This window comes from Sus scrofa, chromosome 1, assembly GCF_000003025.6.
Source record: "Sus scrofa isolate TJ Tabasco breed Duroc chromosome 1, Sscrofa11.1, whole genome shotgun sequence".
Taxonomy (NCBI): domain Eukaryota; kingdom Metazoa; phylum Chordata; class Mammalia; order Artiodactyla; family Suidae; genus Sus; species Sus scrofa.
Genome location: NC_010443.5, coordinates 166,863,109 through 167,000,631, shown reverse-complemented (window position 1 = coordinate 167,000,631; position 137,523 = coordinate 166,863,109). Strand labels below are relative to the sequence as shown.

General features: G+C 46.6%; 1 protein-coding gene and 2 long non-coding RNA genes across 7 annotated transcripts; 1 reads left to right on the top strand and 2 right to left on the bottom strand.

Moving 5' to 3' along the window:
- Nucleotides 16,474-61,737, bottom strand: LOC102161781. Of its 3 annotated transcripts, none has more exons than XR_002346378.1 (4): nt 58,208-61,737; nt 57,602-58,103; nt 53,255-53,393; nt 16,474-16,938 (listed from the first exon to the last, which is right to left on the bottom strand). It is a non-coding gene; the product is annotated as an uncharacterized LOC102161781 (long non-coding RNA). The 3 variants fall into 3 exon arrangements; XR_002346379.1 differs by lacking the exon at nt 16,474-16,938 and adding an exon at nt 46,576-46,913; XR_002346374.1 differs by lacking the exon at nt 16,474-16,938 and adding an exon at nt 46,939-47,243.
- On the top strand, nt 85,632-91,043 carry LOC110261967. Its single transcript, XR_002346369.1, has 2 exons — nt 85,632-86,503; nt 90,639-91,043. It is a non-coding gene; the product is annotated as an uncharacterized LOC110261967 (long non-coding RNA).
- Nucleotides 92,638-133,702, bottom strand: NOX5 (NADPH oxidase 5). 3 transcript variants are annotated; one of them, XM_021100544.1, is made up of 18 exons: nt 133,511-133,702; nt 132,459-132,831; nt 129,037-129,160; nt 127,301-127,451; nt 122,396-122,606; nt 121,275-121,509; nt 119,771-119,924; nt 119,462-119,640; nt 117,481-117,663; nt 115,460-115,592; nt 112,289-112,431; nt 109,946-110,131; nt 107,996-108,040; nt 107,441-107,565; nt 107,082-107,166; nt 106,296-106,395; nt 99,906-100,072; nt 92,640-98,727 (listed from the first exon to the last, which is right to left on the bottom strand). In XM_021100544.1, the coding sequence occupies exons 2-18, from the start codon at nt 132,503-132,505 to the stop codon at nt 98,596-98,598; spliced, it is 2,400 nt and encodes a 799-aa protein (XP_020956203.1). In that variant the 5' UTR covers nt 132,506-132,831; nt 133,511-133,702; the 3' UTR covers nt 92,640-98,595. The 3 variants fall into 3 exon arrangements, with proteins under 3 accessions (XP_020956207.1, XP_020956203.1, XP_020956212.1); XM_021100548.1 differs by lacking the exons at nt 132,459-132,831; nt 133,511-133,702 and adding an exon at nt 132,026-132,395 and having other exon boundaries at nt 92,638-98,727; XM_021100553.1 differs by lacking the exons at nt 92,640-98,727; nt 99,906-100,072 and adding an exon at nt 101,792-102,357 and having other exon boundaries at nt 133,511-133,701.

Below are 137,523 nucleotides of genomic sequence, written 5' to 3'. Positions count from 1 at the left end.
TCTCCAGAAGTCCTCAGGGTGTGTAGAGCATGACCTGTGCTCCAGCTGGTCTCCAGGAACTGAAGATCAGACCATGGCTTTGTCTTCCATCCAACTTTTCCCCAGGAAGGCAGGGGACCCTGGGGAAGGGCAGAGAGCCCTGTGAGAAGAGTGGACAGACAACATGGCAAGATGCTGCTCTGCCAGCCCCTGCAAGGCTGCGGCCAGCCCCTGGACTGTAGGAAACCTGCATCTCTGGGGCCTCACTCACAAAAGCTACAGCACTTCTTCTGACATTTTTTTGGTAGAACCTGGAACAAACCGTTCATTAACAACCCCCAGAGGTTCTGTTTAAACAGCCGTATTGAATAATTATTACAGACCCAAGTCACCCAGACCCATGAACTCATGCTGGGGCAGAAAAACCTGAGAAAAACTGCTTTTGAGTAGTTAAGAATGTTTCTCTTTTCCTTTCTGTGCAGTTCAAAAGATACACTGCCCAGTTCCCTTGTGCACATTACAACTAAATATGTATTTTGGCCATTTTCTTACAAGCCTCTCCCATCAGAATAAAAATCCTTCTGAAACAGCTTAGTAAACTCACTGGGTTAATGGTAACTTGACCTTCCACTGATTTTAAATTAACCAACAGGGAAACAGTAAGTTGCCTTAATTAAAGCATTATCTTCATTAAAGATTATTAGATAGATAGGAAAAGGGCTCCCTGAAAATCAGCATGTGCTCTGTGGTTATAATAACCCCAGCATTTTGAAGGTAGCATGATTGAAGGGTCTGGAATTGAGTTTGGTGATTGGATGTCTCTGCAAAATATGAACCGTGTTAACAATGATTTCTTCTCCCCAGTGTGTTCTAAAGATTGTTTCCGTGGCAATCTACATTGTTTTGTCTAAATTATTCTCCATGCCATTTTTTTCCTTCATCTAGATTTCTGTGAAGCACCTATCACCTGAGTATCTCTTCTCTGAACAAGTCCCCAGGAGGGAAAAGGGAATATTTCTTGGAAGAAATGAAAGGCAGATACTTGTCAAGAAGAGCCCAATTCGTGAGATTATGTAGGGCCTGCCTGAGGTTCTCCGCAGAGGGCCTCCCCTCCCCCTCTGGGATCCACCTTCTGCTCCGGTGATGGGAAGGCAAAAGCCCCTGTCCACATCTCTGTCACTTCTGAGATGTCTTCTCAGAAGTCCAGTCCTTTCTAGGCTTTGGACAGAATGATAAACTGGGGCAGGGGAGGTGGGCTGGGCTGAGAGGAGGTCTCAGGTCTCCATGGTGTAGCAGAGACAAAGCTCCGTGCACAGCAAGCAGTTCTACTTTCTCCCAGCACATAGGAAGATTTCATTTTCTGGGTGCAGTCAGGGTCTGCCTGCGATGAAGGCAGAAGCGAGGAACACCACTTCTCAGCCAGGCCTCTGGATCTCTGAGATACCCTATGCTATCTCTCCCCCCTCATCTACTGGCTGGATACAGAGGAACCAGCTAAGGATTCCAAAGTCCTAGAAGATGAAGAAACCACTGGATGGAAGGAGCAGTTCCCAAATCACTACGAGGTAGACTATCAAACACTTAAACCAATATAAGAGAGAAATAGATGTGTTACATGTTAAGCTGCTGACCTTGGGGGTTGGCACAGCAGTTGGCTTAATCCATGGGTTATGGCAGGTTTCTGGGCAGAATCAGCAACAGATAACAGCAGAAAGTCGATGTAGGGAAACAAAGTGCAGTGACCAGAGATGAAATGGCTAGGAAAGGGGTCAGAGTCCAGATCAGGGTCTTCGAGGTGGTATTAGCAGCCATAGCTGAGCATGACAAGAAGGCACCTTGACATCCAAGGACAGGGATTCCCACTGGACTCCAGCCCCTGAGGGCACAGTTTGTACAGTGAGGAAAAGGCAGGGCCTTTAGTGCAGCATTTAGGAAGGAATTGGTCAGGGCAGGGGTTCGATCCAAAGGATTAGATGTAGACCTGGTGATTAGGACTGTGGTGCAATACCAAGGCTTGGACACTGGAGAACAAAGTAAGAGCTTCTTCCCAGGCCCAGGGACAGGTCAGAGGAACAGAAGCAGCAGCCACAGTATGGTTGATTCAGGTATCAGTCCTCTAGGGTAGTAATACTCAGGGAGCGATCTGGTCAAGTTGTACTTACAGGAGGGTACAAAGTGGCCTTGGCCACAATGGAGGACAGCAGAGCATGGATAAAAGCCATCACACAGTGGGACATCAGGAAACCAGAGCTCAAGAAGTGATCTAAGAGTCAGGAGACCACCTCTGGAGTCAGCAGATGAGAGATGGTGGGAATAAGAGATTAAAAGTGTAATCTGAGGAAAAGCAGCAAGGATGGAGCTTAATGATCAGTTCACTCCTACTTCCAGGTCAGGTAGGCTCCAAGGATGGCAGCAGTGGGGGATGAGCAGGGGCACGGATGGGCCAGGAGGTCAGGCAGTACCTGACACCAATCAACAAGGAGAGGAAACCAGTCACCACTAGAACACCTCCTCACTCCTCCCTTGCAGCCCTGTGAATGGACTGTGTCAATGTGCTGGTGAGGTCTGGCTTTCCCCAAACATCGCTATAACCCACATGTTCTCACAGAGAATCAGCACTCCTCTCGTTCAGCTGGGAGGAGGTGGAATTATCACTCTAGCTGCAGGCCCTGGACAATCGCCTGTTACTTAGACACTCATAAAAGAGTTTTTATAGGCAATGAGCTATGAGATTGTTAACATTTACATTCTGCCCCATGCCTAGGAGTCTGGCTTGCTGGATGTGAAGGATACGAGTTCTGCAGGTTGATCATTATAGGTTGGACTGTATTTTATTGAGAGAAGTGGTTAGCAGCTCTTGGGATAATTAAGCTCTCACCCAGAGACCAGAGGAGTTCAAAATGACCAGGGATGGTACAGGCACATTGATTTGGACAAGTGGCTAGTTGAATCCAAGATCTGTCCCTGACGAAGAGTGGTAGATGTTTCCCCAAAAGACACTTACTGTGGGCTCAGAGTTCATTGGCCATGGGAAGGATCTCCACACCATTCTTTCAAACAGGGAACACAGCCTTTTATTTTATAAGCTGAAATCAAATTTAAAATAATAGTAATAATGCTGTACAATGGGGAAAAAAAAGAAGAAAGAAAAAGAAGAAAAAATAGAAGAAAAAAGAAAAAATAATAAATTATAAAAAAATAAATAAATCAAAAATCACTCTAAAAAATAAATAAAATAATAGTAATAAAACAACTTTCCAAGAAAGAACTCATTTCTTACAGGCTGTGGATAATTTCATTTACACTACAGTGTAAATGACTGATATCACTTTCCAGAGTAGATTTTAATTGTGGAGAAGCAAAGAGCATTGTCTCAGAAGTGGGAGCAAAGTGGGACTATGAGGAAGAGGAAGCTCACTGAAAGGGTATAGCTAGGGATGCTACTTGTACTCCTTTAGAATGTGACCTCAACTTACTGCTCCAGCCTCACCCTCTCTTTGTCTGCTTGCCTTTCACACCTATCCTCCAACAATGACTGGATGTCTATCTTGCTCAAGATACATCATATCCTTTTATCTCTGCCTCCCATGTGTATTCCCCATGCTTGGGACTTTTTCAACTCCAAAGTCTCAGCCTGGACAGTTCTTACCTCTTCAAGTCCAGATTAAATGTTATCTCTCCTATGAAGCCTGCCAGTCTTCCAGGCAGTGCCTGTTGCCACATCCTCTGTGTTCCATCAGTGCTTTGGTCAGCTGTCCTTAGCATTGGTTATGTTAGGTATCTTCTCCTATGAGGACCTTGATGGCAGGGGCCATTGTTAACTTGTCTCTGGATTCTGTGTCCAACATAGGCCCAGGCATTGCCACTTCCCAGTCAATGGTTGACTCTCAAAGTCTAACTCTTTCCTCAGCCTCCACCCTGTAGCCTAAGCTCTCCCTTGGTGCCTCAGCTCTCATTTTTCTCATTGGCGGATTGGAAGTAAATACACTCAGGTGTCATGAGAATGGATGAAGAGAGACGTAAATTCCAAGTTGGAACAACCAAAGTGTCAAAGCAAGCTGAAAGAGTTGCTTATGTGGCCTTGATTACGGAAAGGATAAAAAGTAAAATGTTGATTTATTAAAAACAACAACAGGAGTTCCGTTGTGGTACAGCAGAAACGAATCAGACCAGGAACCATGAGGTTGTGGGTTTGATCCCTGGCCCTGCTCAGTGGGTTAAGGATCCAGCGTTGCCATGAGCTGTGGTGTAGGTCGCAGACGCAGCTCAGATCTGGTGTGGCTGTGGCTGTGGCATAGGCTAACAGCTACAGCTCTAATTAGACTCCTAGCCTGGGAACTTCCATAGGCCTTGGGTGCGGCCCTAAAAAGACAAAAGACAAACAACAACAACAACAACAACAACAAAACCACCCTTTTCTAAGTACCAATTATACTCCTGATGCTGGGCTAGAAACTAGCCTTTTACCTCAATTTTAGTGGAACTTATATAAATTTTCCCATTTCCCATTTCTTTTTTTTTTTTTGGTGGTATAATTGACATACAGTGTTGTCTTAGTTTCAGTGTACAACATAATGATTTAATATTTCTGTATATCGCAAAATGATCACCACAATAGCATTTCAATTGTCTGAGAACAGACAAAACCAAAATCTTCCATCCATGAGAAGATATCATTCTCCTTGGCTGGTCATGCACCAGCATGATGAGGTGTGTATCAGTCTATTCACTAAACTAATGACCTGTTAATTCAGAGCCAAAAATAGCACTGAAACTGAGAAGGCACTTAGATCTGAAGGACTGGCTCTAGTCCCAGCTCTGCCCTTAGAAGGGTACCATTCTTTGTCTCTTCATCCTTCAAGTGAAGATGGTGTCACAGATTACATTCCCCAATTACAGTCACGGTATCTCCCATTCCATATGCTCTTCTTATTCTTTCCTTTAATCATGGGTGAAACTTTGGGACTGCTTCCACCAACAGGATATAGTGGAATCAATACTGTGTGACTTGAGTCTAGATTATAAAAGAACCATGCAGTTCTTTCATGGAACATCAGCTCTTTGAACTCAGCTGCCATTGTATGAGGAAGAACATAATAGCCCATGGTAAGACCACCAAGAAAGGCTGTATGTAGGTATCCCAGTCAATAGACAGACATGTGAGTGGAGACACATGGCGGGGGGGGGGGGGGGTGTCTAGCCCTTGGCCATTGTGTCGTCCCTGGCCTTTGAGTCTTTCCAGCTGAGGTCCCAGATGTCATGGAACAGAGAAAGTATTTCCTGCTGTGTCTGTCTGAAATTCTGACCCAAAGAAACCATGAATGTCCTAAGAGGGTTGTCTTATGCCACCAGGTTTGGGGTGGTTTATTATGCAGCAAAAGGAATGTGAAGGGATGGTAATATTGGTCCTGACTTCCTTACAGTGCTGTGAACATCAAGTGAGATTAGTATGTATGCCCACACTCTGCACATTTAAAAATAGCCTACAAACAAAAGTCAATAAGCTTGTGTGAAGCATCTGTACCTGGCCTCACTAACCTCCCCACCTCCCTGTCCTTGTAGGTTCTGAGGCAACACAATGGAACCATAAGACTTTGAGGAACCCAGTTTGAAAATCACCGTTCTCGGAGTTCCTGTTGTGGCTCAGTGGTAACAAACCTGACTAGTATCCATGAAGGTGTGGGTTCGATCCCTGCCCTCACTCACTGGGTTAACTCTCCAGCATTGCCATGAGCTGTGGTGTAGGTCGAAGACAAGGATAGGCTCCTGCTGTTGCTGTGGCTGTGGTGTAGGCCAGCAGCTACCATCGTAATCTGGGAACGTCCATATGCCATGGTTGTGGCTCTAAAAGACAAAAAAAAAAAAAAAAAAACCATTGTTCTCATCCAATCCACTCATTCTATGATGAGAAACATAGGCCTAGGGTGACTCATTCAAAATCACACACTGGCTATGTGCTTGCTCCAATTTGCCACGCTGCCTCCAAAAATGAGAACTATTTCAGGTAGGACTGTCCTTGTCTGAGAGCCAGAAAGTTGCAAGCAGGGACAAGCAAGATCACTGTGCGATATTTCTTTACAAGCCTCCATCAGACACTTTGAGCCATTGCCCAAACATGCCAAAGACAAGCCTACTTCATCCCCCTCCCTGCTCCTCTCCCACTCTGTCCTGGTAGCATAGATCGTTTCATCGGGTAAAACAGAAAGAGTAAGCTGCACGTTCCACGCAGAGATCTGCAGCCTGTCGGCTGGGTGATGAATGGAGATCTGAGCTCATGTAGAGGTCTGCCTGGCTTGGGTGAAGCTCTGTTTGATCAGCCGTCATTGGCATTCATGAAGAGTTCCTAATTGTCACTTGGTGATGGGGTGCTGCACTGTGGTTAAGTGCGTGGGAGCCTCTCTCACTTATTAACCTTTATGTTGCCCCAAAAGCCTTGAGGGCAAAGGCAGGCTGGGATTCTAATCAAGTTATATTTAATGCACTTCCTCTCTTACTCAGCTAAGATCCCAACTATTTCAATGGAAGGAAAAAAATAAATAAACCTCCAAACCAAACCAAGCAGAAAGGATGAAGGTGAAAACTATTGACCCGAGTACAGTAATGTCTTTCCATCTGATGTGATATGTTCCTCTACCTGGGAAGGCCCTGGGGGTATTGATGAAGGACCCCTGACATTCTGAAAGCCACAGATTCATAAATCATTGAGTTTGAAAAAGGCTTTGGTGCCTGTCCCCTGAAATAAGGTTGTCATTCATTTAGGATTTATGGCCCTAGGGAAGGCGATTTATCTAAATGGCTACAGAGAACATTAATGGGAGAATTTAGTGTTTCTGATTCAGTGGGAGCCATGGAGCTAGGAGCTTTATATGGGAATCCAGGAATGTCCAATTTAAATGCACTTTCAAAAAAAATCTATGGACATAGCAATTACTGAACAATCATTTGGTTGGGCGAATGTTGGCATCTGCATACTCCAAGAAGAGATAATGCACTTTAAGGACAAAGCAAGATGCTTATTACAGGGTTTTACGAAGAGTATGGGGATTTTTAATTTTAAAAGATTTAAAACAAGCATTTTTATTACTACAAAAGTGCATGTTTGTGGGATAAAACTTGATATGTATAGGAAATATAAAGAAAAAATTAAATCACCCATATTCTCACTTTGCAATGCTAATCACAGTAAACATGCTAGGTGTCTTTCCTTCTGTTATTTTTTCTGTGTGATTATGTATATACACACACACACGCACAATTTTATGTTATATAGTGTAAAAAGTAAGACCTTTGCATTATAGCTTTTCATTCTGCTTGACATTGTATGAGATCATTTCACATCCTTCCAAAAAAAAAAAAAAAGAGTACATTTTGTAGATGCAATGTAACATTTAGTCATATACGGGTACCATAATGTATTCAATTGTTCCCCTAGTATTAGGCATCTAGTTGTTTCCAGCTTTCACACTGTCTCTGAAATTTACTTTAGGTTAAATCCTAGAAGTAAGGCTGGTGGATGGAAAGGTCTATGCTTTTTTATAAGGTACTTGACAGAAATTGCCTTTACTCATTTCCAGTCACTTGATTTTCTCTTTTCTTATGCAGTGGGCCATGTGTGAGCTATGGGACTTCAGCCTGACTTTGTATCCCTTCTCCAGGAATGATCATTGGGTGTGTCATCCTTCCCCATGACTCCTGAGCCGCATGGTTCCACAGTTTGGTTGTTGGCCCTTGTGTTTACTTTTTCCCACCCCTTTCCTGGGAATTTGTTTACTCACTGTTCACTGTACATATGTTGCCTGGGCATCCACACTCACTTTCTCCCTTTTTTCCTTTTCCACAAATTCCACTCAGCTTCAGGATCCAGTTTAAGTCTCTCCTCCCCTACAGACCCTTCCCAGACCACTCTATCCGCAGGCTACTCTCCTGAACTGCTCCATATTTTATTGTCTTTACACTACTCCTCTGACAATTAATCACCACTTACCAGCCATATGACCTTCAGTAATCCCAGAAGCTTGTTGTGAGAATTTAATGAGATCAAGCCTATAAAAAGGAACACCTATCGCAGAGTGGGGCACACACTGCCATTGAGCAATAAATGAAAGCTCTTATTGTTATTATGGCCAGTTTGCCTTGTGACATTTCTTCTTTTGAATGTTATATACATCCTCTTTCATTGCTATTTCACTGTGTATGACCTGGATTCCAAATTCCCCGAGACCAAGAATCTATATCTCCCAGAGCTGCACGCTCTTGGGAAATCACAGGGAAGGTTGCTTCTGGGGACCAAGTAGGAGGATCATTCAAGTCCCTCTCTCTTTACTTTCCCCAACTTCTTTAGCTTCTTAAATATCCTCAGGACCCAAAGCTCTGAACTCTTCTGCCTCTTAAATGACTGTCTAGGCTGCTGGAACACAGAGCAAGCTTCAGCAGGCTGCAGTGGCTCAGGGCTAGTTCTGTATTTAATTTGATTGAAGAGTAGAAGTGTGAGTGTGTGTGTGCATCAGAGTTTCTGAGTTGGAAGGGAGCTTAGAAGTTTTCTGGTCCCTTGGACCCATTTTCCAAATATGGGAAATGCTGTGCCTGGGTTGACTGCTAGGTGTCTGGGGCTCTGGCTCTCCTTTGTATCCTAGACAAGTCACTCCCCTTTCTGGTTTTCAGCTTCTTCATCTATAAAATGAGATGGCTGGGCTAGATAATATCTTAAGTGCCTTCCAACTAAATTTTACTTTATTTGTTTATTTTTTCGTCTTTTGTCCTTTTAGGGCCACACCAGTGGCATATGGAGGGTCCCAGGCTAGGAGTCTAATCGGAGCTGTAGCTGCCAGCCTACACCATAGCCACAGCCACCCCAGATCTGAGCTGCGTCTGCGACCTACACCACAGCTCATGGCAACGCTGGATCCTTAACCCACTGAGCAAGGCCAGGGATCGAACCCGAAACCTCATGGATCCTAGTAGGATTTGTTTCCACTGTGCCACGACAGGAACTCCAAAATTTTATTATTCTATGAAACTAAAGTCCAGAAAGGTTAAGAAACTTTCCCTGAATTACAGGGAACACAGATTTGAATAAAAATCTGACTTAGATTCCAGTCCTTTGCCAAGCACTCTAGTCTACCTTGCCAACAAGAGGCACTCATCTAGTGCCTTCCATAAGCTAGACCACCAGAAGCATCACAATCAGGAATAAGTCAGGGGTCAAGTTCTCACAGAGCTTACAGTCTAGTTGGAAAGGCAGACACAGACAATTACTAACCTGCTAGGTGGTTCTCCAAACTCTGTTCTCCCCTTTTGCTCCCATAATTAATAGAATCCTCAATTCTAACTTAGCATGTATTCATGCAGAATAAAGTTAAATCCCTCAACTTTGTTGCAGCTGAGTGTGACCATGGGATTGAGTTCTGGACATTGCAATGTGATCAGACTCCTGGGTCATTGCTCTCCCTCATCTCATTTTCCGTTTTCCCATTAACTGAAATGTGGTTGTGATGTGGAGCCGTCTTGGATCATGTGAACAAAGGCACCATCCTAGGGATGAGCAACAAGACAGCAGGAGCCTGGATCCTGGTGCCCTGGAGATGCACTGGACTGATTATTCTTGGACTATTAAAGAAGGCAAATATATTTATAGGTGTTAAATGAGGCAAAACTGCTATTTTGGGTTTCTGTTACAGTTTCTCTCTTTCTTTCTTTCTTTCTTTCTGTCTGTCTGTCTGTCTCTCTTTTTGCTTTTTAGGGCCACACCAGAGTCTTATGGAAGTTCCCAGGCTAGGGGTCAAATTGGAGCTACAGCTGCCAGCCTACACCACAGCCACAGCAATGCGGGATCCGAGCTGTGTCTGTGACCTACACCACAGCTCACAGCAATGCCAGATCTTTAACCCACTGATGGAGGCCAGGGATCGAAACTGCGTCCTCATGGATACTAACCAGGTTTGTTTCCGCTATGCCACAATGGGAACTCCTGTTACAGCTTCTAATATATGTGTCAGTTGAGGGCCACAGGTGTTCACGGAATACAGATGAGGAGGCCATTCTTGGAAGCTGTGGTGGTCAAGATCCTTACAGATGGAGTCGGAGCTGGGTCAAAAGAATGACGGATAGAAATAGAGAACAGCCAGTCTAAGTGAGATCCATGGCATGGAGCCATGTCACAGAAATGGGAGTATAAATGGCAATTTGCAAAAAGACTAAAGAGAAGACTTGTGTAAGATGATAGTTTCCAAACCAACTGATCACCATAATTAATTGGAAGGCTTAAGAACAGATTCCTGGATCCCAGCAACAAGTATCATGATGACAGTAAACCAGAGATGGGACCAAGACTCTATATTTCAAAGCTTTCCAGTGATTCTGATGATGGAAATCACTGTGCTGACAATAAGAAGTAGCTAGAATGGGACCAGGTCGTGAAAGGCTTTAAAACCCATGCTACGAATCTACTGTTCCCCAAGATTGTGCTTGACATAACCTGAAACACTTAGACTGTGCTTGGGAACTAATGGTCAGGAAAAAAAGAAAAGAAAAGAAAATGTGGTATGTCCACACAATTAAATATTATTGAGCCACGAAAAGGAAAGAAAACCCCTTAATTTCCAGGTAAGAGAAATTCTAAGAGGAAGTCCACATGGTATCCTGGATATAAGTCAGAGCTGGGCTCTTATTCTGGCTCTATCCCTCATCCCCTGTGGGACCTGGAGTATGAACCTCAATTTCTTTATTAGGAAAAATAGAGAAAATAATCGTTGCTGTGGAGATGAAATGGGAAAATATATGCATAAACATCTAGCTCAGCGTAAACACCCAATAATGTCACTGAAATGTTAGTTGCCCTCCAGGCACTTAGCTCTTGCTCTGCCTGTTGTGTCAGAGGTGCTGATTCCTGGCTTGGGGGCAGTGGGGAGGAACAGGGGTGGAGGGGGCAAGTGGTGGTGGGGCTGGAGGTGGTGGTCTAGAGACCAGGATTGTAGTACCTATGACCTTGGACCCCTGGCATTCTGCCAGCTGTGGACCACACCATCATGAGTCATTGGTCCCTGGATAAATAATTCAACCTTGTTATAATTTAGCATTCTGTGGTCACCACTGGAGACCCACCAGAGTCAGGCCAGGCCTCTGTGGCACTGAAGGGCTCTCATGGACTCCCCTGCAAGCTCAGCCTTCAGCCTTGATTTCCATTAGCTCAGGATGGAGGAGAAAGGGCACATTCTAGAAGCTCCCAGGGTTCTACACTGTGACTTAGAGACAATAAAAAGGCTTAATTACTTTGGGCTGAAGCACACAGGCATTTGACATTTTGAAAAATGGTTTTATGACATTTCTTTGATAGGTCTGGACCAAAGGCAGCTGCTTGTAATTTAGGGAGGTGACAGAAAAGGAGAAGGAGAGGGAACAAGGAGGAAATTTTTAACAATACCCCCTAACATTTACAGAGTGCATTACACTTTTCAAAGTAGCTTTACATTCATTACTAAATTGTTCGATTTTTACAATTACTGAATGAGAGAGAGCAAGAGACATGGGGGTGAAGAAATTCTTCCACTTACTAACTGGATGTGCTTTATGAGGTTAACTTCTCTAACCTCAGCCTTCTCTTCTTCACAGTGGGGATACCGACTGCCTTGGGGATCGTGGCAACAATTAAATGAAAAGCAAATTGTAAGCAAAGTCCCTGGTGGAGCTGCTAGCACAGAGCAGTTACTCACGAACTGCGAGTTTCCTTTTCCTCCCATTATGTAGTTGTGCCAACTGAGGAGAGAGAAATAATGTGAATCCATAAAATGATAGGAACCAGGGATATTTTTCACATATAGACTCTCAGGAAAGGCTAGTTCCCAAAATAAAACAAAAATTTCTTGTTATAATTCCCCCAAAATTCCATACTGGGAATAGAATCTGAAATGGGTTTGTGGGCCTCCTAATAAGTGAGAAGACAGAGACCCACCGTGGAAAGCAACAGCCAAGCAGATGGGCGAGGGGAGAAGGAAGCTCATGGAGAGTCTGGCTTTTCTGCCAAGTTTCCAATGGAACAGCCTGGCGGGGAGCACAGAACAAAGAGCATCAGAGTGAGGGGACGTTTCCAGCGCGAGGCTGGGAGTACATGCCACAGCAACGCATCACCAAATCAAGGCTGGAAATTATCTTGACAGATTGAATGAAATGAATAGGATGAAATCCAAAGGAACTAAACTCAAGGTCATGCATCAGGTTTGAAAACCCAATAGCACAAAATATTGAGTGAGAAAACCTGACTTAAAAGCAGAGAATGCTTTCCACTTTCTTTCTGAAGTGGCAGGCAATCAGAAGGCAGTAGTAGATGTCGTAGAAAGAGTACTGGATTGGGGGTTACGATTCCCTGCTCTGTTCTCACTCTACTTAAGTTGCGAGTTGACCTGTCTGGGCTTCAGCCTCCCTTCCTATAAAATGAGTGGCTTGGACAACTGGATGATTCTTATGGTTTATGTTAACCTTAATATATAACTCTCTCATTTTATCCAAGTCAAGAAGGCTTGGTAGGTTTACTTGGCTCTAAGTTCCCTAAGAACCAATAGGATGTAAACAGTAGTTAACAGTAGGAATACAGTGGTCACTTAAGACAAGGCAGGAGTTCCCTTGTGCCTCAGCAGTTAAAGAACCTGACTAGCATCTATGAGGACACAGGTTTCACCCCTGGCCTTGCTCAGTGGGTTAAGGATCCAGCATTGCCATGAGCTGTGGTGTAGGTCGCAGATGTGGCTCGGATCCCGAATTGCTATGGCTGGGGCGTAGGCTGGCAGCTACAGCTCTGATTTGACCCCTAGCCTGGAAACTTCCACATGCAATGGGTGTGGCCCTAAAAAAGCAAAGCAAAAAAAAAAAAAAAAAAAAAAAAGACAAGGCAATAGCCCATCTCACCTCCATTGCGGGGCAGACCGCTTTAAGTAGTCATTTTGGGGGGGAAAAGGCACATTTTGAGGGGTCTATAGGAAAGCTCAAGTCTCCCCAGAGAAAGCTCTCCAGGATTGTGAGAGAGCATATTTGAATTTGGAAGAAGTGAGAAACTGGAAATATTTACTCTCAAGGAAAAAAAAAAATGGAAAGAAACCTAATATCTATAATTCCAATATCTGACAGGCTGCAGCTCACAAGATGAATCAGGATTATCCTGATCTCTCACTTCTGCAGTCCAGACAAAGTGGGTCACCTGGAGCTCAGCATAGGAATCTGCCACAGTGGTGACGGGACAGGAGGCCCATCACACAGAAAGGGCAGGCCTGTGCCCTGGGAGCAGCCTCGGGAGGCTCAAGGGGAGACCAGCTATATCCAAGATCTCTTCTCATTTCGAGATCCGAGGATTCAAATCAAGGAAGAAGCAGGAGGTACTGAAGACAAGGCCACTGGAAAAATGAGAGAAGAGAAGTTCCTGTTGTGGCTCAGTGAAAACAAATCTGACTAGCATCCATGAGGATGCAGGTTTGATCCCTGGCCTTGCTCAGTGGATTAAGGATCCGGCGTTGCTGTGAGCTGTAGTATAGGTCACAGACACAGCTCAGATCTGGCATTGCTGTGGCTGTGGCGTAGGCCGGCAGCTATAGCTCTGATTTGACCCATAGCCTGGGAATCTCCATATGTCGTGAGTGTGGCCCTAAAAAGACAAAAAGAAAAATGAGAGGAGGGAAAAGGGAGGTAATGAGCAGAAAGGGCCTGGCTGCCTCTGTAAATGCCACATTCATCACATGACCAGGCAAGGCAGCATGGCCAGTGGACTGTCCCTCACAACCCAAATGGGGGCCAGCTGGTGAGGGTGGGAGTGATGGGACAGCAGAGCTCAGTGGCTTCTGGTTTCTGTCCATTTTGTCTTTTAGACTGTTGAACTCCCGAGAGCAGGGATCTTGTTTAGATCTTTCTGCTCCCCCATCAGAACATCGGTTAGCTCCTGGCTCCACTTCAGACACACCACTAGTGTTCAATAAACATCTTGTCAAGTGCCTGCATGAATGGACGGAGGAACAGCTAGAGCTCAATAAACAGCTATTGATTCAATTAATTAATGGGAAATTGACTCAGCCTTTCATTCTGATCTCAGGAGTGTGAAACTATGAGAAAGGAAACTCACAATGGAAACAAAGATGGACATGATGAACACTAAGGAAGTACGAAACACGGTGGCAGAAGGAAAGGAGAGAGAGGAAGGAAGGAAGAAAATGCATATAAAGATCAGTGATAGGGCCACTGTATATGGAATGACTGGCCAATGGGGACCTGCTGTATATCACGTATATCGCAGGGAACTCTACCCAATATTCGGTGATGATCTACATGGGAAAGAATCTGAATAAGAATGGATAGGTGCATATGGATAACTGAATCACTTTGTTGTACAGCAGAAATTATCACAACATTGTAAATCAACTATACTTCAATAAAACTTAAAAAAAGATCAGTGATCGGGGATCATTAGTACTGGCTCCAGGAATGGCACTCCACCCATCCATCCACCTATCTATATATCTATCAATTCCTTCTGCAATTCCTTTATTCATTCCTTTGAGCAGCTTTTTTCAAGAGCCTCCTGTTAATCCAGCTTGTTCTTGAGATTACTTAAGACACTACAAGGCATAAAATCCAGCTACTGCTTCTAGTGTCTATACCAGAGGCTCCTAAAAAAGAATACTGTTAAAAAAAATAATAATATAAGATGCATGGCGGTTCAAGATCGCCCAGCAACTCAATAGTTTCCTAGACCATCAGGGGCCAGATCAGAGGGGAGCTCTAGGGAAACTGTTTTTAAAATACTTCTCTGGCTGCCTCCATTTCTGAGGCACCTCAAATTTCTTCCCATGTAGTTCTAAGGGTTACCAGTGGGTGATGCACTGTGTTTATGGGGGTCTCAGGGCACCTGACACCAGCTTGAACATCTATTATGCCTTGCTGAGCTGAAATCTTTGCTCACCACCAATGGCAGGTGCAGTAGCCACAGAGGGTGGCTGCCAAGGCCAGTGCACTGGGGGCACCACCAAGGGCCCTGTGGCTGCAGGAAGTGTTCTCTAGTACTTGCGTTGAAGCCACTCATGCCCCACACCTACCCATGCCCCACACCCAGCATAGGTGACCAGGCTGGAGACATTGTTTCTCTTTCTCTTTCCACTGCAGCAGCAGTTGCTGGTTCTCTTAGACCATTGCCATTGATGACTGTCATTACAGAACTGCTCTTTTATAACTTTTTGGTACTCTTTCCTACAGAAAAGGGCTCAGACAGCAGACCAGTGAGGCTGGGAAGAGGTCATTCTAAGGGCAGAATCCTCATCCCCACTCCCCACACTCTGGGCCATTCTTCTTCTTTTTTTTTTTTTTGCCATTTCTTCAGTTGCTCCTGCGGCATATGGAGGTTCCCAGTCTAGGGGTCTAATCGGAGCTGTAGCTGCCAGCCTACACCAGAGCCACAGCAACGCGGGATCCAAGTCGCGTCTGCAACCTACACCACAGCTCACAGCAACTCCGGGATCATTAACCCACTTAGCAAGGGCAGGGATCGAACCCGCAACCTCATGGTTCCTAGTCGGATTCGTTAACCACCGCGCCAAGACGGGAACTCCTGGGCCATTATTCTTAAATCTAAGTTCTGGGTCTCCCTTCTCTCTTCTCTTAGGATGAACTCTTTTCCAGGAGACGCCTTGGGTCCTCATATAAATAGATCCCTAGTGGGCTTCCCAACAGTCCACCAAACTGGGAGTGTCCCACTATCAAGGGATGAACCACATGAGTTGTCCAGGAAGTCGACTAGGTGGGTCCAAACCAGTTATGCAGTCTGGAACGGTCAGCTGAAGATTCAAGGCCTCATTTAAGCTTAGCGGCACAGAGCCCAGTGCAGTGATTGATTATTGATGCCTGCCACATGCATCATAAGGGCAAGGGCGTCACATGTGCCACATCTAGGCCCTCCCAGATCTAGGCTACTGTTTGCCTTAGGAGTGTAATGAGTAGATAGGCAGGGAAGGGACTTGAGACTTGAGTATTTAAAGTGTTTAGATGTGAATACTTCATTATATCTCACAACAACCCTGAGAAAGAGATACAATAATCCCCTTTTACAGATAAGACTCTAAAACTCAGAAAAGGTAAGTAATTTGCTCAAAACTAGATAGCTACCAAGAGCAGAGGCTGGGTTCACACGCAGGCTTCTTAGACTCCAGAAGCCATGCTGTGTCTACCATGTCTCCTAGTGCTTAGGCTGAAAATGGGATGGACCACAGGACCATTGAGCACGGTGATGAGGATTTGGGTCTTATCCTAGACAGAACTTTATCCAAGCGCCACACATCAGCAGACATTTCAGTAACTCACCTGGCAATGATGATGGCTGGTAATGATGAAGACTATGGGGATATGGCCCAGGTCCCCCTCCTCATAAAGGGTTGGCCTTCACCAACCTGAGAAAGGGTTAATGGCCCCCAAAGGCATCTTTAGATGAGATAGATAATCAGACTGACTCCTGATCATCTCAAAACGCACATATTCATCAGAGTTACCCAAGCCCCATAGGAGCACTCAGCCAGGAGATTCAGCCAAATGCTTTTCTTAAATGCAGTCTCTGTCCTTGCTGACACCAATCACGGTGGCAGGTCACCTTTGACTCCCGGCTGTCCTTGACCATAAATGTGTCTGTGTGCAGTAGCTGGTTTTTACACCTGTAGCTTTCCTGTGTCACTTCGCAGTTTAATAAAGCATGTTGCACAAAGGCTTTAATTCCACATTTATTTATCTCCAAGTCTAGCCACTTCAAGTAAGAGTGTTAAGGTGCCACAAAAGGCATTAGAGACTGCTCTCATGTCTACCCTACTCCAGAACACACACCAGCTAATTCCCTTATTCCACGCCCCTCTGGGGCAGGAAGTGGGATTATAGCCCAGGTCAGCTACTTTCTTCAATCACAATGGGTTCTCACAGATGCATGAGCCCTCAGGGCAGTGCCAGTCACTGTGGAGAAGAGAAAACAAGACAGAATTCTCAGACCCTGCCCTCTCAGAGATGCGAGACCATCCAGGCACACCCACACCCCGCAGCTCAGAATAAAGAGCTGGATTTTGAGGCAAAAGAAAAAGATTTATCAAGTCTTTTTTACAGAAGTAAATGTAGACCTGCATTCTCAGGGAAGCCTTCAAGAAAAGTAGCAGGGGACAGGGGGTAAAATCGGGGTCTTAAAATAGACTTGGATGAAAATGCAGAGAAAAGCTGGTCTGGGGTCTGGCCTCTGTCCCTTACTGGCTGGGTAACCTTGACCACATGTCTTTTCTGTGTCTCAGTTTCGTAATCTACCAAATAGGATGATCATATGCCCTCCTAGGACTGTGGTCCTGGCAACTCCCTGCCTCCACGAGTGCCCAATAAAGTGCCAGAATGACAACAGGACACCTTAGCAGCAATTCTGATATCCCTGAGGCTCTGAGAACCCAAAGTGATTTTTGTAACTCATTTTGCAGCCCTACCTGACCTGACCAGACAAATTTGTGGTACAACCCGGCCTGAATTAACGGGAACCTGTGGGTGAACTTATTTATCCCACAAAGTAGGAATAGTCATATATTTCACTGTATGAAAAAATAGTGGGCTTGATCATGGCATGCTGCCTCAGACCCCACCATATAACGTGTTCACATACCAAACTCCGAATAGTTCTGAGCTCTGAAACACCTCTGGCCACAAGAGAACTGTATGATTATATGGCCTTGGCTAAACGGAGAACAGCAGGCATTTCCGACAACGAACCCCTGTGAATGTAACAACTGTTACAGAGAAGAAGGCTCAGCAGACTTTTTTCTGTCAAGGGCCAGATAGTAAATATTTTAGGCCTGGTAGGCTGCATATGGTCTCTGTTATAACTGTTCAACTCTGTAGCAGGAAAGCAGCTACCACAAATGGGCATGGCTGTGTTCCCATAAAACTTTATTTACAAAAACAGACAGCTGGCCGGGTTTGGCCCGTGGGCTGTGATGTGCCAACTCTGATGTAGAGGAAGAGGTTTGGGACCCGGAAAGAGCCTCTGAGGTCACCTGCTCCACCCCACCCCCATGCCACGCTCTGATCTCTGAGAGGGGCAGGAGAAGGCAGAGCCAGGTCCAGAGTCCAGGCCTGCAGCTCTCTCGATACCAGAGTACTATGGCAAGACTCCCCTCCTCCCTGACAGGGACTCTGCCCTGCTGCACAAGCCTTCCGACACCTGGGAGCAGGGCAGAGAGCCAGCGAGCCTCTTTGGATCCTGATTCAGTGCCAGGGAGTGTCGGAAGCAAAAGAGAATCTGAATTTCCTCATTCAACCAAATGGAAATGCCAACTCAAAATCAAAAGCGATGAGGAGTGTAAAACCACGTCTCAGTGCTCTTTGTCCATAAAGGCCATTTGGCCAACCGGCCAGGCTGCAAGAGTGGGTGTACCAGCCCAGATCACAGCCGGAGTGAGGGTGGCAGATGACAGCCACCCAAGGGCCTGGGGACAGGCAGCTCTGCTTGCCATCTGCCAGGTCCCATCCCTCTCCCCAGCCAGCCCCGGAAGAGCTCTGCCTTTCGGGAAGGCACCGCAGGGTGCCAATGCCTCTTCAGTGTCACACCAAGAAGCGAAAAGCAATGACAGATGCTCACTGAAGGCTCTGGGGTTGGGTGAGAGGGCACATCTCAGGTAGAAGCCACAAGCTGTGCCTGCTGGGTGAGGAGCAGCTGTGGGGAGAAGTGTTGCAGCCAGCCTGGGCCCAGGAAGCCAATGGAAAAACAAGGTCCAGCGGGTACCTGAATCAAAGAGGTTTAGCAGAAAGGAACTTTAGCAATGCTGGAGCTTTAGCAATGCTGTGCTTCAGCCCCTGCTCCGATTTTACAGGGGAAAAGACTGAGACTTGGCATCACAGGCTCGTCAGCAGAAAGGGCTGGTGTAAAACCCTGGTGTTCTGCGCCTTGGCCAAGGCCTCTCTTACCTAAAAAGCCTTTGTGCTTAGAAAATGTGTCAGCCTATTAAAGTGGATATAACAGTAGTATCTACGTCACAGGGTTGGTTTGAAGGTTAAATGAATAACTACACAGCAGAGGCTTTCCCAGAAGTGAGTTTCATCACTTGGGCTGTCCTGTTGCTCCTCTTTGTTGGTTCAGACTGACTAATTGATTTTTTTGTGTGGATGAAAAGAATGGCCTGACTGGTCATTGATCGAATCAGCATAAAGACTTCTGCCTTTGTATTTAGCCGAGAGAGAAGGGAAGATATACCGCTGACTGTATGTATATATTGCCACCCTCCCTCCATATCTATCTTCTATCTCTAGCCCCTATCTTGTTTTATATATATATAAAACCTTGTCCTGGAGACCTGATTAGAAGCAAACCAAGAGTCACTCCTGCCTCCCCCAGAATAAGGAGAGGGTGGGCAGACAGCCCAGAAACCCTCCTCAGTACCCCTGTTCCCCACAATAGCCGTAGCTCTCTGAAACCCCAGGAAGCATCACCAGTTGCCAGGTGGATCCTTCTGCCTCAAGCCCACAGGTCCCAACCTGGAAGCATCGTCTTCCTCATACCCCGGCTCCCTGTCTTACTCATTCTGATGGAGCCAGGATCACAGAGTGGCTAAGAACTCTGGGTCTGGGACCAAGGATGCTGGATTCAGATGGCAGCTCTACCATTCATTTGCTGGGTGACCTTGGGCTAGTTAATCTCTCTGTACCTTGGTTTCCTTATCTGTAAAAAGGGAAGAAGAACGGTACCTCCCTATTCAGCACTGTACCCATGTGAGTTAATAGTAGTCCATGCCCACAGCCACCATCCTTTTCCCAGGCCCCAAAATATGGGGCAGCCTTGGCTCCAGAGTGGGCCATGATCCTGTGCCCCAAACATGCTTTATTGTCCAGCTCTGCCCTTGCATGCCCTGCTCTGAGTGGCCCTTAAGCATACCAAGTCTGCCTTCCTCAGAGGCCACTTTTGGGAATGCCCTTGCCCTGCTGGTTTCCTTATGCTATTCATGAAGAAGACTTTGCTTTACAATTTTTTTTTTTTTGTCTTTTTAGGGCTGCACCCACCACACATGGAGATTCCCAGGCTGGGGGTCAACTCGTAACTGTAGCTGCTGGCCTACACCACAAACACAGCAATGCAGGATCTGAGCCACATCTGTGACCTACACCACAGCTCATGGCAACACCAGATCCTTAACCCACTGAGTGAGGCCAGGGATTGAACCTGCATCCCCATGGATACTAGTCAGATTCCTTTCCACTGAGCCGTGACGGGAACTCCTGCTTTCCAAATTTTTAATTTCAGGACCCTTGAATTTTGCTTCCTGCCATTGAGTTAGCTCTGCTAATGATATCTGTCAAGAAAAACAGTCATAGGAGTTCCCGTCGTGGTGCAGTGGTTAACGAATCCGACTAGGAACCATGAGGTTGCGGGTTCGGTCCCTGCCCTTGCTCAGTGGGTTAACGATCCGGCGTTGCCGTGAGCTGTAGTGTAGGTTGCAGACGCGGCTCGGATCCTGCGTTGCTGTGGCTCTGGCGTAGGCCAGGGGCTACAGCTCCAATTCGACCCCTAGCCTGGGAACCTCCATATGCCGCGGGAGCAGCCCAAAGAAATAGCAAAAAGACAAAAAAAAAAAAAAAAAAAAAAAAAAAAAAAAGAAAAACAGTCATACCCTGTTCCTCCTTTCTTCCTTTAATATTTGAAGTCACTGGTCTGCTCTCAAGAGTGGCTTACTTTTTAGAATATGTCACAACATTTTCTCTCTAACAAAGTCCTCAAGGCGGTGGTCAAGCACCTCAGCTGGGTTGTGTTCCCAGGGCACGCAGAGGAATACTCAGTGAAGACAGACCTGTTGGTCAGGTGACTGGCCGGCTGACTGACAGCCCTTTCCGTGAGCCGGGCACAAGGCCCCCGGGCCAGCTCATAAGGGAAGGGGGCCTAGTCCTGGGCCAGAGCATCCAAGGAAATGAAGGTCAACTCCACCCTTGTTCCTTTGATCTTACTTTGGTCTCCCTCTCCTCAGGCACACTTAGGCCCAGACTGGCTTCTGCCAAGATCCTGCTGGGTTCCTGCTCTAGCAGGGCCTGAAAAACCAGTTCCTGTGAGTACTGGTGCTGCCTTATGGATTTGCCTGGCAGGGGGGCCAGGGCCGAGTTCCCCAATCGATACTGCTCAGCAGAGGCCTTTTTAGAACAGAGCCAGTGAAAAAGGGAAAGGGTTGTTTGCTTAGTAAATGGATCTTTGCTGGAGAGGGATGGTATTTTCTTTCTTTTTCCCCTCTTAGCTCCCTGTCAGTCACTCTAGCTTCTATTTCCTCCTCTTTTTATCCCCCTCTTCCCTCCCTGCTCTCTCAGCATAATAAAATGTCTTGTGGTAACGAAGTAATAGCTTTCAGTTTTGATATAAATTTTTGGAAGAAGATGAGCCATACAATAAGTGGGTGGATGGATGGATGGATGGACTAATAGGCCATAACTATCTATGACCTATCATGGGTCAACCATATGACCCTTGAGCTTGTTGGCCAGGTCTTGTCTTTTTTTTTTTTTTTTCTTTTTTAACCTGATTTCCTAAAATCATTAGGGCAGGGCTAAATTAAATGCTGACCAAACTCTCCCGATAATTCTGTTTTCTTTAAATTGGTGGCTCCTCACTCATATTTGTGGGTTGGGTCCATTAGGCTATGGCATCCTTCCTGGGTAACTAATCAGCACTCTAGATGTGCTGTCACCAGTGTCACCCCTTTGAGGCCTTCTATCCATATATCTGGTGTGTCCATCATCAGTGCTACAAAACACAAAATAAGCTTCTTCATTTAATGATTGGGGAAGCTAAGGACTAATGGGGTTAGGTGACCAGTCATGGCAGGAGTGTCCTGGAGCCCAGAGTAGGGTTATTAGGATTAGAGTCAGCCAAGGACTTTCTGCAGTTGGATGGGTCAGGTAGATCCCAACCCAATGACTGGAAGCCCCGAGGAGCCCCAGACTTAAGTCACCTTCTCCTTCTAATTTGCTAATATTTGTTGAAAAGGACAGAATAGAGGTTTCTCTCCAAGTATAAAGATACATTTTTTTAAAAGGCAGTGGGGAAAAGAAACAGAAGACAAGAAGGAACTGCAAAAACCTGGAGAGGAGTTCCCGTCATGGCGCAGTGGTTAACGAATCCGACTAGGAACCATGAGGTTGCGGGTTCGATCCCTGACCTTGCTAAGTGGTTTAATGATCCAGTGTTGCTGTGAGCTGTGGTGCAGGTTGCAGACGTGGCTTGGATCCTGTGTTGCTGTGGCTCTGGCATAGGCTGGCGGCTACAGCTCCGATTGGACCCCTAGCCTGGGAACCTCTATATGCCGCAGGAGCGGCCCAAAAAATGGCAAAAAGACAGAAAGACAAAAAAAAAAAAAAAAAAAAAAATCTGGAGAGAAAGGAGTTGGCTTGTAAAAACTGGGAGAAAAAGAAACTGACATCTTTGGATACTCCGGAAAGCACAGGAGTCATAGGGTATGGATCTGGGTTGCCGAGGAGATGGAACTAGATGCTGGCTTGTTCCTGACCAGAATGCTCCTTGCCTGAACCACCTCCAGAGCTCTGGGCCTGAACCATAGGCCTCCCTGGTCCTTAGAAACCACTCCACCCATTAGAAGACACCTTCTTGAAGTCTTGGTTTTGTTTCTCTTAATGGCCCTTCATTCGCCAGGCCCCTAAATGATGCCTCAGATTAGGACAAGCTATTTAAGGAGTCTCTAAGAAAAAAATCTCCAAAACTGCCTGTGTTCTGAAAATTGCTCAATTAGAGATTCATTTCTTTATCACAAGCAAATTTCATGCATCAGAATCATTCAGAAGACTGTTAAAACAAATTTATCTGCCTTACCCAGGTCTGGGATGGGACATGATAATTTCCTGATAATCTGCATTTCTAGCAAGTCTCTGAATAGTGCTGATGCTGAAGTCCTACCACTGAGGATCCTTGGCTTAAAGTATCACAGTTGTTACTGGTTCCACCTTTTAGGGCAAGTGGCATGGTGAGATGGGAAGAAGGATTCTGTTTGGAATTAGGCACACTAGGTTTGTCTCTTATTAAGTATCCTTGGACAAGTCCCTTTCTAGGTCTCAGTTTTCTCATCTGTAACCTGAGAGTTCTACTGAACAGAACAATCTTTCTCTGAATTTTGCTTTAAACAATTTGTGAAATTGATGGGGTTTTTTTGGGGGGTGTGTGTTGGGGGGCGGTGGCTCCTGTCTCCCCTGCATTGGAATCATCCAGGGGCTTATTAGAAGAAATGTAAAATCTTTAGTCGGCCATCATTTTGAGTAGAGACTCAAAACCATTCTCTTCTTTTCCCACTAGTACTAGATTTGCAAGATGCAGTTGATTGCATAACCCTCACAATAAAGACTACATTTACCAGCCTCCTTTGCAGTCAGATATGACCATGTGACTAAGTCTGGTTCCTGGGATGGGTGTGGATACATGTTTGCAGCTTCCAATATCCCCTTACAGGGAAAAAATGTGTTCTACACTAAGCCTTTCTCCCTTCTTGCCAGTAAAAATTGTTGAACCAACTTAAGTCAGTCAGAAAATATTCACTAAGCAACTACCATGTCCCTGACATTCTTCTGGGCATTTGGAACACCTCAGTGAATAAGCAAGACAAATATTCTTGCCCCAGTGCAGTTTATAGTCTAACAGGTGGAGACATACAATCAACATCTTTAGGGGGCCACCATTCAACCAGCTACAAGCACCAAAAAGCATGCAATGTAGTACTGCAAGGGGTGTGCTTGGCCGCAAAGCTCAGCGAGTCAGATGGATGAGCTCAATCCTCAGGATAGGTTTCTGTGAAGTGAGCCAACAACTTTGGCTGTTGAACATACACTGTGGGGTGGGTTCCAGCCCTGGACATATTCCAGTGGAGACCAAAGGCTAAGGACCGCCCCTCCTGTACCATTTCACTCTTTACAAAATGGCTTCACCTCCTTTCACCTTATCTGATCAGAAACCAGCCCACAAAGGAAATAGTCATAAAACCACATGGAGACCTAAGACTATTTAAAAAGCAACACACAAACAAGGCACCCACTTCTAAGCCTCAGTTCTTCATAGAGGAAACAAGGTTGGGGGGTTTGAAAGCATGAAAGAGGATACATTTTGACTTGGCTTTGACTGAGGAAAACAAACTTAGGAGGCCCAGTGCTGTGAAGTATGAGGATTATAAAAACAACTATTTTTCTGGTGCCCAGGAACTCAAGAGCTGGGTGCTGTACATGCATTATCTTGCATCACCACAGCCAGGAGTGTAACCAAAATATGTAACAACCCAGGAAGGGGAGGACACCAACCTCTTAGCACTGATCCTGCCCACATTTTTGGAACTGGGTCTGCAGCTCTTGCTGGGTCAGACACAACCTTCAGGTTGCTGATGCTATGGACATTCTGAGGGTCCCAGAAAGGGGTGGCCAGGGTGTTTGGGAGAGAGGGAAATGCAGGGGTTTAGGGCAGTGGTTTTACACCAGTTGCTTCAGATGGATCTGAACGTGCATCTGTTATTTGTGTGTACCAGATAAACAACAGCTTTACAAGGTAGATGTTGTTATCTCAGTTTCATAGATGAGGGCGCCAAGGCTCAAGGAGTGGGGGTTCCCCTGAGGGTCTATGGCTAGTAAGTGAAATGCTGGGCTGGGAAGGAAAGGATGGCAGAGTCACTGGGAGAGTGTGGGAGTGTCTGGGCCCCAGCTTCAGAGAGAGTAGATTTCAGCTAGGAAATCTCCTCTGACAGCTCTCATCCGAGGAGCTTAGAGAAAAGCAGCTACTCATCGGATAGCTTACGAGGGGGATCTCAAGGCAGCTTTTTCCTCCCCAGGGAGTCCCAAGTCTCAAGGTAAATATGGTGAAAACTCATCAGCCGTGCCCTGACGTGGAGGCCTCCCTCCCCACGAGGGACAGGGCAGCATTCCAGGGTCCAGCTGGGCAGCTCTGTGTGCAAGGAATGGAATAGAATGGAATGTCCAGATATTGCTGGGCAGAGGGCCAAGGAACAGAATATTTCAACGTGGCGGCAGGAAAGGCCCGGCTGAAATTAAACCAATTGGCTGATCGTGAGTATTTGTGAAACAACACTCGGCATGTAGAGCTTTAGCAGGTGCAAGAGGTCAGCTGGGGGGCCTTTCACGGGTGTTAAGTCACATGGCCAGTGTGGTGAAGGGGGGGCTGAGTATCCCACCCCTGCTTCAGCCACAGCACCCCTCTTTCATTGGGTTTATACATTAGGGTGCAGACTCCAATTGCACGGAAGGGTTCTAGTGCTATATAATTTTTTTAAGTTGATAAACCACGGACCTCATTCACTCACCCCATTTTACTGACGAGGAAACTGAGGCGGGGGCCGGTGATTGGCTGTCACATCATGGGAGTGGCCTCCTGAAGACCAGTCCAGTTCCCTGTCCCCATGGCCTTCCCCTTCCTTACCGTGCGCCCAGCACTCTGGAGGGCAAAGGGACCATGGAGGAAAAGAAAAACAATGCTCGTCCTCACTGGGCAGAGAGTAGGCCGACTTGATTGCAGAGAAAGGATCAAAAGACCCAAAGCTGGCGTCCGGGATGAATTATGTCTGGCAGACAGTCCAGGCTGCAGAGGCTCAGGCAGGGAGAGGTCAGTTGTTCTAGAATGTTAGTAGAATGTTAGTGATGAGAGGGTGACTTAAGCTGGACCCTGAAGGTTGAGCAGGACTTGGAGGAGCAAAGAGGAGAGACAGGGGAGACTCATTTGGGAGGAAGGGCGTGAGAAAAGGGCTTGGTACTGGGTAGAGGAAAGACCTCGCTTTGAGGAGGCCTGGGTAGGTAGCCCTGCTTCTCAGCCAATCACCTACTGTCTCAGATTGTTCTTCAATCATATGACAGGGACTTAGATCAGAGTTCTGGGTTCCAAACTCTCCTGCCATCGGTATCACCCAGGTCGGGGGCTTTCTAATAACTCAGGGTCCTGGGTTCTGCTAGTTCTGAGGAAGATGGTTTAAGAACTACCCTTTGAGACTCTCAAGACCCCTGAGTTGCCTTCCAGCTCTGAAATTCTAGGATTTTTTTTTTCCTGCTTTTTAGGGTTGCACCTGCAGCCTATGCAAGTTCCCAGGCTAGGGGTTGATAAGGAGCTGCAGCTTCTGGCCTACGCCACAGCCACAGCAATGCCAAATCTGAGCCACGTCTGTGACCTACACCACAGCTCATGGCAACACCAGATCCTTAACCCACTGAGTGAGACCAGGGATCAAATCTGCGTCCTCATGGATACTAGTCAGGTTTGTTACTGTGGAGCCATCACAGGAACTCCCTGAGATTCTATGACTTTATGATGCTTCCACGGGCATTTGGCTCTCTCCCCATGGAACTCCAAAAGCGTACTATTCTCCAACAAGCGTGTGCCCGTCCAGAGACTCCAGGAATAGGAGTTGTATCTTTCAAGGAGGAAATTAGTCCCCACCCCCCCATCTCCACAAGCTCCCCAAGTCCCCAGGCACCTAAGGCTTTGCTGGCTGGCGACGCATTTGCTCCTGGTGTTTATCCAAAGCATGATGATTATTGTTTGAAGCTGTCTGTGCCTGGGGCATTACCTTGATTCCAACTATCCCATCTCTCCCAAAACAGGCCCACGGCCTCTCCCTTTCATCCCATCTATCACCTCTAGGGAATATACACACCCAGGAACAGCTGGCTGAGGCTTTAGGCTCAGCACCAGGATATATACCTTTTTCAGAGTGAAAAATTACTTTTGTTGGATATTTAATCTAGACTCATTGGAAGAAAATTAGGAATTGTACATTAGAAATAAAGAAAAAAGAAAAATCACCCCAAATCTCTCTCTCTCTCTTTTTTTTAAGGGCTGCACCTGTAGCCTATGCCATAGCCACAGCAATGCTGGATCCTTAACCCACTGAGTGGAGCCAGGGATTGAACCCATGTCCTGCCGGATATTAGTTGGGTTCATTACCACTGAGCCACAATGGGAACTCCCCAAATCTCATTTTAATGAGCGAGTCTTCCAAACTTTTTTTCTATCCAAATGAAATCCTACATTATTTCTTTAGTTAAGTCACTTTCCCATACTTCTCACCTTGTTTGAGAGATTAGAAACTCTTCCTCAGACATTACCTCTCTTATCCTCTCTCCACCAGATCTAAGAACTTCCATCTGTATACACACTCTCATCGTCCCTCCTACTGCAATGCAAGTGGACTTGCTCTTGTCAAAAACCAACCCTCCAGCCAACAGGGCACTGGAGCCATCCTTTCTCTCCTCTTGGTGACTCCACTCTGGTGACTACCCAGCTCTCCAGTATCCTCAGGGCTCATTCTCTCCATCATTCCCAGTAGCACACAAACTCTCCTCTCTTTACAATCCCCTCCTGGAATGTAAATTGGTGCAGCCACTATGGAGATTCCTCAAAAAACTAGAAATGCGTTGCCATATGATCCAGCCATCCCACTCCTGGGGATATATCTGGAGAAAAATGCTAATTTGAAAAGGCAATGCACTCCAATGTTCGTAGCAGCACCATTTACAATAGTTGAGACATAGATGCAACCTAAATATCCATTGACAGAGCAATGGGTAAAGAAGATGTGGCATATATATACAATGGAATACTACTTAGTCATAAAAAGAATGAAATAATGCCATTTGCAGCAACATGGATGGACCTAGAGATTCTCATACTAAGTGAAGTAAGTCAGAGAAAGACAAATACCACATGATATCACTTATATGTGGAGTCTAAAAAGTGATACAAATGAACTTATTTACAAAACAGAAACAGACTCACAGACAGAAAACAAATGTATGGTTACCAAGTGAGAAATAGGGGAGGAATAAATTAGGAGTTTGAGATTTTGCAGGCACAAACTACTATGTATAAAATAGATAATCCACAAGGTGCTACTATATAGCACAGGGAACTATATTCAATATCTTATAATAAACTAAATGGCAAACAATCTGAAAAAGAATATATATATTTTCTATATCACTTTGCTATACACCAGAAACTAACATAACATAGTACTTCGATTAATCAGTCAGTGAGATCATCAAAACACAACCCCCAGCACTGGGGTAAGTCATATTGATTCTGTGGTGATTCCCTGGGAAAAAGGAATGGGTTGTATCACACTCCAGAACAGCAGACCCTGATCAAACATCCCCATTTTCCTATTCCCTAACTTGCCCAAAGCCTACTCTTGAAAAATCGACTTCTAGATGCTTCAGCTCTTCATCTCAGCTTAGGTACCCCACAGAGCAGGACGACTCCCTGGTCTGCAGGTTGGCCAAGCCTCTCAGATCTGGAGGCCCCCCCACCTCCCTCTCCATCCCCTGCTGCTCCCTGGGTTATTCTGGAAGCCAGCCTGGCACTCTGGCCAGTGTCATGCGGGTCCCTGAAGGTTTCTGTTTCCCTGGAGTCCCTGCAATCACTGAAAGGCCCAGCTTACTCATATAGCCTTTCCCTAATTTATTTGTCAGAAACAGGACAGATGCTGACTGCCTTGGGGATATGAGGGGTTCCTGGAAACACTCACCTGTCCTCAGGAGCTGCCTGTTCATGGAGCACTTGGGTGCCCACTTTCCTTCTAGGTAAGGAGATTCTGACCTTTCCACACCCAGTGCATGTTTACATGTTCGCACAGGTCACAGGCATCTCCTTAGAACTGGGACCAAGAGGAAGGGGAGAAGAGAGGCCCTCAGTCCTCTCCTGCACTTATAGTCACTGGATCACAAGAAAACTGCATCCCAAGGTGAATGACTTGCTCAAGGTCATGGGGTCAGCAGGGTTTGAGGTGGGATGGCAGCTTTGTCTCCAGACCCCATTCAAATCTCTTCCACACCCCCGGATGCAGGGCCCTAGGCACTTACACCTCCTTCTACCATACAAGATATTAAACATCCTATCTTATGATTGCATCAGTATAAAGACAAATGTAATCTTGGCTGGATTCATTATTCTATATCCTTTATTATATTATATATTCATTTTTTCTTGCGATTTTATTTTATTATTTTATTTTATTTTTTGTCTTTTTGCCATTTCTTGGGCCGCTCCCCTGGCATATGGAGGTTCCCAGGCTAGGAGTCTAATTGAAGCTGTAGCCCCGACCTATGCCACAGCCACAGCAATGCGGATCCGAGCCGCATCTGCAACCTACACCACAGCTCACGGCAACGCTGGATCCCCAACCCACTGAGCAAGGCCAGAGATCAAACCTGCAACCTCATGGTTCCTAGTCAGATTCGTTAACCACTGAGCCACGACGGAACTCCTTTTCTTGCAATTTTAAAAGAAACTAAAATCAAAACCTTTTCATGGCCCCTCAAAGTTCCGAGGGGCTCCACGCCCAGTGCCAGCTGTCCCCAGGGACTGTGGGCCTGCCCTGCTGACTCGCATGTTCCATGCTGCATGGATACACTGCAGCCCTTGTCAAAGAGCTGCCATAGCTGTGTAGGGAGATGAGATTATTAGGAAGGAAAAAAGATCTAGCTGATTAATAATGTAAAATACCTGTGCGCCTTACCCACCTCCAGCTGGGAAACACACAAAAGCCACAGGTGATCTCCCAAAGAGCCAAAAGGCTGGAGTTTGGGTTCTCCAGGGATGCTCACCCCACCCCCAGTCCTCACCTCCACACCCCGCCCTGACAAAGCCAGCATCACCAGACATCTGTCTACTGCCACTACAGAAAGAGCCCTCCTCTCCTGCAGGTCGACAGCAAGGACTTTTATCATGAAGATCAAGGGTAGGTGCGTGGTGACTGGGGACGGCTCTACCCTTCCAAAATGATACTGGGAGAGGCGTTCAATTAAGAGGCTGAGTGACTCTGTGCAGGCCTTTGAAGATCCCAGGTAGAAGCTTCAGTAATTCTACTGCAGGTAATTGCCTGAGTCCATGGCCTGTCTTTTTGCCTTCTGGGAGGAGGCATCTAGAGCAGAGATGGCAAATGTGGGTGGCATGTGCTGCCAGGCCCCCTGCCCAGATTAGAGCAGACGTTTCCATTCAGTCACACACTCTGTCTGCAGAGACTGGTGTCGGCCTTGGAATCCTTCACAAGCCAGACAGTGCGGGGTTCAGACCGTGCCTGCAAGTCCACCCATGCGAGACCTGCTGGCCGTTCTTGGTCTCAGCCATCTTTTCAGTGCTTACTCCCTCCTCTCTTTTTGTAACTTTAAAGAAATAAGTTCATTAGAAACCCAAATAGTGCTGCATATTTTTAACCCTTGATTATAATTTTAATAAGTGTACACACACACACACAAATCACTATTTCTATTCACAAAAAAAGCCAGGTTTGAAGAGGTTAAATATTTAATCCAGAACCTAATAACTGACAAGTGGTAGAGCTAGGGTCTGAATGCAGACTGACTGGGAGTTCCCTTTGTGGCTCAGCGGTTAATGAACCTGACTAGGATCCATGAGGATGTGGGTCCGATCCCTGGCCTTGCTCAGTGGGTTGGGGATCTGGCATTGCCATGACCTGTGGTATAGGTCACAAACTTGGCTCAGATTCTGTGTTGCTGTGGCTGTGGCGTAGGCTGGCAGCTGTAGCTCTAGTTCGACTGCTAGCCTGGGAACTTCCATATGCTCTGAGTGTGGCCCTAAAAAAGCAAAAGCAAACAAAGAGACAAACAAACAAACAAAGCCCTCAAAATAAAAAAAACAGACTGACTACCCAGGCCCAGGACATAGCTTAATGGAGATGTGAGTTCTAATAGCGATGCCTTAAGTTAATGCTAAAACACTGAACCTGGAAATCCTGGCAATGGAGAGCTAGGGACATTGGGGTATCGTTATCCCAGAACCACGCCATGGGGTCCTTCCTAGTGAGACTGAGAGCTTAATTTGTTGTCCATCAAAGGCTCAAGATGTGGTAGGAAAACTTTAAGAAAAGGGAAGCGGGCTGCTCTGGGGGACATGCATCTGCTTTTCCAGGGGGCACATCGGTCTTTCTTAGGATGCTCTCAGCTGCCTGCCTTTTGACTCCTTGGGAGACCCCAGCCATGTCTGGGCGAGAGTCGGGTCTCCAGAGTGGCCTCTGCATCAACTATAGGAAAGCTCCCTACTTCTATATTCCCAATAGTCATCTCCCTAAAGGAAAACTTTAGCTTTGTTAAGTCACGTACTTGAAAGAGGTTATAATGAAGTAGGGGAAAGGTAAGCCAAGAATCGGCCCCGCCCAGCATCTGGGAAGCATGGCAGTGAGACTGGGCCACTGGAGGTAGACCCTGCCCTGCAGGGCCACCCCCTGCAAAACAGAAGGCACAGGAGGGGTGAAGCCTGAGGGGAGTGCCTTATTCTCCTCTCTGCTCCTCCTTCTCTGTCTCAGCAGCCCATCTACTTCTGTGGTCTTTCACTCCTGGTCCACACCACTGTGATTCACAAATCCCCATCTATGTGACCCTCTCCTCTGCCAAGACACTTGGCCCAGACTCTTCCATGAGCAAAGGTGAGGGTAGGGTGAGGGCAGGATATTAGTGCCCATTAAGCACTTACTATGTGCAAATACTCTGCATATCTTATTTCATCTTCAGCCCCTGAGAATGGCTGTACCATCTGAATTTTACAATGGTGCCAAGGAAAGCGGAAGGGACTAAGCAATTTGCCCACGCAGCTAGAAGGCAGAGCTAAGTGACTGTCCCACGTCTGTCTGACTGTACCAGCCAGACTCCCCCTGTTCGCTCTCACATTGCTGAGTTTTAGCCCTCCTAGGTGACAGCCTCCCTTCGGTGGGGTTACTGATGTGTCAGACTCACCGGCAGGGTGCATTAAACCCAGATATACCCTCCATCAGATCCTGATTCAGGAGTCTGGAATGGGACCTGAAAATCTGCATTTCTGACGAGCTCTCAGATGCTGCTGCTGCTGCTGGGGTTGAGGGGAGACCCACACTTTGAGAATCGCTGCTTTAAATCATCAGATTGGGTATCTCACAGCATTTTCAGCCTTCTAGCAGGAAACTATATGGTGCTCTGGGGATTTTTCCAGCGACCCTGGAATCATATCAAGAAGACAGCTGCCTCCGCATCCCCAGGCAGCCTGCTTTGCTGGAGTCTTTGATGTGCTTCAAGGTGGAGCCAGAGAATGTGCTCAGTAACTTGATCTTTGGAGGAGGGCACCTCGGTCTGGGCTGCCTGCCCTGATCCCGCTGAGGGCTAGAGCAGGGGGGACGAGAGGGAAGACCAGAAGGCCAGGACAGCAGCTGTGTGGCTGCCTCTGGAGGCTGCAACTAAGCTTTTCATCAGCTGGAGCCCTATTTGCCCTCAGGGTGAGTCGACTGGGGCTGACAGGCTATGGCAGATGCGACTCAGTCACAGCAGCTGCCTTCACCTGCCCCCTAACCAACACAAAGTGGCAAAGGGGGTGAAAAGGCAGAGCAAGTGCTCCCCTGAGGTGCCCCATCCAGGGTTGAGGGGGAGGTTGCCTCACTGTCTGGCGCTCAGAGGGCAGAGGAAGGAGCTCTCTGCTTACCAGGCTGTCCCCGGAACCTTCTCCTTAAGGGGCCAGGAAACCCAGGATCCAGAGGAGTTAGGGAATGAGGGGAGCGTGGGAAAGCCCACAAAGGTGCAAATACCAGTTCCCATGTCCATTCTAATAAGAGCTAATTGCTACTGAGCTTTGACTATGCTCCAGGCAAAGCACCTGGGCTGGATTATATAACTTACCCATGCAACAGCACTATCAGGGATTTACTATCCTCATTTTCCTGATCAGGAAAGTGGGGCTCAGAGAGATTGAGTAAGTTACATAAAGCAGCACAGCTACTAAGGAGCAGAGCTGGGATCTGTGTGGAAACCTATCTTCTCCTGATGCTGTGCTCCCTGTTACACTGCCTCCCTTCTGAGGTTGGAGTCCTACTGTTCATTTGTTCCCTCCTTCCCTCCCTCCCTCCTCCACCTCCTTTTCTTTTCTTTTTTATTTTATTTTATTTTATTTTTTTTGTCTTTTTGCCATTTCTTAGGCCGCTCCCACGGCATATGGAGGTTCCCAGGCTAGGGGTCTAATCAGAGCTGTAGACGCCGGCCTACACCACAGCCACAGCAACGCGGGATCTGAGCCGCATCTTCGACCTACACCACAGCTCATGGCAACGCCAGATCCTTAACCCACTGAGCAAGGGCAGAGATGGAACCCGCAACCTCATGGTTCCTAGTTGGATTTGTTAACCACTGAGCCACGACGGGAACTCCTCCACCTCCTTTTCTAGTACCTCCATTCCCTCACTTAAACACTTTAGGCACTGGGAATAAGAAAGGAAGCCTGAGTCTTTACCCTCATGAAATTCACAGAGAAAAGCAAGTGATCACAGAAGGTTAAATGCCTCAAAGGGCAAGTGCTTAGAGGTGATAATGTTTGAATAAATGAATGAAGGAGCCAGTCTCCTGACATTCCCCCCCACCCCATGAAGGGCTGGCTTTGGCTTAGTCTGAATGCAGCACAGGTGAGGGCAGATCACCCCCTTTAGGAGGCTTGTGAGCTCCCTTGTCCAGTGCGTCTCAACCCTGGTGTACAGTGGAATCATCTGGAGAGGTTCTACAGTCCCTACGCCCTGGCCCATATCAGTTAATCAGAACTCTGGGGTAGACGCTCCCCAGGTGATTGCAGGGGGTATTGGGAGTTTGAGAAGCCCTGTTCTCCACGGTCCATGGCTGCTCCAACAGGGGTTCATAGACTCTCACCCATTGCTTGCTCCTGTTTCCCACTGAATGAGCCAGGGTTCAAAGAGAACTAGAGGGGCCCCTGGTGAGTCTGGAGTTTTAAGCTTAAGTGTTTTAAAAGCCTGGGAACACCAGTTATTCTTTTGTGACTTCTTTCAGCTGAGGGGTGAAATCTTAGAAAAGTGGATGTGAGAAGGGAAAAATGGAACAGTTGGATAAATACGTAGAGCGAGAGTGTAACTCCAGATCTAGATTTGTCTTTAGTTCTCTCTCCCGGCGCACACAAGTACACACTCACATCTCGGGATCTGATACTCTGGACCACGGCTGATGCCAAAGCAATGGTTTCCTCCTAGCAAGGGACTCAGTGCATCTCAGGAAGGGGTAAAACAATGATAGCAACAGCAACGATCATTTTCGAGCTCTTAGTAAGCACTCCTCCAGGCCAAACGCTATTCCTTTAATCCTTACACCAAATTTGAGAGGTGAGTCATGTTATTATTCCCATTTTACAATGAGGAAATTGTGGCCCAGAGAGACTGCCCAGCCAATAAGTGGCAGAAGCAAGATTTGAACCCAAATTCCAAAGCCCTTCCCACGGGACCATACCACCTCTATTGAGTATAAATGAGTCACTGACATGAAAAAGGGAAGTTGAAAAGGGAACCTCAAATTTAAGGGGGATGAAGGAAGCCAGATAATAGTGCAAAATCAGACCCAGAGGAAGATTTCTCTCTTCCATCAACTGTTTTTTGTTTTGTTTTGTTCGTTTATTTGCTCTTTAGTGCCACACCCACAGCGTATGGAGGTTCCCAGGCTAGGGGTCTAATCGGAGCTGTAGCCACTGGTCTATGCCAGAGCCACAGCAACTTGGGATCCAAGCTGCGTCTGCAACCTACACCACAGCTCACGGCAATGCCGGATCCTTAACCCACTGTGCAAGGTCAGGGATCGAACCTGCAACCTCGTGGTTCCTAGTCAGATTCATTTCTGCTCTGCCACGATGGGAACACCCATCAACTTTTCTTTTTGATATTTTCCTTCAGTAAATGTGTAAAATCATACCTCCCATTTTTACAAAGCCTTTTACAAAGATCTCCCTTGACCCCACTCCCCTCCGATTACTGCTCTATTTCTCTGCAAAGCACAAAGTTGTCTGTATCAACATGAGAAGAACCCACAACAACCATACATGTCAGGAGGAGCACCAGTGTGAGATGAGCAGGGGAGGCAGGTATGAAGGCATCCCCTGAGCTAGGGGGGCTCTGCATCCTTCAAGGTGCTGGTGGGGAGGCCATTCCTGCCTTCCTTTTTCCCATTTCTCTCTGCCTCTGCAGAAAGAATGGTGTTGAGGCTGGGGTACAGAAGGGACTGCAGATGAACAAACCAGCTGGGAGTCATAGGGAGTAGAGGCTAAGAGCTGAGGCTGGGACCCAGGTCCTGCTCACTAGAGATCAGACCAGAGCTGCCTGAGATGTGTTCATTATTGGGACCCTGTTCTCCTAACCACGGTTATACCCCGTTATTTATTCGGGATCTGAAAGAAACCAACATTTGTGGAAAACCCATAAGTCACTGGACCATGTGCTAAGTTCAACGCACTTTATTTCACTGACACCTCAAGTAATACAGTAGGGAGGGTGTCACTTCACTGAGGCACAGAGAGATTTAAAGTTCTTGGCAGAGGCACCCAGCACATGTTCAGCCCAAAGTTCAAACCAAGAAAGGGCCCAGGCGGGACCTCCCTTGCTGGCTTTATCTCAAAGAGTATCCCAAAGAGTTTGTGGGCTGTGGGTAGCTCAGTGGCCAAAGTGACCTGAAACCCATTTAGACGGTCGTTTTCTGCCTCATCCTCTGGACAGCCTGACTCCAGCTCAAACGCTGAGCCAGCTCGTGGGGAACGTGGCACCGTGATCACCAAATCCACACACTTCATAACCACACATGTCAGGAGGGGTACCAGCTGCCATCATTTCAAACAGAACATAAAGAAACAAGTGAAGGATAATTGGAGCAATCTCGTGATTTAGGTGGCTTTGTTGGGGCTGGGGTGGAGAAGCTTCCCAGGGGAAAGTGGGTTTCAGAACTGCTGGTTTGGGAATCATGCCAGGGTGGTAGTTAGAAGGGGGATTTCAACTCAGCTTGGTTTCTTTTTTTCTTCTTCTTTTTAGGGTTGCACCTGTGGCACATGGAAGTTTCCAGGGTAGGGGTCACGCCACAGCCACAGCAACGCCAGCCTCAGACTTCCCATTTCTAAAATGGTGAGACAGGCTGGGACCTGGGGCCTGGGACTCTGCTGCAGTGGCTGCAGTGACTGCACCTGGACAAACATCTCTGCAAGCCACAAATACAAAGAAACTATAAGGACTAAAAATAACTTCATGCAAACGGGCATTTGGGGCAAATTATGGACCACAGGACACCCATATCTAAAAGACCAACTGTCACTTCTGAAGAGCTAAGAGCAAAAGGAGGGTGTTGGGAGCCAAAGCAGGATACTCACTCTCTGCATGCCTCCTGTGCCACCTAAGCCACCCCTCCAGCCTGACCTTCATCCCGTGTAAGGAACCAGCTGGTTCCCCCCACCCCCTTCACCAGTGAGGGAGCAAGGGAAACTGTTTCTTATTTTTGTTATTCTTCGCTCCAGCAGGGATCCTGAACAAAGCCTTGTCTGAATTTCTTGCCTGACCTCTCATCAAATTCTATTGATTAGGAGGCCAAGCATCCTGGCTGGGAACAACCGGAACAACTTTTCTTCAGAGGTTTTTGTGGAAGTTAGATGGAGTTAACTGTGGAGTGCTGTACCCGTAAATGTTAGCTGAGTGAGTGGTAATACAGAGAGAAGTGGTTTGGCTTTTGGAATCGAGGGGAGGGAAGCTATAGCTCACAGATGAGTGAGGTTTTCTTTCTACCCTCAGACCCGAGAAAGGACAAGTGCTTCATCTGGGCCACCCCCTTCAGGACTCTGGAAAAGAATCCTAAGAATTCATGGAGGTTCTCCACAGATTCCTAAAGAATTCTGCTCCCAGCCGGTAAAGGATAGAGGTTTCCTAATCTCAAAATGTCACATTTCCCCACAGCTCCTGGTGAAGGGAGGCCAGAAGGCTGCATCCATCTGCAGCCCCTCAGAACCACTGCCCCCTCACCACCTCCCCCAGCAATGCGGCAGCTCCGGAGAGATAATGGGGTGATCTGGATCAGCTAGAGATATGGTTCAGAACCAAGAATATCTCAGGCATAGCTGACAAGAGACAGCTTCCCAGAGCGAGCCCCCTGTGCACAGGCTGTGGTTGCCATCGGAGGTCTGTCTCCCCGAAGTCCTGTCAGCCTGCGCCCACCACACGTACCCCTCCAGGAAACAGCTTCCTGCTCTTGGCACATCTGAGCTGTCCAACTCAAGGCAGCTCTGGACAAAGGAGACAAAAGAAACTTTTTCAGAGAAGCCTTTTCCAGAGAAGGCTTAGAAATGGCTTCACCCGTTAAGCGAGAAGCAGGGACCACAAGGCATGTCCTTGCTTTTAAAGAATATACTGTACAAGGATTCCGCATTGCCGTGGCTGTGGTGTAGGCCGGTGGCTGCAGCTCTGATTCAACCCCTAGCCTGGGAACCTCCTTAGAAAAAAAAAAAAAAAAAGAATATATTGTACATACAGCTAGTCATGGAGGGAAATCCCAAAGCAAGTTATTAAGGATCCAAAGGAGTGCCCCAGACAATAAGCCCTTAGCTGTTGGAAGGAGACTGATCTCTGGAGACTGCAGTGCAGTTGGGAAGGCTTAAGAGCAAATGTGCGGTTTGCGGCTGGGTCTTGGGAATTTACTGAGAGAAATGGAAAAGTTTTTTTTTTTGCATGAGCAAAGGTGTAAGGGCAGGAAAGTGCAAAGCATGTTTGGAGACAAGGAGGTTGCAGTTTGAAGGGCAATCTGGGTACATGGTGAGCAGAGGTGGGGAGGCCACGCCCGTGAGGCCATGGGGGGGGGGGGAGGGATGATGGATGCTAGGCTCCGGCTTGATGGCGTGGGCAGTGGGGGCAGGATCTATAAGCGTGCGGGGGGGGTGGGGGGGGAGCTGTGGGGTGGAGACCAGCAGGGAGCAATGCAGAGGTGAGAAGTGAGCGGAGATGGGGCCCCAGACTGCTGTGGCAGCCCCAGGCACAGACAGCTTGAGGAAGAGGCAGGTTCCATGGGAAGAAGGCTTGGTGGGGTAACGGGATGACGTGAATCACTGCCTCGAGGGAGCAAAGGAGTTGGGGGGGGCGGGATGGGGAGTCTGAGATGACTCTCTCTCTCCAGCTGGAGTGACTGGATAAAAGGAGTCATAGAATCGTGAAAGGAAATAGGGTGGTGGGGGAGGGGCTGGCTTTTCGGGGGCTCAGCAGGAAATGCAGAATGCAAACCACTGTGTGTGGAATAGGGAATGAGGATTCTGGAATGTGAGGTGGGTCTTGAGAAGGTTCCTCTGAAAACCCAGAGACAATGCAGAAATACCAGCTGCTGGCTGGGGAAGTCTCAGTGCAAGTGAACCCATTTCCACCTCCTGGACCCTTCTTGTTACCCCAGCCCCAAGTCAGGAGTAGAAGCAACCCCAGGACTGCCCTGATACCCTCATCCCATGTTCTCATTTAATTATTTCACTCCCAAACCATCAGTGCCATGTGATAACACTGTTGCGGCCCACAGCAACTGAGCAGTAAAAAGGTTAATTATTTTTTTTTTAAACTCTGTGCAAGAGGAAGGTGTTCAGTTGCGCAGACTAGTTGAAACCAAATGTCACTAAATTGAATTTCAAATGAATTTTACATCCATAGTTCATTTTGTTAATTTCATTTTCTACATCCTGTAATTTGTTGACAGTGATTGATTATTTAAGTGAATAATATCTGGGTACTAAGATCATTTAGTAATAGGAAATGCCACACATGATCATAATGTTAATGAGTATTGTTCACTTAAATTTTCATCACTTGCTGAGTCTGTAGAGGTACTGAGTCATCAAGAGCCAGTTCCAAAATTCAGGGGACCAAGATGACTGTGGGGATGCAAAGGCATTGGGATGTGGGTCAGGGGCCAGGTGGATTCCTATGCCTTTAAGATATAGACCAAAGGTTCACATAATTCATCAGCTGTCTATCACTATTTTGTGTTTTTTTAGCAAAAAAAAAAAAAAAAAAAAAAATCAGAAGCATACACAGATTTCTGGGTTTGGAATCTAAGGAATGACTTTTGGATGGGTTATTGGCTATGCTGTGATGAGAAAAACATGACATGTGGGGGGAGTGCAGAGAAAAGGTGAAGAGAGGTTTAGGATAGGGCCACAGTAGTCCTATCTAGATAGAGCTACACACACACACACACACACACACACACACACACACACACACACACACTCCCTAGGAGAGGAAATTCTCACATCTCGATGTGCATCAGAATCCCCTAGATGCTGGCTTAAAATGTAGATTCCCAGGCTCCAGTCCTGAAGAAATCTAGGAAAGAGCCCTAAAATCTGCCTGTGAAGTAAGCACCCGAAGTGATGCCAATGTGTGCGGCCCTTGATGACACGTTGAGAAACACTGTATCCCAAATGTTCGCTGGACCTGCCTCAAATTCTTTTCTCATCTGTTTTTGACCCATTCTATTCCTGGCCGACTCCTTTCCAAAACTCAAAACAATGTTATGAAATAATCCCTATCATTATCCCTGTGTTAAGATGGAGGCAGTTGAAGCACAGAGAGGTTCAGTATGCAGTGATTACAAGACCAGATCCTGGTAATAGACCTGGAAAAGAAGCTTGCTTTTGATTCTAAAGAATCTTGCTTTTTGTCACCTTGGGCAAGTAAACTACTTAACCGCTCTGAACCTCAGTTTCTTCAACTGTAAATAGGGCTACTAATTCCTCCCCAGCAGAAGATCAAGTGGATTTAAGTGAAGTCCTGCATATAATGCCTCGTGCCCAGAAAGCATCCAATGAACTGCAGCTGTTACTCTGAGCTGACTCTGAACACAAGTCCTGCCCAGGATGAGTCCAAGAGACGTGAGGAGTGTGGACAACAAACGGCCACATTGGCTAGAGGCATGGGGAGGACTCTACCCTAACAAACATGGAATCAGGCCCTAAGTTGACTGGAAATTTTATTTGAAATGTCTGGAGGTAGGTAGATATATAGAGGTACACAGACAGACAGACAGATAATCAAGTCTAGCAGGACAGGAAAGAGACTGCCACCAGTTGCCCTTAGGGAAAGGAACTGAAGTAGGACTGGATGGATAGGGTTTGGAGGAAGAATTTTTGCCGTAAATCTTCCTGTACATTTTGAACTATTTTAAAAAGCATACTGTACTACAGTGACACATTCACAAGTATGAAAATAACCTATGTACAATGTACCAGAATTGTTGGGAATATCAAGGGAATGAGGGCAACCTAAATGTCCATTTATTGAAGGCCAGTTAGATCATTTCAAGATTTATACACACCATGGAATGTGGTGCCACTGGAAAATGCAGTGAGGAAGTTCTTAGGTGCCGATATGGTATACTAGCACGAATAACAAATTTTAGCATTAGGTAAAAATCAGAGATGGACTGATGGGTAGGTAGGTAGGTAGGTAGATATATAGAGGTACACAGACAGACAGACAGATAATCAAGTCTAGCAGGACAGGAAAGAGACTGCCACCAGTTGCCCTTAGGGAAAGGAACTGAAGTAGGACTGGATGGATAGGGTTTGGAGGAAGAATTTTTGCCGTAAATCTTCCTGTACCTTTTGAATTTTGAATTATATGAATGTATGACATAGGGAGGAAATGAATAATAAGTGTACTAGCAGCTATGTATTTACTCATTCACAAAACAAATGTTTGTTGAATCCCAACTACATGTCAGGTCCTCTTCCAAATGCTAAGGACTCAACTACGAAGCAGGAATGCAGGGGGCTCTGTTTTAAAAAAGGTGGTTCCCATTAGACCTCTCTGATATGATGAGGTTGGAACGAACTTCTGGGAGGCACAAGAGTGAGCAGCAGACACCTGGGGAAGGGCCTCTCAGGCAGAGGGAATGGCCAGGGCCAGACACAAAGGGCAAGGGTCCTTGTACATTCAAGGAACAGAGAAGAGGCCTTTGTAGCTGGACTGGGGTAGGCAAGATGGAGAGAAGGAGGAAGAGGGGTCAGTGAAAAAAGTGTGGGCAGGCAAGTGGAAGGGTCAGATAGGGCCTTTCAAGCTGTGGTAAAAAAAAAAAAAAATTAGCTTTTGGGTTAAATCTGGAGCCACTGGAAGTTTTGAGTAGAGTATGGTGATCTGACTTATGTCTTAAAGGATTGCTTTAGTTTGTGTATTGAGAAAGGACCATAGGGAGGTAAGGATGGAAATGGGAAGATCCACTAGGAGGCCATGATAATGATCCAGGTGAGAGACTATAGCAACTGTGTTAGCTTCCCAGGGCTGCCTAACAAATTACCATAAGCTAGGTGGCTGGAAACAATAAACATTCTCTCCCAGTTCTGGAGGCCAGAAGGCCCACCTCAAGGGGTCGACAGGACTGTGCTCCCTCCAAAGGGTCCAGAAGAGAATCCTTCCTTGCCTCTTCCAGCATCTGGTGGCCCCAGGCATCCCTTGATTTGGGCCTACAACACCCTGGTCTCTGCCTCCATCTTCTTATGGTTTTCTCCGTGGGTCCATATAATTCTGGTCCCCCCACTGCCCTTCTCTTCTAAGAACACCTGACTTTGGATTCAGGGCCCACCCTGAATCCAGGATGATCTCATCTTAAGTTTCCCAATTACATCTCCAAAGTCCCTCTTTCCAAATAAGTACACATTCACAGGTTCCAAAGGTGAGGATTTGAACACATCATTTTGGGAGGCCATAATTCAGCCCACTCTAGTGGCTTAGAACCAAGATGATAGCAGTGAAGTTACTGAAAAAAATTATTGATATATTTTGAACGTGGAGCCAACAGGATTAGAGGAGTAAGAGAATGAGGAGCCCAGAAGGACTCCATGGTTTTTGCTGAGCAACTGGAATGACGGAGTTGCCACCAAATGAGACTGGAAAGGTGACAGGTGGATCAGATTCAGGGGAGAGTGTAGATCAGAAGCTCTGTTTTGAACATCTTAAGTTTGAGATGAGTGTTCGACATCTAAAAGGAGACACCAGGTAGCAAATGGATAGAAATACTAGAGTTAAGGGGACAGTTCCAGGCTGGAGACATAAATTTGGGAGTAATCAGCATAGAGATGGAATTTAAAGTCAAAGTTGGATGGGACTGTCTCAGTGCTGAGTGTGTCAGGAGGAAAGGATCTGTGTCCAGGGCCTGTGCTAGACTGTGGGCAGAGGTGCGTTTGATGGTTCCTACTCCCAAGTAACCTATGGTCCAATGTCAGAGACAGGTGCCAAAATCAATGCTCAGAAATATCCCAACTGCCAACCATTCTTCTTCTCAAACCAACACCCAGGTCACCATGGGGAACAACCAGTTTTCTTCCACACATCCTCCAAGTGGCTGAGTCATGGCTTCTCTTTTTACAGATTTCTTATGCTGTTCAGTTTTTTGCACATCCATATGTATGGAAGTGTAAGAGCAAAAAGAGGGAAGGTAAACCTCCTTGCAATTTGGGGAAATTCCGACATACTCTGTAGAGAGGCCCTGCCTGGGCCACAGCACCTCCAAAGTCAACTCTGCTACAGAAGACAGCTCCCATTTCTGATTTTTTTCCCAAACAAAAGGCTAGTCAGACACATCAACTCATATCAAGATAACTCTGCCTATTGGAATGGCATTGCCAACCTGTGTACATTTCTGCAGCCTTCAACCTCCATTCCTAGTTGTTGAAAGATGAGAAATATATTGGCAGCTTGTCATGAAATATTTTCTCCCTAAATCCAACATGCTGTGTGTGATTCAAATCTATTTATACCCTTAAAAAATTAAAACCAAGGCTTCTTGTTGCAGTATGGCTGTTTGTTCTTAGTGAGTTTGCCTTCACAATGAAGAGACTATAATGTCTGGTGAGAACTTTGTCCATTCAAGAAAACTGTGTTTCTGCAGGTGGTGGATGGGGCAAAGTTTCCAGTATAGGCAGGGGTGGTCAATACAAGCAAAGCCAAGGTCAAGGGTGTCATATCTTGTTAACTGTGAGTTTATGTTTTATGGCCAAAGACTGTAAGTCCTTAAAATTATGCTTTGGGGGTAAAGGGAGCCAGGAATTGCCTACAGTGTTGGAGTTGCTATTGGTACAATAGTTCATATACTGTGTAAGATGTGCATATTCTGCAACCTGGTCATTCCTCCTATGGGAAAAGAGCCTGCAGATATCCTCACATAAGCGTACAAAGCATATTGCAAGGGTATTACCTGCAGCTCTCTAGAACTGTAAACTATCTAGAAGTCCATCAACAAACACATTTTTGGTACCATCTATAAAAAGGATGTATAAGTGTGCTAAGGCTGCCATAACAAATATCACAGACTGCTGGCTTAAATCACTGAAATTTATTTTCTCAAAGTTCTAGAGCCTAGACATCTGAGATTAAGGTGTCGATAGGCTGGTTTCTTCTGAAGCTTCTCTCCTTGGCTTGCAGATGGCTGCCATCTCTGCATGTGTCTGATGCCTCTGTGTCCTAACCTCCTCTTCTGAAAAGGACACTGGTCTTATTGGATTAGGACCCATGCTAATGACCCATTTTAACTTAAACACATCTTTAAAGTCCTTATCTCCAAATGCAGTTACAGTTTGAGGTACTGGGGGGTTAAGACTTCAATATACAAATTTTGGGAGACACAGTTCAGTCTGTAACACTGTATTAGTTCCGTATACTTTTAACTTGGAAAAATGGCCATGAAATTCCGCTTAGAGAAAGAAGTTGCAGAAGACTTTGTATGGTATGATCCTAATGTTACTTTACAAATAATTGTGTGTGTATGTGTGTGTGTAGAAAAATGTCAGCAAGGGCACACTCACCCTAAATAGGGGTCGGCGGTTCTCTCTGGAGAGGAGAATGGGAGGGCAGAGGACCCCAACTTTAGTTTATAAATGCCTGTATTGTTACTTTGAATTTTTTTATAATGACCAAGCAATAAGTTTGTAACAGTTTTTGCACACCTGGCAGGAAGAAATGCAGGCTGCTCCTGCTCACTGGGAAGGTCCAAAGACAGCACATACCTCAGTATTTTCATCATCATCACCATATCAAGTACCTAATATGTGCCAAGTGCTTTACTACAAATCTCATTTAACCCCCTCAACCCTAATGCTGTCAGCTACATCTTAATGCCCCTTTTTATTGATAGAGAACTTGCACTCAAAAAGCGTAAACAACAGTTCCCAGGGTTACACAACAAGGAATTGGCAGGTGCAGGATTAGGGCCATGTGGATGGCTTGAACTGATTCTTTCTCTTTGTCAGAAAACCAGCTCGGGGTGCCTGCTGCTGAGTTTGGTGGTGATGGTGGGGAGGATGAGTGACCTTTTCTTAGGCAAAGGGTGCCCCTCTTTGGCTCCTGGGGGCTAAAGCAGGAAGGGACCAGGATGAGGTCTCCACCTGCTGCTCCTTCAAGCTAATATTCACAAGTGCCCACCTCATGCCTGGCTCTGTTATAAATGCTTAACATCTATTAACAGGTTCCTCAAAACCACCCTGCCTTATAGATGCAGACAGTGAGCAGTTTCACAAAACGCTCACAAAAAAAAAAAAAAAAAAAAAAAACCAGAAGAATCTGAGTGAGCACATGTGGCTGTCTTGGTACAGCTACTGAACAGCTCAGTTTCCTGCTCTCCATTAATCACAACAATAAGGAGGCAGGAGAAGCATGAATAATACAAATTCCCTGATAATTCAGAAGAGTCAACTGAAAAATGAGGGCTAGATGGCCATGGGAGCAAGCGGATTCACCATTAGGTGAGGTCATGGATACTGCCATGCAAGGACAGTGCCTGGCAAAGTGTGTGTCCACCTGGACAAGCAGGAGTTCAGTGTTGAGCACAGGCAAAGGGCAGAGTACCTAGGGTGCGTGCTGGGTGGGGAAGGCACACTGACCCTTGGGCTGCCAAGTTGGGGGTCTATCTAGAGCCAAATACACAGCTCAACCAGGAACCAGTCTGGGAATTCCTGACCAGAGTGGAACTGGGATTTAACCCTGTGGGGTGAAGCATTGAGGTTCTTTTTTGGTCACAGCGGCAGAGCTGCAGAAGGCAACTCTGCAGTGGGCAGGGAGTGCGGGTGAGGGAGCTAGCAGGCTTGGCCTCAGAGTAGGTGCTGGACACGGGCTAGTTTCTTTCCTTTCTATGTCTAGGGAGCGCTATTAGTGCATTGGTGACATTTGGGGTGCCTTGGAGTGCCATATTTCTAGCCTACATCCTTATTAATGCCCTTGGGATGGGTCAGAATTCATCCGGGTATTGGGTCCAGCTGGTGATTTCATGGAAAGAGCATTGGTCAGACCTGTGCACACAAGAAATAGACAAAGCTCTCCAAGGCAGAGTAGGGACTGACAGAGAGGAAAGCAAAGCCAGGCAGTGAGGATCAAAATATGATTGCACAGGATGGCTGGAGACACAGGCTGGACATGACTGAAAATGAAGACAAAGTTACTCACTTGGCCACAAGTTCCATGCGGACATAGAGTAGAACAGGACACAGCTGCTAGGAAAGCTATTGCAAATTTAGTCTGCTTTCCTAGAAGAAGCATGGTGTTTAGGTCAAGCGAGGTGAGGGTCCCACTGGCCTCAGGACTGGCCAGACTCTGTAGGGCTCTGGGGTCTATAGCTCATGAACAACAAGAGCAGTCGTAAACCAGCAGCGCAGGGGCTGGATCCAGCCTGCAGCCACACTTTGTTTGGCTTATAGAATGCTTTCTTTCTTTCTTTCTTTTTTTTTTTTTAAAGCCAAACTTAAAAAACTGATCTGATAAAAAAAAAAAATCAAAAGTTTTCAAATAGAACCTCAGATTTCCAGCAGCTTTTGAAAACTTCAGAAGACCTGGAACCATCCTTTATGACAATATGTGGCTGGATCTGAACATGGTCTGCTTGCTTTAGATCAAGCGTTTGCTTGGCAGTTTGCCATGGTGCTTGCCATGCCCTGTTGTCCCCAAATAGCAAGACTGAGGGTTAGTGGCCTTTCATCAGTGAATTGCAGGGAAAAACTTTTCATTATCCTTGTCTCTATAAAAAGTGGGATAATAAAAGAGAAGACCATGTGATTTTTACTGTACCTGGTCTGCTCTATTTATCTTCATTACTAGTCTGCTGTCTGTAGAAGCTTGAATTTGCAGCCTGAGTTCAATATACATAAAGGGAGTATATAGCACAGCATATAGGGAGGTCTTATAGGGAAGGGTTACAGTGGCTGTAGATGTTTAGCTTGGAGAAGAAAAGGCTCAGAGGATGCATGATTGTGAAGTGCAGATGTTGGAAGGATGGTCAGAGGGCAGAGGGAACGGCTTATGTGTTACTTTGGTGGGCAGACAGATGACACAAATTCTAGAAAAGCAGATGTCAGTTAATAGGTGGATGAGTGTTTCAGAAACCAAGCTTTACAAATAGAAATGAGTTGTCTGATCACTTATATCTGGAATCTAATATACGACACAAATGAACCTATCTACAGAACAGAAACAAACTCATGGACATGGAGAACAGACTTGGGGTTGCCAGCGGGGAGGGGGAAGGGAGTGGGATGGACTGGGAGTTTGGGGTTAGTAGGTACAAACTATTGCATTTGGAGTGGATAAGCAATGAGGTCCTGCTGTACAGCACAGGGAACTATATCCAATCGCTTGTAATAGAACATGATGGAGGATAATGTGAGAAAAAGAATGTATACATATGTATAACTGGGTCACTTTACAATAGAAATTGACAGAACACTGTAATAATAGAAAAGATTTTAAAAAAAGAAGTGAGTGGTTTGGAGAAGAGGTGAGGCTGAAGTTGACAGGGGATGGGATAGGAAGAATTAAGGAGGAGGCAGTTTCGTAGCCAGGAATTCTGGTCCCTTCATTCATTCACTGTGGCCTTGAATAAGTTGCTTAAATTGATGCTTGTAAAACAGACATTAAACTCATGCTACCTTTTAGAGATGTAGCAAGGGTAAAGTTAAATAATAAACAAAAATCAAGTAAATTATTTTGTACAACATTTGGCATATAGTAAACACCCAATAAATGTTAATTATTATTATTTGCAATTGGGTGAAAGGTTAGATAATTTATTTCTAAGATCACTGCCAAGTCTAAGTTCTGTGATTTTATGTCTCATTCAGCTCCATTTCTCCCTCCAAGAAGTTACTGAAAAAGAAAGAAAAGGAGTGAATTTCAATCTCATTTTCTTTTATTGTCTCTCTCCCACTCCCACCAAGGCGCTTCTAACTCAGGAAGTGGCCACAGGCTATCTCTGTAAACCACAAACTTTATTTTCAGCTTCCTCCATGGCCTCTTCTTTTGTGCCAAACATCCTGGATTCACCTAAGGTTTGCAGAATGTATTCTCATTTGAAAATGTCTGCTCATGACCATTGCTTCAAATTTAAAGTCGATTGCCCTGAGATCTTTTATCAGTAGGGATGTCATCCATGGGCTGAATCAAGTTCAAGATCAATCAACTTCTTATGAAATGAACCTGGAACCAGACAGTTGTGTATTGGTTTGATATAATTTCCCATCCACTTGTTTATGACATAACGTGAAACTGTTTTAATCCACTTGTTTATGACAGAGACAAAAAAAAATTTGATTTGAAAAATAAAGTTTTTTCGATACAAGAATGAAGCTGTATTGAGATGTCACCACCTCATCTGTTGCCAGCTGATAAGCACTTCCTAACTCAGCTGCTAAGGGCTTATCCACAAGAACAAGTGGAGAAGGGGCAAGGGGACATTTAGAATATGAACAGGAGAGTTTAAGTCTGGACAAAGCCACTATTTGCTGATTTAGCTCTCCAAAGATCTTGAGACACTTGCTCCTACATAGCATAGATAGCCAGACCACCCTTGGTTGGCGGTGGTGTTAAACCCTGCATCAGTCTCAGGAAGGAAAAGAAGGACATCCACTTAAGGGAGGTGGTCTTAGGCAGTATCATAAACCTTGCCACAGTGCCTGGAGCCATAACCCTGGAGCAGCCTAGCTTGCCCGTCAACACTGGTGCCTTTGTTCCCTAGCAACATGCTCTAGCAACAGGCGACTTTTATTTTTGCGCTGGTAGCTAGATATCAGCTCTCAGTTGACAAAGCCGGGCTCTCCTTAGAAACAACTCATAGAAAAGATATACCTCGAATGAATTTGGGTATAGTCATCCTGTCATCTCCTCTCGCTTAGAACAATAGCATAATTAATCTATCATATGTTCGGAGTGTGTTATTTCTTTGTTGGCTTATTGAAAGACATTATCCTGCATGCTACTGGCTTGTGAAATAATTATAATTCCTACAGTAAACCTGTGTTAAATAAATTGTTGGCAAAGACAAACCAGTCTCTGAGCTTAATTGCTACTCCCCAAACAAAGATGAAATGCTGAGTCATCAAACGAAGACAGAGGCCTCCTCCTTGGAGCATGGGATAAATGTGTGCTGGGTGCTGGGCTTGAGGTTTAATGGCTACATTTGGTAGAGAAGGGGAAAATTGTACAATATATTTGAAATGCATTCGTTTCTCTTCCTATCAGAAGCGGGCTGTGGCAGAAACTGCAAAATGTGTGCCCACTCATCCTTCCTCTTTTCTAGTCAACGCCCCCATTTTGTTGGGGGTGTGAATGCACCTAGTTAATTGCACTTCCTTAATCCCTCTTGGTGCAGCTGATTCTGACCAATGATTAAAAGATTACTTCTCCCACACACTTGGTGGTTGCCAAGGGGGAGAGGGGAGGGAGTGGGATGGATGGGGAGTTTGGGGTTAGTAGATGCAAACTATTACATTTAGAATGGATAAGCAATGAGGTCCTGCTGTATCGCATATGAAACTGTATCCAATCTCCTGGGATAAACCATGATGGACAATAATATTAAAAATACATATATATATGTATGACCGAGTCACTTTATTATACAGCAGAAATCGGCACAACATTATAAATCAACTATACTTTAATATAAATAAATAAATAAAGTTTACTTCTCCTGACATGAGCATGATATATCTCTTACTTGTTTAAGACACCATTTATCAGATGTTCTGTTACTTCCAGCCAAACAGAATCTCTACAATTCTCAAATCCTCAGCTGCATGCAAATTCAAGCCTGATACTACCCACCTGGAGTTGGCATCACACCCCACAAGTTAAGGGCTCAGCCCCACATGACTGCACCCACTTCAGACACCAATCATGGGTCCTGGGCCACATGAACTTCTGAACAACCAGCTATGGATCGACCACTCCTTGTGTTTGATAGTTTTCTAGAATAGCTCACAGAATGCAGGAAAACACTTTACTTAACATTTACAAGTTTATGATAAAAGATATAACTCAGGAGCAGCCAAATGGAAGCGATGCGCAGGGTTAGGTATGAGTGTATTTGTAGACGTGACTGACTGAGTCGTTAGCCATTGGTGATTAAACTCAATCCCCAACCTTCCTTCCTTCTTCAGAGGTTGGATGGATTAGAGTTCTAAATTCCAACATTCTAATCCTGCCTTGGTCTCTCTGGTGACCAGCCCCCATTCTGACATTCTGAAACTATGCTGGGGTCCTCTGCCAACAGTCATCTCATTAGCATACAAAAGATACTATTATTCAAGAGATGCCAAGGGTTTTAAGAGTTCTAGGCTAGGAAAGAGGAACAAAGACCAAATATTTATTTTTCTTTCTACCACAGAATCACATCAGATTCATAGGCCAACTACTCAGAAAGTGCCTCCATTCATTTTCACCGTATAACAAAGTACAGTTTGTCCCTGACTTATGATGGCTCGACCTAATGACTTTATGATAGTGCAAAAGTGATATGTGTCAGTAGAAATCTAATTAGAATTTTGAATTCTGACCTTTTGAGGGGCTAGTGGTATGTGGTAGGATAACCTCTGGTGAAGCTGGGCAGTTCCACGAGATCCCAAGGGCAAAACCAATACACTTAGAATCATCTTGTTACCATCCAGCATCCTGTTTTTCACTTTCAGTACAATATTCCATAAATTACATGAGATGTCAGCAGTTTGTTAAAAAAAATAGGCTTTGTGTTAGATGATTTTGTCCAACTGCTGGCTAATGTAAGTATTCGAGCAATTCTAAAGTGGGCTAGGCTAAGCTCTGATTTGCGGTAGGTTAGGTATATTTAAAACATATTTTCATCTTAAGATATTCTCATTTTATGTTGGATTTGTCAGGATGCTTAATCATCAGGTCAAGGAAGATCTGTACTCCAGAATTTAGTGGCTTAGAACCAACACCACTTTATTATTTCTCAAGACGATGGGTTGACTGAGGCTCAGCTGGGTGAGTCATCGGTTGGGGTCTTCTGGGGTATCATGATTGCAGGCAGACAGCCCAAGATGGCTTCACTTGCATGCCTGGCACCTTGGCTGAAGGTTGGGGACTTGTCTCTTTATATAGTCTTTCCACTTGGCTAGCCTTTACATGGCAGCTTCATTCCAAGAACAAGCATTCTTAAGAGGCACATTCCACTTGCAAGGACTTATCAAACCTTAGTCTGCATTATGCTTGCTAATGACCCGTTGGCCAAGCCCAGGGTCACTGTGGGAAGGAAATCCACAAGGGCCACCAAATTAACAGTCTATCACACCAGGGATGTTGTAGAAGTGACATATTCTTTATGTAGAGGATAGGACTATATAAACCCCCAGGTCCTTTCTAATAGTAGATATCTTTGTTTGTTTGTTTGTTTTACAATGTTTTCCCTGATTTTTATCTTTCTTCCCTTTCTGACTCTTTTACTTTTTCACTTCTTATATCTATCTCTCAACCTAAAAAAGCAAAAAAGAAAAAAGAAAAAAGAAAAAAAAAGTGCCAAATTTCTACAGAAGCATTACAATGAATTAGGATCTAGGAAGTAGAATCTGAACTTTTTAAACTAGTATAATCAATTGATAGCCTATAGACATGTTTTGACAAAGGCTCAGTTTTTTTTCCTAGTAGTTTTTTTTTGTTTGTTTGTTTGTTTTTGTCTTTTTGTCTTTTCTAGGGCCGCTACTGTGGCATATGGAGATTCCCAGGCTAGGGGTCGAATCGGAGCTGTAGCCACCGGCCTACGCCAGAGCCACAGCAAAGTGGGATCTGAGCCGCGTCTGTAACCTACACCACAGCTCACGGCAACGCCGGATCCTTAACCCACTGAGCAAGGGCAGGGACGGAACCCGCAACCTTATGGTTCCTAGTCGGATTCGTTAACCACTGCACCACGACGGGAACTCCAAAAGGCTCAGTTTTTTAAAGACGGGATATTTCATATTAGAATTCAGGTTCCACCTATGGAATGGGAGAAAATTGTCGCAAATGATGCAACCAACAAGGGCTTAATTTCTAAAATATGCAAAAGCTTATACAACTCAATATCAAAAAAACAATCCAATCAAAATTGGGCAGAAGACCTAAATATACATTTCTCTAAAGAAGACATACAGATGGCCAGTAGGCACATGAAAACATGCTAAGCATCACTAATTATTAGAGAAATGCAACTCAAAACTACAAGGAGGTACCACCTCACACCAGTCAGAATGGCCATCATTAGTAAGTCTACAAATAACAAATGCTTAAGGGTTGTGGAGAAAAGGCAATCCTCCTTCACTGTTGGTGGGAATGTAAACTGTACAACTACTATGGAAAACAGCATGGAGGTTCCTCAGAAAACTAAATATAGGACTACCATATCACCCAGCAATCCCACTCCTGGGCATATATCTGGATAAAACTATAATTCATGCACCCCTATGTTTATATCAGCACTATTCCCAATATCCAAAACATGGAAACAACCTAAATGGCCGTCAACAGATGAATGGATTAAGAAGATGTGGTACATATACACAGTGGAATACTACTCAGCCATAAAAAAGAATGAAATAAGGCCATTTGCATCAACATGGATGCACCTAGAGAGTCTCATATGAAGTGAAGGCAGAAGGAGAAAGACAAATACTATATGATATCACTTATATCTGGAATCTAAAATACGGCACAGATGAACCTATCTACAGAACAGAAACAGACTCATAAATGTGCAGAACAGACTTGTGGTTGCCAGGGGTGGGGGCGAAGAGTGGGATGAATTGGGAGTTTGGGGTTAGTAGATACAGACTATTACATTTAGAATGGATAAGCAGTGAGGTCCTACTGTATAGCACAGGGAACTGTGTCCAAATCTCTTGGGATAAAATATGACTGGGGGGTAATATGAGAAAAAGAATGTACATATATATATATTAATGACTGGGTCACTTTGTTGTATAGCAAAAATTAGTACGACACTGTAAAAAAAAAAAAGAATTCAGATTCCCAGCTTCCCTAGAAATTCAAAAGAACAAACAATTCCTGCGCCTACACTCTACCCTGGCAACCAGAGGCAAGAGCAAAGTTGAGACTCCCCTCTTTCAGAAGGGCCCATTCACCACCTCTCCTCCTCTCCATGTTGTTATTCAAATCAGAGCAGGTTCCAATGTGCCTTGTCTGCTCACGCATTTCTGTTATCTGTCTGGCCTCCAGAGGTTTTTGAGTTGCAACCCCTGTTCTAAACCTACTCTGAATTTTCTTTTTTAACATTACTCCCCACCCCCATTTCTCCCCCTCTATAAAATGCACACATTGTTATTTTCCACTCATTCACCATAATGCTGTTATTACAACTTATCTAAAGCCTTTCCCAGCTTGAGGTCTGCTCATCAAATAACTCCTGGCCTTTCTTGCGAGCAGTGCCAAAACCCCCACCTCCTTTTAAAAGCCTTGCTTGACTTAATAATGGTGAAACTGTGGATTCATCTGGATTCAACATGTTGAAATCCAGGATCCAGGAGTCAATCCTTCCTTCATAACTTCTCAGGGCAAAGCTTGATTACAAATACCACTGTTTCTGGGTTATAAATAGGTGTCCAAGACACAAGCACAGAGTCCTCATGTAAAACAACAGGCTGTAATGTTGTTTCCAAAGGAACACTACTGAATCCTTTTCAAAGAGACACATTTGGAGACAGACTGGGAGAATCCCTGAGGGCGGTGGTTCTCAAGGTGTGGTCCTGAGAGCATCACCACCAGCATCACCTATAAGCTTGTTAAAAATGCAAAGTCCCCGGTCCGACCCCCAGACCAAATGGATCTGACTCTTGAGGATGCAGGGCCCAGCAATCTGTTATAACAAGCCTTCTAGGTAGTTGTGAGGCAGGCACACTGTAGGCTGAGCAGCATTGCCTTGGAACCATCCCACACCATTAGGCTTTGTGGTTCCAATTTGAGCTTAGCAAAGTAAGGGACCCCACCTCAGGTTGCACCTGGTTTTGCTGCCTTTTTTACATTTTCCAAAATCCCTTGTGGCTGCAGGTGATTCCCAAAGAGGCTCAGCATGGGCACTGCCTGAGGAGTGATTGCCAGCCCGCCTCCCATTCTGAATCAGTAAGTTTGGGCAGGAGCCTGGATGTGTGCAGCTCTGACAAGCTCCTGCCGATGCTTGGGAACGACTTTGTTGGAAATACCTGCTGATGGGGTCATCTCTTTCCACCTCTCACTACACACAGGTTGGGGCAGCATGGCACTTGAATTCCTGGGAAACTGCTTTCAAAGTCTCTTGATTCTGCCGCTGCTTTTGGAAGGTTCTGAGTGGCCACGTGGCATCTGTGGAGGGACACACCTGTCTGCACAAGGCACCATTTCTGCATGCAAACTGCAGCTTTCCAACCCAAATGCCCACATGGCCAAACTATTCAGACGGTCTGCCCTTTGGGGCTTTTCTGTAATGGCATTTGACCCACAATATGCTTTTTGCCTGGCCACCGGGGATTGTTTGCAGACCTTCTGGAGGGTTAATAAATAAATGATGGGCTCCTTTCTGGCCAGGGGAAACCATCTCAAGGTCAATGATATTGCAGAGCAGGGCTTTACAGAGCTTGCTGAGATTAAAAAATCATCAGCTCCCACTAACCACATCCTCTCTTTTCTGAAACTTTGAAGCTTCCCTGCTGCACAAAAGGAGCACAATTAAGCCTCGATAAAATTTTAATAGCAGGAATTATGCACTCTGCAACCAGCCTACAATTAGCCGTTGCTATGTTACGGGCAGAACCTAATCACAATAATGAGGCAAACAAAGGGAGGGAATTAATCAGGGCTATAAGGTTAGTGCACAGCCGGTTCCATCTCAGAGCTCTGATTTCCGAAACACAGCAGTTGGGCCCCTGGGAAATCTCAGTCCCACGCAGCATTAGATTGGCTGGTGTGGGGTGGGTGTGTGGTGTGATCTTGTGAGTGCAAGGCTGTGTACAGCATCACTCCTACCACCACCACGGGGATGCACTCGTTTTATAAAATGAGGGTGCTCTTCCTCTGTGCAGGAAAGCATGCCAGATTCTGCGAGAACTGTTGCTCTCCGAGACACGAGCCCTGCCTTCTCGGACTTTGCTATTCCAAGTGTGGGCCTGGGACCAGCAGCATCAGCATCACCTGGGAGCTTGTTAGAAATGTGGGCTCTCCCACCCCAGACCTCCTGAATCACACAATATGCCCAGGTGATCTGTGTACACAATGAAATTGAGACATCTGCTCTGGAAGATTTCAACCTTGTAATAACAGCAGCTGTTATTACAATGATAATAACTATTGTTTCCGCCAGGTTTTTCTTTTTTTTTTCTTTTTTCTTTTGGCTGTGCCTGTGGCATGCAGAAGTTCCCTGGCCAGGAATTGAATCCACACCACAGCAGCAACAATGCCGAACCCTTAACCGCTGGGCCACAGGGGATCTCCTCTGCCGGGTTCTACTTGAGGGATTCTGCATGTGATTATCGCATGTCACCCTCATCATCCCTCTATGAGATTATCCCCATTGTGCATGTGAAGAAAGTGAGGCTAAGAAGTCAAAACACTTGCCCCAATTCATTGGACTAGTAGGAAAGGAAATTGAAGTGTAAGGTCAGTGTTTCTTGACAGCAAAGCCTGGCTTCTTTTGTCTTTTTTTTTCCTTTCAGGGCCTCACTGGTGACATACGCAAGTTCCCAGGCTAGGGATCGAATCAGAGCTGTAGCTGCCAGTCTACACCACAGCCACAGCAACATGGGATCTGAGCTGCATCTGTGACCTACAGCACTGCTCATGAAAACGCTGGATCCTTAACCCACTGATCAAGGCCAGGGATCGAACCTGCATCCTCACAAATACTAGTTGGGTTCATTACCACTGAGCCTCAAGGGGAACTCCCAAGCCTGGCTTCTCAGCCCTGGGTCGCGAATGCCTCCTATCCCATACAGAGGGAGGGTGAATAAAGTTCAGATCAATGTATGATAAAAGGTCACAAGTGAATTTAAAGAGGAGGATAGTTTTAAGAGATGATAAAGGGCAGTGACCCCATCTGGTTGAGGTGATAGGGATGGAAGAAGTGGCATTTAAGCTAGAATTTGATAAGTAGGATTTATATAGGGAAAAAGAGGTGGGAAGGGCAGTCCAGGCAGCTGGATCAGAATAAGCAAAGTACAATGATGTGAAGACATGAAGGATATCTAATGCTTAGAACACATCATTTCAGTATGATATGTATGTGAGGGGGCGCTGGATTAGAGAAGGCCTTGAATGTCAAGATAAGGGTATGACCTTCATCAGGAGGTGATGAGGATCCACAGAGGGTGTCTGAGCTGGGGTGTGTCATGGTCAGGCCAAGCTCTAGAAAGAATGATCTTGGAGATTATGAGCTGAATAAAGGCAGAGGGGTCTAAGAGACAGAAAGGAGGCAGGTGGCGCTTGAGATCCTGCGGGGAGATGGGCCAGGGCACTGGGATGAGTCAGAGCCTCTGGTCCCGGCTCCGGCTCCGGCTCCGGCCTTGATGAGAACCCTGAGAGACGGTTTGGGGAGAAAAATGGTGGCATGCTCAAGATGTATTACATTTGACGTGATTCGCAGCCTCCCATCAGCAACATCAACGTCCCTTCGACAGCTGTTTATTGAGAAGGACAGCAAAATGAATAAGGCACAGAAGCCAACACATGACAGCTCACAGTAACTGAGCACCAGTGCAGGGCCCAAGCCCAGTGCTTTACAGGCATCACTTTTTCTGATCTCACTGCAGCCCCCTGAATTGACTTGTCACCCAATCGCTTAAAATCCAGGCTGCACATTATAATCATCTGGGGAGCTTTAAAAAAACATTCCAAGACCTGGGCCCACCCCCTGAAATATGTGTGCGCTGTTAATACATTGAGTGAGGGTCCTGGCCTCAGCTGAATCTTGGTGGAACCTCTAACTCTGTCCATGCCCTTCAGCCAAGAACGGGAAGATATCCATCATTAAACCAGATGAGTCTGTCACTCACTATGTCCCTGTGGGGAATGATAGGCACTTTCTCCCCACAAGAGGGTCTTAGAAAGAAGCCATCATAGCACTTGAGCTTTGATGGGGTGACTTGGAGTAGGGTCTCAGGAAGTGGGGGTGCTCTAGATCAGATGGCTTCAGAAACGGGGGCACTTCTATGATTATTTGACTCTATGACTATTCAGGAAGTCCCACCCATGGGGAGGGGAGACTAGAATGAGGACAAAGTTGAAATTGGTCAAGTAGCATTGACTCATCTTGGCCAAGAGAAGGGGTCTTTGGTGGATGGCAGAGTGACCTTAATTTTTGTCTTAGACACAATTATGAAGTGGCTTGCTTCATCTCATTTAGTCTTGGTCTCAGAGTAAACTTGGCTGAGGTTGGTGCTCTATGAGACCGTTTATACCCAACAGGAGCACAGCTTGGCTTAGCTGTGAGCCTCCGGCTGTTTTCTGAGTATCAGGACTGCGGGGTTTTTCTTTGTCACTCCCCAGGCCTTCAGACCATTTCCCATTCCCCAACTTCCCCCACCACCAGCAAAAGAAAGAGAAGACAGAGTACAGGGGAGAGGGAAGCATGACTAAGGCTCCAATTTAAGAAAGAGGAAAGAGAAGGAAACAGTGAGGGTGGGTGTGGGGGAGACTAAACCTTGTGTGGATTCTGCTTCCCGGCTCCAAGCTGAAGCGCATCTCAGCTGAACACAGGTGGTCGGCAAAAGGGCCCAGCAGAGCCACCAGGATGGGGGGGGAGACCATTTGTTATTCCCCAGCCCTGCAGCTGGGCCCTCACTGTCAGCAGTGACCTTGCGGCCCATCCCCCCTCCGAGCAAACGCTCTTTCCCGCCATCTGTCTGGCATCGGGTGCTTGGTGATGCTCAGCTTGGTGTGAAGGGGAAGCTGCTGCTCGTGGAAGGGGAGGAGGGTGAGCACTAAGAGGATGAGGATCAGGGGAGCCAGGCCTGCAGCTCTGTGTGTGTGTGTGTTCGAACACTCTTGTGTGCTCGCTCTGGCTTAGAGAAATCTTAGCTAGGCTATTCCTACTGGAGGTGTGGGGACTGAGGGCTCCCCCTGAATGTGGAGTCTGGCCCTGGAGCAGGTGTCTGCGGCCTCCTCACCTCCACTCCAACTTCTGGAGAAGAGGAGGAAGCAGGTGCCCTTCAGAGCTCCCCCTGACCTGGCCATGGGGTTGCCCTCTAAGAGATCTGTGCCATTCCTCCACTTTGGGGCTGACGCTATGAAACCCTGAAGACTGAGGGGCCTTGGAGGCAGCAGGGTCCAGATGGCACCAACATGCCACATCTTTTGTGCCATTCTTGCCTTGGCTCAGGCTTTCCCTCTTCTTGGAAAGCCTGTGCTACTCCAGCCCAGTCAGACAGAGTGCATTCGCCAGCCCACCCCAACGGAATCAATTATCCCTTCCTCCGCGTCCCACAGGGAACCTTGACCACCCCCCCCACCTCCACCTACCTCCACCCCCACCCAGCTTCTACTGAAAAGCTCTTAGATGCTACTTATTATGTGCTCCTTACCTGAGCGTCTCTCCAACTGAACAAGTAACTGGCTTATTTATCCCTTGGTCCTCAGCCCCTGAAACTCAGCCAGACTCATGGTGGACACGTGGTAAATGTTTGAGAAGGTTAAGGGAGCATTGGAGAGAAGGCTGTGTTGCCAGGCTAAGCGCGCAGCAATGTCCTGGGGTGGCGGGGGCTGCAGGAGGCCGCCCTCTGGCAGCTCAGCGCATGCCTGGTTGCTGCTGAAGCCCGCAGCGGACTGCTCACCTGGGCCAAGCTGCAGCTGGTCGCCCTGCTCCTTTCTGAAGAGCACCTTATCAGCGCTTCTCTGGATCAGAAATGAATGAGGCAGACCTGGGAGAGTCCTAAACTCAAGAAGACTCGAGGCTACAGAAAGCAGCAGGTGTCTTGTGTTCATTCAGGAAGGTCTCAGAGGAAGGGTGATTGGCAAGTGGCTTCTCTGTTGACACAACCTAGTGACGATTTCAACCTCGTGACTTTGGTCGCTCTCTAGAACCAGCTCCTCGCCAAAGACACAAAGAAAACCCAGACCAAATCAAAAACTAAAGCAAAGCTCCCGGGGAAATAAGAGGGGAGTCAGGGATGAGGGAACATATGACTCACCATCTGAGCTCCCCTGAGCAGAAGCAGAGCTAAGGCAGCACTCGCCTGGGATGGCTGGGTCCCTGGGCAGACATGGACTGGATTTGGTCCCCTGCAGGGGGTACCTGCACCTCAGGACAGTCAAATGGAGCAGAGCTGCCCCTGTGCAAACTCAAATGTGGAGCTTTTCAATTACGACCTCCCGCCCAGAGCTTCGGTAGAGATGCTAAATGAAAATGGCCATCAGCAAATGGATAATGAATGACTCGTTGCAGGTGTAATTGGTGAGACACACAGAGAAGGAGAGGCGGTTCAGGTAGGGGAGTTTCTTTTTCCATTTTCTTTTCTTTTTTTTTCCTGCTTGAGATGAGCGTGGTGCTCAGCACCTCAGGACTCACCACCTGTCAAGTCCTTCCTCAGGCCGCATCAGGAACCACAGAGGCTCAGAGATTCACTGAGGGGAGGAGGGAGGAGGGGAGTAGGGAATAACATCTGGAATGTCCTCCTGAGTCCACCCCATGGGGCATCAGGGACACAGGGACAAGATCTTGGCAACCACGATTTCAAAGGGGCCTCGCAGAGCAGAGGGAACAGAGACTTGGAAGTCAGGCCAGGGTTCAAATCCCAGTTCCACCATCTATGTGTCCAGTCCTATGATCTTGGACAAAGCACTTGAACTCCCCAAGCTTCTGTTCCATCCTCTGTAGCAAAGAAAACATGGTCTTTCTCCGAGGAAAGGAGGGAGGATTTGGATAAAATGAAAGGAGATGGCCTACAGGGCAGGAAGGGAGCACAAGGTCTGGCATATGGGAGATGCCCGGGAAAGGAAGTTCCCTCTCTCCACCCCATCCCTTCGCAGGATAGCAGAATGCCCCGCGCCAATCCACCAGACAGCCTCCTTTCTCACAAAATTAATTATCCAGGAATTCGCCTGATCCGAGACACTGTGCAGGTGTGTCTTTAGCAAAAAGGAAGCAGCCTGCTACAGGTGGTGGTGGTTGGTGGGTTCTAAATATTGATTCTCCTATAGGTGAAGCTGAACTTCTAATTTGTCTTAAAGTCTATCTATCCAACTGCAGGGAGGGCCCGAACCTGGAGCAGACTGGGAGTGGGCAAGAACCTCTCCTTTCCCATCATGATTTTATCAACTTTAATCACCTCTCTGTCCAGACTTCCAGCCTCCAAGTTTTCAGCTTCAAGTGATTCATCTCAGAGGCCACCCGCATGGGCCCCTCATCTGTCGTTTAATTGGAGGGGGGGTGCTGGAGGCCTCAGAGCCTTAATTGCATGTGTTAATGGGTAGGTGCGATTATACCCACCACACTCTGCACACCGCCAGGCAGGCAGATGATTAAGGGGATCTTGAAAACTCCAGCTCCCTACAGCCCTCTTCACTAATTGAGCAGTGGAGGAAGTGCTTTTGAGCTCCCCCACTCCTTTCCTTAAATTAACTCCTGGCTCCAAAGTCCTCCTCAGAGATGCATGCTGGCCACATGGCTCAGAACGCTCAGTTCCAACCCCATCCGTCACCTGTCACTTAGGCACGGGGTGCAGCCGGATTGTCCGTGGAACCATCTATCACCTACAGACTAGGGGTGACCTGGGGTGGGGGTACCTTCATGGGCTCCAGAAGGTGACATCGATCCTGACTATAGTACCTGATTTTTAACCAAGTGGTGGCCTGAAGGTGTCCCCCTCATCCTCTGGCTTTGGCCACCTGTGTTCAGCCCCAGTCTGGACCACTGCATCGCCTCCTGGAGCATCCCCTGCTTCCCGATTTAGTGTGTTCTTCACCTGCAGCCAGAGTAATCAGCTCGAATCATAGATGGGGCCAAGCACTGATTACCCAGAATGCAATCTAAACTCCATGTCCTGTCTTCTGTGTGCCTGGCACATACCCCATCATCAAACTGGACCCCCCGAGCCCTTGCTTACTAAGGTCCAGTCATGCTGCTCTTCTCATGCCAGTTCCCCAAACGTACCAAACTCTTGCCTACTCAGGACCTTTGCACACACTCTTTCTTCTGCTTGGAAGAATCTGCCTTCATGCTTTTCACGGTCAGCCCCCTTTCACCTTCAGGCCTTTGTTTAAACCGTGCTTGAGAGGGGCTTTCTGTCCTTCTGTGACTGCCATATCTTCAGTAATTTCCAACCTTCTTTTTTTAAGCACTTGTTTCTGTCAAAGCATAGAGCAGGATTTTTCATTTTTTTAGTTTTGTCCTTTGGTTATATATTTGTGTGGCTATTACTGTCTTACTAGATGAAAGCTCTGTGGGGTCAGAAATCCTGCTGTCAGTTCACCACTGCACCCCAAGAGCAATTAGAGTGCTTGGTACTTCTGCACTCATTCGGCATTTTTGAGCACCTACCATGTGCCAGGCACTCAGGATGCTGCAGTGAACAAACAGGAGCAATTTGCTGCCCTCCTGGGTCTTACATTCTAGAGGGAACAGGAGAGGCAGGTGGTAAACAACAAACATAAAAACATCATAAGGAAATCATGTAGAATATTAGAAGGTTATTAGGGCTCTTTCTACCAACCAGGACTAAAGTGTGTGTGTGTGTGTGTGTGTGTGTGTGTGTGTGTGTAAATTCAGTTAACAGGGTGGATAACACCTTGTGCCCCATCATGACAGTCAGGTGAATTTGGGTTTTGACCTCCCTGGCTTTTATTCCCCCTTCTTCTGGAAACAGCATCCCAAGTTTTTTGGGGGGACTCTCCCTACCCACTCCCCCTGCACTCACCACAGGCATATAAGCCTCATAGGCCTGTCAATCACAGCCTCTGCCCCTCCCAGCCAACAGGTGGCGCTAGACCCAGGCCCTTTAGAACCTAAGTCTTAAATGGAGAGACAAAAAAAGATTTAAAAACAGAAGTCTTTTCATTCTTTTTTTTCTACACCTGCAGCATGTGGAAATTCTCAGGCTAGGGATCAAACCCGCATCACAGCAGTGACATCGCTGGATCCCTATGCCACTGAGCCACCAAGAAACTCCCAAAGTTTATTTATTCTGATGAAATGATTGCTTGTTCATTCCGGTCCCTTGAAGTTGCCCTGCTTATTGCTCTTTCCTATGGCGTGTCTCACTTTTCTTTTCTTTCTGGTGCCGCACCACAGTCCCTTAGTACATTTTTTCCTGTTTACAAGTTTCTGCAGCTGCAATCTTGACTGGTGCTGACCCATGCTGAATGATATATGATACATTCTGCAGACCAGTTCTCTTGTTTTGGTTGGTGGGGTGAACTTGGACCTCAACTTCCTTGTCACTAAAATGAGGACAATAATAGCATGTTCCTCTTGGGGTTATTGAGAGGCTTAAAAGACTCAAAGTGTCTGCATGTGGAAATGCTATCACTTTCCTGGCCCCTCCTCTTCCTAACCTCTCACACAAGTCCAGGAGGAGCTGTGGTGAAGTAGGGAGAGCAGGTCCCCACAGAGGTTGCTATGGGAACCCAGCCACATGTGCAGCATCCTGGGGGAGGGGTGCCTGCAGCTGCCGTGGGGCTGGCTGCAATGACTCTGCCTTTTGGAGCAGAAAGGCCCAGCTGTTCCTGTCCCCCGTGTCCCGACTCAGCTCAATTCACAGAACTGCCAACAGAACAGCTGTGCAGCTTGGGGAGATGGAAGGAGGAACATACTTCTGTATAGCTCTCGGCTTCCGGGCTCAGGGGAAGCCAGCAGGGAGGAAGAGCATCCCTCAGCTCAGAATCCTCAGACTGGAAATAAGCCTTCAGAAGCCACATAGTTGATCAATCCAAGAGCAAATTTGCAGTGTCTCTTCTGGGAGCCCAGCACTGACCTGGGTAGGCAGTGAGGGGGACAGAATCAAAAAACACATGTGGGTGTGTCTCTAGTGCGGGTGTGTATCTACACATAAGTCATATGCGTGCCTGTGCATACATGTGCTTGAGGCTGCTGTCTGGATGCAAAGTGGGGGCCTTGTATCCCCCCGTGCGTGTGAACAGCTGTGTGCACTTGTGTCTGTGTCTGTGGCCTGTGTGTCCGCCTGCTGCTCCCCTTCTTGCTGTGAGGCCCCCGCCCCTTGTTGAGCTCGGGGGCTCAGTGTAGGATTCTGTGTGCCAGGCACCCCTAGGGACTTAAGCTGCTTTAGAGACTCCCACTGCTAACACGAGCTGCATCTTCCATCCCTGTTTGATGCTGCAACATGAACCCTGAGGCAGTTCTTCAAAGGGAGCAACTGGGGACGGATGGAAAGAGAGGAAACATCAGGATTAAAACTGTGAACTCACCCCCACGTCGCTCTGGCTCTAGCCCTGGCCCGGCGACCTCCACCACAGACAGGCTTTGACTTGACAACTGCATTTTCCCCAGGCCAGGATCCCAGGGCTGAGGGGTTTCTGGGAAGGGCTTGGAGAAGGGGTGGGGACTCCACAGCGTGGGGAGTCCCTTTGTGGGTGTGAAGCCAGCAGCCAAGGGGGCTGTCCCCAGGGGCAAGGACGGAGGGCCCCCTCCCTCCCTTCCTGTCTCTCCTCTTCTTTCCTCCTCTCTTCCCTTCCCTTCTTCTTCCCCAACCACCATTTCCAGAGGCCTCCAAGGCTTCCCACTGACTCCTGTCTGTGTGCTAACTCTGATATTTAGTCATATGTGACTGTGGGCACGGTTGCCTCTGTTTTATAAGGCAGCTACTCTTACTCCCAAGGGTAGTTTTGATGAAGTAAATGCTGACATGCGAGTGCGTGGCAAGTGCCAAGCCCATCAGAGGAACTGGCAATGCAGCCATCAAAACTATTGTCATTGCTGAACAGCCAGCCATGGGTAAGTCACCTCTGTAGCTCACAGGGCTTCCACCACCTCCAAAGTTGATGACAGGCAGGGTGCAAGGTGTTTGGAGGGGGCTCAGAAGGGCAAGGGCCGACTCTTCCTAGGAAAAGGGTGGGATCCCAGAGAGCTTCTTGGAAGAGGTGACTCCTGAGTCTTAAAGGGCAAGCAGATTTCTCCAAGTCCAGCTTGAGGGCATCCAGGCCAAGGAGAGGATGGTTCTGAGGTGCGAGGGGGGAACCACAGAGCCTCTGTGGTGCGTCCAGGCCTCCTGTTGTGTGGGAAGCCTACCCCGGCACAGTGCCAGGCGGGTCCTGTAAGTGAGCAACACCCCCAGGATTCAACCAGACTAGGCTTGCTGGAACTGAAGAGCCTCGGGAAATTTTCTAGGCCCAAAGATCTTTCTTTTATACCTAGGTGGCGGGCTGCCTGTGGAGGCTGCTCAGATGCCCCTTCCATGAGGACCAGGCTTGTGGCAGGAACAGCGATCAGCCCCAGGACAGCCTCAACTGCAGAGGGAAGTCGTGCCCAAGATCCCTCCCTGCCCCTGAGGCCCACATCTGGCACCTGACTGAGGCCGGAGTATAAGGGTCTGGCCTCCACAGCCCAGGTCAGCACGATACTGAGGGGCTGATCTAGCTCTAGCTGAGGGGTTGGCCAAAGCCTTCTGGGCTCAACCTCGCCCGACCTCTCCCTCTGCCCCACCCCTCTCCTCCCCCTCCTTCCCACTGCTGTGGATCCCAGGGGCCTCCCCAGGGGACGCTCTGCTCACCATCCCCACTCGACTCCATCTCAGAGCCCACTGCTCACTCCTTTGGGTAGAACATTGTCTTTCCATACTTCCCCTCCCCCCACCTCTTTTTCAAATACCACCCCCCCTTTTTTGTAGAAAGGTGCAAACCTTGATGAATCATGTCCAACTCAAATCTTTGCAAAGTGAACATAGCTTAAAATGTCACCCCAGATCAGGAAACAAATTTGACCAGCACCCCAGACTCCCTTTGCATCCTGCTCCTTCTCCAACGGTGCTACTGTCCTGACTTCTAACACCACAGGCTTAAGGCCTGCTTGTTGTGAACATTAAGAGAATCACACAGTGTGTACTCTAATGTGTCTGGCTTCTTTCACTCAGTTTGTTGCTGTGAGAGTCATGTTTGTTGTTATGCAGGTAAGAGGCGTTCATGCATTCTCACTGCTGCACACATGTCCGTTGTCTCAATCATTATATTTCATTTAGCCATTCACTACTGAGGATAGTTTGGGTAGTTTCAAGTTTGTGATTACTACAAACAGCTCTACAGTAAACATTGTTGCATATCCTTTTTTGCTTTCCAAAAAAATTTGTGTTAGATACATAGCTGGACTCAGGATTTCTGAGGTAGCTATGATGATGTCCATCTTTAGTGACACTCCTGAACTGTTTTCCAAAGAGGCTGTACCAATTTACCCTTTCACCAGCAGCATATGAGAGTTCTAGTTGCTCCACAGCCTTGCCAACACTTAACATTGTCAGTCTTTGTAATTTTAGCCATTCGGGTGTAGTTCTAATGGGAATCCCCCGATGGCTAATTAGGTTCAGTGTCTTTTCAATCTTATTAACCATTTGGACATCCTCCTTTGTGAAGTAGCTACTTTAAGCTTTTTGTCTATATATTTACCAGGGTTTTTGCCTTATTAAATTGTAGGTGCTCTTTATATATTCTTTGGGTTTTTTTTTTTTTTTTGTCTTTTTTTTGGGATGCACTCGTGGCATGTGGAGGTTCCCAGGCTAGGAATCTAATTGGTGCTGTAGCCGCCAACCTACACCACAGCCACAGCAATGCCAGATCTTTAACCCACTGAGTAAAGCCAGGGATCGAACCTACATCCTCATGGATGCTAGTCAGGTTCATTAACCACTGAGCCACAATGGGAACTCCTATATATTCTTTATACAAGTCTCTTGTCAGATCTCTATGCTCCTTTTTTGAGCTTTAAATATCCCAAAGGAGGGGTGGAGAGGTGGGGCGGGGTAAGGTGGGGAGAGGGAGGGGGGAGGCCCAGCACTAATACCTGTGTGGTACCAAATGGCTTTCTCCTCTCTGGGCCTGGGAAGCCCTTCAAGAAAGAGGCCTCCTCAGTGAGGCTGCACTTCCCTTCATCTTCTCTCAGCTGGGAGAAACTGAAATACAAAAGAGGGACACAGAGAGAAGCCGGAAGTGAAGATCTGGAGTTTTCACAGCAGGGGAGAGGATTCCTGGCGAAGAGTTTGACCCCTGCCCCATAGATGTTCCCTAGTAAGTGGTGAGCATCTATGGTATGCCTCTTAGTGAGGAGGCAGAAGGCAGCAGGTGCTCCCAGGCTCAGGATGCCTGGCAGTGGACTGGACTCTCTCCCCTTCTAGACAATGCACTGAGCCCAGGAGACACTGGAGTAATAATAGAGGAGAAGGAAAAACCAGGGGCCAGAATGTCTTGAGGGGAGATGTGATCCCTTCAGGGGATGGGCCTCCGTCTTTTTTCATCCCCAGATCCCTGACCCTTAGCATGGTAAGTGTCCCATAATTGCCCAGTGGAAAGTAAGAGACAGGTAAAACTTTCTGAAAGTAAGCTCTGTGAGGGGAGGGGCTGTAGGCGCTCATTAGAATGAGTTGAAGGAGTGAAGTTCAAAATGCCTTGTAAGTAACAAGAACTCCATTTCTTGGCCATCTAGCCAGAGTCGGGCACATTCACATACCAGTGGCTCATTTAATACAGTATCTCCCTGTTTTGCAGATGAGGAAACGTAACCTGCCCGAGGTCACTAAGCTGGAATTCACACCGGCTCTGCTCGGCTCCCCTGTGTGCTTTCTCCTTCAGCCACACAGCTTCTCATTAAAGAAGCCGCAGAAGGCAGCCGACCAAGGTCTTCCACAGGCAAGAAACCCAAGCTCTCCCTTCCAGGTGAGGGAGCTCAGAGGCCTAATTTGGGGTGGAGGTGGGGCTCTGAGTAAAGGAAGGGGATAAGGGGAAATCCCAAGCACTATGCCTCTTATCCTGCCCATAACCTCAGGCTCTACATCATCGCCTGTCTCCCTCCCTCCCTTCCACACTTACTGAGCACCTACTGTGTGCTACATCCTGTGCTAGGACCAAAGTAAACACAATACATGCAAAAACCCTTGCTGTACAACACTGCAAACCAACTATACTTCCATAAATTAAAATCTTAAAAATATTCTGCCTTCACACAGTTTAGGCTCAAATGGTGAACATAGGAGATGGTCATTAATCAAGTGAATACGTGAGTGCAGAGAGCAGAGGGGATGGTGGAGGATGCGCTGTGTTTGCTCTTCCTGCTGCAGACATTGCCCCCAGCTCGGAGGAAGCCGGGCATTGGTGAGCTCTGTTCCCAGAGGCCTCTGTGTTGCTGGGTGAGCCTGAGCTGCAGGCTGCTGTTGCCAAGCACCCAGAAGACACCCTCCTTTTCCTGGCTTTTGTTTTGTGAAAACACATCTTCAGAGGAATTATACTGCATTGTCTGAGAGAGGCAGGGCTTGGAGGGGACGAGATAGAAGCAGCTGGAGGAGAAAATGGGGGAGCTTCTCCAACAAGAAAAGTGGCATTTTTGGGAGGTGGGGACCTGCTCTGGGGGAGAGCTTGGAGGGGAGTGGCCACTGAAGTCCCTACTTGTCCCACAGGCTCCCAACCTTCACAAAGATGTGAATAGTTCCCTACACACACACACACACACACACACACACACACACACACACACTTGGCGGGGACATCCTAGAGCTTTCAGTCTTGAGGGTCTAGGAAATCTAGACACAGCCATCACCTGTGGCTTCCAGGGTAGAACATAAGGCCAGGGGACCGAGCCTGACCAATGTGAATTCTCTAGGTTCCCTGGGACCCTTGCTTGAGGGCAGAGGATCCCCAGTGTCCTCAGAGATGGAGATTCCCACACTCACATCCACCCCCAGTTCCTCACCTGCTTCTCCCCACTTCATGTTCAAACCCTTTCCAGGCCTCTGAACCATCCTATGTTGTCTAACCTTTGTAGATCCTCCGCCCATACCCTAACTCCCAGGATTGACCCCAATTCAGAAACTGTGTCTGCCTTTCCAGCATCTTCCCCGCTGTCTGAGTTGTGGAGCCTGGGGTGACATGGTGGGAGCAGTGGGATATGACAAGGATACTACTCATTGGGAAGCTGTGAGCATTAAATGAGACAGCCCATGTGCAGCATGTCATGCACTGCCTGGCCCATGGAAGGTGCCCAACAAACACAAGCTGTTGTTATTAACGATCTCTCCAGGCAGAGAGAGGACACAGGTGCAGAAGCGTGGAAGAGCACGGTGTGTCCAATTTGGTGACAATCAGTGGGTGCAGTGCCGGGCTTCTGTGAAGGTAGCTGAAGCAGGAAAGGCACCCACAGTCTAGAACATGTACTGAATCACATGTGCCAGGCTAAGGGGTCTGCAATTTCTTTCAGCAGGCGGTGGGTGCTACTGGTGTTTTTTAGGCCAGGACGTGCATTTTTGAGAGCCTGCTCAGCCCTACTGTGGAGGGTGGATCTGAGTGGGGAAAGACTCAAGGATGGGTCAGTTGACGAGGATGACACTTCAGGATCTGGGCAGGCAACGTAAGCAAAGGGGGAGTCCAACCTATTTTCCAACAACACCTCTTTTTTTGGTGAGTAAGCAACTTTAGAATCCTGTTAATTGTACTGTTAGAGAAGTGATAGGGCAGGAGAGAAGGGGAAACCTGCAAAGAGATTGCAAATAGAAAATCCACTCTGTGGCTCTGTAGGTGATAGTGATTCAGGGACACAAATGCGTCAAAGTTTCTGAAATCCTGACACCTCCCCTCCCATCCCATGTTCCACTCACTGACCCGAAGAGTTCTATTCCTCAGCTTGTGCATTAATTAGGACTCTGTTGCAAGCAGCAAAACCAGCAAATAAAAACTCTGCTCTGAATGACTTCAAGAATAAAGGGAAGTCATTGATTTGTATAACTAAAAAGCCTAGAAGTAGATCTTGCTTCAGGTGACGCTTGATCTAGTGACCCAAACAATGTCATCTAGGACCTGGTCTCTCTCTGCCCTGCCATTTACAACTTAAGTCTCCAAACTCAGGCCTCTCTTAGAGGACTTCTAGCAGCTCCAGGCTTTCCCCTCACAATTCTAAATGGCTGTGTTGAGGCCTAACTTCATATCCTTACCCTACTCTTTCCAAGCCAAGAGGGAGTCTCTCTTCTCATAGAATAATTTCTCTTTTCCCCAAAGCCTCTCTTTCCTCTATGCCTTCCTGCTTCTTGTTGGTGCTGAAGGCCAATACAGCTGTCCTTACACCAATCAAGGAGGAGATGGGGGCTGGATACAGAGCTGTCTGAGGACCAACACTCCCCCCACCCCCACTGCCTTGTTCAAAGCACATGAAAGACAAAGGAGCAAGGATGGCTTTTCAAAGGAAACCACCTTCAAGTAGTGAAGTGTGGACACGGGACCCCATGACATCATCTCCATGAGTCCTCCTGATTTTCCATGCCCTTCCTCTCAGATTTGGAGGCTTCCATCCTTTAAGTGTTACCTTAGGTCTGCTTTCTCTCAAACTGTCTCTTCCACCTCCCTTGGCCACTTTTTAGGGCCACACTTGTGGCCTATGGAGGTTCCCAGGCTAGGGGTCAAATCGGAGCTGTAGCTGCCAGCCTATGCCACAGCCACAGCAACGCCAGATCCGAGCTGCATCTCTGACCTACACTACAGCTCATGGCACTACTGGGTCCTTAACCTACAGAGCAAGGCCAGGGATTGAACCCATGTCCTCATGGATACTAGCCATGTTCGTTACCGTTGAGCTGTGATGGGAACTCCCTGTTGATGACTTTTGAATCCCAACAGCCAGTCCAGATGTCATTCCTGTGCCATGAAATCATAGATTCAGCTGCCCCTGGGCCTGTCTGGAACCCCACGTGTCTAAAACCCAAATCATTCTCACTCCCTCCTACCCCACAGCCCCCAATCTACTTCCCTGTTAGTGTTTTCACCATCACCACTGGCTGGACCCCTGGTCATCTCTGACTGCTTCCCTCCCTCATACCCCCAAATCTAATCAAGTCCCAGGCCATAAATCTCTCTGGACTCCATCTCCTTCTTTCTAGCCCCACTGCCCTGCTCATGTGGGGTGCTCAGGAAGCAATAGCGACCACTGGTCTCTGTGCTGGCTGAGGCCCATCTCTCATGCTGCAGGACCTCCTCACAGCCCCCTCCACCCACTAGGGGCTTTGTCCCCATGGCAGGGTCTATGCCATGGTCACTGCTGCACTGACCAGAGCCCAGGACAGTGCCTGGTACTTAAAGACTTCCACCAAAATATGTGGCTAGAACAAAGAAACAGATGAATGAGAGAAAAAGAGTATGGAAATTCTTCTTGGGAAAAAGACTCCACTTCCTTGAAGGCCTGGGAAATAGGAGGTGCTTTGACCAACCACCTGTGTGGTCTGTGGCATCTGACCCTCCCCACCCCATGCTCATCACAAGGAGGGCTGCCCCCTATGGCCAGGGGGCTGCAGAGAGGCTTCTAGTGGGAAGTGGCCACCAGAGCAGAGGATTCCTAAAGGCCCTTCAAATCTCCGGGTTCTGAGATTCTCAGCGTTTCCCCTCAGCTCAGTACTGCTGGCCCCAGTTATCACCTGGAGCACCTAAAAGCTGAATTGCTCCATTTCTTGTTCAAATTCACCAGAAAGCTAGCACATCACAGCAGGGACTCTGGGAACAATGTGTGCTTGTCGTTTCTGCCCCATCCTGGTTACGGGTGGTGCGCAGGCGGGCTAATGATCCCTCGAATTTCAGCACTGCAGTGACACTAAAGCGGGCGTCAGGGAGAAGGCAAAGTGTGCCTGTTTGGCTGGAAAGAACTCACAGGCTTTATTAACCTTCTGTGACTTGGCAGAGACAGCAAGCTGGTGGCAAACACACAAATGCGGAAATAGGTATGTGGCTTCGCGACTTGGTTTTCTCTATGAGGTTGCTGCACTTTTAGAGACAATGACTGGCTCGAACGTCTCTCTTGTTAATCAAGGTCCCTTTCAGCCCTCAGCAGACTGGGAAATAAAGGTGAGGAAGGAAAAGAAAATTCGGATTTGTTGGGTTCCTGCGTGGGCCTGTCACTGCACTGGGCACTCCCATGCCTTATCTTATTTAAGCCTCATGGGAACCCTGAAAACAAACATCCTCACCCTCCTGTTTGTACAGATGAAGAGACAGAGGCCCAGAGAAGTCCCCTGACTTGCCCAGAGGCCGAATGACTCAGGGGTGGCAACAGTGGGACCCGAATGCCCATCTGTTCCCCCCATAGCCTCAGAGGCACCGGGTTGACACAATCATGTTTGGATATGAGAGCCTTGGAAACCTGTGTCCTGGGGATTTATCACATCTCTTTTAGCTCTGTCCCCCAAGGAGAAGCCTGAGTAGCAAACCTTCCAGAACAGCTTAATATTGCCTGTTTGCACGAATATAATATATCCATATAATGACAGTCTCTGCCAGATTTCTTCCTATGTGAGGCATCTTTTACCGTGCTGGTTTAACTTTTTTTTTTTTTTTTTTAATGCAAAGAGGTACCAAGCAGCAAACCAAAAATGAGATATAATTTCCTTGGTCAAATCAGCCTTTGTTGACATTAAAAAATTATGAATTATACTGATTTAATTATTTTATAATATATACATATACCAAATCATGTTACACACCTAAACGAATTCAATGTTGGGTTTTTAAAAAATTTTTAAACAAATACAATGTTGTATGTTCATTACATCTCAAGAAAACTGGAAAATAATTTAAATTTAGAAAGTTCAAACAGCAGGAAATTTTAAAAGTTAAATGCCATTCCCTTCTCTTCCTCTCCCCAAAACAATCTTTCTAACATTTTCTCATGATTGCTTACAGTTTAGAAAAAAAAAAAAAAGTGTAATCCTATATGTTTGACTTAATTTTGTTTTTTACACAAATAGGGTCATATGATATCCCTGCAGCTTATTCTTTTTTTTTTTTTTTTTTTTTTTTTTTTTTTTTTTTTGTCTTGTGGCACATGGAGGTTCTCAGGCTAGAGGTCTGATCGGAGCTACAGCTGCCAGCCTATGCTGCAGCCACAGCAACACAGGATCCAAGCCACGTCTGCAGCCTACACCATAGCTCACAGCAACACTAGATCCTTAACCCACTGAGCCAGGCCAGGGATCGAACCTACAATCTCATGGTTCCTAGTCAGATTCGTTTCCACTGTGCCACGAGGGGAACTCCCCCTGCAGCTTATTCTTTTTCACCCAATAACACATCTGAGAGAATCTTTGCATTTCAGCCCAAAGCCATGCACCTTTCTTTTCTTAAAACATTTAATGTTCATACATTCTTTGCTCATTTAGAAATCTGGTTTAGGGTCTTTTTCTTGTCAAATTCTTTGTAAATTAAATAAATCAGCTCTTGGTCAACTTGATGTGTTACAAATATGTTTCCCTTGTTTTTCCACTGTTTAATTTCAGATAAATGTTGGCATTTCTTGTTTCTAGAGCTCGTTCCAATGACTGCCTCACAGGGATGGCAGGGAGCGGGAGGGCTATGTTGGCTTTTTATTGCTGCTGTAACAAATTTCTACAAATTTAGTGGCTTAAAACAAGTCAAACGTATTGTCTTACTGGATGTCTAAAGCGGGTCTGTGGGGCCAAAATCTCCCGCCCCAGGCTCTGGGGGAGAATCCACTCCCTGTCTTTGTCGGCTTCCAGAGATCACCTTGGCTCATTCCCCTTCCTCCACCTTCAAGCCCAGCAGCCAAGCATCTTCTCTCCTCCCTGGCCTCCACTTCCATCCTTATATTTCTCTCTGTCTGTGGCTCCTGATCCCCTCGTACAAGGATCCTTGTCATTACATTGGGCCCATCTAGATAATCCAGGATAATCTCCCCATCGCTAAAGCTGTAATCACATCACAAAGCCCCTTTTGCCATGCAAGGTGACATAGCCACAAATTCCAGGGATTAGGACAGGGACACTTCGGGGAGGGGCATCATTCAGGGAAGAAAGGGAGAAGCGCGTGGGAGGAACAGGTGGTTGTATTTCTCCAAAGCATAGCCATCCCTCCATCCCTGGAACTCTCCATACATAGTGATACCTAAGCCTCATCACAGAGCTCTTCTTGCAAGCCCACCTACAAGGCGACATCTGTGCTCCTCCCGGCCTGTCACATCACCATGTGTGTTCTTATTTGCCTCCCCACCCTAGGGCTCAGGGACAGCTTTTGGAAATCAAGCTCCCACTGGGTCTTCCCTCCTCCCCAGGTAGTAGGCTCCCAGAAGCAGGGAAGTGGGGTGGGGGAATGGGAGAGGGGGCGGGGAAGGGAGGCAAATCTTAGGTTTTCGTTGCTGTTGCAGCCTGGCACAGCACCTCATGTGATTGGTGAGAAAAAGAAGGGAGGGATAAAGGAAGCATCGAGGGAGGCAGCTGCCTCTCCCAGGCCCAGCAGCTCTCCTTGCTGAGTCCTGGTGATGCTGCTCTCTCTCTCCCCAACCTGGGCACCCCCACCCCTGGGCCCAGCTTGACTTCACTTGCCCATTGGGTGCCTGGGTCATCTAAGAGGGCACTGCCCACAGGCAGGTCCTAGAGCCACCAGGGAGCAAAGACTTTGCAGGAAGATCAGGCCCTATTTTCTGTTTAGCAGCCCTTCTGAAAGCACAGGAGCGATCTGGACATTTACCATGAAGTAGAACCTCTTTAGGGGGTTCTGCTGGGAGCGGAAGGATGAGGAGGGCAGGGGGCAGTTTCTGAAGTGGGGAAGAAGTTCCAGTGTTGTGTCTTGTCCAGGTACTTGACCTGAGAGGCAGGGGAGTGGACTGGATGACCTCTCAAGTTTCCTTCCAGCCAACCATCATATCCCCACCCCTGCAAAGCTGCCTCAGGCCTCTTACTCTGAAACCTCCAGCCCTGAAACTTCCCTGGGCAGATGGCCATGGAATTTTTTCCCTTCTGACTGTAAAAATAGTACATATCTCTTATTTCCAAAAAGATGACAAACTCAGAAAAGCAATAAAAAGCAGGAAAATATGATACCCATAATCCAGACATTCAGAGGGAACCATGGTTAACATTTCAGCCTATTTCTTTTGTTTTTAAACAGTATCATTTAATACTTTCACCTACGGCGAGGTAATTGATGCTGAACTATAGCTAGATTACAGCAGATTAGATAAACATACACAATTCTACCTTCTAGAAAACAACTGTGGCACTGGCAAATCCAACAGAAAAGTGAGTAAGCAAATCTGAGATCACCTGAAAATTGTTAGTTCCTTGCATAGATTCAGGACAACCTATATTTCTAAAATAATTGCTAGTAGAACAAATATCTGCACTAAAATGCAACTAGGAAACAATATATTAGCTTGAAAAGTTTATCTAATGGTCACAACTGATCAATAACTCAGAAATATCAAAAGTACAGAAAGGCTTGATCGTAAACCATGCCTTATCAATACATTAAACAGAAATTGAGGATAACATCTATTTCCTAAAATGATTCCTTTATTAATTGGTATTAAGTAATTTGGCTCTAAAAGAGCCAAAGAAACAAAGTTTCATTGTGGAAAGGATTTTGAACTTCTCTTTTAAGAAAGCAAGAAAAAGCATACATGACCAAGGCCGCTTAATAGCTCCTCCACAATTACCACATGACACATTTTGCACAGTGAGAGAAAAAAAAATGGTCAAATGAGCTCAGCCTTCTGGAAGTCAACCCCAAAGCTGAATGAAACCAGCATTTTTGCACTTTACGGTAGGGCATGGAATTCCCTTTATAATGAAAACAAAATCATGTAATTTTCCCCAAAGGTTTACAGCCTATTTCATTTTTGTCTTCTTTCCCCACACGTATGTTTGTGAAAAGCTTCTTTCTGGCATCTTCCAGAGAGAGTGTCAGGCGATCAACTTACTCCCTGCGTGGCCCCCGTCAGGGGGAATGTGCATGGCCCACTCTGCTTCATGCTCCCCTTCCCCCTGGGCAGAGGAGCTTCTCCCAACCTTTTTCCACGGTGCCCCTGCACCTTAAGGAAGCTTTCTGTCCAACAGCGAATGAGAACAGAACTGGAGAAACATTTGGCAGGGATGGGAAGGAAGGTGGAGGAGGTTATTCCACGAACCTCCATCAGGACTCCTTGGATTTTTTGCCCCCTCGTTTCTTGACTCTTCACCTCCTTCTGTTCAGAAACTCAGCTGAGGAGTTCCCGTTGTGGCGCAGTGGTTAACGAATCCGACTAGGAACCATGAGGTCTCTGGTTTGGTCCCTGCCCTTGCTAAGTGGGTTAACGATCCGGCGTTGCCGTGAGCTGTGGTGTAGGTTGCAGACGCGGCTCGGATCCCCCTTTGCTGTGGCTCTGGCGTAGGCCGGTGGCTACAGCTCTGATTCGACCCCTAGCCTGGGAACCTCCATATGCCGAGGGAGCAGCCCAAAGAAATAGCAAAAAGACAAAAAAAAAAAAAAAAAAAAAAAAAAAAAAGAAAAAGAAACCCAGCTGACCTCTCTTCCTAAAACAAACGAGGAATTCTTGAACCTACACCTGTAAGTTCCCACAGTCCCGGCCTCTGGCTTTTATTGACCATGTATTTTCCCCACTGCGGCCAGCTGCTCCCGCTCCAGAAGAGAGGCACACTTTCCTGGGAGGTAGGGTTCAGGGGAGTGGGGTGGGCACTGGGCTCTGGGGTGCCAGTGTGGGAGGCGGGGAATGAGGGCTCTGCCACTTAAACGGTAGCTGCTTCCCCAATGGTGCATCTGAAATAAAACCTACTTTGCTGCCCCGAGACTAATTTCTTCCAGGAGAAAATCCACAACCACACAAATAATATTTGACCCACATAGGAAATTAATATTCTTCCTGTTACTATACTCATAACTCTATTTCCTGTGAGCACACGCCCTGACCTTATTAGCCCAAGAGAACATTTACCTCTTCTCTGTCAAGGTTAGATGACAAGATATCCTTCATTAACTTGACAAAAAAGCATATGGCTTTAATTGCTTGGAAGGGAAATAGAGGTGGGTGTCAGGTGGCGGGGAGGGCAGGCTGAGAAGTCTCTTTTCACTCTATCACACGTATTTTTAACATACTTGAAATTATACCATGTCGTAGCCTACTTTTTTTCACAACTCGGTAAGCATTCTCCCAAGTTTAACCCCCACCTCTCCCAACACCACCAAACAGCTCATCTTATGTAAGATCCCTTGTATAACCTTCCATTGTAGAGCAGGGTGCAGCCTGGGATTTTTACAGGCAGAAAGTCAACATTCCAGGATTATTCTTGCTAAAGTAAATCCTTATGAACCCTAATAACTGGCTTAGGAACAGCTGGAAACTTTCCAATGAAATTGCTAATAGGAAACAGCTTTTTTAGGTTGGGAACGAGGCTCTAAGTTATCAAAGCTGTATGCAGAAGGCATCAGCACCAGCCAGCCTGCTTGTAACCATGTGAGCTGGGTTAAGCCCCCGTTGTAGGAGCCAAGGTACAAGTGTAAAAAAAACCCAAACCGCATTCAAAGGGCGCATTACCTGGGTGATGGTGTCTGCAGCCATCAATCTACCCCCAGGGAGTAGAAGTGAAGACATTTCATCTTGGACAAAGGCAGGCAGCTGTATAATTGGACAGGAGTGGCCAGGCCTGGGGCCAACAAATTCCTAACTCTGAACTCTGACCATCTCTGAGATTATGCAGCTCTCAGTTCTCAACCCTGACTATACATTAAAGCGAAAAAAAGAAACAAAGGAAATCCCCAGGACTTAGCACATTCTGATTAAAGGAAAAAATCCAATGTTTTATTCTCTAGAGAATCCTAGATAAAGACAATGCTCTCTGTTTTTTTCTAGTTTCAATACCCTAGAAAGTACTTCTGGGGGCAGGAGGCAAGGGTGGGCTATAGGATCTCTAATAGGCCCCCACCTCACCACACCCCCACCCCAAGCCCATAAGCTAGGAATCTATGCTCCTTAGTCAGGCTTTGACAGCAAACACTGGGGTAGCAATAATTTTACAGAGCATTTTATGCCCAGTTGTTGCTGTTACTCTTGCAAACTCTATTTTTAAGTCTCATCATCAGGGAGACTTGGTTAATAGGACAAAAATTGGGGGATGGCAAGGAACCCTGTTTCTGATTGCCTCTGGTCTTCTTGGAGTTTCTGGCAGAGAAGTCTCTGCAGGGGACCTTCTGGGGAAGAGGGGGAAAGCTCACTGTCCCATTAGGACTCTCCCGTGCCCTTCCCATGGGGCCCAGCCCAAACAGAAGTGACTTGGAACTTGACAGGAAGCAGGAGAAGCAGCCTGGCTCCACGTCACATCATGAGCAGCTTCCAGTACCCCACCCTGAAATAGTCCACCTCCTCCTGATCCGTACCCCCAACCCCACTCAAACACCTATCAGCCAGTAAACGCTACCAACATTACCTCCTAAGTCTGCCTTGGATCCACTTCTCTTCCTCCTTGATACCAACTTTCCAGTGCAGGAGCAATCACCTTGCTGGTCTACCATCCTCCAATCTTTCTGCCTCAGTCTGTTCTCCATGCCACAGCCAATGTGATCTTTCTAAGCTGAGAACTTCTGACTTGAAGACGGTGTAAACTCAGCCATCATCCCCTTTTTATTTAACTGGAAATAATCCAAAACCAAAAAGGAATTAAAAAAAAAAAAACCTCCAATTTTAGTGAAAGTAGGAGACACTTAAAACTGGTGGAAGAGCTGCCCCCAAACAGTGGAGCTTCAGCAAAGGCACTTTTAAGAGGAAGAGGAGTGAGGACAATTTGCTTCAGAGTCTCAGGAACAGGTGCATAACACTCATCAGAAGGTGGAAGACACACCTGGAGGTGCAAGACAGAAAGCTCTCATTTGCAGCAGCAGGAAGCAGGGGCACATGCTGGTGGGATGAGTTCTGCTGGACCAGGACTAAATGAGGCATCACCCAGACAAGCCATATTTGTAGGAAGTGGTCTGTCTCTGAGGCAACAGGGGAGGAGAGACTTTGCACTGGGAAAAGCTTTTCCACTGGCTGGAGACATTTCAAGACAAAGTGCATTTCTATTAACCCTAGAAACTTTTAGACCACCTGAGAGGCAAGCTTGTCATTCTTATACAGGACGTCCAAGGGAAGGAAAAAAGAAAATCACCTGCTTCAATGATGAATAATCTATACCAAGATTTGACAAGAAAAAAACGAGGAAAGAAAAGATAAACAGCAGATAAAGACACATAAAAGAAAATGTTGCTTCAGGGAGTCCCATGGTGGCTCAGCAGGTTATGAAACCAACTAGTATCCATGAGGATGTGGGTTCAAGCTCTGGCCTCACTCAGTGGGTTAAGGATCTGGTATTGCTGTGGCTGTGGTGTAGGCTGGCAGCTGCAGCTCCGATTTGACCCCTAGCCTGGGAACTTCACGTGCCGTGGGTGTGGCCCTAAAAAGCAAAAAAATAAAAGAAAAAAAAGTTGCCACAGAACAGATGGAAATTCTAACCAGAAAATTAAGAAAACATAGTGATAAGACCTCAAGCAAGAGGTCATGAAACAATAGGAGGAAATGAATCCTGAGCTGGCAGAGCTCAGTGAAGAAGGAGAAGAAAAAAAAAAAAGAGAGCCATTTAACCTTCGCTCTTTTTTTGGGTGTGTGCCTTTTTCTTTTTTTTTTTTTTTAAATAGGGCCGAACCTGCAGCATATGGAAGTTCCAGGGCTAGGGGTTGAATCAGAGCTGCAGCCACTGGCCCACACCACAGCAACTCATGGCAACACCAGATCCTTAACCTGCTGAGCAAGGCTAGGGATCAAATCCAAATCCTCATGGATACTAGTCAGGTTCTTAATCTGATGAGCCACAACGGGAATGCTCATTTAACCTCCATTCTTAAAATGAAGTCTAAAATCCCAGAGTCAAAGGGAGCATAAATACTTGAAAAACTCAGTAAAAGAAAGGAAGAGAGATAAAGGAAGTCAGAAAATTAAATGGAAATAAGGAAAGAATTAGAGAGAGAATGATAGATACAAAAGGCAAAGATCTGTTTGTATGTGCATTAAATATCTCTGAAAGGACACACAAGAAATTGATAATATAGTTTGCTTCTAGGGAGGGAAATTAGGTCTTTGGGGCTAGTGGGTGGGAGGATGAGAGGGGACAGGGGTAGAAGGGAGAATTCTCAGTCTCCTAACATTTCGACTTGTGTGAACATACTAGCTCTTCCAAAAAAAAAATTCTAATTAAGCAATCCCCACAACCCCAGCACGCACACCATTCACAAATCTGATTGTGTTACTCTCCTCACTTAAAACCCTGCAATCATTCTCATGGCTGTTAGGGTAAAGGGTGAACATCTCAAAACGGCTTATTAGGCAACCATAGAGTCTGCTGCCCAACAGGGCATTTTTGAGGTTGAAGGAGGTGGGACAGATGTAACTAGAGACTAAAGTCACCAAACGGGTCGTGATGTGGTGCTTGCTGCCCTCTCCAGCCACCTCCCACCTTCCAGCCCCTGGGCTCTCAACCGAGCCTTACTCCAGACCTCCCAGCACCGCCTCTGCCTCTGCCTCTGCAGTATCCTCCCTCTTCCAACGGCCACACTATCTCAGGGATGGTTGGAGCAATTAGGAAATTGCTGCCCCCAGGCTCTCAGCCCTTGCCCAGGAATCAGGAATTAGGTTCTAGCACACAGTTGCCTGTGTGTGTCCAAGGTAAAATGTCTTCAGGTCTCTACCCAGGGACAGATTGATGGCAACTCAGGGACTGTGTCTTTTGCATCTGGTTTTATTCTTTGCCTTGGCTCTTCCTTGGCCTCGCTTCCTACACAGAGCCAAGTCTGCGAGGGGTCCCCCCCTGTACCCTTTCAGCCGTGCCTGGCCTCAATATCTTCTCCGCACAGCTGTGACAGCCCAGAGCAACGCTTCCAATCTCCTAGCACAAGCCATGCTCTATTAGCAAGTTCTCGGGAAATTGCGTAATTCCTGATGCATAATTTCCTCAAGTAACTTCATTTTGAAATTCCATTAAGCCTACCAGGTGCTTTCCCAGGGACCCAATATGCAAACACCTTAACAGCTCCCCCATAAAAAAGGAAAGAAAGAAAATGTTTTCCTCCTTCAGCTCAAAATTTCCAAAATCATGCCATCCATACACGTGGCCTGAGAGAAGAAATGAAGAGGAAGAAGAGAAGACTGCAGTCCCAGCATCCTTGGGCATGAAGAGCATGGCTCTCCTCTTTCCCTGTGACTGACCTCTGAAGCCCCTCCCGCTCCAAGAAGTTGAAGGGAAGACCCCCAACTGGGCGGCAGGGGGTGGGGGGAATCGTGTAACTCCCTTGAGTTTCCCTGTCTCTCCACCAGTCAGCGTTGTCCTGAGGATCGGAGGCGCCATAACTGAAGCCACAAGTCCCACACTTTGCACGTAGTAGGCAGCTGTGAAGGTCATTACCTCCCCTCTGCCTTCTGGTGTTTCTTGTCTGTAGAACTTGATTGTGTCGGGCTTTTTTATGGCATTGCTCAATGAGCCAGAAACGGCAGCCTTGCTGGTTAGGATGCTGGTTTGCAGCGAGTGGCATGCTAGTGTTGACATTTGCAGAAAGCTTTCTTGTTCAACTTTAAACACTTTGCAGATCTAATCCTGCCGGCACTGCCTGCTAGTGATATTTCTATGGCTGTGACGGACATGCTGAGTTCAATCAGATACCCAGGGAGAGAGCAGGATAATTGGTTTCCTTTAGGGTTCTGGCAAAGTTAGGTGGACACCAAGTCCATTTTAGCATGGAGGAAACGGACATGTATTGAGCATTATCTTCTGGCACCTGGGAGGAGTTCAATAAACATTGACAAACTAAATAATGTGAAGGAATAAATGAACGAATGGTACAGACCGGAAAGAACTATGCATTTTCACTTTGTACTATTGCTTTGCAATGTATAAATGGTTAATTTCCAATCTTGACATATTCATTTGGGCACAATGGTGTGTTGGGTCCTGTGCTAGGTTCTGGGGACATAACTATAAGCCAAACCCTATTGGATCAGGACCTCACCCTATGACCTCACTTAACCTTTTTGTTTTTTGTATTTAGTCTTTTTAGGACCGCACCCATGGCATATGGAGGTTCCTAGGCTAGGGGTCTAATCGGAGCTACAGCTGCTGGCCTACGCCACAGCAACGTCAGATCCTTAACCCACTGAGCGAGGCCAGGGACTGAACTCTTAACCTTATGGTTCCTAGTTGGATTCATTTCTGCTATGCCATAATGGGAACTCCCTGACTTCCAGATGCCTTAATTATTTCCTGATGCCAAATATGGCCACACTGGGGTTTCAACATGTGAATTTGTGGGGACAGCTGAGGGTGGACATAAACTTTCCATCCACAGCGTTGCTGTGCCATGTGACAGTCCTGTGATGGAGAAAGCCCTGGAAGCACACAACTCAGTCTAGATGGGAAGCTGAAAGGGGTCATAGAGAGAGGGTTCCATGACATTGTTTCCAAATAAAGTGCCTGTATGTAGTCCTGACCCAGTGGATTGTAAAATACCTCTTTCATCCCCCTTTCCTTCCATCTCCTCTCTCTGCCTGTCTCTTTCCCTTTCTCTTTTGATGACTTTCCTTGTTTTATCACACAGGGAATACACAAATGCATTTTCGTTCTAAGAGCTTGAAACAATACACGCATGAGATTATAAAGCAAGATGTCAAGATCCTATTGCATCCCTCACCCCCAAGTCCACATTCATCATCACAGATAGAATCACTGCCAGCCGTCTGAAAAGCACCATTTCACTCGTGCTCCTTGGGGAAGTTCCCTGCATTTACACATATGAGAATTTCCACTTTGGAGTACACACAAATATGGCTTTGTTACATTACACATATATGTACATGTATATAACTTCTTTGTATTTCTGTATAATTGGGGCCATACCAGTTGCATTTGCTCTGAAAATTGCAATTTTCACATAACATTTTTGGGGAAGCTGGCAATGAGAACCTACAGATCTTTGACACATAGCCCTATCTCATTCCAACAGCTGCCAGTTCCAAAGTGAGGTTTTCCATGGTTTATTTAACCTCTTATTATTGACATTTCTGGTAGTTGTAACATTTTTTGCTATTATAAGCAAGGAAGCAAAGACTATTGTATTAGGTATTTATTGCTGCCTAACATATTGCCCCAAAACTTTGTGGCTTAAAAACAGAATAAATATTTAATATGGCTCACGGTTTTTGCCAGACAGGAATTTGGGAGCTGCTTGGATGGCTTCTGGTTCGTTATTTTTCATTAGGTCTCAGTCAGAATGCTGGCTGGGGCTACAGTCGCTGAGGTTGGACGAGGCTGGAGGGTGCACTTCCTCCAGGGCTGGCAAGTGGGTGATGGCTGATGGTGGGGAGCCTTAGTCCCCCCCGCCATGTGGCCCTCTCCACAAGGCTGATTAAGCGTCCTTATGACACGGTGGCAGGTTCGCCCCAGAGTGAGTTATTCAAGAGACAAGAAAGCAGGAGTTCCCACTGTAGCGACATAGTCTCTGGGAGGATGCAGGGTTGAGGGATGCGACATAGTCTCTGGGTTGAGGATACAGTGTTGCCATAAGCTGCAGTGTGGGTCACAGATGCAGCTCAGATCCTGCCTTGTTGTGGCTGTGGTGTAGGCCGGCAGCTGCAGTATGGCCTTAAAAAAAAAAAAAAAAAAAAAAAAAAAAAAAAGCAAAACAGCAAAGCAGAAACAGTGATGTCTTTTAAGACTTGGGCATTGTTGGGAGTTCCCATCATGGCTCAGTGGTTAATGAATCCGACTGGGAACCATGGGGTTGCCGGTTCGATCTGTGGCCTTGCTCAGTGGGTTAAGGATCCGGTGTGGCCGGCAGCTATATCTCCAATTGGACCCCTAGCCTGGGAACCTCCATGTGCCCCAGGAGCGGCCCTAGAGGGGGCAAAAAGGCAAAGAAAACAAAATAAAACAAAAAAAACCCCAAAAAAACCATGGACTTAGGCATTGTTACTTCTGCCACATTCTGTTCATTAGAAGTGAGTCACCAAGTCCAGCCCTTTTGAAGGGAGGAGCGTCAACGAGTTTGCATACATATTTGAAAACCATGGGTACTCCCCTTATATATAATCTTTATGTACTTGTATGACTATTTCCTGACAATAGATTTCTAGAACTAGAATTGCTTGGTCAAGTGATATGTGCCCTTTTAATTTAGATAATTCCTGCACGTGTCAAAAACTGCTAATTCTTCCCCGATAAATATTTTCTCTCTTCTTCCTTTTAGCAGTGAATCCCAAGTTTTAGCTGGGCACAGCTTGAGAATATATTTCCCAGGCTCTCTTGCTACTGGGACATGTAATTAAGTTCTAGCCAAAGAAGAAGTATTGTGTGAAACTTTTGGGTCATGCCCTTAAAAAAAGCTGTTGCCTATTTCCTTTCTCCCCCTGGAGAAGCTGTTTGGAGAGCAGATGCGGTAGCAGTGGGAGCCAGCTTCCACCAGATGATGAAGACAGTACCTTTGGGGTTGGTGGAGTGATGTACAGAAGAGTGATAACCTCATGGAGCCAAGCTACGCTTCTTCTCAGGACTTCCTACCAGCCTAGATTTTGGCATGAGAGAAAATTAAAACTTCTGCCTTATTTAAACCATTGTTGTTTACCAATGATACACCTTTTAAAAAGGCCTCACCCATCCTTGGCCACACACGATATTGTCCATCTTTAAGAATTTACCAATCTGATGGACTCCTCCTTCTCTTGTGACTTTATCATCTCCATCCTGTGCTGCTGGACCAAATGTTACAAACAAGATGAGTGATCCTAATAAGAAAACCCACCACAGCCTGGGAGAACAGAAAACACAATGCTCGGCTTAAAAAAGATCCTCTTACAACCCTAAAAGCACACACCCATCACCAGAAAAGGCTCTACAGAGACGCTATGCCTGCCCTCAAAGGCATTACAGCCAAAATGGGGAAGAGCAGCATCTGGAAAGAGAAACTAGCAGTGCAAAGTAGAAGAGTCTGGCTGCCTAGTTATGGTGGCAGACCCAGGGACCTTGGGAGGGGGCTATGATGGAGGACATTAGCCTCCCAAAGCAGTGGTCTCAAGTTTCTTATGCTACTCTGGCCACAAGTGGAGAAGGGGGAATGGATTACCTGGGAAGAAGGTATAGCAAGTGGCATGGTGCCAGCTCTGGAGCTGGAGTGCCCGCATCATGTCCCATCTCTGCCACTTCACTCTGTTGACACGTGCACACTGAGCGCTTCCCGAGAGTCAGGCACTATTGGCCATGCTGGAATCCCACGAGAAGCTCAGATGTATCTGGGGCTTACCTTGAGAGCGCTGAGAAGGACAAGCCAGGCTGGACTGCAGTTCCCTCACCTGCAGAGGGGTGTGAAGACCAAATGAAATAACACATGTATTCGATTGTGCCCGTGGTACCTGGGTGTAGTGAAGGCTCAGTATAGGCAGCTCCTTTAATTAAGAAAGGCCATGAAGGCGCATGGAACTGTCATGGCGCAGTGGAAGTGAATCAGACTAGGAACCATGAGGTTGTGGGTTCAATCCCTGGCCTTGCTCAGTGGGTTAAGGATCTGGCATTGCCGTGAGCTGTGGTGTAGGTCGAAGACTCGGCTTAGATCCTGCGTTGCTCTGGCTGCGGCCTAAGCCAGCAGCTGTAGTTCCGATTAGACCCCTAGCCTGGGAACCTCCACATGCCATGGGTGCAGCCCTAAAAACAAAATGAATAAATAAATAAAAATATAAAATTAAAAAAGGGAAAAAAAGGCCATGATATTTCATGTGCTATCACTTATTGTGGAATCTAAAAAAAAAAAAATGTTAAAGTGAACTTATTTACAAAACAGAAATAGAGTCACAGCCATAGAAAACAAATTTATGGTTGAAAGGAAAAAGGGGAGGGAGGAATTAATTTGGATTTGGGATTAACAGGTACAAGCTACTATATACAAAATAGATCAATGACAAGGACCTACCGTATAGCACAGGGAACTATAGTCAACGTCTTGTGATAGCCTATAATGGAAAATAATCTGAAAAAAATGTATGTAACTGAATCACTTTGCTGTATACCTGAAATTAACACAACATTGTAAATCAACTGCACTTCAATTTTTAATTTTTTTTAAATTTAATTTTGTTTTTATTTATTTATTTTTGCTTTTTAGGGCTGCACTGGCGGCATATGAAGTTCCCAGGCTAGGGGTCAAATCGGAGCTACAGCTGCTGGCCTACGCCACAGCCACAGCAACACTGGATCTGAGCCACGTCTGTGACCTACACCACAGCTCACAGGAATGCCGGATCTCTGACCCATTGAAAGAGGCCAGGGACCGAACCTGCATCCTCATGGATACTAGTTGGATTCGTTTCTGCTGTGCAAAACGGGAACTCCCTGCACTTCAACTTTTTTAAAAGCCATGAAGGAGAGAAGTTTCCAGACCCTCCAGATTTCCTTTCTGTGCCCTTTCGTTCCCCAGATGACTGCCATAAACTTTGCATTAATGCCCAGCCCCCCACCCAGAAAAGCAACAAACCTGCTTTCATGAAAGATCTTTCTCACTGGGAAATGGTTGGTATAGTATTATGCACTGATCCAGTTACATGTACACTTTAGTAGGGGATGTATTGTATTTGATTAAACCAGAGGAATGAAAGTCTAATTATAAAATTTCAGGTATCAGCCAAGCTAAATGGGGGCACCTGGCCCAGCTGGAGATACCTCACTGAAACTGTTGAAATCACAACTTTTAGGAGCTGGCACCATCTCCTCTCCTCTCTCTTCTGCTTCCCTCTCTCCTTCTCTCCTATCTCCTGTCTCCTCCTTGCCTAAACGGCCATCTGAGTCTCTGATGATTCAGTGTGATTACGTTTCCATAGGCAGGTGTGTGTCTTGTTTAGGCACATTAAAAATAAATCACTTGGCCACACGCAGTCAATGCATCAATCTGTTACTTTCCTCTGCTTTCCAGGAAGAGACTGCTCAAAAACACATGAATGTTGGGTGAAATGTGAGCGGGGAAGAGAGTGAGGTGGAGTGGGCAGAGCCTGTCCCAGCTGGCCATACAACTCCGCATCCAACCAGAGAGGGAATCAGTCACGCCCGTGATTACGCCAACAACTCAGCATCACAGCTGCTCAGGACCATTACAGAGAGCTGAAGAAGAGATAGGTTTGGGGAGGAGAGTGTTTACTGAACACCTACTATGTGCAGCTTCTGTGCTTGCTTTTGCATCTGTTCTCTTCCAAGGGGGATCAGGATCCTGGCTGAGGGACTCCTGGCCAATTTCGCCTTTCAGGGTCTTGTTTCTTCAGACTAGAAACATTACATCAGGAGTTCCCTTGTGGCACAGTAGGTTAAGGATCCAGTGTCATCGCTGCAGCAGTTCAGGTTGCTGTTGTGGCTCGGGTTCAGTCCCTGGCCTGGGAACTTTCACGTGCTGCAGCTGAAGCTGGAAAAAAAAAAAAAATTACATCATTCTCTAATAATCTGTTTGGTATGATGGAAGAGTCTTGGGATTAAACAGATTTAGCTCCACCACTGTGGGCAGATGACCTAACACACCTGAGCCTCAGTTTATCTCTAAAGTGAGGGTGGAGCTCAGGATTGAATAAATATTTAAGACACCTCATAAATAGGCTTCTAAACAAATGATGGTGTTTAATCTCTCCTTCATCAATACAACTTCACCTCTTAGAGGTTTTTATAGTTTTTCCAGGTTAGGGTGGCAGTGTTCCAGGAGCTGTGTGTGCTGCGAGGATGGAGGCACGTGTTTATTCTTGACAAAAACAGCCCTAGGGAGAGAACTGAGTCTTCTGCAGAAATCTTGGTCCTTTAGAAAACCAGACCCTGGCTTCCATAAAATGCTACTGGGCAGTCAGCAGACAGTGAGTGTGGAAGACGCCCCCCAGCAAGCCAGGCCTCCCCATAGTCACACCCCATTGGATTTGGGCTGGTCTGTGACTTGCTTTAAACAATAAAATCTGGGAGGAGTAACACACTGAGTCTAAGACTTAAGAAGCTCTGGAAGTGTACACCTTTGTCTCTTGGGGAGGCCTTGAGCCAACATGGAAGGAATGTGGTCTCTCTGTGTTATAGAGACTGTATAGAGAGAGCTTGTAGAAAAGGAGAGACCCTGAGAATCTATGAGAGGAGACAGAGAGAGGCCCAGCTGTCCCACCTGAGGACAGCCTTCCTGCCACCCCTCCAAGGCCCCAGCCACGCGAGTGCCTCATCTTGGATGCCCCAGCCCAGTCCAGCCCACGGATGGCAGAGGCCCCAGCCAATACCAGACACAACAGAAGAACTGCCCCACTGGTCTCCGTCATCCTACGAGAACAGTAAAATTGTTGTCTTATGCCATTCACTTTGGAGCAGTGAATTACACAGCAATAGGTCACAGAGGCAATCGGCAATATTTTTTGAGCTTTCACTCTTTGCCCAACTATGCTTCCTCGCTGGGAGAGATACAGAGAAACTAACCTCAGGAACTTTTCTGGGCAAGAAGCCTGCACATAGGTGAGTATAAAGATTTGAAGCATTTACCAATTGACACTGAAGTGTGCACTTAGCCGCTCGATGCAAACAGTCTATTTAGCGATGGGGTTGGGAGGGTGAGGCAGGGAGCACTTCCAAGAGAAAGAGGATTTTGAGCTGGATTTGGAAGGAAAGGGCCGAGGACATTAGATGACAGTGCAGAGAATGAGGGGAGAGCAGGGACACTGAAAGCAGCGTGGCAAGAAAATTAGGAGCACTGGGAGGAGGAGCTGAGAAATAAAGTTTGATATTAGCTGGACCTAAAAATCATGGGATTAAAAGGAGATCTACACAGTCAGGCCTGCAGTGGGAACCTTGGAAAAACTGGTTATTTCGTGACCTTTACTTTCTCCACCCCATGTGGTAAAAATATAACTGGCAGTATTCCTTCACTGCCGACTTACAAATGGTTGTGATTGCAGTCTCTTGGGGGAAAGTTCTCTTCAACGCCCATTGGTGGGGGCGCGGGAGGACGGGTGGAACCTATCTGCAGAAGGCCCTTTGATGTCTCCCACAAGGACAGTTGGTGCGGGGCGGGACAGAGGTGGTCAGGGTCCTCTGGGTACGAAGGAGGAGCTCAGTTTTCAAGGCTGTGGAAGCAGCAGCCTCGCCCGAGCTAATTGGTTGGTAATTAGCAGCTTAATGGCTCACATCAGAGATGATGCAAGGCTGGAGCCAAGGGGCAGGAAATGACTTTAAAGTCTCCCCCTCTTTGCTTCCCTTCCCTCCAGTGTTTGGCGGGGCTTTGACAGCGCCTACCTAGGAAGGTCTGGGTCCTGGTAGGCTCCTCAGCTCTGGGAGCCGGGGCCAGGCCAGGAGGTGATGACTGGCACCAAGAAACATCGATTCACAAGAAAATGGGGCGACTCTGCCTTTCCCTTGAGGAACAAGGAAGGGGTGCAAGTGCAGGTTGGAGCGGGGAGAGAGGCAAGTGGTCCCCGCTCCAGGCAGGGAGTGGCTGAGGTCCAGGGTGCCAGGTGGCTCATCAGTGCATCTCTTTCCAAATTTTGGGTGCCACCTGAATTTTGGGATCCATCCAGTTTACTCCATTTATAATCTTAGCATACACAGATTTTTTTTAAAATTAATTTTTTGGTCTTTTTTATCTTTTGAGGGCTGCACCCATGGCGTATGGAGGTTCCCAGGCTAGGGGTCTAATCAGAACTGTTTCCACCGGCCTATGCCACAGCCACAGCAACGCCGATCCGAGCCGTGTCTGCGACCTACACCACAGCTCATTGCAAAGCTGGATCCTTAATCCACTGAGCAAGGCCACAGATTGAACCCACATCCTCATGGGTGCTAGTGGGGTTTGATAACTGCTGAGCCATGACAGGAACTCCCACAGATTTTTACAGATAGGGAGTGAACTGATTAGGAACATGGTTAGTTGTAAGTAACACAACCCCTAACAGTGGCTGAAAGAATAAAGACATTCCCTCAATCCACAGAGAACTACAGAAAGGACCACATGCCCCACACTCTTTCAGGAGCTGGGGACACAGCAGAGGAAAGCAAATTTCCCATCCTAGAGCATGACGGCAGCCGGGTGAGGGCAGGGACTCCCGGCCTCTGCCCTCCATTCACCCTCTGTACTGGCTTCTAGCTCCTGGTCATAGGATCACTCCAGATGTCCAGGAATCTCAGCCAAGACAGGAAGCAGAAGATAGAGGCACCAGCCTCTCCTGCTCCTTTTATCAGGAAAATGAAAACTTTTCCAGAACCCTGGGAGGGTCTCCAGAATCCCTGAGGACACTAGCCTACAACAGAACTTTCAGGACTAATTAATCTGGTCATTATTTATCACCTGGATTTACCCAGAACAAAGAGGCCAGTTTGCAAAAGAGAAGGAGAAAGGATGTTGGGGTCAGGTTGTCTTGTTGCTCACTGTTCATGGGGTGAAGTCCTGACAAAGGAGCACATACTCCATTGCAAATCTTAAGTAAACAGTAAAACAATTAAAAATGGCATTGGATACAACCCAAGGTGAGACCAAAGTCTATTTACTGCTGTCTACTAAGCTCTTTTCTGAATGCCCTGTAGGAAATGTGGAGGGGCAGGAAAGGATCCAGCTTCAGGGAGCTGTCAGACTAGCTGGAGGTGACACACACACAGATGAAGTAATCTGTGACCACGAGAGATTAAGAAGGCTTTGGTGGGATCTGAAAGCACAGAATCAAATAGATGCACGTGCAAAGGCAGTCACGATATGAGGTACCCTCACGCCTGCCCTGCCCACACCCCTTCTGGGAACATGTCAATATCCTCTCTGACCCGTCCTACCACACCCAGGTCCCTCCCACCCCAACTAAGGCTGATGGGACCAGACGTGGACCTCCAGTCAAAGGCAGCCAGTCCCCTCCCTGGCAGCAAGGATGTGAGCGGAGCCACCCAGATGTTCCCTCTTGGGAATCTGAAGTAAGAGATGCAGAGACCCCTGCCCAGGTCCTGATACCAGGCAGGGCATGTCAGGAGACCACACAGTCCTCAGCAAGGAAAGGGCAGCCTCACTCCTGACTTGGGTCCATCCTGAACTGGGGCTGGGGTTGCCCATTCCATCCTGACCATCGGCTTCCCTTTAGCTAGGTCTGGCTGCTTTGAACAGGCCTTGGTCTCAGCTTGAATAGTACTGGTTTCGTCCTCCTGCCTCACCCCTGCATCCTTCTCTTAGCAGTTCCCCTGTCCATCCCCTGCCTCTACCCTAGTCCAGGCCTTCTTCCACCAACTGCTTCCTGGCATTTACTCTCCCCTTCATTTCATTGTCCACACTGTGGCTGGTGGTCTTTCCAACAAGCCCCTGTCATGCCCTTGCTTTACCTCTTTAATTGGCTCCTCATAACTCAGCCTCCAGGCCTGTCTCCACTGCTGGACTCCCTCCCTGGCTAATCTCCTGACCTGCTTCCCCAGCCATGCCAAGATTAAATAGTCACACCTCTGTGCCTTTGCACATGCCTGGACTTGTGTGTACAAATACAGCCCCCATCCCTGCTTCCCATGCCTCCTCCAAGATCAAGGTCAGGGGACATTTCACCCCCACCTTGACCTTGATTCCCCCTTCTTTGGCTACTGCAGCATGAGGCCTTGTGCTGGCATCTACCTCATTGCATTGGCACCACATGTGCTGTCCTTGCCACCACATGTGCTGTCCTTGCCACCTGGCACTGTGTATATGGGGTGAGTGAAGGAGTGAGTGAGTGATTCTCAGCTGGCTTGATACGGTTTTGTTGGGAGAATGGGGCATGAGGAGGGGGGTTTTCTTCCTGGGAAATGAGCCTCAGTCCAGTCTGGGTGGGGAGACAGGTGGTTTTTGAGGCCCTCCTGCCCCTACTTCCCCCACCCCCATTTGCCTGCTCCCCTGGTGACGCAGAGACACCCTCTTTGAAACCGGCCTCCTTGTCCTCACCACTGAAAAGAAATCCCCCATGAGCATCTCTCTGTTTTGCTCTTCTGGAGAAGAGGAGCACAGGCAGAGCCAAAGAGCAGAGGGCGGCGAAGCACTCAGATTTGATAAACAGGCAGCAGATTTCAGAAGCAATCAGGGGAGAAAAGAACATACATTATCCCCGGAATTCACAATGCAGCACTAATGAGCTGGAGGAGCTGTGGCTTGATCTCCCAGTGCCTCCTGCAGCCCAGGATTAGCCACTTGGGGGAGGGATGCAGGGAGTAGTGGGGTCTGCTGCAGGGATGTCCACACAGCCGGCCAGGGCTTTCCCAGGGGGACATGTGAGGGGGTGGTCCTGAGGACCCTGGGAGCCTGGTGGTTTACTGAGCCCGCAAATGCAGCTGGTCATAAAGGACCTGGAGACAAGAGGTTGCAGACACCTCAGTGGCAAATGGGCAACTCAGAAGAGGGTCCTCCGCAGAATCCGACCACACTGGCACCCTGATTCCAGCCTCTCGAACTGTGAGAAAGAAATTCTATTGTTTAGAAGCATCCCCGCCCCAGACTATAGTATTGTGCTATAGCAGTGGGACTAAGAAATAAGCAGCCTTTATTAAAACTTACTATCCACCAAGCACTCTTTTAAGTATCCCATGCACATTAATTTATTTAATCATGTTATCATTGCTCTGTCTAATAGGTACCATTATTATTGCTGTCCTCATTTTACAGATGACAAAGCTGAGAGCAGGGACTTTGACTCTTTGGTCCACTGTTCAACTCCAGCACCCAGAACGGCAGGAATTCAAACAAATTCAACTAAACAGCACCAAAATGTGCTCTGATGGAGAGCATGGGGGCCAACAATCTTCCAGATGATGGCACAGTGGGACCTTGGAGATGCGTGGAGGCTTTGAGGCCATTCAGGAGAATCTGCCCCTCCCACCTGCACTCTCTCCTTTCATACTTATTTTTCAAGGGCTCCCTATGGGTAGGACTTGTGTACCAAGAGGAATCAGATTTCCCCCATCTGCCCCCAAGTAGGTTATAATTACAATGTAATAGGTTTTCTGCAAGGAAAAACTTATGCAGAAAAAATATGGTAAAGTTATAAAAGCACAAAGAGAAGCAAACTAAGTGCTGCAATAATTTTGTCATCCATCCTTCCATGCACTCACTCATCCAGGGGGCCTGAAGCCATGAGATGCAGGGATGCGTGTGACACAGGCCCCTCTTCTGGTGGGGTGAGGCTGTGGCCTCCTCTGTCGGGGTAGCAAAGGCTTGGGGACAGCAGGTCCCAGCCTGAGGCCTCCCCCACCCCCCTGCTCTGCTCTGAGGAGCACTTTCCCCAGAGCTGGTCCAGCCCAGCCTGCAGCCTAGAGGGCTCTGGCTTGTCAAGAAAAGCAGGTCAATAAGCCTTGTCCCAGGCCTTTGGGCTGACTGCCCCCTTTCAGCCTCCCTCTAGCCTGCCTCTAGCCTCTCTCCCTCCCTCCATGGTGCCTGGCAGAGGGCCCCAGGCTCCCAGCCTGGCCTCTCGCTCACGCTCACGCACAGAGCCATCCACAGACAGCGTGGCCGCCTCCCCCACTGGCCCCCAGAGCTCTGCGGGGTGATTGATGGGGCTGCTCTGCTCCCGGTCCCAGAGAGCTCCTTTGAATAATAACTTGGCAAAATTACTCTCTTTTTTTTTTCCGCTTTCCCTATTTTTGATTCATTGGCTCTTTCTAAGTCATTCATCTCTTTTGAGTTAGAGGAAGAAAGAAGAAGAAGGAAGAAGAGGAGGAGGACGTGTCCAGGAGGTACAAGGGACCCAGCCCCAACTCCTCATGCCACAGCCTCTGCCATTAGGATTTCTGTATTAACCCTGACCTCCGCTGGGAGAAGAAAAGCACATATGGGAGGAATGGGGGGCAGGGGCGGGGAGGGCAGGGATATTTCCCTGAAGTCGCCCCTTAAAGCCAGCCACCTACTCTGTTCACATGTAAAGCTGGTCCCATCTGCCTGCAAGGATGTTAAGAGTTTGTTTCATCCTTGAAGGGGCACAGCAGAGCAAGAGAGATGGGGTTCAAGTGAGTTATGTTAGTTCATCAACACCAACACTTGATCACCTACCACGTGCAAGGGACAGGGGAGACAAAGCCTCAAAGACACTCTTCCTGCCCTCGAGGAGTTCACAGACAAGCATAGGGAAATCCAATACCTGTGACAGAGGCTGTCGTGGAAGTAGGTCCCATGCAGTCACACGGAGGAGCCTGGCCCAGAGATGGACCAGCAAGGAAGTCGTCACAGATGAGCTGATGAAGTGTTCTGAGATCTCAATCAGAAGGCAGGGAAGCCTGCTCCAAATGTCAGCCACTACAGAAGCAATGGCTTGAAAGTGTGAAATTGTACTGTGTTCAGGAGAACTCTGAGTTGCATGGCATTTTTAGAGCATGAAGGTGAGATGGATGTTGCCAAGACACAAGAGGAAGGGCTGGTAATGATACTGGCTGTGGATTTTTGTTTGTTTTTGTTTTGTCTTTTGTCTTTTTAGGGCCACACCTGTGCCATATGGAGGTTCCCAGGCTAGGGGTGTTATTGGAGCTACAGCTGCTAGCCTACACCACAGTCACAGCAATGCCAGATCTGAGCCTCGTCTGCAACCTACACCACAGCTCACAGCAACGCTGGATCCTTAACCCATTGAGCAAGGCCAGGGATCAAATCCACAACCTGATGGTTCCTAGTCGGATTCATTTCCACTGCACCACGATGGGAACTCCCTGGCTGTGGATTTAATTGAGTGCTCCTGCAGAGAGGCCTGTGTGCCAGTCTCAGGAGTTTGATGACTGTGATAGGACAGTTATCCAACAGGAAGGGGTGTCATCAGATCTGCAACAGTGCAGAGGACGGATGGGAGCCGGAGAGGCTGGAGAAAGGGAGACCAGTCAGGAGGTGGATAAAATAGTCCAGGGAAGGGGCCCTTTAAGGACTGGACCAAGGCAGGGCTGATGGGAGAGGGAATGGCTTTAAAAGCATGTTAACAGGATGGGGAGATAGAGGAGTCAAGGGTACCTCCTGGTGCCACCAGCTGAAACAGAGATCATGGCGTAGAAACATTCACGAACCAACATCAAGCACCTACTAGATGAGTGGTGCTATTCCAGGCACAGAGACACAGAGATAAATAATTCACTTCACTTGAAGGTACTTCAGTGCTTTTAAAAGACAAATTTAATTTGTATATACATACATCCAACAAAGTTTGGGGCAATCTCAGAACTTTTTTTTTTTTTTACAAAAAAAAAAAATGCACTTAGACCCTGCAATACTGAAACTCACTCTCTATTTTGTTTTCTCCAGGAGGCAACACTCACACAATTGAGATGATTCAAGGTGGCCCATCTGCCTGGGGTAGGATCAGGGCAGCTCATCTGGGGCCTCTGCCATGCGACTGAGGTTGGGGGGGGCGGGAAGCTTCTTTGAGAGTCCATATCTCTGTCCAACATCTCTGCCTTTCAGCTGGAGTCTTCTTTCCCCCTGGGATGGGTTTGCTCATAAAAATAAATGTCTTGTCCGAATTAATCTTAGTTTTAAAAGGAGAGAGTCATCATATTGTAAAGACAGATCATAAAAAGATGCATCAATCTGTCAGGAAGGATGGTTAATAGGAGTATTTGTTTAGCAGAGACAGTGCACCCGAGGCAGCCTTTCTGGACCAGCCCTAGGCCTGGAAGGGCCTTTTATATGAGTACTTGGAGCATCTAGGGCCAGCAGCTTTGCATACTGAATAAGGGCACTCTAGCAGCCAGACTCTGCAAAAAGGCCAGGAGCGTGCCCCTACCCCACCCTGGGAGGAGGGCCCATCCCTCAGTCCCAGCTGTGTCCCAATCACTTCATTTTGAGAATTAATCAATATAAGAGATCTTAGATGACACCTCAGACAATCTATTTTGTTTTATTCTTTTAAAAAGTGACACAGGCAGTTCCCATTGTGGCTCAGTGGGTTAAGGACCTGCTATTGTCTTTGCAAGGATGCAGGTTCAATCCCTGGCCTTGCTCAGTGAAGGATCCAGTATTGCCACAAGCTACAGCACAGGTCACAGATGCAGCTCAGATCTGATGTTGCTGTGGCTGTGGTGTAAGCTTCAGCTGTAGCTCCAATTCAACTGCTAGCCCGGGAACTTCTATATGCCTCATGTGTAGCATGAAAAGAAAAAAAAAAGTGATACAGACCATCACATAAGTAGATAAAAAATAAGTAATATATGAAGTATATGGTATAAAAATTCTATACTGTGAAACATTACATGGGTAACACACAAATACATGAAATACAAAAGAGAAAACCAGAAAAGTGCTCTTTTATCCCCTCCAAACTGTGGGCTGTTTGGTGTGTATCCTCACCTTCTTCCAACACATTTCTGTTTACCCCCCAGCATGATATACATACATTATTTGTTTTTGTTAGATGGAATAGAAACCTATAAAAACTGGGTACTTGCACTTTTCAAAAATTAACATTCTACTTTGAGTTTCTTTTAAAAATAAAACTATAAAACGAATACATGTTTATCATAAAAACTTTAAACTTTATAGAAGGGCGGAAAATAAAAAGTACAAAACCAAGCAAAACCCCGAAACCCAAAAAACAAAACTTTTTCCTTCCTGAACCGTCATTCCCACTCCCCAGAGCAAACTGATAAAATATGTGTCTGCATATCTTTTGGGAAATGACTATTGCACATACGAGGGTTTAAACACATACATTCTTTATCTGTTCACTGAGGAAGTGAGAGTTCAGAGAAGTCATAGGACAGTCCCAAGGTCACAGAGCGAAGGCAGAGCTGGGTGCCCCGCAAGTGGGCAGAGGCCTTTCCACTGCACATTGCTAAGGAGTGTGCCCAGAGCCAGTCTCCACTACCGTGACTAATCCCTCTCCAGCCTTCACCTTGTCTGTAAGGCCGTGACACTTCGCAATATTGCCCACGCTGCCTCCCCCAGCTCGCTGAGCACAGGCTCTCTGTGTATTAAAAGGCTGCACTTGTGCGGCTTGGGCCAGGGGTGGGGGCCTGTCTAGCGTTGGTTTCACCAAGGCTGCTTTTCTCCATCAGAGCTGTTGTCACAGCAGAGCAGCGCCATGGAGCCAGGCAAAGCCATTTGTTCAGTGGGCTTGTGTTTGTGCTTCTCTTCCCCAGGTTACATATGACAGTTATAGGCGGAGGGCCCTTCCTGAGGATGATTCCATTTGAGTAACCCCTTCCTCGGCCCAGGTGGGAGGGGCATCCAGGTTAGGCCTCCTGCCCCTCCCTCTATGGAAGGTTATGGGGCCACAGGCCTGACCTCCAGGAGCTCACAGCTCAATGGAGGAGGGCAGCACACACCCTGGTAAACCACCCCTGGTCTGCAGCTGGCCTGTGTTTCCTCTCTGTTCCCTGTGCGTGCCAGCCTTGGCCATCTTGGCCCAGATGTGCCTATGGCACTACCAACATCTGGGTAAAGCAGAAAAGTCAGTCAGCCATGGGGGTACATTTGTATCTGGTTGACAGCAGGAAGGCCCCCATATGGGCATCTAGGAAACATCCAGACAGACAGTCTGCGTAATCTGTAAACCCACATTTTTGATGCTGCTTCCTCTAACGATACCCACAAACGGACTCTCCTGAGCCAGGCCTGTTCTGACCTTGCAGACAGAAAAGACAGAAGCCCAGAACCTGGACAATGGGCACAGGGATGAGAGGAGTGTGTGTGTGTGTGTGTGTGTGTGTGTGTGTGTGTGTGTGTAGGGGGCAGGGGGTGGGGAGGTGGGAGTTGTGCAGGCATTTTGTGTGGTGGGGTGAGGGGCTTGCACCTAGAGAATCTCTGACCTTGAAAATGAAGTCTTTGGACTTGGCAGTTCTACTGAGTCTGGGCCTGGAGGTGTTACCCTGAGCCTGGAGCCTTGGGGTGGGTTGCGGACCTCCCCCTCCTTTTCTTGATTCACTACCTTTCAGGAACCAGTCTCCTTTGCAAATAAACCTCTCAAGATTGATGGTTCCATAGCGCCCTCTAGTGGGTAACTGGAATATGTCTGGACAGAAAGCCTTTGACACATGTGGATCCTTCACGGGATTTTAGAATCTAGGTTCGAGATGCTCCACACGCTCCCATGCCCTTCAGAAGATAATGCTCTAAATGAACTGTTGGTATAGAGGAGGGGGGACTGGTGGAAATCTCTCATGAGAGAGCAAAGGACTGAGGACGGGGTGCCTATGTTTCAGGGTAGTGTGAACAGAGACTGGACCAAATGTTGTGTGCATGTGCGTGTGTGTGTCTGTGTGTGTGTGAAGGCATGTGCTAAACAGACTCTGCTCTGCAAAATCCCCACATAACTCTGATATGTCCTGTTATTACCCTCCATAAGGACACCCTGTTTTTTTCTTTTGGCCATGCCCATGGCACAGGGAGGTCCCGAGCCAGGGATTGAACTTGGGCCAAAGCAGTGACCCGAGCCACTGCAGTGACAATGCCTGATCCTTAACCTGTTGTGCCACAAGGGAACTCCTATTAGGACACCCTCTTAGCTTACTTCTGTGCTCTAAAGAGTTGGTGTTTTTTTCCAAGGCTTCCTAAGTCTGATGACAAAGGGAGGACAGACTCAACAGGAAGAAAGGGGCTCCAAGACTGAGACCGTGGGCTGGTAACTGAACTTCTCTTAGTCTGAGTTTTTCCATGTGAGCTGTGCTCCTACCCAAGCCTTGTGGAAAACAAACAGAATCACACACAGAGGCCCCAACACAGGGCCTCCTAGATATGCTTGCTCCCAGACCCAGGAGAGGCTCTGGGACCCTGGGTCCCCTCCTCTCTGCCTCCTTCACCACAGGGATGACAGCTCAGTCCCCTATTACTCTTGAATTCTTCCTCCTGCTCCTCCCAAATCTCAAATACTACACCCTGTGTCTTTTGTCTGTCCCAGGTGGTACTCCAACCCTTGGCTGAAGGTGAGCTTTAACTTCCTCATCTGCTATCCTCTCCTCTTGCTGCTTCTTTTTGAAAAGAATTCCCACAAACTTTGTTTCATTGTCATCCCCAAGATCCCTCCATTGGTCCTCTCCATGCACCCTCTGCATGCCACCCCCTGACCTGCTGTGTCCCAGCCCCTGCTCTGATGCCCAGCCCTTTATAAGGGGTGTCACCATCATGGTTGTCACCAGCTTCTTTACCTGTTATGCTCCAAGGACTTTCCACCCACAGAAAAGAAAATACAATCTACAATCCCATTGGAAAGGGCCTAAATCCAATCCCAGGAAGGCAGCTTTAGGGAGAATTTAGACTGTCAAAGAAGAGATGGAACCCAGCAAGACCCGCTCAAGGCGGAGGATGTCCTGGAACAGTGGGGTCCCCATAAGCTTGCAGTGTGGGGCAGAGAGAAAATGCCAGCACGGATCTGAGGAGCGAGGCCAGCTCTCCTGCCCTTGCCCACAACCCAGGACCTCTCCTCCCCAGAGATCTCCTCAGGGAGCTTTTGTATTTACTGTCCCTGCCATCCACCCCTGCCTGGACAGTGACAGATGCAAACAGAATCTGGAACACAGACATAGAGAAAGCTACAGCACAGAGAGGAGCTGCAGAAACCCAGGTGTCTGGAGCAATAAAGAATGGCCAGGGAGAAGGACGAATATTCTGAACACCGCCGGGGACGCCACAGCAACTGTGACTGGGGTGGGGGGTGTCAATAAGCCCATTTACCAGATGAAGCAAAGGACCTACAGAGGTTGCCAGCGCCACCCCACTGGGGCATGGATGAACTGAGCTTCAAGTCACAACCTGCTTGATTCCTGGGCACAAGGCTGTGACCACACAGAGAAACACACACAGATGTTGTCTCCATCCTACTTCTCCAATGACTCAGTGAGTGGAGAGAAGGGAAAACTCTCATGCAGAGCAAGGGGGGAACAGGGAGGGACAGGCACAGGGAAGAGAAATGGGGGCAGAAAGAAAGGAAAGGGATGGAGAGAAACAGAAAGACAGGAGGACAATGGCATAGAAAGAAGTGGGAAAATATGCTTCTTCCCGCTTCCTATGGGAGTGGCTTTTGGATAAAATATACATTCCAGGTCTCATGCCCCATTCCTCAGAACCAGAACTTCTTGGAGTAGGACCCAGGAATCTGCATTTAAAGAAAGCTCCTCTGAAATGCATCAGAAAAATTGGGTAAATTGATGGATAGATAGAGGGAGGGATAGATGGATAATATGCAATAAAGTAAATACAGCAAAATGTTAACTGAGGAATCTGGAAAGTGGGTAACACTGTTCACGCACAATTCTTTTAACTTTCTGTATGTTTAAAAATTGTCATAGTAAAATGCTGTGTGTGTGTGTGTGTAAGTTCCTAGATGCTTGTGATGATGAGGCAGGTCTGGACTGCTGTAGTTGGAGGGGAGGCACCCTCAGAAGATGCTGGAGGAGCAGTTGTCCTGGGAAGCCCCCCCGCCCCCAGCACCTCCCCTGCCCCCCAGGGCTGATCAGGCCCATAGCAACCCCAGAACTCACAGCAGTGCCACACGAAGCCCTGCCCTTCTCCCTGGGCTCTGAAGGAAGTTCATCTGTCCCCTAGGGCATCCTGTCATGTGCGTGGAAGAGGATTTGGGGGTCTTCTGAGGCCAGTCCTTGCAGGACAGTGGTAGCGCTCAGGTTGGCAGGTGTGGGCAGAGCTTGGAGAGGTGGGACTAGAAGTTCTCTTGGAAAAATTTGAAGCTGAACTGCTCACAGTGGCCCTTGAGCACCTTGGCCAGAGCTGGAGAGCCACAGAAGAAGACCTGCACCTTGCCCTTCTTCTCCGCGGCCACCTTCTGGAACACCTAGAGTCCACGGGGGTAAGGAAGAGCAAAGGGGGAAGAGAGGGCCTGAGGACCCTCCCAGTGACACACCCAGTGGGGCTCAGGACTTAACGGGCCAGGGTGGCTGTCCTGCCCAGGAGGAGCTCCAGCCAAGGCACAACTGCTTAGCTTCAGCCATCAGTTTAGAGGCCATTTGCTCAACATATAACCTGACCTAGACCTTGGGGAGGGGCTTGGACAGAAAGAAATAAGGCTAAGGCCCTCCCTCCAAGGAGCTGCATCTGTAGGGCAGATGAGCACTAAATCAGCTGCAGTGTTGGAGGGTGATGGCAGAGTCCACCAGGCATGTGGAGCTCCAATGTCCCAACCTCATGCTAGCCCTGGTGCCTCCATCAAAACGCCTCTTTCCTGAAGTCAGGCTTTCTCCCCCCCGGGAGACCCCTTTTCTACCCCAAGTTCTCCTTAAGAATTGCCTTTGCTTTGTAATAAGCTGTAATGGAACAGAATATGAAAAAGAATATATATATACCTGAATCATTTTGCTGTACCCTAGAAACTAACATTGTAAATTAGCTATACTTCAGTTAAAAAAAGGAGTTGCCTTTGCCTAAACCCTCTTGGTGCCCAAGTACTGCCGGCATCCTGTTCCAACCCAGCTCTCTCCAGCTCCCCTTATCTAAACATGGATCATCTATAGCAGTTTGAAGAACAATACCTTCTGGTCACTTCAGGCCAACTCTACACCCCAATTGGTAAGTGCTGAGGGAGGAAAAATAATAATAAAACCAATCTGGGGAATAAAATAGACTGAAAACTATTTAGTGGCTCTGGGCCTCAGTTTCCCCATTTGTACCAGGAAGGCCTAAGACTTGATGCTTCCCCAGGACTCTGTCCTTGATGCTTCTGTGGATGCTGGTTTACAGGGAGTTGGGGCCGGGAGAGGCCTTGGAGGTCATATGGGCTAATTTCCTCTGTGATCAGAGGGGGAAACAGAGGCTAATGGCGGAACAAAATGAGCTAGTGATGGAGCCAGAACGTAGGTACTCTGCCTCCCATTCTACCTGTGAGATCCTGCCTGGACCCTGTATGCTGGCCTCATGCTTAGCCTCTGGTTGCTTAGCCCTAATCTCTCCAGTCACTGCCTCAGGCTCTCAGCCTCACTAGTCCCTGCAGGTTTCGGGACTCCAGGGGGGCTTTACCTTGTTCCAATCAGGCCGCCCAGGCTGGGTGCGTGTCTGGAGGCCCGTGATGGAATCTTTCTTCTCCTTCTTGGCCAGGAGGTCAAGGGCCATCTGCAGGCCAATGGCCTTCATGTCATTCTTGCCCAGCGCAGAGGTCATGTACATGTGCAGCTCCAGGAAGCGGCCTATGTGGTGGGAGGAGAAGGCTGAGGGGCCAGCAAAGGGGACAGTGATGCCAGCCACCTTGTCCTGGGGCTTGGAGGGCTCACACCTTCAGCCAAGTGTGTTCACCCAGGACCCATATCTGACCAGTGCTGCAGTAAGGAAAGATGGCGCACTGCTTTAGCTGGGCCTATCCCGTGTACAGCATACACTTACTTTATAGCCATTGTCCAATGTGAGCCTCACAACCACCCCAGGAGCTGGACCTTATATTTGCAGAAGGCAAATAAATCCTAGGGCAGCTTGGCTACCCTTGGCATGCTTTCAAGCCATGCACACACAAAAAGGCAACTGAGACCAGAGGGTCAAGGGTTGAGTGAGTAGATCAGATGGCAAACGATACTGATGTGCAGGGAAGGGCTGGAGCAGACAGAACTGCTTCCTGGGAGGGTGGGGACTGGGCAAGGTCTTCAAAGGGGAGGTGAAAGGAAGGCACTCTAAGAAGGGTCAGTGTGAGCCAAGGGCGAGAGGCTGGTGTCTGTGAGCCTTGATGTGACTGTTTGGCTGGAACAAAGAATCCTTGAATGGGGATGAGAGTAGATGGGACTGGACACATATTGAGGCCAGAATGAAAAGGTCTGGAGTCCCCAGCTAGGAGATGGGGGCAGGGAGAGGGTGCTGGAGCAAGGCATGATGGGAAGAAAAGAACATTTCAGGGAGCAGAGTCAGAGGACTGAAGGGACAGTGAAGAGACTGGCATCAAGGAGACCTAGGAGGCTTGAGTGTCCATAGCTCTGAGCCTACAGTGGGACAGGTTTTTGAGATGTTGATCCCACCAGCTCTCAGAGCAATAGGCACTCCCAGGTGGGTACCTCTGTGCTCAAGCAGCTTCGTTTGTTCTCCCAGAGGTGGCAAACAAACATTGTCATTTTTCCTGTGTGCCACAATGGGGAGAAGACTGGCAAGCACTATTCTAGACCTGTGCCATGGTGCAGGCTGGAAGTGGCAGGGCCTGAGATCTGATGCTGGATTTATGAGCTGATGATCCTTCATCCTTCTCCCCTCTTCTTAAAGGATTCAGGCCACCCAACTCACTCTCTATTGTTTCATAAGCCACTGCAAGGTCTCAGCCACCGTCAAAATGCAAATGGCCCCAGGAGGGATACCACATTGAATTTCACACATCACTGAACTTGAGCAGGGCTGGTGGTGAGGGAGGGAAGGGGAGATACCATAAGGGATGCCCACCTAAGAGAGCCCTGGCCCTTCCTCCCACCCCAGAGCCACCCCACCCCACAGGCAACAAGAGAGGAGGGGAGCAGGCACCAGGGATCCTGCATTGCTGTGGCTGTGGCTGTGGCGTAGGCCTGCGGCTATAGCTCTGATTCAACCCCTAGCCTGGGAACATCCATAAGCCATGGGTACGGTCCTAAAAAGCAAAAAATAAATAAAATAAATAATTAAAGTTGAAATCAGAGACTCTGCAATTAATGAGAAACCTGGGAAGAAATCTGAAGTAACAAAGTTGTTGACTCAAGTGGCTTTGAGAATGCAAAGCTCTGGGTTAGCTGTTACCCTTTGCTTACATGACTTAGGAAGAAGCAAACAGCAAATATTTATACACCAGTAACTAGACAATTTAAATTAAATCTAAACTGTTCCCCTAGGTTGTCATCATAAAAGCAAGTTTATGAATTAATATACTTAAAAGCATTTAGAACAAATTCGATGCTATACAAATATTTGCTTTAATTTTTTATTTACAAGAAGGGCAAGAAGCTTTACTGCAACATTTTAAGGTTTTATTGCTCTCTTCCAAAGATTGTTGACTTGTGCTTTAAGGCTCTGGATATTTGTTACAGTAAACTACATGTGTTTGAATATCTTTTGGTAGAAAACTGTGTTTGATTACTCAAACTTATAAACTATGTTTATCAAAGGAATTTGAATTTACTCACAACAACCTTGTGATAATTAAGACGCCAGATAAGATCTAGTACCAGTGAACTCAACCAATATAAACAACCACACCAATTCTCGTGAAGTTAGAAACATATCTAAAGATATTCCTCCTTATGTAAGATCTTTCATAAGTAAAACATAACAAAAGGCCAACAGGTTAACTTTCAACAGTATTAAACTTTAGCATTCCACAAAGATATCCCATGAGGACTATGATGCAACCCAGAGAAACATGTCATTGTACAATGCTTAGTAAAAAAAAATACAGGATTCAACACTTGGTGGGTGGGGAGGGGAGACTGCAGGGGCTGGGGGGAAGATGTTTAAACATTCCATTTTGATGCACCTATAAAAGAAGGGAGCAAGCAGCAAAAGAATTCATACATGCTAAGGTGTTTAATCTTTATCTTACACCACTCTCCCGACTTTTTGATTGCTACTTCCCCAGGAAAAATGTCGAGCATTCACTCCCAATAAATATATATGCTTGGTCACATGTTTCTCTCTACTTACAGATTACACACATTAAAAATTTACACTGGAGTAAAAGCAACCATATTCCTCTTTCACTTTGAACAACTATAAAAATGAACAGAATATGTAAAACAATGGTTTCTAGACATTGGTCAACAGGTAGTGCAGGACTGCTGTTGCTGATGGAGGCAACAATGAAGTGAGCCTTATAATTGCCTAGTGTCGGCCTCACTGAGCCAAAGAGACAGAAATTGGAGTCTTCTTGACTGCTCAAATGCACCAGGTACAAAGCTAGAAAAAAGGGAGCCGAAGAGAGAGAGAAAGAAGGAAGAAGAGAAAGAGGGAGGATGCAGGTTCACCAGCTCTGGAAATCTGCTAAAGTTCCCCCTCAGTCCTTGGCTGAGTGTTAATCTGTACACGTGTGACAGAAAATGACCAGAAAACTTGACGCCGAACAGAACTTGGAGTTCAGACAGCTGGGAATAGTTTGTGTTTTCATCATCGAGAGCACTGAGACCTTGGAATACATAAGGCAGTGGGATGAGTCCTCAGAAGTGCCGTACCCTATCCCTGGGGCTGATTTAGCTCCACAATAAAGACTGTTCTGGATTCACTTCAACAAAAGTTAAAAGTCTTGAAAATATCCATATCATCCTAAATAACCTAACTGTGCACCAGAACAAAGTACAGTACTATTTAAAGAAATACCACAAAATCCAGAACTCAGCAACGTGCAATTCATAATGCCCAGCATCCAGTAAAAATTTATGAGGCATGCAAAGAGGGAGGAAAATATAATGCATATCTAAGAGAAAACTAGTCATCAGAAACAGATCCAGAAATGACAGAGATGATGGACTTAGGCAAAGATGTTACAGCAAATATCATAAAGGTGCTTGAGAATGTAAAAACAAAACAAAGCAGTCATGATGAGGAGAAAAATGGAAGACATAAAAGATCCTCAAATGGAACCTCTAGAGAAGAAAAATACAACAATAGAAATGAAAAATACAAGGGTTAGGATTAACAGCAATTCTATATCCTTTGGTTTTTCGTACGAATTTTAGACTTGGCTTCTTGATATCTTATTTCTAAAAACCTGCTGGAATTTTTTGTTATGATGGGAAGAAAAGATGAATGAACTTGAAAACATAGCAAGAAAAACTATCTAAAATGAAGCATGGAATGATAGGGAAAAAACCAAACTACAGACTCTCAATGACCAGTGATATGTCAAACAGTCTAATGTCTGTGTAACTGAAGTGCCAGGAAGGGGAAGGGGAGACAGACAGAAAAAAATATGTAAAGAAAGAAAGGCTCACATTTATCCAACTTTGATGAAAACTATAAGCCCATATGTCCGAGAAGTTCAATGAATTCCAAGTATAATAAAGATAAAGAAAACCATTTCTCAGAAATGTTATGTTTTCAGTATACAAGTTATGTCCATATTTTGCTAAATTTATCCTTAAGTATTGCATGGTTTTCAAAATTTTATTTAAATATTTTTAATTACTAATTATTTTTTGCTTGTAAATAGAAATAGAATTGATTTTTGTATATAGGCCTTATATCCTGGACCTTGTTGAACTCACTATGAGACTGATCTAAATAAAGAGCTAAAACTATAAAACTTCTGGGAGAAAACATGAGAATAAATACTTGTGACCGTGTGTAAGGCAAAGATTTTAGATAGGACACAAAAAAGCATAAAGAATAAAATTAAAATCTGATAAACTGGATATCAATAAAATTTTTAAATTCTGTCCTTCAAAAGACAGTTTAGGAAAACGAAAAGACAAACCACAGACTAGGAGAATATATTTATAAAATGTTCACCTAGTAATGGGCCCATTTCCAGAATACATGAAGAACTCTTACAATCTAATAAAAAGAAGACAAACATCTGGATTTAAAGGGTAGACAAAATAGGAGTTCCCTGGTGGCTTAGTGGGTTAAGGATCAAGTACTGTCACTGTTGTGGCGTGGGTTCTAGCTCTGACCTAGGAACTTCCTCACACTGCAGTCATGGCCAAAAAAAAAAAAAAAAAAAAAAAAAAAAAGAGTGGACAAAATATTTGAACAGACGTTTTACAAAGAAGCATACAAACAGCAAATAAGACCATGAAGGTAGTATCTTCAACATCATTTGTCATTAGGGAAATACAAATTAAGGGCATTTTGAGATTCTCTTATATGCCCAATTAGAATGGCTAAAATTAAAGACTGTGAACATCAAACATTGACAAGGTTTTGGAACAACTGGAACTCTCACCCACTGCTGACAGAAATACAAAATGGTCCAGTCACTTTGGAAAAACCACTTGACAATTTCCTATGAAATGAAATTTAGCACATACTGTGCTCCCCAGCAGTCCCACTTTTAAGTACCTACCTATGAGAAATAGAAACATATGTCCACACAAAGACCTTTATAGCCAAAAATTTCTAACATGGTGGAAAGAACCCTAATATCTATCAGCAACTGAGTAGAAAAACAGATTGTGGTGTATCCATAAAATAGAACACTAATCAGCAATAAAAAGGAATTAACTACTTATTGAAACAGGCATGGATAAATTGCAAGGTTATTAAGAAAGAAATTAGAAAAGACTATGTACATATTATATGATTCCATAAATATGAAATTCTACAAAAGGCAAAGCTGCAATGATAGAAAGTGGACCAGTAGTTTTGAGAGGCTGCAAGCAGGAGAGGGTATTGATGCAAAGTGGGGTGAGGGGACTTTTGGGGGTAGTAGAAACATTCCATGCTCCGATTGTGGTGATGGTTACACAACTGTACACATTTGTCAAGATGTCACTGGATTTACTGGACACAAAGTGGTGAATTTTAGTACATGCAAAATATCCCTCCACAAAAGATACTAAAAAAAAAAAGTGTGATTTCAAATCTTCCGAGAAGCATGTTAAAGCGTACTTTCCCAGCCTATTCCCAGGGAATGTGACCTGGAGGAGGTCAGGGAATCTAACTTTTTTAACAAATGCTTTTTTTTTTTTTTTTTTTTTCTTTTTAGAGCAACACCTGCAGCATTTGGAAGTTCCCAGGCTAGGGGTCCAATCAGAGCTGCAGCTGCTGACCTATACCACAGCCACAGCAACACCAGATCCTTAGCCCACTGAGCAAGGCCAGGGATCGAATCCACATCCTTATGGTTATTGGTGGAGTCCGTTACTGCTGAGCCACACAGGGAACTCCACAAGAATTCATTTTGAAAATGAAAAGAAATGACATAAAAAAGAGGAATTAAGGGGGAAAAGGCTATACATTTTTATAAAAATGTGAATAAGAAAAAAATGTCAAGGAAATCCTTCAAAATGCCTGGATAACTAGATGGAATTATAAATTTTTTTTTTCCTCTTTAAGTTTCACAAAATATTACATTTTACTTGGAGGGGGAAAGCAGCCCCCTCTCCCTCACATTTTTTTTTTTGTCTTTTTTGCCTTTTCTAGGGCTGCTCCCATGGCATATTGAGGTTCCCAGGCTAGGGGTCCAATCGGAGCTATAGCCTCTGGCCTACACCAGAGCCACAGCAACGCAGGATCTGAGCCACATCTGCAACCTACACCACACTTCGCTGCAACACCAGATCCTTAACCCACTGAGCAAGGCCAGGGATCGAACCAGAGACCTCATGGTTCCTAGCTGGATTTGTTAACACCTGCACCACGACGGGAACTCCTCCCTCACATTTTTGATAGAAATAGAATAATTTAAACACTTTCTTAAAGGGACCCTGAACTCTGCTGCTCCACATCCATCATCCCCAAGCCCCATCCCTCTATTACCCTCTTGAGGCTCCTTGGCCTGGTCCATCTCCAGTTTGGTCAGCAGGCTCACAAACCACTCGAAAGACCGCTGGTCTCTGTTGATCCAGATGAAGTCCACCTAGGGAGAAGGGCCCAGTTCAGAGGGAGGGCTACCTCACTCACTCGTATCTGTGATTCCCCCACTCTACCCCATGCCACGTGACCACCCTGCTGTGAGCAGGGCACAGGCCATCACCCCTACTTAATGGAGGGAAAACAAGGCTTGCAGAGCTGAGGAATCTTGCCCAGGCCACAGACCGCCATGGGACCAGAACTGGGGTTCCTGACTGCAAGGTCAGGATTTTCTCTAATAATCTACTGTTTCTAGCAAGTAGTGTTCTGAAGTCTTAAACTTAGGACAGCCAGAAAAACATTGCTTATTATTATTATTATTTGAGAAACTCTTTTAAGTGTCCTACAAAGATTAATGAATTTTCCAAAGGTAAACATTCTCCTTTTTAAGACCACCACCAGGTCATGGCCAGCAGGCATCATGGTTGTAACTGAATCCTAGCTGTCTGACTTTCAGGTTCCATGTTATTTAATGAGATGCCCACCTGCAGGGCCCAGAATGTCTCTCCAAGGTGACCGGGGAGCCCTGGACACTTGGGAGGCATAAGGAGAACTCAAAGCACCGGGGGAAGCATAGAGACCAGTGGATCCAAGAAGGCCATCCATCCCTCCCCTGTCTCTGCACAGTGGAGCCAGCTCCAGTGTCTGGGGAGAGGCTCTGGAGGCCTGCCTGCAGGAGGTGGGGCTCTTCACCTTATGGAGTTTCATGTCATCAACCTGGATGCTCTCTAACCAGGAGTGCTGACAGCTGGGGCAGACGTGCTTTCTCTTCTGGTGCCTGAGGAGAGGTGAGAGAAGGAGGTTTTGAGTTTGGAGTGAGTAAGAGATTTCCCAGGACCCCAGAGGACAGTGCAGGGGACAGGAAGGGAGGGTGTGGTGGCAGGACCAACCCCATGAGGAAGCGAAGGGATGAAACCCAAGAAAGAGCAGGAGGAGGGGCAGGAGAAGAAAGAAAGGGGAGAGGGAGACAGGGAAATGGAGGGAGAAAGGGGGGAGGGTATCTCTCAGGACTCTGCCCCGGATGCAGGCAGGGCCACAGCCTGTCTACCCACCTGTACAAGATGCTCTGCAGGATGGAGGCAAAGGGGGTGATGCCAATGCCTGCCCCGATGAGCACGGCATGCTCAGAGGCAAAGATCCTGCGGGTGGGAGTCCCGTAAGGGCCATCAATGTAGCACTGCACATGGGAGTGGGGGGTTAGAGGAGACAGAGGGTTGAGTGGGTGGGGGAGAGCTAGACCCAAGGCTTTAAGACCCCCTTTACATGCAGGCAGTCATCTCCTGGGCTGAAACCTAGGTCTAAGAGGCTCCCACTCAGAGGGTTTTCCACATGCTGTGCTCTGAGCACGAAAGTCTAGGAGAGCCCTAGAATGTTTGCATGCAGAGCGGGTGGGGACAGGGGCCCAACTAGCATATGCCCCAGGTGCCCTGCAAGGGCAGGGATTTGCTTCCATCATCTACAGACCTAGGAGTCAGGCTGTGGGGACTTAGGAACCTGTGTACCAAGAGCATAGCAACCCCAACCTCAACTCCCCTCAAGGGCAGAGGCTTAGATTGCTCGGCTGGGGGCAGGGGCTCTTGGTTATGGCAACCCCTAGAGCATCTTACCTTGATGTTACAGAATTGGTGGTTCTCAGAGGACACCTCGGAGACCTTTGGGGAATAGAGCAGAGACAGTGGGTCTCAGGGAATGGGTGGGTCAGGCATTTCTCAAGGCCTCCTAGCCCTTGCCAGTCTGAGCAGCGTGACAAGAAGGGAATTGGCTTTTCTGCTCAAAGCATTCCAGTGAGCATGGGGTGCATGTGGTAAACTTGCTCTTCAGAGTGAGAGAGCAGCAGCACCACTGACAAATTTGGAATTGTTAGCGTCTGTGCATTTCTGGGTGTAAATACTGCCATCTTGGGTCCCTCAATGACTGTGTTTAATAACAGGCTCTCAGAACTCCGCCAAATTTAACAACTGCTCTTGCGGTCCACTACAAATAATTTCAGGGTGTGACAGGAGAACACTCACCCCAGTGGCCCCCTGGGCTTGGTCTCCAGTCATTCCATTAGCGTAATTTTTCCAGACACACCCCTGGCCTTGAACATTCTTGCCCTGTGCCAGAGCATGCTGTCCTCTTCCCCAGATAGCAAACTCCTGTGCATCCTTCACTGTCCAGCTCATCTGGAGGGTCTGCTCCCCCTGAAAGCTTTGCCCAGCTGCTCCAGGCAGAAAAGCCAGGTGCTGGCCAGGCTCACAGCTTGCCCCAACCCTTGGACCCTGCTCTGGACTTGCTCATGGGGAGCTGACCTCCGCTGGCTCTGCCCGACTCCTCCTAATCACACACAGCAGTCAGACCATATTCCTCCAGGTCAATGGGCTTCCTTCCTCCAGATGAAGGGAGCAGACCCTGAAAGGGCTGCAGGGGCTTTTGGTAGTTCCTCTTTGGAGCTGGAAGGCAGGTTTAGGACTGACCTTCACAATCATCCAGGATGACCCCTTGTTTCACAGAAGAGAAGCAGAAGCTGAGACCCTAGAAATGACTCGCCCAAGTTCCTGCAGAGCGCTGGTGGTGTCTCTGGCAGCCCACCCTGTGCTTACCACGTCATACCGTGTTGCTTCTTTGTCTGAGGGCCACTGAATTCTGTGTCCTCCACAGAGCTGGACTTGAACTACTTGTGATGATTATTTTAGGAGGTGCACTGTGAGAGACTACTCCTCTCCAAAAATCCTTCTGATTGCAAGGAGAAAGCTTTACATTATGGTCACTCTATCTTTAACATCTCTCTAACATTTGCTAAGCCATCCTCTTTTTTTTTTTTTTTTTTTTTTTAACAAGGTGAGCGAGAAAGAGATCAAGGACACAACAAAGAGAGAGAGGGAACCAGCAGCAGAGTGCAGCTTTAGGCTCAGAACCTCACTTAGACGGCAGAAACATCTGGCAAGGATTTAATAACACTGGTTTTGCTTCTAGAGTTATTTATTTATTTATTTATTTGTCTTTTTAGGGCCACACCTGTGGCACATGGAGGTTCCCAGGCCAGGGATCTAATTGAAGCTGTAGCTGCCGGCCTACACCACAGCCACAGCAATGTCAGATCCGAGCCGCATTTGCCACCTACACCACAGCTCACAGCAACACCAGATCCTTAACCCACTGAGTGAGGCCAAGGATCGAACCCACAACCTCATGGTTCCTAGTCTGATTCGTTTCCACTGCACCACGACGGGAACTCCTAGAGTTATCTTCTGTTTATGGCGCATGATATTTATTTTCCATTAAACACAGAAATCGAAAGAGTCCTTTTAAAACACAATTATGTTTAAAGTAATGTTGGGATATAAGAAAGAATATTCAGTAGGAAATGCTACCTGTGGGAAGTAAATGTGGCCAAAGTTATGAAGGTGGTTTGCCGGTGACTGGCTGCAGAAACCCCACACACTGCGGGGTGCTTCCTGAACGTGGCCTGACCTTGAGGCCCTCGCTTCCACGTTCCAAGGACCCATCTATCTATCCTTCCTGGGGAGAAAAACCACTGGCTCTCCAGCCTCCAGCCCCAGTTTCCCCAGCCTTACCAGGCCCCCATCTCCAGTTGCAGCTTCCCACTGTGCCTGAGTCTCATCCTTTGTCCCAGTAGACACCGGGCCTTCATCTCCCTGCCACGGAGCTTCCTCAGGCCTGTACGATGTCAGCTCCACGGCGATGTCCTTGTTGGAGGCCACTGCTCCCTGTGCTGAGACTCCAAAGCAGATGGGCTGGGGCTGCAAACCATTTGGTTTCAAAGAGATACTGCGTCAGTATTTAAATCAAAAAATCAATACAGGAAATTATTTTATTATTTAAATCACAAAATCAATACATTAGTTGTTTTTTTTTTTTTTTTTAAGTCTTTTGTCTTTTTAGGGCCACACCAGCGGCATACGGAGGTTCCCAGGCGAGGGGTCTAATTGAGCTGTACCTGCCGGCTTATGCCAGAGCCACAGCAACGCCAGATCTAAGGCACGTCTGCGACCTACACCACAGCTCACGGCAATGCTGGATCCTTAACCCACTGAGCAAGGCCAGGGATCAAACCCGCATCCTCATGGATGCTATTCGAGTTAGTTAACCACTGAGCCGTGATGGGAGCTCCAGTTTTTTTTAAAGATTCAAGTATTACAGAACTTCAAAGAATAAGATAAAAAAAGACCCCAAGTGAGAAGATACAACTTCCCCAAACACTTTCTCTGTCCTTCCAAACTTTTTCACACTCACACCCACACCCACAGAGACACATAAACACACACACACATTTGTATAAGTGGAACATATTGCTTCGTAACCTGGCTCTTCTACTTACTACATCTTGACTAGCTTTACATGCTAATTCATATACATTTACATAATTTTTAGGTGACTTGCTATTCCATTATAAGGGTTATCACTAATTTATTTAGCTGCTTCCCTATTATTGGGCATTTTGATTATGCTTATTTTCTCATTATTGTTAACAACCACAGTATAAAAATAGCTCTTTCACATCTCTATCCCTTTACCCGGATTTATTTTCTTCACAGCAGTTATTATCACATTATATATTTGTTTACTGTCTATTCCTCCTTCAGGAGGGCAACAGTGACCATGGTTCTTTTGCTTATTGACATATCTCCAGCATCTAGAATAGTACTTGGAAACAGCAGATCCTGTGCTTAATAAATATTTGCTAAGTGAATCAATGAACAAGGTGGTTAATGTACTTCTTGTGTATATATGTCCAATTTGCTTTTTAGGATAAATCCCTAAAAATGGCATTGCTAGGCCATTCAGTATACATATTTAAGATGCTGACACATACAGCCAGACTGCCCACCAAAAAGACTGCGCCAATTTATTCTTTGGCAGCAGTGCCTAAGGCTCCAAGGAAGCACAGATTTTAATGTATCCGCCCACCAAGTCCCAGTGTGCCATGACTTGCCCAGTTTGGAACTCAGCTTCCTCTTTCATGAAGTTTCCCCTAATTAATAGGAGAGAACATTCTGCTTGTTCCCACATTTCCCAAAGCTTTGCTCTTTGCACTGTTCTAGAAGGGACCTCTAGTCTGGCCAGGCAGGATTCCACCTGGTTTGCTCCCCTGGACTTTAAATTCCACAAGGGCAAGGCAGGGTTGGGCCATGCTTGGGGATTTTCTTCCTTTGATCTTCAAGAGGGTTTGCACATATTAACCTGTCTCCCAGCCTGGTGGTACAGCCTACGAAAATGTTCAGGCACCCTTAGCCTCCTTCATCTATTCCTGCTTCCTCAGGTGTAACTCTGATCTCTCTATATTCCTCCCAAACCTTCCAGAGCCTGTATTTACTCCAGGCACTGGCAGCTTGTTAACTTTGTGGGTTTCATCAGGGCTCAAAAGATAATAATGCTGATGATGGTGCTGATGATGCTGGTAATGATGAAGATGATGGTGATGGTGGTGGTGATGAATGGTCCACCTGGAACATGCTGCCCAGTTCACTCAATACTTTACATCGTTCATTCCATTGGTCCTTAAAAGAATAATGTGAGAAAGGAAAGCCAACAATGGTAACCACCTCCGTTCACAGATGAACAACCTGAGGCTCTGCAATGCTAAAAGATGTGCCCAAGGTCATACACCAAGGAGTTACTGAAGCAAAGATGTGGAGGTGAGTTTTTCTGATCTCCATTTCCCTATCTTTGCATTTTCTCCTGTCTTCAAATGGAGCACATTGGACTGGGGAGGACCTGGGGTGGTCAGGCTTTGGGGAGGCTCTTGAACCACACAGTCTGTAGTTGTATCACCCACTGTGCTGCCATCCAGCAAGTGTACATAGTAGCTGCTCAGTGACTGCCAACAGAGAAGAAAACAACTTGGGCCCCATAATTTTGTCACCACAGTGATTCCTTTCTCACCTGCAGCCACTTACCTGAGCCTTCCTCTGACTCCTTCTCATTTTCAAACTCCTCGAGAGACTCTTGCAACCATCGCCCATGGGGTCTGATTTCTTGAAGGACTCATACAGCCTGTTTGTCCACTGGCCCTGGGACCGGATGTGCAGCCAGATGGTGTCTAAGCAAGAGTCAAGGTGGAAGGAAAGGGGTTAGTGCTGGTCTCCAGCTGGAAGTAGGCCTGTCTCACTGCAGGGATTGAGACTGAGTGTCAGCCCCTGAGTCCTCATTAGAACAGGTCTAAACTAGCAGCCACAGCCAGGGGACTTGGAGCTCTGATCCCTCCCTCTAGTGCAGACCTTGCAAGCTTTCTCAGTGAAGTCAACCTAAGGGCTGAGTCTCCTCTGCCAAGGTAGGAGTCAGAGTGGCCCTGAGCACAACTGGGAGCTCCCCAGGGTGGGGGCCCTGACTCTTCCATCAAGCCAGGGTCTCTCCTAGGGGGGACTATCTCCTTCCCACATTCAATCAGGTGCTTGTCAATGGCTCTGCACACAGTAGGTGCTCAACTGATGGTGGGACCAACAGCTTCATTGCACCCAGTGCCTAGGATGCAGTGGGTGTTTACTAAGTCCCTATTGAGTGGATGACTGGTGGAAAGGTGGCATGGGGGGCTACCCCTCTGGTGAGGGGCACCAGAAAGGACCCACGTTAGAGGATGGAGGCCCCTAAGAAATCTCCTGGTCGGGGGTTCTCATCCTTTTTCTTTTATTTTAAACCATGGTCTCTTTTGGCAGTCCTGTGAAGGCCATGGATAGACTCCTCAGAATAAGGTTTTTAAATGCATTGAATAACATGTGTAGAAATCATAAATGAAGCCAATTAAAATGACAGATAGTTACTGAAATATTTTTTTCAACTTTAAGACTACATGTGCCTCTTTGTTAATACATGAAATACCGAGATGTAGGAGTCACATGGCCATTGGAAATGTGAAGTAGTGATGAGCATGAATGACATTCCGAGGTATGGACAGCTATTAAAATGTGCTATGAAGAATTCACGGTTTTTATTTCAAAAAAAAATCACAGGTATTGTAAATGCTACTGTGGTTTGGTGCTTGAATTCATAATGGAAGAAAATGCAAAATTTCAGTTAGAGGTTAATGAAAACAAAGTTGTCACTTTTTTTGCCCATCCAAGTTTTTGAATGAACCGATTCAACCCTGTGTTGACAGAGGCCCAGAGAGCTGAGGTGTGCTCTCACAGCTTTGTAAGAAAGGGACTGAAAGTCAGGTCCTTGGATCCCTGCTCCCATGGCCTCCCTGATGTTTCCTCCCCTTTCAGTGTACAAGGGGCAGGAAGGCTGGGCTATGCCTTGTCTGCACAAATGCACCCTGAACTACCACACAGTGACTCATCTGGAGGAGGCCTCCTTAAGTTATGGTTGAATTCAGTCAACCAGCCTGAGTTCCCACTGTGGTGCAGTGGGTTAAGAATCAGACTGCAGCAGCTCAGGCTGCTGTGGAGGCACAGGTTTGATTCCAAGCCTGTACAGTGGGTTAAGGATCCCGAGTTGCTGCAGCCATGGCATAAGTCACATCTGTGGCTCAGATTCAATCCCTTGCCCAGGAACTTCTGTATGCCGAGGATATGGCCAAACACACACAAAAGAATTGGTCAAATAAATGATGCATCCATAAAAATAATTATTAGTCATTATTATAATCACTAGTATTGATATACTAGAATAGTATGCAGCCAAGAAAAAGGAAAGTTTTTTTTTTTTAAAGAACTGACATGTAAAGATCTTGATGATATACTATTCACAGAGAAAACGTAAGCAGCAAAACAGTATAAACAGTGATCCTGTGTATGCAGAATTATCTGATTATTCATGAAGATATATCAAGATCTGGAAGTCTGTTCGCGAAAAGATTGACAATGGTTTTCTTTGGTTGGAATTATTTGAGAGATTTTAATTTCCTTTAGTACATATTTCTAACTGTCTGAATTTTCAGGGAGCTATCTGTTCTTTACAAAACAGCAAATGAAAGAAAAATAGGAAGAAAATAATCCACTCTCTCCAAATCCTACCCCCAACCTCCCTGGACATCCAGGCCACCACTCAGGAGATTTCAGGGCAAGTGGTAGGCAACCTCATGTGGGGACCTGGCCTTGGTCCTACACGCTGAGCTGTAGCAGCGGGGCCAGGGCATGGGAAATATCCTGCGGTGGAGCTACAGCTTTTAATGGGGATGGGTCAGAGAACCTGGCAACCAGAAGCCTCTATCCCTCATGAAGCTGAGCAAGGATCCCGCTGTAACAGGCCACGCAAGCAAGGCCTTCCCCATCAGAAGCATCACTTGAGGTGGGAAGACCAATCCCTGACCTGGCTAGCAAGTCAGAGGTCCAGGCCATGGCCCCACCAACAGCTCAGGACCAGAAGGCAGGCACATACATGGTTGGGGGTCAGAGGACAGCAGAGTGAAGGGAGAGTCAGCTGAGTGGTTTTGTGGGTGCTGGGGACCCAGAGAGAATGGGGTATGTCCAGGGATGCAGGAGGAAGAGAGGAATTTGGATGTCTTGGGGCTCCACAAGGAGTAGAGAAGCCTGGCTTCCTGTAACAGCCCCCTGGGAAATATCCTGACCCTGCCTCCTCTGAGCTCCTACCCTCTGCTTAGGACCTCTATGGGCTCCCAACTGCCTGCCCCATCCCTCTTTCCATTCTGCATTCAAAGTCCTTCCCAGTCCCACCCTGGCACTCATCCACTTTGCTAGCCACTGTCATCTGCCTTTTGTCCCTTCCCTGACCCTCTCTCCCACCGCCCCCAACTCCCACTTCCTTCCTCCACCCTGACTCTAAGGTCTAACGACATCAGACCAGGTTTTCATGCTTCTCCCTCCGCCTCCTCCCCCATGTCCTTTCCTACCTGGTAAACTCTTATGAACCCTTCAAAGTTCAGCTGAAATGCCACCTGCCCACTTCCCCCAGACCCTGCCCTGCGACCTCCATGGCAGCTGATACAGCCCTGACCACCCCATTCAGTGTCTGCACGTCTGCCTCCTTGTTCCAGAGGGAGCTTCTGGAGGTCAGTTTTATAAGTCTGCTCTTATTCATCTCTATGTTCCTAATTCCCAAGTCTTGCTGGGGCACATGGCAGGGACTTAGTAATACCTGCTGAGTGACAGGCAGGGCTGGCGCAGGCCTACCTTTCTGCTCAGGAGCACTGCTGATGGTGAAGGGGTGCCACTCGTAGTGCGCAATGGAGGGGATGTTCAGATACAAGTAGTCGCCAGGCCTGTAGTGGAAAAGCGGGGGCCTCTTGATGAGGAGATGAGTAACCTGGAGAGAGAAGAAAGAGACCAGGGTCCTTTGGAAGTTCCTGTCATGTCTCAGCAGTTAACGAATCTGACTAGGAAGCATGAGGTTGCGGGTTTGATCCCTGCCCTTGCTCAGTGGGTTAAGGATCTGGCGTGGCTGTGAGCTGTGGTGTAAGTTGCAGACGCGGCTTGGATCCTGCATTGCTGTGGCTGTGGGGTAGGCCACCAGCTACAGCTCTGATTAGACCCCTAGCCTTGGACCTTCCATAGGCTGCAGGTGGGGTCCTAAAAAGACAAAAGAAAAAGAAAAAAAAAGAGAGACCAGGGTCCTTTGTGCAGGCCCAGAGCTGCCAGGGGCCCCAAGGCCAGAGGCCAGAAGCTGGGCCATCTTTCTCCATCATAAACCAGGCCAGCCCCAGATGTAAGACCCTCCTGTGCCGGTGATTGGAGACTCATGCCTGCGGCACATCTGCCAACCAGGAGGCGGGTGATGACTGGCAAAGGGAGAGTCAGGCTGTGTCTGAAGTGGGGCTCCTGGTATAATACCACTTCTTGTGGTGTAAATGCTGCTTTTTAGTGGCCTTCCTCTTCTGTAAAGTCCTCTGACTGCTCCAGCCCCTTTCTTGGAACTCCTGTGGCACTTCACTGGTATTCCAACCATGAATAGGCATCTCCCCCAGGAGACAACATCCTCCCAGACAGTGGTTTCAGTTTACTTAGCACTTGCTGTGCACCAGAGCTATGTGGATCCCCTTAGCATTATCTCTAACCCTCGCAGTAACTCTCTGAGATAAATGTCATTCTTTCTCCACTTCACAGTGGAGAGGCTGAGGCTCAAAAAAGTTAAATGACTTACTCAAGGTCAGCAGCTAAGAAACCATGGGATTTGAATCCAACTACTCTGTCTGATGCCAGAGCCTAGACAAAACCTCAGCCTCTTATTTGGCTTCTGTGTCCTCCCTCTCAAGTTGTCCAGAACCAAGCCCACTTAGAACTGCCTTTCTTTTCTCTAAAAATGGTCCCAATTACTCAGACACCTGCAAGATAGCCTAGACCTCTTCTCTCTCTCAACTCTGAATGCAGCCAGCTACCACTTGAGTCTTACTGTGATAGGCCCCTTCCCCACCCTATAGTTACCACCCTAGTTCAGGGTCAAGGCCTCCATGAGCTCCCATCTACATATGTGTAACACCCTCCCCAATGGTCCACTCCCATCCATCTTCCACAGAGCAACTAAAGAAATCCAGCTGCAGTATAAACCAGTTCCATACCACTACCCCTCCCCTAGCCACTCAGGGGTCCCTGTGGCCTGCAGAGTGAGGCCACTCACCATTAGGCCATATCCACTCTTCCAGCTTCTCTCTGTCACCTGGGCTCCAGCTGTGCCATATTACCCATGGTCCCCTAAGTACAGCATGTCCTTTCATAACTCTTGTGCCTTTGCCCAGGCTGTTCCTTCTCCTGTCGTCTATCCAAGAAACTCCTGCTCATTTCTCAAAACCCTGATGTGGCAGCTCCTCCCTCATTCTGCAGCTTCTCTGATCTCTCAAAGACAAAGAGTTTAATCCTGCCTGAGGTTCTTCATCTCTTACCCACACAGCCCTGCACTGTAATGAAAGGGCCAACCACCCCCTTAGCCTGTGTGCCCATGGAGAGAAGGATAGTGCCTGAGCCTTCTCAGTACCTTTGTCACCTAGTGCAGGGCCTTCCACCTTATAGACCCTTAATATATGCTTATTAAAGGTGTTCTATGCATACCTAGCCTTGAGTGGTACCCTGCCTTCTTGTCATTCCCCTTCCAGAGGTATCACTCCTGGAGGGCTGGACCGAGTCTGGGTGTCTAACAGGGTACCTAGACGCTGCACCCCATCACCTGTGACTCCCCTTATCTTCTCAGGCCCCCTTTGCACCTTGGAAGGGAGGAGATTGACTTCCACAATGCACTGAGCCTCCATGCGGGACACTGCCAGGCCAATAGTCTTCTCTATGAAGAACAAAGTGCCAGGGATGAGCAGCCACTTCCAGAAGTTGGGCCCATGCAGGATGAGCAGGAGCCACATGGGGAGGTAGGACAGGTGGGTCCAATAGAACACCTGTGGGGGTTGGGGTGTAAGTGGTCAGAGTCAAGGACTGGGGGTGGAACAGAACCAAGGTTCACAGCCCTCCCAAAGCCAGGACTGTGCCTAGATCCTCGGCCATACACACCCTCTCCTGGGAACAGGCTTGGTTAGGAGGTTGGGGGCAGAAGCTTTGTTGCTTCTCTGATCCGGGGGCTTGGCTCAGAGAGTCTATAGGAAGATTCTTGGTGCCAGGGGCAAACATCTGCTAGGGGTGTTCTGAGCAAAGCAGACTGCCCCCTCTGATGGGCTCATGAGCACAAACATCCCATCTCATTGACCCTTTCTCAGCAGGAAGGAAGGAAAGACAGCAATGTTTCTCTGGGGCTGGAGAAGAAAGATGAAAGCCCTGAGTTTTAATACCTGCTTTGCTGCTAGCTAACGGAGCTTGGCCATGTAAGTTACTTTTCTGAGTGTTAGATTCCTCATTTGAGGACACACTGATTCTTACTGCAAAGGATTGTTGCTGGCCCAGAGTAGGTGCCTATATATATATATATATATATATACACACACACACACATATAATATATATAAATATTAATATATAATAATATATTAATATATTATTAATAATTATCAATAATATATTATATTATAATAAAATATGTATTATATATTTTTTCTGATGTGATAGGTCAGCCCAGGGGACAGTCCAGGTCTTCAAGCCAAATTCTCTGTGACCTCCTGTATCTTTTTTTATTTTATTTTATTATTTTTTGTTGTTGTTGTTGTTGTTGGTGTTGCTGTTGTTGCTATTTCTTGGGCCGCTCCCGCAGCATATGGAGGTTCCCAGGCTAGGGGTTGAATCGGAGCTGTAGCCACCGGCCTGTGCCAGAGCCACAGCAACTCGGGATCCGAGCCGCGTCTGCGACCTACACCACAGCTCACGGCAACGCCAGATCGTTAACCCGCTGAGCAAGGGCAGGGACCGAACCCGCAACCTCATGGTTCCTAGTCGGATTTGTTAACCACTGCGCCACGACGGGAACTCCCCTCCTGTATCTTGAGAAGGCTAGAGAGAGGAAAGCAAAGCTAGATCTAACATTTTCAGTTCCTCTGTACCAGGTATGTGTAGTTGGTGCCTTCCTATATATTATCTCATTTAATTCTTAAAATAATTTCAAAGGTAGAGAAATACAGCTCCATTTTACAGATGAGGAAAATGAGTGACCCATGAGTCGTGGGGTGGGGATTAGAACCCTGGAGAGCCGTGTTCCTTCCCCTCCCTCTGCCATCTTGAGCCCAGCTTAATCCAATTAGAGTGAGATGAGAAGCAGGCAAAGGAGTTCCCGTCGTGGCGCAGTGGTTAACGAATCCGACTAGGAACCATGAGGTTGCGGGTTCGGTTCCTGCCCTTGCTCAGTGGGTTAACGATCTGGCGTTGCCGTGAGCTGTGGTGTAGGTTGCAGACGCGGCTCGGATCCCGCGTTGCTGTGGCTCTGGTGTAGGCCGGCGGCTACAGCTCCGATTCGACCCCTAGCCTGGGAACCTCCATATGCCGTGGAAGCGGCCCAAGAAAGAGCAAAAAAAAAAAAGACAAAAAAAAAAAAAAAAAAAGAGAAGCAGGCAAAAAAGGCAGAATCTTCCAGAGTAGACCATTTTTCACTCAGCAGACAAAAACCACAGCCCAATGGCAGCACCCAACCACACGTCCATAATATGCAGCCCAGCCTGGAACTTCTTGGGCTCTGGAGTAAGTTAGAGGGGACAGAGCATGAAATGAAGGTGGGAACCCAGGATGGGATAGGCAAAGGGACAAGGGCTGGGGCACCTCAAAGTGGCCGCTCCTGCGGACACAGGAGCTGGAGCAAGCAAACTGGACGAGCAGCAACAACAGCAGAGCCACACCGGTTGGGGAGGCCGAGCCATGGACCCAGCCAATGCCAGGCCTCGTGGTGAGCAGCAGTTCCCAAAACTGGAAGGGGCTGGCCTCAGACTGAGCCTGGAGCGCTGGAGACAAGCACAAGACAAGCTCTCCCACTGCACCTTCCCTTTGGGGTCCCCCCAGTCCAGAGAGTCACTGGGAGTCGTTAATGAACAAGCCCAGGCCCCACCCCACTCCCAACCCCAGGCTACTCACCAAAGTTTACTACATGGGCCACGGTGTGCACAAGGGAGAGCCCGACCGCCACGTAGCCCATAAGCTGGTGGAACTGGATGTTCTGGTCCAGCGGCAGGACCTGAGCCAGCCATGTAGCCCGTAGCCATGTGAGGCAGCGTCTGAGCATCAGTACCTGGCCAGGCAAAGCGGCAGAGAGCTCACCTGACTCGCTCTCCCCCTATCCTCTGCTCCCCAGCATTGTCTCCCTGCCTCCCCCCAGGCGGCTGTGCTTCCTGATCTGGGCCCATCACCGCTTCCCCTGTTCCCAAGCCTTCGCTGCTCCCCTAGGTCCACAGCCGAGGTCTCTAAAGTAGGGTCTCCAGAATGGGGGAGGGAAGAGAAAATGTTACAGAATGTCTGCTGGTATTACTTTTATCTCAATACTTGAGAAGCACATAAGCTTTTTGCTAATATGTAGTACCAGTGTAGACATGGTGCCCTCATTTAGTCATATACCATGTTGCTTGAGGTTTCTGAGATGTCCTGAGGGATGACAGGGCTTTTCAAAGGCTTATGATGAGAGCTCCCTCCCTAGGTCATTTGTGTTAATGTAGTCACGCCTGCCCAGATATGTGGACTTGCAGATTACATAAACTGGTTTTAAGTAAGCTAACAACCCCTCAGAAAGGACAAGTAGCTTAAAAAGATTCCCTACAGAGAAACTGTAGATTGAAAGTCGTGTTAATAGCGCAAGGGCAAGTGACCATGAAAATGAGTCACATATCTCCCACTCCTGGTGTGAATTCTTTGTAGCCAGTTATGAGGTTTAAAATAAAACCCACTCCAAAACAAACAAACAAATAAACAAAAAACCACTCTAATCAGAAACTGATTATTGTCAAGAAGAGTATTTGAACTAAAGAGTTACATCTCTGATCATTAGGGATGAACCCTGCCTTATAGTTATATTGTGCACAAACCTATTGGCTAATGATAATGGGGCATGCATATAATTACAAGTGAGCATATATTGGATAATTAGGAAGGGGTTTTGTTTTCTGAGGGCTTTTTGTTGTGTTTTGTTTCATACTAGTTATGGAGGAGTGTTGTCAAATACGCTTGGAGACCTCAGTCTCCAGTGCAGAGGATCACATTCTGATTCCGTAGCCTGGCATTCGAGGCCTCTTGAAGTGTTCTTTTTGGTCAGAGTCCTGCACTGAAGCCAACTCCTGCCTCTTTGGGTCCATCATAGGGTTATGGTGAGGATCATATGGAAAGAGCTTAGCACTGTGACTGGCACATAGTAAGCACACAACAATGCCAGCTATGTGATTTACCTGTTGTGTGACCTGCTGTATGACTATGGAGACCTCACTGACCCTCTCTGAACCTTAGTTTCCACCCCTGAGTGTTGGCCCAGTTAATTTCCAAGATGCCATCCTACTCTGGCACTGCATGTGTCCATGTGTTGGCCATTTTGTCTAAAAGGAGCCTACATCAGTCCCTCTGCCCATTTCCTTGGGTTGTACCCGCAGAACCCTACCACAATGAAGCTGCAGTCAAAGTTGAGGCACTGGCCACAGCCCTTGGCCACCATGATGCTGGTGCCGAAGGCCCGGTGCGCACTTGCTGCCAGCGCAAAGAGTAGCACATGGAGGCCCACGTAGGTGGCCAGGCAGAGCAGGTGGCTGCGGTGGTTGTGCCAGTAGGCAGAGGTCAGCAGGCGAGGACGGTGCCGGCCCGGCTGGGCAGCAGGAGGCATCAGCCAGTGAACAGCACTGTGAGAGAAGGCTCCACTCAGAAGGATGCGGTGTGGCGGGGACCACTGGAGTCTGAACCTAGAGACCCCACACCCTCTGTAACCCATTATCTCCCTGGAGCCTTGTGGAAAGCAGGCCAGCTTCTTTCTATACCAGGAAACAGAGAGGTCAAGTGACTTGCTTACAGTCACACAGCTAGGTGGAACTAGGATGAATCTCTGTCTATCTGATACCACATCCATGGCTTATTTTCACCACCTCTCTTTACTTCCCAATTGGATAGGGGGTGGTAATCAAAAAGGATGGAAGAATCTGAGACATTTTGTGATAACAGACAAGAAAGCTAATACATAAAAGAATGGACTGTAGAACTGGCACTATTCAGAGCTTGGAGATAACCTTTTTATATTATCTTCTCCACAACTTTTATCAAATTTGTACTTTCACATACAAAGTTTATGTATTTGTTCATTGGTAAAAATTACTTATCTCTCAATCCGAAATGTAGCTCCAGTAGAGCTCTGCTGTTACTGAGAACAAAGCTAGTTACACAGTAGCTGCTCCACCAAGATGAATAAATAATAGCCTTTGCTAATTATTTGTGTGATCCTAGGTGAAAGCACATAGTAGGTGCTTAATACTGTGAGTTGATTCTAAAGGGACACTAGAAAATGTGAGCATGACCACAGCTGCCCTGCAGGATAGACCTTTTCCCCAAAAGAAAGTGGAAAAGAGGGGGCTAAGTCAGGCGGGATGGGGCTGATGGGGGCCGGGTGGGGCTTATTTGGGGCAAGTTTGGTCAGGGCAGGACCAGGCTGAGGGATCATTGGTGAGTTCACCCCACTCTTCCCCCCTGGAGTCTAACCCTGGCCCAGGCATTATCCCTGCACAGACAGGGCAGTACCTGATGGTCAGGTTCTCCATGACCCCGGGAAAGCACTGCAGCTCATCTCGGAGCTCGTCGAAGGTGATTGTGCCGCTGCAGTCCTTGTCCGCAGCCTCGAAGAGCACCAGTGTCAGCTGGTCCAGCTTCTCCTGGGGCAGTGAGATAGCGCTCTCATGCAAGCACGACTGCAGTACTGTGCGCAGCTCGTCCACATCGATGCAGCCATTGCCTGTCCCAAGTGAAGATGAAGCCGAGTGGGGGCCTGCCCCTTGACCCTACTCTATACTTACGGACTCCTCCCTACCTTGCACAACAATCGCACTTGAGTGGGGAACTTCCTGTTTGTCCATCCTCAGCTTTCTGCCAACTAACTCTCTAGGAATACAGACCAGGCAATCAAGAGACACAGGGCACCTTCTGCTCACAAACTTTCCATGGCTCCCTACTGCAGAGCTCAACAGAGGCAAACACCTCCCCAAGCATGAGAATCTTTGGCCTCAGGGCATGCCTTTTCCAGACCCTGCAGCCTCCTCTCTAAGTTAACCACTCAACTTCCAAGACTATCTGCCGAGAAAATACACTTGCTTCTTTAATCTATAAGGAGCTATGTGCCCAGAGCCTCAGTTATCCAGAGGCAAACTGTATAGGAGTGGTGTTGAAGAGGAATTCCCTGTTGTTCTCCAACTTATAGAAGACTCTGCTCATCCATGTTGTCCTAAGAGGCCACAGTGGGCCCTCAATGTGAGTGGCTAAGAGTGATGGGAAAAGGAAGCCAAAACTACATTGACCCTCCCTACCGCTGGGTTCTGTACCTGCAGATTCGATCCATGGTTGGCTGAATCCGCAGATGTGGAACCCTGTAATACAGAGGGCTGAGTATGTGATGACATATTATACAAGGGATTTGAGTATCTGGGGGTTTTAGTATCTGTGCAGGATGGTGGCCGGGGGGGAAAGGGTGGTCCTGGAATCAATTTGAGAAATGACTGTACCAACTGAGATGGGATTTGGGACATTTTTTTCCTTCTGTATGTATTTTCATTCTTCATGAGAAGTAGGACCCACAATTAATTATTTCTTGGCCTATTTTGGATATAGACACACCTGAAATAGCAACATGTTTCTGCCTGGTATTGTGTGATGATATAAGGCCTTCAGTGAATGGCATCTTACATTGCTTATCTCTAAAATGGGGTTACTAATTCCTCCCTTTCAGAATTGGTTCAAGGATAATAGATAACTAATTAAAAAGCACTTAATGTGGTATTTAGAAGAAGGCAGTTGCATATAAATGGAAAGTCTTATTGGTATTGTGATCATCACTTGGGCCAAGGCCAGAGTCTGTAATTACAGTAGAGTGCAGAGTCTAACACACCACTTTGCAGTCACACCTCCTGGCTTCAGCTTTCCTACACTGTGCAACAAGTTTCTGACCACATCCAGAGCCCCAGTCCCTCCCAGACCCCTTTGCATGCTCATCCATCCAACTTTATTTCCTCCTTAGCCAATTTCAAATCCAGAATCCTCCTTCACAGTTATCCTTGTGCACACATGCATAGTCCTTCTCCCTCTGTCCTTCTCTTCCACTGACCCTGAAAATATCTCATCCCTGGGTAAATCCAACTACCCATTTTTTCTGTCCCTGCACCAGGGCAGCTAAGTGAACACTGCTGAAGAAAAGCACCCAAGAGAGCATAAAGAGTTTGATCCCAGCCAGGGCAATTCTCTTGCATTTCTCTAATAAGGTCACTGTCCACCGGCTGCTGAGACCACTTCTCATCTCCATGCCCATCCAGCCTGGCTCTTGGAGAACACTGGGGCCCCTGGAAGCCAGTGCCCTCTAGTTCCTGCCATGAAACTATAAGCCTCCTCTCACCTGCCCTGTTCTGTCTTCTTCCCCAACTCTGTCTGCAAGAAGGAGGTTGTATGCTGTTTCCTCCTGTCACAGGCCAACCTCTCCTTTGGAGATCACTGATAAGTCCCAGGTGTAAGCAAAGCATGGCAGTCCAAAAGCAGTCAGTGAAGAGGGTCCCATGGAGACTAGGGTGGGGTCTTAGGGAGATTTTCAACCGCCCATGTACTGGTGGTGATGTGGGGCTGACTTGGAAAATGGGTTCCAGACTGAGTCAGGCAGGAATGGGAGCTAGAGAAACCCCATAGGTCAGAGGGCCTTGCCCAGGAGCAGATCTGCAGCTAGGTTGAGCTTTTAAGGATACAAATCCAGCCCTGTGACTCCCCTGTGCAATGTTCTTCAATGGCTCCCCTTTGCTCATTATACTGAGAATTCAAACCATGCCCTCCGGGGCCTGTTCAGTCTGATCTCACCAACCACACCAGTCTCATTGGGTGTCTCTCCTCCTTTGATGATTCCAGGCCTTTAGAGATACTTTAAGCCACAAAATTGCCAATGATGCAAAAACCAGGTTGGTCACTACAGTGTCATTTATAAGGCCAAAAAAAAAAAAAAAAAGGAGGAGGGAACAATGAAATTCTCCATACTGGAAATGGGGTTTGAATAAATGGTAATAAATAACATCTGACACCTGTAAAGAGGGTATCATGTACTAGACACTGTTCTGAGTTTACGTTAACTAATTTAATCCTCCTGTCAACTTCATGAGTATGTACTATTATGATGATCATTATTTTTATGTGATACATGAAGAAATTATGGCACAGAGAAGTTAAGTAAATTGCCCAGGGTCATATGATTAATAACTGGTGGAGCTTAGACTTGTAACCTGGCCTCAGAAAAAGAGATCTTAACCACTAGACTGTGCTACAGGGAACAGAGGATCATATACATACACTGGAACATAATGCAGCCACTAAAAATGATGCTATAACTACAGTGAGTTACCACTTCACACCCACTAGGATAGCTATTTGCAAAAAAACAGAATATAGCACATATTGGGTAACTTGGATCCTTTATATATTGCTGGTGTACATGCAAAATGGTGCAACCACTGTAGAAAAGAGTATGGCAGTTCCTCAAAAAAAAGAAAAAATTGTCAGAGGTCCCATTGTGGCTCAGTAGGCTAAGGACCCAATGTTGTCTCTGTGAGGACTTGGGATCGATCCCCAGCCTCCCTCAGTGGGTTAAGGATCAGGCATTGCCACAAGCTACGGCGTAGGTCAAAGATGTGACTCAGATATGGTGCTGCAGTGGCTGTGGCATAGGCTACAGCTGCAGCTCTGATTCTACCCCTAGCCCAGGAACTTCCATATGCTGCAGGTGCAGACGTTAAAAAAAAAAAAAAAAAAAAAAAAAAGAGATAACTGCCCTATGATCCAGTAATTCCATTTCTAGGTATATGCCCAAAAAATTGAAAGCAGGGTCTTGAAGAGAGACTTGTACATCCATGTTCATAGCAGGACTATTTACAATAGAGCGGCAGAAGCAAAACAAAATGTAGTATATACATACCATGGAATACCATTCAGTCTTAAAAAAAAGGAGACTGCCACATGGTACAACAATGGTACAACACAAGTGAACTTTGAGGACATTATGCTAAGTGAAATAAGCCAGTAACAAAAAGACTACTGTTACATAATTCCACTTCATATAAGGTACCTACAGTGGTCAAATCCTTAGAGACAGAAAGAAGAATGTGGTTGCCAGGGACTGGAGGAGGGGGGAAGATAGGGATTTATTGTTTAGTTTGTACAGTGTCAGTCTGGAAAAATGAAAAAGTTCTGGAAATGGATGGTGGTGATGGTTGCACAACAATGTAAATGTACTTAATGTTGCTGAAACATACACTCAAAATTTGGTTAAAATGGTAAATTTAATATTATGTCTATTTTACTACAATAAAAAAGTTATAAAACAACACAGTCTTACATGAGCCAATGTTTACGTTTAGTGAAAAAGGCAGTGTGTATAGTATGATCCTGTTTCGTTTTTTTAAAAAAGCATGTGGGAGTTCCCATTGTTGCTCAGCGGGTTAAGAATCTGACTAGTATCCATGAGAATGTAGGTTCAATCCCTGTCCATGCTCAGTGGGTTAAAGGATCTAGCACTGCCATGAGCTGTGGGTGTATGTTGCAGGTATGACTTGGATCTGGCATTGCTGTGGTTGTGGTGTAGACTGGCAGCTATAGCGCCTATTGGACCCCTAGCCTGGGAACTTCCATATGCCATAGGTGCGTCCATAAAAAAAAACACATAGTGTGTGTGTGTGTGTGTGTGTGTGTGTGAGAGAGAGAGAGAGAGAGAGAGATTAGTTAGAAGATAGCATAGAAAAATGTCTTGGATGGTTTTTTTGCTTTCTTCTTTAAACCACTCGGTATTGTCTAACATGTTCAGAGTGGGCCATTATTATAAAAAGCAAAAAAAAAAAAAAAAGTTTTCTTTTTTCAAATATAGAAAAGAACAAAGGAAAGTTCTGGCCTCTGGTGAGGTGAATCAAGGGCATTTGTCAGAGTTCCCGTCGTGGCGCAGTGGTTAATGAATCGGACTAGGAACCATGAGGTTGCGGGTTCCATCCCTGGCTTTGCTCAGTGGGTTGAGGATCTGGCGTTGCCGTGAACTGTGGCGTAGGTCGCAGACGCGGCTCAGATCCCTCATTGATGTGGCTGTGGTGTAGGCCGGTGGCTATGGCTCTGATTAGACCCCTAGCCTGGGAATCTCCATATGCCACGGGAGCAGCCCTAGAAAAGGCAAAAAGACAAAAAGACAAAAAAAAAAAAAAAAAAAAAGGCATTTGTCTCCTAGCCAGAGTTCTATCTTCTCCCCCAACAAAAGGGAGGCAGAGACCAAACAGAGATGAGGTGGGGAACCCAGGGAGGTGGGGAGAGAAAGAACCATCAGCCTCACCTGGGGAAAGAATGGCCCCAAGCTGGATAGTCACTGAGATGGGCTGATTCCCTTTGTCCCCTCCCACTGAGTCCCCCAACCCCACAAAGAGCCCTTACCATCAATGTCATACACCTGGAAGAGGAACTTGAGTTTGTCCGTGGGACTGCCGTGGATGAGCAGGGTCAGCGCCTCCTGCAGCTCTTGAAGCGTGATGGTGCCACTTCCATCCAAGTCAAAGAGGGCGAAGAATCTCTCAGCAAAGAAGGACTGTGACCAGAGGAGGGCAGGAGATGGGCACAAGTGTGGCCACAGGGCCTGGGCTTTGAATTCATTCACTGCATCTGTATGTAAGTTGTATGCACAGTGGGATGCTGGGATTCAGGGAGGACCCAGGTGCCTAAATACAGTGTGTGATCTACCCTGGAGGGCACGCCGTGTGTCTACGGCCCAACTGGCCAGCTGAGAGTAAGTTTGGGCTCTGACAGGAGAATTGTTCAGATCCTGGCAGTGAGGATGGACTTGTACCTGGGCCTCAGGCCCCTCGTAGCCCCTGGGATGGTACTTTGCATAGGCTCTCTGTCCCCTCACGCCATCGCCACCATCAGCCTTGCGGTCTAGACCTCTGGTGGCCCCTTATTTAGCATGGGAAAGGGTCAGATAGAGGGTCCGCCTGCAGGTTCCTCCCAGGTCCTGTCTCATTCCTCTTAGGGTGACCCTGAGGGACAGTAAACCCAGGAAGGACATTTAAGTATATGCCACTTGAATACCTGTGTCTTTGCCCTTATTTGCTGTTTGGGCTGCATATAACCTACATTTAAATGTTCTCAGTGTAGACTTGTTCTTAATGGCACTCAACTGCCAGTTTTCTCCATTCATCCATTTATTTATTCACTCATTCCAGTGCCTGGTGTTAGGCACTGGAAACATAGAAATTTTAAGAAGACAGGCTGTGTGGGTCAGTGTCACAGATTTGCCTGGCCTGGATGCTCCCCTTGAGGCCAGGAGAGAAGCCTGCAGGGCTTTAGTGTCTGACTCAAAGAAGGCACAAGTTCACAAGCATGAAGTCCACTGTGGGCAGTTAACCCTGCTGTGGCTTCACTCTTTTTCCCCTGGGTCCCTTGAGTGATGCCTTTATCACTCTACCATCCCAGTGGCCTTTATCTTAAAGATATTTTATAGCCCCTGTTAGGCAGAGGTCTTTTTTTCCTTCCCCATATTGACTATGAAAGGAGGCAGAGCATTTAGAGTTCTAAGCAGGATCCCTGGTATCAAGAAGTGAGGGGCCCTCCCATCCAAATAGGGGCATTCAAATGCTCATTGGCTTGTGCCCATCAAGGACACAGGCCACCACCAGACACCAGCCTAGAGGATACCTGGGGAGAGGTTGGCATTTGCAGGCATATTCCTTTTACCTTTCTGTCAAAGTATTGCTGTTTATTGGGCACAAAGGCTGTTATAGGCAGAGGACCTATGACACCAAGAGAGAGGACTAGGCATGGCATGGCAGTGCAAATGGGATTTAATAGACATAAACCATGGAAAAGTTTATTCTGTGGCAGGAGGCTTAAGTCATAACATCACCTCCACCCATGAAGCTCTCAGTAGTTGTGAGGTCAAGAACTGATTTGACAAACTACTGATTTCCAGTTTTAAGTGTTGTTTTGAAGACCCCAGGAGGCCACAGCTACCAAGAGAGATGGATGGAGAGCAGAGACAGAAACCTCCTCTGGCCCTGGTTAGAAGTAGAGCCTTGAGCCTAGAGGACCTGGGGGAGCAGCTTTTCCCTGCAAACTAGATTGCTCTTCCTCCACAAAATATGAACATAGGGCCCCGCTCTGGAGTGGACACTTGCCTCTTTCACATTCAGGGCTCTTTTGAACTCTTGCAGGTTGATCTCCCCATCTTCTCCTGCAATGGTCTCAAACTGGTGTGTCACCCACTGAAGCCACTTGGCGTCCTCCTCTGCACTCATGATGCTGGGAGACAAAGGAGAAAGGTTTGTGGGTTTGGGGTGGCCAAGGGCTCATGAGGCCTTGCAGTTATCGCAGGATCTCTGCCTTCCTCCAGTTAGGGCCTCGGGCCTCCCATGGAGTTGAACCAGCTTTAGCGGCAGAGGCAGTGCTTCCCCACAACTGCCTCTTTACATCTCTAATTCCTCATCTTTTCCTTCCATCTGGCATTGGCTGGCCCAGGCTTAAGTCTGTTTAGGTTCTGGATTGGCAAGACCCCAATGAGATGGACCCCAGACTTGTGGGCATGAGGTCAGAGAATGGCTCACTCCAGGAGGGCTATTAACATGATGACAGTGACTTTCCCACCTCACCTTTACACTACTCTTTGCTGTTTTTGAAATACTTCCCATCATTATTTCATTTGGTCTCTGTTACCAAATGTAGATTGCTCAACCTCTCTGAGTCTCTTTCTTCCCTATAATATTTTACAGGTTCAAAGCACTTGAGTTATTTATCAGAATTTACTCAGCATGCTAGAGACAGACAGAGACAGAGTTCAACTCTGGGGCTAGTGTTTTCTCCATCACATCCCAGAGCCTCTGCCCTCTGCTTGAACACTTCAAGTACAAGCCACACTAGGACTGAGACCTAAGGGCTTGACTCTCCAGGTCCAGGGCCTATTGTACAATGTCACAAGGGCACTGGCCATCTAAAACCCTCACAGATGGGCTAGATATACTGTGATCAGAACAAAGGTTAGTGATGAAATGAGGACAGCACTTTCTGTGGCATCAGGACCCAGCAATCTAAACCTGCGGCAATGAGTGAGAATTTATAGCATATTGCTCTATAAATTTCTTCTGAGAGAATGGCTTTTGTCTATATCCTATGAGTTTAATATAACCTGAAATGACAGCTGCAATCAATCCTCATTTTTTGCAGGTTCCATTCTTACGAATTTGCCTACTTGCTAAAATTCATTTGTAACCCCCAAATCTATACTTGCAACATTTTCGAGGTCACTGTGGACACAAGCAAAGTGGAAATGTGCATGCTCCCAGTTGACAGCTGAGGTCAAACGAGGTGATGATCTGCCCAGCTGTCTCAGCTCTCAGACCATAAACAAGTGCCCCTCCCATGGTATATGTAGCACTGTGTGTTTCACATTTTTGGTGCTCTTCACTGGTGATTTTGCTCTTGAAAACGCCCCCAGGAGTAATGTTGAAGTACTGTCTAGTGTTCCTAAGCACAAAAAGGCTGTGATGTGCTTTATGGAGAAACTACATGAGTTGGATAAGCTTTATTTGGACCAAAATGTCTATGTTAACGAATCAATGACCTCTGCTTTTAAAGGCATCTTTAAATAGAAACACACGTAAAACAAAATTGTGTATTTATCATTTTACGAAAAATGTGTGCCCAGTGGTTGCAGGAACAAAACCCTGTGTTTTCCCTAAGAGTAAAGGTTCAGAATTTGCTCATTCAAGGTTTGTGGTGACTTTATGGAACATATCTACCATGAAAAGTGAGAACCAACTGTGCTTATAAATACAGGTTAAAAATAAGTGAGTTGGCTTCCACTTAAGGAACTAGAAAAAGAATAAAACACACACATACACAAGCAGAAGAATAGACTCTTCAATATAAAACCTGAAAATTAAGGAACTAGAAAACTAAAAAAGGTCAAAATGATAAATTGATTTTGGTTATGGTGATGGCTTTACAGATGCATACATATGTCAATACTCATCAAATTGTTCATTTTAAATATTATACATCAATTATGCCTCCATATAGTGAAAAAACAAGTTGGTTCCTGAAAAAGACTAAGTAGAAAATCATGATTAAAGAAAAAAAGGGAAAAATATAACATTAATATTGAGCAAGGCAGTATAATAAAGAAAAAGGAAGAGCTACAAAAATATGAGTATCGTGTACAAATGTTTGGTGAATTTAAAGAGATGAATTAATTTCAAGAAGTAACCAGACTAACAAACCAATAATCATTTAAGAAATTAGAGGGTTAAATAATATCAGGCCCAGCTTGTGTTTATAGCTGAGTTTTATCTAGTCTTCAAAAAATAAGCCCAATGGCAAACTATCTCAGATTGCAGAAAATGATGGTAGGAGTACCAGTTTATTTTACAAAGATAGCATTACCCAATCCCAACGAAGATAGCATACCAAAATAAACATTCTAGACAAGTTTAACTTAGAGAGATGCACAACTCTAACTGAAATATAACCAAGTTAAATCCTGAAGTTTACTTTAAAAGTAGAGTCCACCTTTATTAGTGATAAGGACTTATTCTCATAATATAAGGATGGCTCACTACTATGAAATCGATCAATAGCCCTCTGCAGCCCAAGAGCGCAGCCTCCTAAAGAGTAGAGGTTCCCAAACCCTGATAGAGGCCTGTCAGAAACTGGGAGAGCATGCTAAAAGGCACATTCTGACTCACTGCCTTGAGGGTGGGGCCCAGGAATCTGCATATTTAACCCTGGATGTCTGTGACCCACACTGGGTGGTCCAGGCTCACCCCTGGAGAAGTACTGCCCTGAGGATTAAACTCACCTCCTGGGACTTCACAGGAAGGCATTCTGCAAAGCAGGGAGAACTGTGGGAAATGGGCGCAGGCAAGTGCTAACCCCGGGGTGGTGGGGACAGGGTATCGGATGTTCATCTCCCTCTTCTCAGAAATATTAGTGTGCCTGGCTTATGGAAAGAGAAAGATAACTCTGGGAAGGGGCTGGAGAGGAGACCGGAAGCCAGCAGGAAGTGAAGGGTGAGGGCAGAAGGGGAGAAAGAGGACTGAAGGAGACTGAAACTGCTCAGCAAGGAATCGGGAATCTTCAGACTTCAGAGCTCCAGGGGAACAAGGTACTCACGAGAGGCCAGAACTGTCCCCAGGAGACCAGGATCTTAGGTCCAGCCTTGCTTTGCACCAACTAACTTATCCCAGTGCACGACAGTTTCTTCATCTGTAAATGTGACTATCAGTCCTCTAACGAAGGGTTGCAAGGAGGATCCAATGAGATGCTATTTGTGAAAGTGTAACTGGCAAGCATTGCACAAATGTAAGCTACTGTTATTAGTCTGACCTGGCCAATTTTTTATTTTACAGATGAGAAAACAGGCCCGGAGAGGGCTGGTGATTTGCTCAAGATTGCACAGCTTGCTAGTAACCAGGCAAGAGCAGACCCTGGTCTCCTGACACCTGCCTCAGGCAGACACAGTCACCCTTTGTGGATACTCAAAGGCAAAGAACACCTGCCCTTCTCTTGTTGCTAGCATGGAAAGCCAGACAAATGAGCCACTCACCCTCTGCAGCCTTCAGGTGGCAGGCCTGCGTCTCCCGGCACACTCATCCTCCCCGCTGTCTTCTAGACCACAGGTCCCAGAAAGATTGCTATCTGGACAGCAGCCTGTGTTGTGAAGCCCACAGTTCACCACTCCCCAGCTCCTCCTCTTCCTGACTTTCCTAAAAAGCTACTCAGACCCACAGCTCCTCAGGGATCCATGCGCTGGCTGGTGGCCAGCTTGGTCCAGAGAAATCCCAAGGAGGTCTGGTGCTGTGGGGAAATGGAGGTGGAGGCTTTCCCTGGGAAGAATGTTGGCTGTCTTCCATCTGGCCCAGTATCTGCCATTTGTCCTCCTGCAAAGAGACTGGGCAGGTGGGAGATCTAGAAATGCACTGTGAAAAAAAAAGTTCCATGAGACTTTGTCCACCACAATAATGTCAGATACCAACAAAAATGTTAAAGCACGTCATTGAGCCATGCAACCATGCTAAGGACTTTACATCTATTGCTCAATTTAATATGTGACTCAGCCCTGCTTGGTGGGGGTTAGTACCATCACTCTGCAGATGAGGAAAGTGAAGCACAGAGAGGTGAAGTGACAGCTCCAGGTGGCTCGACAGGAATTCAACCCATGCAGGGCTGATTCTGGACACTGTGCATTTAACCCTGCAGGAGATCAACTGAGCCTATGTAAAAATATGCTGGACAGGCATGTGTAGGAGTTTTCTGCCCAAGGGACCTGGAGAAAAATGGAGATCTTAAAGCTCTATTTGTTAAAACACTAACAGAAATTACACAGTTACTTAGATAAAGCCACCCTCCAATTAAAATTCTCAGTGTTTTTTTACTTTCTGTCCTGCCTGGTAAGAGACCAGCTTGGGACAATGCCCCTGGACATCCTACTGTCTCTGATTCATTTTCAAAATTACGGAAATGATTATTTTCTTTTGTTTTAAGGAAATTTCTCCAATTCTGCAGCTCCTGGTGGGGTACTTAAAGGGTTCCTTGGGTGATAGTCACATCAGCCCCTGAACCAGCAGCGCTCCCCCAAGACCCTTTGCTGTCACTTACATGTTCCTTTGCTCACAGGCTCAGGAGTTCTCATTTGGGTCAGTTCCAAGGGAAGATAAGTTTTGCAGAACTGGGATGATATTCTGGTGACCTCTGTAAGTGCTTCCATTCTGATATGGCAAGAGATATCTATTGGATCCAAATGATTTAAGACAAAGTATCATAGAAGATGGGAGCATCTGTTTTCTTTCAACAGGGACTGTCTCAGGGTTTGTGCTGTGATGACAACACTTTAGGAATTCAGTCTCATGGTTTTGGTTTATGCTTGACTTGTTTGTCTTAGGATCAGGATTGGAACGACCTCAGGGTCATAGAGTTTAACCAATTTTTAAAAATTATTTATATTGAAGTACAGTTGATTTATAATACCGTAAATCAGGCATACAGCAAAATGATTCAGTTACATATATATTCATTTTCTATATATGTATATGTGTGTTGTGTGTATATGTATACACACACATGTATTTTTTCAGATTGTTTCCATTATAGATTATTACAAGATATTGAATATAGTTCCCCGTGCCATACAATAAATCCTTGTTGCTTATTTACTTTATGTATACTAATGTGTTAATTCCAAATTCCTGATTTATTCCTTTCCCACCTTTCCCCTTTGTAACCATAAGTTTGTTTTCTATGTCCGTGAATCTGTTCCTGTTTTGTATATAGATTTATTTGTATTATTTTTTAGATCGAACATATAAGTGACATCATATAATATTTGTCTTTATCTGACTTACTTCATTTAGCATGCTATTCTCAAGGTCCCATCCATTTGCTGCAAATGACAATATTTCATTTTTTTTTAAGTGGAAGAGTAATATTCCTCTGTGTGTGTGTGTGTGTGTGTGTGTGTGTGTATCACATCTTCTTAAACCAACTGTCTGTTGATGGGCACTTGGGTTATTTCCATGTCTTGGCTATTGTAAATAGTGATGCTATGAGCACTGGGGTGCATGTAACTTTTCAAATTAGAGTTCATATTTTTGGAATATATGCTCAGGAGTGGGACTGCTGGATCATATGCATATGGTAGCTCTATTTTTAGTTTTTTAAGGACCCTCCATACTGTTCTTCATAGTGGCTATACCAATTTACATTCCCATCAACAGTGTAGGATTCAACCGATTTTTGTTTTAGCTCAGACCCCCATCCACTCATCCTTAACCACACTAGTGGTCACTGACCCTGACTTGCCTGCCTTTGGCCACTGGGTGACTACTTACTTGGGAAGCAGCAATCTGGGAGCTACTTTGACTGTTCAAATAGTCTTCCTCATACCAGAGTGAAGAGAAAAACAGAAAAGAATTACATTATATGATTTCATAAATTAATTTAGGAAATGTAAAATCTTTTGAAGAAATAAGCCAAACAGAAAATATGAATTCTGCTTTCAAGTTATGGCCACTTAATGGAGAAAGGAAGAATGAGAAGAGGTGAGACAGAGCTGACTGAATCCCATTGTCATTATAACTATCTGTGGGTGTCTCTCTGTCTATCCCATTGGAATGTGAGCTAAAAGCAAGGTCTGTGGCCCATTAATTTCTAATCCCAGGAAACTAGCACAGTGCTCTGTACAGAGTGGGCACTCCATGTACATTTGTGGGATGAATAAACCTAACTTAATTCAACAATAGTTATGAAATACTTACCATGTGCCCCTGTCTGGGTTTACAGAGATGGGTAAAATTATCCAGCACAATAAAGACAGATAATAAAGTATTTACAGGTTGGAGAGAGACGGCCAAGAACAGAATGTCCGGGGACTTCCTGGTTTAAGTGACTGATCTGAGATGGGTTTTAGAGTGTGAATAGGAGTTTGCCAGCTGAAAAATAACATTCAGAGCAGCTGGAAGATAAAATACAAAGGTGTAAATAAAGATAGGAATACATTTTGTGTTCAGGGAATGATAAGCAGGTCATTGTTTAGCGTAAACAATGACATGGGGAGAGAAAGCTTGAAAGCAGAATTGGAGCAGGGAGCAGGATTCATATCATGAAGGGTGTGCCAGAGTCCAAAAAGCTATGACTTGGGACTTCTGATTAAGATGGCATTATGTTCACTCTTTGAGGCCCCCTCATCTGTACCACAAACAAAGCAATGATAGATAAAATGATAGGTAAAACACTTTTTAAAATTTAAAAAACATCTGCTCTCAAAATAAGATAAACACCTCTGTTAACCAGAGATGAAGCAGAAACATACCCTGGCAAGTAACACAGAGGCTCCAGTCCTGTTCAGCTCTGGGTTCTGAGGTAAGCAGAGGCTTCTAGGAGTTCTACTGCTGGGAAGGGAGATGAACTTGTGGGATAAGGGGAAAGCCTGCTTATGGGAGAGGGCTGGAAAATGCTGTGTCTGACCAATGCCTGGGACTATGACTTAAATTTCGTACTTACGAAAAAAGTTAACATAGCCTCCTAGTTAAGAGCTGGACCATGACAACTGCTGCTTGGTGACTAGACCCAAAATATCTTTAGCTCTTCAAGGTTGGGAGCCCCAGGCCACCAGGACAAGGCCAGTATTGAACTGTGGGGACCAGGAAGCTGGTTGGAAGAAACTGCAGAGCTTCCAAAGAAGGGCTGAACACAAATGCAGCACACATACCCACACACCCCTACCCAAGAGGAGTCAGCAAGCTGGTATTCCAAAAGACTCAAAAAGAATGACTGCTAAGAAGATAGCCAATTAAACCAATAATAGGGGGAGTTCATTCAGTAAGAAGTGAGAATAATAGACATTGTCTATCTAGAATCCTCAAAGAAAGAAAAAAAAATTCATAAAAAAGAATAAGAACTTTAATAAAAATGGGCAGGAATGAATTCAGCCCAATTGGTATAAAGAAAACCTAATGTAGATATATGGAGAAACATATTGTCATTAAACTTTTAAAATAATTCAACAAATAGGATAATTTTTAGTCTAGACATAATTGAAGAGAGGATATACAATCCCTAAGATAGTACTGAACAATTCACTTGGAATAATTTTGTAATTTTTTTTCACTTACCAGCACATATTAAACATTTCACCAAATTACTGAATGTGTCAAAATGTTGTAAACTAGTCTCTGTTTGGACAGTTAATTGTCTCATATTCATTCCATTACCGTAAACAAACTTGTGAGAAATCTCGTTATTAAATCTTTGTCCAAGTTTCCAATGGTTTCTCCAGATTGGATTCCCAAAAGAGGAATTACTGAACCCAAGAAGTATGAAATTATCTAAGTCTTTCAGTTATAGCCAATAGCCAAATCACTTCCCAAAGCTCTTAAACGAATTTTTCGTTTCCACCCAAGTTTTAAGAAAATGCCTGTTTTACAAAACACTTGTGAATACTAAGAATTAACCTTTAAAATATTTGTCCATTTGGCAAAAAAAAAAAAATGATGTTTTCATCTTTTATTTGCCTTAGTCTGATTAGTAACAAAGCATGGAAGGAAAAATGGTGAAAACCTCTCTTCCTCATTTCTTGGGTAAAGTATTTTACTGTGGATGGAACACAGAGCTTTATTACATAACATGCTCTCAACTGGTTAATTTTGCCATAAAGCAGTTTTCCTCTATATTTTTTTGTCAAAGGCATGAGTCTTCATTTCAGCCCTACAACAGATTATTTACTAATTCTTGGGCCTGATTCTAAGTCCTAGGTCTGTAGGCCATGGATTTTCTCTGCTTACTATAGGGCGGGGACACTGCTACCACCACCTTCCTTCTGTAGGGAAGATGATGGGTCATCTTCCTGTGGTCCTCCCTGTGGTCACCCTGCTGCCTGTGCCCTGGAGCCTGCAAAAAACCCTCACCCACTTAAGGATTTTGACCTGCAATTATCCCCTTGCTTTCTGCATCATTTTCCTCTTCTTGGCTGGATCATTGTTTCTCCAGTTATTGTCCAGTTTCTCCATCCTGAAGCAAAACTTCCTGAAAGAGTTGCTTATACTCAGTCTCCACTTCCTCATTTCCTTTTTTTTTTTTTAACCCACTCAAATAAGACTGATCCCTCAAAGAAACCT

What these genes read in the sequence shown, in the direction of transcription:
- NOX5 (XM_021100544.1), bottom strand. Translation starts at nt 132,505, where the DNA reads ATGAGTGTGCCGGGAGACGCAGGCCTGCCACCTGAAGGCTGCAGAGG. An exon ending in GGCCCATGTAGTAAACTTTG is followed by an intron (nt 119,641 to 119,770) that starts GTGAGTAGCCTG and finishes GCTTGTCTCCAG; the next exon opens with CGCTCCAGGCTCAGTCTGAG. An exon ending in GGAGTCAGAGGAAGGCTCAG is followed by an intron (nt 110,132 to 112,288) that starts GTAAGTGGCTGC and finishes AATGGTTTGCAG; the next exon opens with CCCCAGCCCATCTGCTTTGG.